General features: G+C 45.3%; 3 protein-coding genes and 1 pseudogene across 3 annotated transcripts; all 4 read right to left on the reverse strand.

Annotated features, from left to right (window-relative positions):
- Positions 1–964: 964 nt before the first annotated feature.
- On the reverse strand, positions 965–24,062 carry CD59 (CD59 molecule (CD59 blood group)). The gene is made up of 4 exons (XM_037128287.2): positions 23,955–24,062; positions 18,556–18,631; positions 14,995–15,096; positions 965–1,968 (listed from the first exon to the last, which is right to left on the reverse strand). Exons 2-4 carry the CDS (start codon positions 18,617–18,619, stop codon positions 1,769–1,771), a joined length of 366 nt encoding a protein of 121 aa, XP_036984182.2. The 5' UTR covers positions 18,620–18,631; positions 23,955–24,062; the 3' UTR covers positions 965–1,768.
- A 2,560-nt stretch (positions 24,063–26,622) lies between these two features.
- On the reverse strand, positions 26,623–62,070 carry FBXO3 (F-box protein 3). The gene is made up of 11 exons (XM_037128241.2): positions 61,914–62,070; positions 57,798–57,887; positions 55,440–55,603; positions 44,156–44,270; positions 42,411–42,615; positions 41,030–41,075; positions 38,282–38,366; positions 37,107–37,229; positions 35,068–35,183; positions 33,422–33,612; positions 26,623–27,815 (listed from the first exon to the last, which is right to left on the reverse strand). The coding sequence occupies exons 1-11, from the start codon at positions 62,015–62,017 to the stop codon at positions 27,612–27,614; spliced, it is 1,443 nt and encodes a 480-aa protein (XP_036984136.2). The 5' UTR covers positions 62,018–62,070; the 3' UTR covers positions 26,623–27,611.
- Positions 62,071–68,765: 6,695 nt separating this feature from the next.
- On the reverse strand, positions 68,766–69,235 carry LOC119036444 (40S ribosomal protein S10-like; annotated as a pseudogene).
- A 26,969-nt stretch (positions 69,236–96,204) lies between these two features.
- LMO2 (LIM domain only 2) lies at positions 96,205–106,767 on the reverse strand. The gene is made up of 4 exons (XM_037128273.2): positions 106,677–106,767; positions 106,332–106,554; positions 101,841–102,056; positions 96,205–97,180 (listed from the first exon to the last, which is right to left on the reverse strand). Exons 1-4 carry the CDS (start codon positions 106,681–106,683, stop codon positions 96,961–96,963), a joined length of 666 nt encoding a protein of 221 aa, XP_036984168.1. The 5' UTR covers positions 106,684–106,767; the 3' UTR covers positions 96,205–96,960.
- Between the last annotated feature and the right edge of the window lie 37,412 nt (positions 106,768–144,179).

Here is a 144,179-nt window from a genome sequence, read left to right on the forward strand (position 1 = left end):
CGCAGCCCCGCTGCCTCGCTGTCCCCCCCCCCCCCCCGTGGTCGCTCGCCTGGTTGCTCGCTCGGTCGCTCACTCGGTCCGACCCTGTGCCTGGATTCCACGCCTGAGTCCGTCTGACCGAATTTTCCTGTGCAACCCTGCTCCGCCAGCCGCTGGTTTCGCCCCTTACCGGTAAGGCTGAAGAATTTGTTGTTAACGGACTTCCGAAAAGTTCAATTTTCCGTGTTCTGGCTGTGTTTTCTGTTGCTAATATTTAGTTTTCTCTAATCTTGGTTGTGTGAGAAGGCACGGCACATCCACCTATGCCTCCATCTTGGCGGAAGTCCACTATCCAGGTCTCTTCTTTCATCGGGCACCTTGCGTATGCTGCTATCCTTATTGGCCAATGACCACACTCATGCATTTGATTAGATTTTATTTTCAAAAGAGGGGTTCCCACAACATATGGCTGTGAGGATCGCTGGGGACTTTGTCTTGCAGATTACATAATCAAAGCTTTTTTTTTTTTTTTAAATGTGCATCAAGAAATCTCATTTTCATGTGCACAAGTCAGGCTTGTCTGTTAAATGCAGCCAAGATGCTAAGAAAATGAATGTCATGAAGTCTACCAAATCTTGAGAATTCTTCACCAGCACCCACAAGAAAAAGGTGAAACTCTGCTTTTCTGAAAAGGGGTATCACTTTAGGAAACTGCTAGAGCTTCTGAAATTCTCCACATTTGCGAGTGTGCTAAAAGCCCTTACAAATAAATTTTGCCATCTGTGCCAGGTCAGCTAGGAGTCAACGGGCTGGATGTCAGCACGTAAGACACAATCCTGCAGACCTATTCATGATGACATCTGAAGGTCTCAAACTGCAGCCCCGAGGCTCTTCCCATGCCATTCATACAGCAGACACACACAAAGCAAGGGTATTCCCATTAAGAACACGTAAACTAAGCACTCTTAATACTGTAAAGCACATGTAGCACAGAAGGTTCAGATATTTAATCTTGAACTGTGTTTGACAAAATGAAAATATAGCATCACTCCAATGAAAAAAGGGAGGGGAACAGTTTGAACACATTATTAGTTTACGTGGTTAAGTTTTTCTGGAGAAAGAGTGCAAAGCTCATGCAGAATTTAGAGGCAGAAGAAGATTCAGATTTCAGCCAGTGGTACCTCTCTAAGGACCTGCTGTTTCTATGCCCTGGCTTCTGGCAAGCTTGCCTCCTACTCTGCCAGACACCTAGTTGAGGACGTAACAGTCATTCCGATCACTCTGCATTTCGAAGCTTGCTGCCCTGACTGACAGCCACATCTGGAGCATTCATCACGCCTCCGTGGCAACACAGGGATCAGAAACAGAGAAGATGAGAGCATTCCCTGGGAGATTGTTGAAGACAACCCCTCTGCCCCAATCCGCCCCCACCAAGTGCCCATCATACTATTTAACTACATCCGAGGAGCGAGAGGGGGGCTAGCAGATGACTGCAGGGAATCTAGTCAAGCTGTCACTGCAAAGAGCAGAGGACAAAGCGTGTAACCCAGCTCACAGCACACACACTTCACCCTTAAACTTCCTCCCTCAAATGGGCTTCCCTGCAAATAGGACTGGTCTATAGTTTGAGTCTCTCTGTCTCTTGCTCGTATTCAAGTTGCTTAAGCTAGTTTTAGATTTTCCCAATAGGATCCAGCTGGAGAATATAAAGCTTTTGGAATGTGGCAGCAAAGGAAATAAGGAATTGTACAGCAACAGGGAGTTCAGGAGAATCTCTCCTGGTATCAATTTACATAAAAAGTCTCCAGAATGCGGTGAGCAGCGGAGTCACCAGCAGAACGGTGGTCCCGGTGATACTCGTCCCACCACTTCTGTTACACAGGTCCTTCTGGCAGCACTCGTAACGTAGCTTACTCTCTCCGAATTGTTCAGAAAGGTGTTTGAAATTGCAATTAGCAAATAACCAACACTGGTAGTGCGTTTGTACATCTGTGGGAGAGACACACAAAAAGGGTAAGCAAGCCAGTGGGCAAAGCTCTTTCCCTGCCTTTGAACCCCCCATTTGATGCCTTGGAACTTGTGGACATTTGGGCAGGAATGTGCGCCCAGCTGGGTTGTAAAAGGGAACAGTTAGGTAATGATACAGCTCCCACTGGAACTTTTCCATAAAACCAATCCCTCCTCAGAGTCGGCACGACTGTGGGTAGAGGAGAGGCAACAGGCAATCATACAGGTATTTTAAGAGATTTACCAAGATTTTTGAACAACTGCCCACACTGACCCAGCAATTCTATTTCTAGAATTTACTCTGAAGGTATCTGTAAAAAACAGTTAAGATATATGCCCCCAAAGTGGTCAGAACAGTACTATCTGTAACAGCAATAAACTATAAAACCAGCCCATTAATAAAAAAATGTGTGAAGAAATTATGGTAGAGTTCCATACGGTGATATTCCATATAGTGATGACATAAGCCTGCAGGTGTTAATGTGGATGAACCTGAGTCCTTTAAAAATACAGAAAAATGGATAAATTGGACACTATCAAAATGAAAACATTTGTGCTTCAAAGGACACTATCAAAAATACTCAAAAGGGGAGAAAAATGAACAGAAATTGCATATCTGACATAAGAGTCTAATCAGAATACATGTATAACTCAACAGTAAGAAGACAAATAACCCAATTAAAAAATGAGCAAAGGATGTAGCTATTTCTCCAAAGAGGATATACAAATGGCCAGTAAGTGCATGAAAAGATGCTCAATATCATTAGTCATCAGAAAAATACAAATTAAAACCATAGTGAGAAATTCTGGTCAAGACAGTGGAGCAGGTAAAGCCTGTGCTTGCCTCTTCCCATGATCACATCGAAGTTAAAGCACAGAACAAACACCTGGAGAACCATCTGAAGACTAGCTGAATGGAGCTCCTATAACTAAAGATATACAGAAGAAGACATGCAGAGACTGGTAGGAGGGACAGAGACAAGAAACAGGCTGGTCCCATACCCACACAAGGCGGTGGAGAATCTGGAGGGATATCTTGGCTGCAGAGGTGCCCCATGAAGACCAAGGGGTCCCAGCCCCATACCAGGTCCCCCTGCCTATAGTACCAGAGCTGTAAAGAGGGGTTCCCACAACATATGGCTGTGAGGATCGCTGGGGACTCCCTCTGCTGGGTTTCCAGCAACCCAGACTGGAAACCCAGGCGTCCTCTTAAAGGGCCGCACACAAATTCACCTGCTCACAAACACTCACCCTGTGCTCCAGCAAAGGGCCAGCAGCTCAAAAGGTGACAGGGACATATGGGGAAAAACTGAATTGTGTGGCTTCAGGACAAAGGCTGGAGGGGCAGTGGCCACTGGGCCCTCTCCCCGCACAGCCTGCAGGTGCAAGGAGGTACTAAATCTGAATCTGCAACAATCCAATAAACACCACTTGCCCACCCTGGTGACTCCAGCCAGGCCTGAAGCCCAGGCTTCAGATTTCCCTAAAACCTCGGTGTTTTCCGCCACCTTGTCTCCCAGATTGCTGACTCAGTCTTCTGCTCCATCTGATCTGCTGTTGACTCCCTGTAATGTATTCTCTGTGTCAGTTATTGGATTCTTCTTTTATGACTGGTCCTTTTTTATGTCCTTTTTTATGTTCACTATCTCTTAGCCGAAGTTGCCACTGAGTTTATCTATCTCTCCCTAAGTTCACTGAGCATCCTTATAACCAGTTTTTCCAACTCTGTACCTAGTATATTGCTTGCCTCCATTTAATTCAGGTTTTCTTTTTTCTGGAGTTTTCTCCTGTTCTTTCATTTGGGACATGTTTGTTTGCCTCCTCACTCTGGCTGCCTCCCTGTGTTTGTTTCTAGGTGTTAGGTAGAGCTGCTATGTCTCCCGGTCTTGGCCTGGTGGCCTTATGTAGTTGGTGCCCTGTGTGGCCCAGTGGTGCAGTCTCCCTGGTCACCTGAGCTAGGTGTTCCAGGAAAGTCCCTTGTGTGGGTTTTATGTCCCCTTCTGTTCTGGCTGAGCCTTGACTGCTGTTGGCACAACAAAGGTGAGGTTAGCCTCTAGGCTTGCTGGTTGTGAGGACTGGCCAGGACCACAGTGGACAAGCTACTGTGCAGGGGCTGACCCCATGGAGAGGGATTTGCTTTAGCAGGATCTGGCAGGTGCCAAGACCACCCTGTGGGTGTGTCATTTGTGGAGGTAAATGAGTGGTACTCTCTTGTGGTCTGAAGCTAGACACTGGATATGTTGGTTCCGGGGCCTCTTGGGAGGGGCTCTGGTGCAGACCAAGGTCGGTTGCTACACATGCCCTGCCCAGGGCCACCTGGTTGGTGCTACAAAGTAATCTGTAGTTGGTAGTTGCCTGTGCAGTGCCCGGGGCCATGTGGGTAAGGCCACACTGCAATCTGAGGCCAACTGCCTGTGAGGAACAGTTACTGAAAAGAGGCTCAGACAGTATACGAATTGTGGAGCAGCATCTCAGGAAGTCACTAGGGTGGGGTGAGTGGCATTCACTAGGTTAATGCAGATTCAGATTGGTAGTGCCAGGTCTGGGGCCACTCAGCAAGAGGCACAGGGTACACCAAAACCAGCCACTGCCTGCTTGGGCCTGTAAAACTCTGAGAATAGGAACAACAAAAAGAAAAAAGAATTTAAAAGAATGAGGAGAGTTTAAGCAACCTCTGGGACAACATTTGCATCCTAGGGGTACCAGAAGGAGAGAGAAAGCAATAAATCAAAAATCTGTTTGAAGAAATAACAACTAAAAATTTCCCTAACCTGGCAAAGGAAATAGACATACATGTCCAGGGAGCACAGAGAGTCCCAAACAAGACGAACCCAACAACACCCACACCTAAACACAGCATAATTAAAATGCCAAAGGTTAAAGACAAAGAGAATCTTAAAAGCAGCAAGAGAAAAGCAGTTAGTTACCTACAAAGGGGAGTTCCTGTAACACTGTCAACTGAGTTCTTCACAGAAACACTTCAAACCAGAAGTGATTGGCATAAAAATATTCAAAATGATAAAAAGCAAGGAGAGAAGGTCAACAAGAAAACAGCAGCCTTCCATGACACATTAGACCAGATTTAATTGATATTTTTAGAGCAGTTCTAAAGTAGCAGAATGTACATTATTTTTAAGTGCACATGAAACATTTTTCAGAATAGATCACATGTTATGCAACAACATGAGTCTCAGTAAATTTAAGAAAACTGAATTTATATCAAGCATCTTCTCCAACCACATATATGAAACTAGAAATCAATTACAAGAAAAAAACTGAAAAACACACAAACACATGGAGGCTAAATAACATGGTACTAAACAATAAACAGGTTAACAAATGAGATCAAAGAAGAAATCAAAAGATACCTTGAGACAAACCAAAATGAATACACAACAACACAAAATCTATGGGATTCAGTCAAAGTAGTCCTAAGAGGGAAAATCATATGCAAAGATGTTCAAGGTCACTAATCATGACAGAAATGCAAATTAAAACTACAATGAGATATCACCTAATACCTGTTAGAATGGCTGCCATCAATAAATCAACAAACAGCAGCGTTGGTGAGGATGTGGAGAGAAGAGAACTATTGTGCACTGTTGGTGGGATACCAAACTGGTGCAGCCGCTGTGGAAATAGTATGGAGGTTCTTCCATACAGTAAAAATAGAACTACTTGTCATTCAGCAATTCCACTTCGGGGTATTTATCCAAAGAAATACAAAACACTAATTTAAAAAGATATGTGCACCCCTATGTTCACTGTAGCACATTATTTATAATAGCAACTTAAGTGCCCATCAATAGACACTTGATAAAGAAGATATGGTACATTTATACCATGGAATATTAGCCATAAATAAAAGTGAAATCTTACCATTTGTGACAACATGGATGGACCTAGAGAGTTTTATGCTAAGTGAAATAAGTTAGGCCAAGAAAGAGCAATACCGTATGATTTCACTGATATGTGAAACCTAAAAAACAAAACAAACAAAACAGAAACAGACTCATAGATGCAGAGAACAAACTGAAGGTTGCCATAGGGAGGGGGTTTGGGAGGCTGGGCGCAGGGATTTCAAGGTACAGATTGGTTGTTACAAAACAGTCATGGGGATGTAAAGTCCAGCACAGGGAATATAGTCGATAATATTGTAATAAATATGGTGCCAGGTGAGTACCAGACTTATAAGGGGATCACTTCATAGGTGATATGAACATCTAACCACCATGCTATATACCTAAAGCTAATATGATCTCGTCAACTGTAATTAAAAAATTAAAAAATTAACACAAGAATCACTTCTCACTCAGGATGGACATAACCAAGCATATGAATAACAAATGTTGGCAAGAAAGTGGAGAAACTGGAACCCTCAAACATCGCTGGTGGGAAGGTGCATGGTGCAGACACACTGGAAAATCGCTGGTAGTATCTCAAAATGTTAACAATAGAGTTACTGTATGGTCTAGCAATTCCACTCCTAGGTATATATACCCAAGAATATGGAAAACTATGTTCACAAAAAAGCTTGAACACAAATGTTCATAGCAGCATTATTCAAAAATAGCTAAAAAAGTGTAAACAACCCAGTTGTCCCAGATGGTAAATGGATAAACAAAATGTGGTATATCCATACAAAGAAATATTACTCAGCCACAAAAAGAATGAAGTATAGATACATGTAGTAATGAGTGAACCTTAAAAAACATTGTGCTCAGTGAAGGAAGCCAGCTGAAGAGGACCACAGAAATGTATGTTTCCATTTATGTTCAATATGCAGAACAGGCAAACCCATGTGCAGAAGTAGATTAGCAGCTGCCAAGGTACACGGGAGGGAGGGATGGAGGATGACTGCTAACGGGTAAGGTGTTTCCTTCTGAGGTGATAAGAACGTCCTGCAATTAGTGGTGACAGTTGCACAAACTAGTGAATACACTCAAAAGCCACTGGACTGTACACTTTAAAATGTACATTTTTCTGTTTTGCGAAGTATATCTTAATAGAAAAAAATTCTTGATGCAGAACCGCGTGCAGAATGGGATCCACTTGCGTAAATAAGTGCAGGGCCAGCTGCACCAATTTTCTCTGGAAGGACTCCCAAGAACCTTAATTGTGTTACCTTCACACAAGACTAATCTTCATGTACACATTTCTCTACGGATTGGGATCATTTTTTAAAGTCACTGGAACCCTGGCTGGTGTGGCTCAATGGGCTGAGCGCCCACCTACAAAGTAAAAAGTCATCGGATGAGTTTATTTTCTAAGTACTTCAAACTTCATTTATTTTGTGTTTTTTTCTTTTCTAAAATTGCCTTCTTCTTTTTTGTATTGAATTTAACAAACAAAATAGAAAGACTCAGAGATACAAACAGGCTGACAGCTGTCCGAGGGCCAGGTGACAGAGGTGAATTATTTTAATCTTCATTTAAAAAGTTATTAGACTATTCAGTAACACAGGAGAAGTTTCTAAAAGAACATGCCATTATGGTCCCAATGTTTGCACGCATAGGAAAATAAAAGCCAAAAGTACACAATGCCAAGTATCTTAAAATTGTTTTTTTTTAATATTTAGAAAATTTATATTAAGTGAAAAAATAATACGTTAGTGGAATGAGATGGTTATGGTCGATTTTCCTCCTCAGAAACAGCTGTCTGTACCCAGACCGCGCGCTGGGTGCTGGGGGTACACACGTAGAAGGAACGGCTCTTGCCCTGCAATTGTTTTCTTCTGTGCCGGACAGAAAAGAATGACAGATGCCTATATTCTTATTTAAGGCTTATAACTAATATAGCCAAGTTCATTCATAGCTTGGAACAAAATTTCTAAGCTTGCAACTGCTGGTATAACTGTCCCACCCTCCTCTACAGAGGGAATGGGTGCTTGGATTGGATTTTAGTGAAGTTCGATTAAGTGGCAGAGAAGCCAGATAGTGTTCCATGGCTCTACACTACACACCTGCATCACAGGTACTTAAGTGTATGCTCCAAACCTGTGCTAGAAAATGCTGCTGAATAGGACAAGTTACTGCTTTACATAACAGTAATACGGCATTGGAACTGGGAAAGCATTAAAGGTAGCAGAATTTTAATTAGGGAAACCTAACAGTTTGGGGAAAGCAGAGGGTAATTTATTAGTAATTGCTACCAATTAATCACTTACTATTGTCCCTCAGTGAGCCAAACACTTTACCTGAATTATCTTATTTGCCTAACAATCCTATGAGAGTGGGCTTCTCACCAAAGCCACTCTGCGTCACCCAAATGAAAGTGAGTTGCGCCAGTCACTGGGATGTTAGAGGCTTCTCTTTCTGCTTGGCACATCTCCCCCACTCTCTTTAAAGATTTGGCTTGAGATTGGGCACTACCTTCACCAAGCGCAGTGCACAATCGTCCTGGTGTGCCCTTACCAGAAGGCCATTCCAGCAATGACCACGTGGCACTGTCGTCAGAGGCTTCTGCTTGACTCCAAATACATGATTTACCCTGCCAGGACCTGGCCAGGATGCCAGTAAGTAGAGGCTCAATTACCACCCAACACCTGTCTTCTTCTAGATTTCATCTGCACAGCACTATCACATCCCTTTCCTACTCTAAGTGCTTCACTGGCCCGGGGAGACAAGCATTTCCATTTTACAGCTGCGGGGGTTGGGGGGGGCCGGGGTGTGGACACCGGGCTAAAATGACTTCTCTAAGGCAGTGCCCGGCCTCTGACTCATGTGTATGACAGTGTGCCCTGCCTCGCCCAGGCTGACCTCTCCAGAGCTGGAGGGGGATTTGGATGCTCTGTTAAGATCTATCTGCCTTACTGTTGGCTCACAACAGCTCACTCCAGGATGTCTAGCTTAAGTTTGCGGGTGTATGTCCATGAGAAGAAAAAAATACATTTTATTTTGAGAGTTGTTTTCGATTCAGAGCCAAACTGAGCAGAAAGTGCAGAGTTCCCAGATAGCGCTCTGACACCCCCACTCCAAACAACCTCCCGCACGATGAACATCCCACACCAGAATGGTACATGGTTTTCCGGCCGATGAACCGACAAGGGCTCATCACCCAAAGTCTGTATTTATGCTTGGGTTCACTCTGGGAGTTGTACACTCTAAGGGGCTGGACAAATCTAGGACATGTACCACCATGATGGTACCACGCAGAGCAGTTTCACTGCCCTCAAAATCCGGTGCTCCACCTAGACACCTCTCCCTTTTCTCAGCTACCCCTTGGCAACCACTGACTTTCTGACCGTCTCCTTAGTTTCACTTTTTCCAAAATGTCATATTGTTGGAATGATGCAGATGCAGCCTTTTAGATTGGCTTCTCTTACTTAGTGTATATTTAAGTTTCCTCCTGCCTTTTTGCGGTTCGATAACTCATTTTCTTTTAGTCTGGATGTACCACAGTTTATTTATCCATTCACTTACTGAAGGACATGACATCTTGGTTGCTTTCCCATTTTGGCAATTATAAATAAAACTTATAGACATCCGTGTGCAGGCTGTTGTGGGCATATAAGTTTTCAACTCATCTGAGTAAATATTAAGGAACACAACTGCTGACTTATATGGTAACAGTACGTTTAGTTTTTTGAAGAAACTGCCAAACTGCCTGTATCATTTTCTATTTTCACCAGCAATAAATGAGAGCTCCTATTGGTCCACATTCTTGTCAGTCTCTGATGTCAGTGTTTTTGGACACTGGCCACTCTGATAAGTGTGCCTCATCATGTACATCCAGCATTTTAGAAAGCTTAAAAATTCATGACAAGATGAGTAAGTTCTGGGGCGCTAGTGCACAGCATAGTGACTGCAGCTAATATTACCGCATTGTATACTAGAAATTTGCCAAAAGAATAGAGCTTCAGTATTCTCATCACACAAAAAAGTTAACTATATGAGGTGATGGATGTGTTAATTAGGTTAATTGTGGTAATCATTTCATAATGTATGCCAAATCATCACCTTGTACACCATAAATATACATAATTTTTACTTCGATAAAATTAAAAAATTTAAGTCTAACAATTCAAATAAGAAACAATGGGACTTGAGAGCTGGAAAAAAAGACTTTGACTCTAGTCTACTTCCCTCTTTCCCTCTCCTCCCCACCTCTACCACCAACACACACATTTCATAAATAAAAAACAGAGGCAGAAAGAATTTACTGGAGGCAGGATGGAGATTGGAGCGCAGAGCTCCGTACTGGTAACCTGATACTTATTCCACACATGGTGATGCCTCTATTCTCTCATTTGCAAATTACACCTTGTGAAGCGGGGGGTCCAAGATGCAGACCATCGAGGTTAAGCACCAGGGCTCTGTGCGCATATACAGCTGGTGCTCAAATATTTGTGCAGTGAGTGACCATGTTCTGTCCGTGGGCCTCACTCTGCTTTCTACATTCACGATGAACTGACAGGGTACTCCAGAGGCAGGAGAACTGTACCCCTAAAGAATCGAGTGCCTTGCATGGAGGGATTGAAATTTGAGTTGCATTCCAGGAACTTATATAGAAATTAGCAGATGCTACTGATCTTTTTTAAACAGGATAATTGTAATTTGTTCTTACTTACTGAAGGGAATCTCCTTTCTGGGGAAACACAGCTCCTTTTTATCACCTTTTTCTGAACCTGTGGGTCTCCCAAGCCAGTTTACCTGATCTGTTCAATATTCCTTGATGTTCCCACCATGAAAAGTTTGTGGTAGAGGGTGTAAGAGTGAAATAACCTTGAAGGGTCTTTTAAAAAATTATTGTTCTTTAAAAAAAAAAATAAAATAAAAAATAAAAAAATTATTGTTCAAGTACAATTGTCTCCATTTTCCCCTTACTCCACCCATCCCCACCACCCACCCTAGACTCCTATCCCTCCTTTGGCTTTGTCTATGTGTCCTTTATATATGTTCCTTGATGACCCTTCCCATTTTTCTCTGTTACCGCCTCCGCCTTCCCCTCTGGTTACCATCAGTTTATTCTTTATTTCAATGTCTCTGGTTATATTCTGCTTGCTTGTTTCTTCTGCTCATCAGGTTCCACTTATAGGTGAGATCATATGGTATTTGTCTTCCAGTGCCTGGCTTATTTCACTTAGCATAATGCTCTCCAGATCCATTGTGCTATTGCAAAGGGTAGGAGATTCTTCTTTCTTTCTGCTGCGTAGTATCCCATTGTGTAAATCCCACAGTTTTTTGATCCACTCATTTACTTAAAGGCTTAAAGACTTTTCAATTTTGTTTACCTTTTCCATGAACCAGCTCCTGGATTTATTGATCCTTTGAATCGTTCTTTTAATCTCCATGTTACTTAATTCTGCTCTGATCTTGGTCATTTCCTTTCTTCTACTTGCTCTGGCCTGTCTTTGTTGTTGTGCCTCCAGTTCTTGTAGATGTAGGGTTAGGCCGTTTGTTTGAAATGTTTCTGTCGTTTCTAGGTAGGCCTGTACTGCTATGAACTTCCCTCTCAGGACTGCCTTCGCTGTGTCCCATAAGTTTCAGACTGTTGTGTGTTCACTTTCATGTGTTTCCAGAAATGTTTTGATTTCTTGTTTGATCTCATTATTAATCCATTCATTGTTAAATAGCATGGTATTCAATCTCCACAAATTTGAGTGTTTTTGAGTTTTTTCCTCCAGGTTGGTTTCTAGTTTCAGTCCCTTGTAGTCTGAGAAAATGCTTGATATGATTTCAATTTTCTTTAATTTGTTGAGGTTTGTTTTGTGTCCTATCATGTGGTCCATCTTTGAAACTGCTCCATGTGCATTTGAAAAGAATGTGTATTCTGCTTCTCTGAGATGAAAGGTTCTATATGTATCAGTTAAGTCCATTTGATCTAGGACATTGTTCAATGCTGCAATATCTTTACTGATATTTTGTTTGGAAGATCTGTCCATTTTTGACAGTGGGGTGTTAAAATCCCCTAGTATAAGTATGTTGTCGTCTATATATTTCTTGAAGTCCACCAAGATTTTCTTTATATATCTGAGTGCTCCTATGTTGAGTGCATATCTATTTATAATGTTTATGTCTTCTTGATGGATTCTTCCCTTGAGTATTATGAAGCGTCCCTCTGGGTCTTTTTTTTATGGCCTTTGTTTTGAATTCTATTTTGTCTGACATAAATATTGCTACCCTGGCTTTTTTTCCCTGTCCCTTTGCTTAGAAAATTTGTTTCCAGCCCTTCACTTTCAGTCTGTCTAGGTCTTTTGTTCTGAGGTGGGTCTTTTGTAGGCAGCATATGTGTGGGTCATGATTTCTTATCCATTCAGCTATTCTATGTCTTTTGATTGGAGCATTTAATCCAGTTATATTTAAGGTTATTATTGATAGGTACTTATTCATTACTATTTTACCTTCTTTGTACCTGTGTTCCTCTCCCTCTTTTTCTTCCTCTTCTTAAAGAAGTCCCTTTGGTGTATCTTGCAGTGCTGGTTTGATGGAGGTGTATTCTTTTAGACTTCTTTTGTCTGGGAAGTTCCTCCTTATTGGCCTTTCATTTAAATTGAGAACCTTGCTGGGTACAGTAGTCTTGGTTGCAGGCCTTTGCTTTTTTACTACTTGGAATATTTCTTGCCAGTCCCTTCTGGCTTGTAGTGTTTCTGTTTAGAAGTCAGCTGCTAGCCTTACCGGGTATGTTACTTCCTGTTTATTCCTTGCTGCCTTTAAGATTCTCTATTTGTCTTTGAATTTTGCCGTTTTAATTATGATGTCTCTTGGAGTGGGCCTCTTTGGGTTCCTCTTGGATCCTGGCATCTATTCTCTCAGCTCTCTCCCTAAAGCTTCCACCCCATCTCTCCTCCAGCACCTCTAGCCTACTCTGCCCTGGCCTTTGCCAGAGCCCAGTGTAAGTGCCTGCAAATGAAAATTTGTGCGTTGGCTCTTTAAATGGCTCTTTGCATCTCCAGCCATCATTTTTGGCAGAGAGCAATCCTGCTGCTTTTCGCCACTGCTTGTTATCTGTGTATTTTGGGCTCTGGTGCTCTGGGCTGGGAATTACAGCTTAGGGTTTAGATCCCACACTTTTCAGGGTGATCCAACTGGTTGCTTAATTATCCCTTGGGCGCTGCCACCTGTGGGCACCTAGTCAGCCTTTTCAAGTCTCCACCACACTCCTTACCAAGACAGGCTGTGCAGAAGCTAATTCTTCTGTCTGCCTGAGATTATAATGCCTCTCTTTCTATTGTTCAGTTGTTTGTTCCAGGTGATTTCTCCACAGTTTAGCTGTAATTTCAGATTAGTCCTGGGAGCAGGTTAGTGTGGCTTCCATTCACTCCTCCTCCATCTTAGGAAATCCAAAAGTCCTCCAAGAGTCTTTTTAATTTCATCTCTTAGCAATGCAAGTCTGGGTTTTTCCTTGTATGTTACCTAACTAAGAAGACCTGGAAATAGCCATTCCTCACCAGTATCATTTCCACATCCAGCAAGAATGTCGGGCCTACCTTTGCTGGTTTCTTTTCTCCATTCACCATTTCCTAAATCCTATTTTAATAGGGTTTATGGAGGTAGAGATCCCAGAATCTTGAACAGTGCAGAAAATGTAGGTTTACAGGACTTGTCAATGTTAGTGGTCTCCCACCCCATGTCCGAGAGTGCCCCACTTTCTGAAGCCACCAAACACTGGTGCCTGCTTTTGTCATACTTAGGAACATCCTTCCCCTTTTACATTTCTGACAGCTAAACAAGCCTCTGTCACAACTTTGTTTCCTTCTTTGTCTTTGCACCCCTAGCTCTTAGCACAGACTCTGACACACGGAGACACTTAAAAGATTGGGAGGCAGCCAGCATTGCTGTTAATGAGCATTGGAAAAGATGGATTCCCACATTCAGATCCCAGGTTGGTTACTTGACCTTAGTCTATTGCTTAATCTGAGCCTCAGTTTCCCCATTTATCAAATGAGAATAAAATATTACCCTAAGTGGTAGGTGAGAAGCATTAAATTAAAAATATACTGGGGCTTCCACACACTGATATTCCAGGCAAGATGGCAGTATAGGCAGACATGGCTCACCTCTTTGCAAAACCACATCAAAATTAAAAATAAAATATAGTACAACCAACTCAGAAACATCAAAAATCAGGTTGCATGGAAGTCTGACAACTGGAATTAAAGGAACCACATCCACATCCATCCAGACTGGTGGAAGGGGCACAGATGCAGAACGAGCTGGTCCCACACCCACGTGTGGATAAAAATTCAGGAAGATATCTCAGGACTGAGGAGATCCAGCCCCACAGCAGGCCCCCCAGCCCAGGGTTCCAGTACCAGGAAAATAAGTACCCACAACTTCTGATGGCAAAAACCAACAGGGAATGAGTCTGTGGAAGAGACTGCTGGAAGAAGTATTCAAAGAGATGAAAAGCAAGGACCTACAACCAAGAATACTCTATCCAGCAAAGCTATCATTTAGAATGGAAGGACAGATAAAGCGCTTCCCAGATATATTTAATAAAAAGAGGAAGATCAAAAATATGAACATTAAAATGACAACAAGCTCACAAGTAACAATAAGTGAATCTAAAAAATAAAAACAAAACAAATTAAGCAAACAACTACAACAGGAACAGAATCATAGGCGTGGGGATCACTTGGAGGGTTATCAGCTGGGAGGGTGTTGAGGGGCGAAGTAGGGAAATGGTGCAGGGATCAAGAAGCCTAACTGTAGGAACAAAAAGACGGGGATGTTGAGAATACCGTAGGAAAGAGAGAAGCCAAAGAACTTATACACATGACCCATGGACATGAACTAAGGGGGTGGACTGCTGGAAAGAAGGAGGGTACCAAGTGGAGGAGGGCAAAGGAAAAAAAAAACTGGGATAACTGTAACAGTATAATCAATAAAATATACATAAAAAGTAAAAATATATGGAAGTACTTAGTGCTACATGCAACTGATGCTATTAAATGGCAGCTATTACTTGTTGAATATAAGGGTCATGAGGGGCAAAGTGGCACAGTCCTTTTTTTCCAGGCTCTCATCCCACCTTTACACTTACAAGAGGGAAGTGGGAGGCACTTACCGCCAAACAGGGAAAGACATGCATCCAAGTTAGATGAGCAGTTGGAGACACGAGTACACACACCACCTGAGTTGAAGCAGCTGTAGCACTGCAGACTATGACCTAGAATCAGGAAGAAAATCCATGAGACTCTAGTAGACCAGCACTGACCTGCCCTCCTGGCTGCAGGAGAAAGCCCACGACCTGCATGATGATGGGGCAGAAGTCGGCCGCCTTCCATTCCCACCCAAACCTGTACCAGGCAGGCTTCTCCAAGCTCAAACTATAGTTCCAGCAGCATTTTTTGGACCCTGATGCAAGTACCAAGGAAATTTCCAGCCTTGGCTGGTGTGGTTCAGTGGATTGAGCACGGGCCTGCAAACCAAAGGGTCATTGGTTCAATTCCCAGTCAGGGCACATGCCTGGGTTTTGGGCCAGGTCCCCAGTAGGGGGTGAGTAAGGGGCAACCACGCACTGATATTTCTCTTCTTCTCTGCCTCCCTTCCCCACTCCCCACCCCTCTCTCTAAAAATAAGTCAATAAACTCTTTTAAAAAAACCTTCACACTCCCTAAAAAAAGAAATTTCCATATTTAAAAATCCATGTAACTATTCAACGAATCACATCAACTGGCAGTAATTAATCTGCACTGTTGTGATATAGTAAAAGGAAACTATCAAGAGAATAGGCTAACAGAATCTATAAATGCCTTCCAAGCAAAAAATACGCTCTATGAAACCACATTCTCTTATGGACTAATAATTGGTATTTGGCAGTTGCAGTCTGTGTGAGAAGACATTTTCAAGGACGAAGTACATAAAATTTCATTACAGACCAGCACTGACGGATGGAGAAGACTTGCAACCAATCTGAGGACAGGGAACACTAATTTTGAATCCCAGGTAAGTAAAATGCTCTTCTCCCCCAAAGAATAACTAATTATTCATAATTATCTAAATTGCATTTACTCATAATTTGGATCTACTAATTATTCCCATCAGTAGATCTGAATTATAAATAATTGTACTCAATCATATTTCAAACTTTGTCAATTAATAATCTGTAGAAATGTGTTTTCTTGTTATTTATATGAAAGATTACATAATGTCCTAGGTTTTGTCTCTTGGCCTGCAAAGTCTCAAATATTTCTTCTCTGGCCTCTATAGAACAAGTCTGGTGACATCTGGGGTAAGGTGTCATCACCGAGGCTGCTCCCTGCTGAGGGACTGACCTGTCACCAGGAACATGCATAGTCAAGGAACAGATAGCAGCTGGACACCCTAAACCCAGGCAGGTGGGACAGCCAGGCATTAGCAGTGACACTGAACACGAGAGTCAGGGTACATCAGATGTAAATTGCCTCTGGCTCTCTAACTGGAAAATTAATTCTGCTCCCATCCACGTTCTCATGATTCGTCTTTGCTAGCTAGACTCCAGGCTTGGCTGGATTTTTCCTTCTCCATTTTATATCAATAGTGATGAGAAAAAGATAGGTCATACTTCACATCCGTTAATGGGGAGACGCAGCGAGATATGAGAGTTGCAAACAATTTTCCTGATTCACGTGGACACATCCTTTCCTAACTAGACCTTCTTTCTGCCGTCTGACGGCAGGTAATGTAATGAGTATCCGCCACACCTAGGCAGGGCTCCGTTAGCGCCCTCCACCTCTTCTCCCCAATGTCAGTGTTCGCCACGCCTGCGGGAGAGGAGCCACAATGGGACGGGACAAGATGCAATTTTTCGATTCTCTTCCCTGCTCCAGATGTGTGTACACACTTGAGAGCAAAGAATGTAAGAGGGAGGTATTATTTCAGCCTGGCTATTTGTGAGGGCTACTCAGAAAGGTTGCCCACAGCAGTGAATCTTCTGGCTAGAGCCAGAGTCATCTGGCTTTATACAGACACAGGAGCCAAAGCTTGTGCCTGGAACGTCAGTGGGGACGTTCAGCACTAACACATACGTTCAGTGTTCAGATACCTGTGAGTGAAGCTCTTCATCTTCACAGGATTGTTTTAAGAGGTAGGCTCAATAATCTCCATTGTTACTTTTCAAGAGAAAACAGAGACTAACATGTTAATTCACTTGTCTGAAGTGACACAGCTTCTGAGGAGGAGAGCTAGGACTCAAACCCAGGTGGTGAGTTCTGACCCCCAAGTTTGGTTTTCTAATCGTCCTGAGTGGGAAAGAGAAGGAAACCGCACCACAGAAGGAGACCCAGGTCAGGCACAAGCAATAGGCCAGCAGTTTCCTGTTCGATATTCTTGCTACTAGGCCAGGGTAGAAGGATCTGCTTCTGATGTCAACTCTCGAGGAGGGGAGAGGCCCGTCACAGAATAGCTGATGGCCCCAAACCCGCACCTGCTCCATAAACAAACTGCCAGAAACTGGGCGTGGCCAGATTATTCTAACCACAGAAAATACACTGGGTAGAAGGACTCAGACACTACATCACGCAGTGTTGTACCAAGGGTAAACCAAACTACAAACCTACCCTGGCCAGAACTAGCGGAGGTAAGGAGGGAGGGGACTAGGGACTTTTCTTTTTCTCTGAAATGGAGAGCATATTCAAATGTAACTTGGACCAGTTTCTTCTTTGCTTCAGTTTCCTCAACCATAAAAGATGAAAGGATTGAGTGAGATTTGGCTGAGCATGGACCCTCGTACATAACAGGCATTAATAAATGAAAGCCACTAAAGCTACTTATGTGCAAGGCATGTTCCAACCTGGCAGGTGCCTTTTTTCTTGTTCACTGCTTTGCTACTTCTTTCTCTGCATCTCCTCACCCCCCCCAAATGGCAGTACCAATATAACACAGGTGGAAAGTGACATTTGATCCTTACAATGAAGCAAAGCAAGTCACATAGGTGTCCTGGTATTACAGAGGTTAACTTGCAGGAATATACAAATCCTCCCAGGAGCCAGGGAGGAGTGGCCGGTGGTGAAGGAGGTAAAAGCAGACGCTCTGGCGCCAGACTGTTTGGGTTCAAATTCTGGCTTTCCCACTTCCGTGGGATATTTTGCAAGTTATTTAATCTCTGTGGGCCCCCGTTTTGTCACTTGTAAAATGGTGATAAAAATAGTGCCTAATCCATAGGGCTGACATGAGGATTAAATATGTAAATACCTGTGAAATGTTCAGAGTAGTGATCAGCACATAAACGGTGTAGGCATTAGCTGCTCCTGCTATTATTGCAGCAACGCCATCCCTATCGTAACTCAGGAGAAGCATCGGGGCAGAAGGACTGGGTTCAGCACGCTAAAGATGGTGTCCCCAGCAGTTTGTAGTGAGAGGGGCGAAACTTAAGCGGCTGAGTGTACCCCCCTCTGCCCCACCCCCTAGAGCGCAGCACTGTAACCCAGAAGAGCTGTAACTCAGGAAGGCGCTTCACTGAGGGCAAGGCTGTAACGTAGGAAGGACTTGTCACACAACCTTGGACATGTAACACTGGAAGGCAAGAGAACCAAAGCCAGGCTGAGGCCAGTGACGTCAGCTCAGTCTCTCTGAGGCCTAAGAAAGAAGAAGCACATGGCCAAGGAGGCCTAGACGGTCCTGACCCAGGTCCCCCTGGACCACTCACCTGAATGACAAAGGATGGACAGGACGAGCAGGAGCCCGAGCAGGATGAATCCTTTGCTTCCCATTGTTTACAGAGTCTGGAAGGAAGACATATGAAGAATCGTCACGAACCAACCAACGACTGACCACTGACCGGTGATCTCAGAAACTAAGAATCAGAAGGCCTAGGGAGCTTCAGGAGACACAGGGGAGGAGCTAGCAGACCAAGAAAACAGGAAATCTGCCAGGCTGGGGTGCCATCACCCAGGGGTGCCATCACCCAGGGGTGCTCTCGGGTAGGGCAGCACTCGGTCTCTCCTCCTGCCCCCAGCCCTCAGCTTCCTACAGAAATGCTGTTGATCCTGGTGAGAGGGGCAGCTATGAGGAGTCCAAGCACACAGGGCCCAGAGTCAGGGCCACCCAGGCCCCGCCCTGGCTCTCACCTCTAATGGCCCCTCTCTCCGTGCAGTGGGGACAACTGCAATTCCTGCTCTGCTGTAATTACACCCTAAGCTGTTGGCTGGGCCAGAGCCTAGTGAAGGCCACTTCCCCAGGCCATGCCGACTTAAGGGCCTCCGAACAAACAAGTGACTCTGGAGGGCACCGACACGCAGGCACCCAGCAGCAGAACAGAAGCACTGACTCAGCGTGCCTGGGAGCTCTGGCTCCCTACCTTGGCGAGAATGAGGGACACGCCTTGGTTCACCCTGGGGAAGGGAAAAAAATTCCAGGTAACTCTGATGACTAGTGTGCATGACGTTCATACCTAGGTGTGCAGGAGCGAGCATCGGGGGAGGCGGGGCGGGAGCTGAATTGCCTCAAACCCTCCTTTTGTCTGCTGAGCCAGTCAAGACGCCAGGAGGTTTTAAATGGTCTGTGGATGAAGAGGCCCGTGCCAAGCTGACAGGCTCAGTGGAGGCCAGCACGGCGGCCTTACACAGGGCTGAACATAAACCTTCCTAACTGAAGGGGTCCCGGCAGGTAGTCACATCCTAGGTCGGCAGCTTCCTTGACAAAGGTCGGTCTTGCCTGTCTTCTTGCTCTTGGTGTTTTTTTAAAAAACATAACATAGTGGCCCTGGCTGGAGTAGCTCAGTGGATTGAGCACGGGCCTGCGAACCAGACAATCGCGGTTCAGTTCCCAGTCAGGACACATGCCTGGATTACAGGCCAGTACCCAGCAGGGGACGCAAAAGGGGCAACCACACACTGATGTGTCTCTCCCTTGCTCCTTCCCTTTCCCTCTAAAGATAAATAAATAAATCTCTTTAAAAATCACAAGAAAAGGAGGCTGTGAGCTAGTGGACTCATTCTTATAGAAAATTAATAAATAAAAAGAAAAAAACATATCATAGCTTTGGAATTTCAGAGGAATTCACAGTAATCTCCTGTTCCACATCCCTCAGGACATACCTACCGCACCAGAGCACAGAACCCTCGCTGTTACCTTGTTCCCTGAACACCATCTCTCTGTGCTGCAAATACGAATTATGCTGAACCCACCGACGTAAAAGAAGTGCGTCTCTCCATTGTACTCTTTGCCCAGGCTCAGAGATTCCCCCACTTTGCTTCCTTCTGCCTCCCTAACCTACCATCAATGAATCTTATCTGACCCCCTTTACGTTTCCTTTGATTCCAACGTGTAAAATAAGCCATGAAACTGCCATTCTTTGGAGCATTTTCTCAAACTGTTGAGATTTTGCTTCCTGGCAATTGTTCTGTTTGGCTCAAACACTTAAAAGTTCTCTAGATGTTTGGTCATTTGTTACATCATGTCTAAACCATGCATTTAGTCACAGGCCTAGGAAATCTCTCAACCCCACCCTTACTTCCCTGAGCCCACCCTGAAACAAGGAGACGCCAGCCTCTCTACATCGGGGGCTCCCCATTCTATTGAGTCCCACAGGCCAGGGGGCAGACAGACGGGGCTCTTGGTGGGTGAGGCCCCATCTTCCTCTGAGTTGGGAACATCATCTCTCCCAGCTTCAAAGGTCATGTGATGCTCAGGAATTGGCTGATGAAGGCTAGGAAAAGGCTGAGAAGCAGAAAGGGCAGAATCTGATTAAGTAATTAGGGCCCTTCTCTTAAAGGGCCCACGTGATTATACTGTGCCCATTGTCACTATGGGCCCTTATATTGTGCCCAATGCCAGCCTGCAGGCAAGACCACCTTTCTGTATCAGCTTCCATTTTGCTAGCAAATACTATAGCCAGTTGTTTGGCTATGCGCTATTGATGTTATCTGTATTTAATCCTCATACCATGCTTCGAAATATTTAAAGATTTTATTTATATTTATTAATTTTTGGAGAGGGGAAGGGAGAGGAGGGAAACATCCCTGTGTGGTCGCCTCCTGTGCGCCCCCTACTGGGGACTGGGCCCCAGGCCAGGCGTGCGCCCTAGACTTGCAATTGAACTCTCAACCCTTTGGTTCGCAGGCTGCCACTCAATCCACAGAGTCACACCAGCCAGGGCACAATGCTACAAATTTAATCTCCACCTCCACTTATAAGAGAACTGAGGGTTGAGGAGGGGAACTAATTTACACAAGTGTTGGAAGGTAGAAAAAATAATGTCTTTCTTCCCCAGAGGTGTCCAGGTATCTGTGAATACAGGCAACTTTACATTTCAAGTGACTTTGTACATGACTTTAAGCTTCAGAGAGATGTGAAAATAGAAGAGGCAAGAGATTCAGAATGTGACTGACTTCACTGACTGCTGGTTTTGAAGACAGTGAAAGCGGGCCCGCTGTGGCAAACAGGTGGCCTGCAGCAGCTAAGAACACCCTCAACCGAAGCTCAGGCAGGAAATGGGACTTCAGCCCTCCCATCGCCAGATAACCAGAAAGAGGGAAGGAAATGAATTCCCCCACAGGTCTTCCAGAAGGGATAATGGTCGGGAAGCTGTGGCAGCTGTCTCACTTATAGAATTCTAAGAGTAATACTCTTGTGTCAGTTAAGCAATAGAAAACTAATATACCAACCTCAGAACTGGTTGGTGTATTATAACCTTTAAAAGAAGGGCCGAGTTCTTCAGCCATAGTTAAGCTCTCTGGTGGGGAGAGCTTGTGCTCTTCTTGTGCATTCAAGTTCTGAAATACATTTGCTAAGTGGAGGCCACCAGAGAAGAGAATTTACACTGGGAGATTCACAGATGCCCACGAGTAAAGTTACTGCTCCCAGGAGACTGGGGCCTGAAAGGCTAATGAACAGTAAGGCTAGAAGTGACCTCAAAGATAAAACCCAAAGTTGTTATTTTAGAGGAATTAATGGAGGCCCCCAGGGTGGGGATGGGGGGGAAGAAGTTACCTTTCCCAAGGCAACAGGTTAGTTGCAAAGTCACACTGCGTGGATCACACTTCTATTCACCAGGGTTTGGTAACTCACAAGTACAGGTAGCTTAACATTCCCTGGTGACTAGTAGTGTGAAGGACTTGCAGGTCTGCCTCATCACCTCACAATACACTGCCTGCTGCAGCCAGGGAGGCCTAAGCAAAGATCAGTTATTTGTTCATCAAGACATCAGCAGGGAGAGACAGAAAACCACATACATCACAGTGAGCAGCCCCTCCCACTCTGAGGTTCCACGACCAGCGGAGTCAACCACCTGAAAACCTGCAGCTAAACCACAGAAACCTGCAGCTTCCCCTGGCCGCCTCGGAAAATCCACTTTCCACAGGGCCTGTCATCACAGGTTTGTCACTGCCCTGCCCTTGGAGATCCTACGGCAGATCCAACTGTTTAATGAAAATAACTCACAGTCCTCTGGGGCACAGGCCAAAAAAAGTCTTCTCCTTTAGGAAACCTCAAGCAGCTTGGGGTCTGGGTTTGTTTGTGGCAGTCTGGCTGAGGTTCAAGAATTTTTAATGCAATCTTTTTAAAAGAGTTTGTAATTGCAGCCCACCAAAGATGAATTCCATTAGATGCCCGCTCTCCTCACCCTAAAATCCATTTTATTTGGGCTTTTGGCTTCTGAGCCACTCAGCCTAATGGGATGTTTTCTTGCAGGAAAGTTCAGAATACAGAAACCACAAATCTTAGGCATCTTGGGTCCACGGTAAGGCAACCTATCTGCTTTAGGATCATAAATTTCCCAGCCTACTGGGAAATGTTGCCACCTCCCTCATTTCACATTCTGAGTCTCGTGTGCCTGCCTTAGAGAACTAGGGGGGTAAATTGTGCCCAGTGGGAAACGTGAAGGCGGCGGATCACAAGGGTACCCCAAATATTAACAGCCACGATTTGGTCTCCACAGAGCAGGTATCAAACCGAACCCTTTCTATGATTTACCTCACTTAGTCCTTATCACTCCCAAGGAAGTAAGCTCTACAATTTTACGGATTTAAAAAAATGACATTGAATAGCTCACTCAGGGCCCAGTGTGAAATACATTTTAATAGAATTAAACAAACAAGGGGGAATCATTAAGTTTCAGAGTTTCATATTGTTTTTGTTTTCCATAACACATCAGAAGATACCAGAAACTGCCCACTGCCTGGGTTTTAAAGGTCTTAACCTAGCTCTGGCCATGGGTTTTTTTATCAACCTGAGCCAGCAGCCTGGGCAGGGGTGAGGCCGGCCAATAAAGTCACTTTATTTTCCCTGACGAGGTTCGTATATGTGTCAGGTGAGAAATGGAATATGTGAGTTAACACATTTCCAGGATCCTTGAAGAGGCTGCTTCTCCTTAAACCATTCAAATCACTATTTAACATTTCTTCCAACTCCGCTGTCAGACTCTATGAAGGGTGCAGCCCAAGCCGGCCCAAGAAAACAAAACTTCACACCAAACCTGGACTTAAAAGTTCTGAGCCCAAGCCGGCCCAAGAAAACAAAACCTCACACCAAACCTGGACTTAAAAGGTCTGTGTTTCGGCCCTGCTTTGTTATTAAAGTTCAAAATTCAGACCTCTAAACAGAAGAATGTCCTTGACCATTTGGGGGTGGCGTTAACCTCTTCTCGCAGCGCGGTATCTTTTCCCTAAATTGCCAAGAGCTTCCCTTCCGTGGTCAGGGTTCGAGGAATATATTCCCGAGGGAATGGAGCGGATTTGGAGCGCCGTTCTCCCCATTTTCCTTTGTTGTCGACTTACAAAGTAAGTCGGAGTTCTGCCGGGCTCTCCGAATAGCTTAAACCCTGGGGGAGGGCAGGGAGTTCTGCGGGGAAGAGCAGGGCGTCGGCAGCCCAGGGGTTTGGGAAAGGCACGGGGTCGCCCCCAGGGCGCGGAGGCGGGCGCAAGTGGGGAAAGCGGAGTGGAAGCGGGGAGGAGGCAGGAGGAAGGGGTCCGGGTCTGCGGGGATTCGGGTCTCCGGAGGCCCGTGGCCCCGGAGGCTCGCACCCAGCCGCCGGACGGCGCACGCGCCTGCGGAGGTCCGCCGCCGCGGCCGATTCGCAGCGCAATTTGGCCCACGGCTCGGCCTTACCTCCGGGCCTGCTCAGAGTCCGACTTGCCGGGATGCGCCGTCCAGGCCGATCGGCAGCCTTTATAGCCCGGGCGCCGCAGCACGCAGCCTGCTCTCGCTCGCCCCTCCCCCACCCGGCTCCGGCCCCGCCCAGCGCGCCGCTTTCCCGGAGTCAGGGTCACGAGTACTCTCGGCTCTGGCTCCAGGCGGTCACTGCTTGCGTCCTTTTACCCTGGTCAGGTAGCAGCCTCGGCACGTCAGGGGAGTCAGGCTCCTGGTCCAGGTTCAGAAGAGACCCATGGCCAGGGCTAGATTAAGACCTTTAAAATCCAGGCGACAGAGGCTGGATCCCGCTGTCATCCGTTTGTTGACGAAAACAAAAAACATGGAACTCCAAGACGTACGGTTTCCTTTTTTAAGTTTTTTTTTAAACATTAAAATGTATTTAACAACCTTTTTATGCCGCGCTAAGCTTACTCTGGGCCCGGGTGTCGGGTTTATCCTGCCCTGCTGCAGCCTGGGGCTCTTTTACGCTCTTAGACTCTGGAGTCCCTCAATGTCTTTCAGTCACAGCCTTGTGTCTTGTTTGGAACTAAGATAAAACTCCGCAGAACCATTTAGGACGTTATTTTTACGTGAAAATGTAATTTTAAGTTTTTGTTTATCACTTGCAAAGTGTTTCCCACCCACCGCAGAACAGGCTTTAAGAGCACCATGGGGAGAGTGGGGGACAAAAGGCCTTCGTACAAGTCTCTGACCTTTATTGGAGACCATGAGACACTTTCTGAGGTTCAGGGTGAGAAAATACTGTATCTCACGACTCTGCTTATGCTGAATCGAGAAGGGGAGCAAGCAGGGCAGATCATAATCGATCATGATGTGCTTTTCCACCGCGATGCTCTGATGGCTTAGGGATGTGGGAAATGAATTTCATTTGACGTCTGCTTAGATCATTTCCAATAATAGCTTGCTTACAAAGCTCTTTCAGATGCACTATCTTACGTGCATCCTATTGGCTGTTCCCCCCTTGAAACTCTCCTGAGAGTTTCAAGATCTGATGCAGATCTCTCCTGGTTTTGCATCCAGTGCCTTGACCTTTCAGTCTGATTCTTTCCCCACTACTCATTCATAATCTGCACTCCCAGGGTGGGACTGAGAATCATCGCTCTGTGTGCTTCCTGGGAGGAAGTGCATCCACGTCGTTTTAGCTTGGAGATACGTTTGTAGGTGATTTGCAAAAATTTATTCTCCAGTCCTGATCAGTCCCTCAATCTTCATATTCACACCCAATTGATTGCTGGACATCACCTACATGTCCCACAGACACTCTGAACTCAAAATGTGTCCAAATTGGAACTCATTTCCAATGGTCCACTGCTTTTTTTTCCTTCCATACATAAAGCCAAAAACCTGGGAACCAACCTTGGTTTTTCTCACTCCCTCACACCTCATCAACTCCTGCCTACATCATTTGCTTATCTCAACTTCATAGCCTCTTCACTACACCTGCCACTGCCCTAATTCAGGCCTGCAGCATGTCTCACTTGGACCACTGCCTTTACTTTGTAGTAGGTTTCCATTCTGAGCATGTTAGTTCCTGCATCCTGCACCCTTTCTCTACCTATCCTGCTGGAGACCTGGCTGCTTCACCTCTCGTCTGATTTTATCATCCTTTCTAGAACACAGTATGACTCCAGCTGTTATTTTGCAGTCATGAGGTGACCTTTAAGACTAGTCTTGAGCTAAGGATAGTGGAGCAGAAAGATGGAAGGAATCTGAAATGTCGACACAATTGGTATCAGCCCAGAATGTTACCTCTGACTTAGCACAAGAAGAAAAAAAACCCTAAGGTGTTTAAGCTATTTAGGTATGTTTCATTCTGACACATCAAACTTTAGACAAATGGATAGGTGTTCTCAAGAGACCTCAAAGCCACAAATGGCCTTAAGTCTGACCAATTGTTAGATCCCTTTTATGTGTGAGTACACATTTTTACAAATGAAATAAAAAAAAATTGAGCTTGTTAACGAATACCTTAGCATGAACCAGAGGTCATACATCCAATATGCTAAAAGAATGTGAATTTTGACGAGAGGATAAAGGAGTCTTAAGCATTCTGAGGAGCAACACTGGTGGGGTTGCAGGGGAGACTTGGGGCATCGTGGGTACTCTGGGACTGAGAGAAAAGAGAAGTCATCCAGAAAAGGGAAGCATGCAATGCATGGCCGGGGATCCTGGGGCCAGCTTCAACTCGCAACATTTTGACTAGTTTTAAATGATTGCTTTACCAGGAAAATTTTAAGAGATCAGTGTCTTGATTAAAAAGAAGACATAGGTACAATAGAAGGGTTTGGCAACCTGATACTACTCTATTTTTTAAAAGGCAGGAAAAACTGCTCACTCCATTTAAGAACATTTTGACGGGTGCCAACATGAAAAGGTTAAGTTTGACTTCATGGTCTCTGATGGCAGCTGTTTCACCCCAGTACCCTCCTCTTCTTACAGTTCTCAGTACAAAACCACTGTTCTTGGGGGAGATGGAAAGTGGGGTGCCTGACTGGGTATAACCAAAGCCAGGAAGTGGCTTTCGGTGGGTCTCTAACAACAGACCAGCAGGTGTCACCTCCTCTTTCATCTGAAGAGCAAAGGCTTATTAATAAGTTGATGGAGGACAGGCAATTATACAAAATGCAGCATCGGAACCAAAACTTGTTTTTAAAATGAGTTTTTGACACTTGGAGGACTTCATTCCAAACTCTCAATAATATAATTACAAAAAAAATTCATGTTTCAGGAAAACATACTTAATCTTAACATAAAATTCATGTCACTCATCACAAACTTAGAAGTGTATAAAGGAAAAAAAGCGGTATTTACAAATTTAGACTATGTATGACATTGTGAAGAATTTCTGTTAATAAACAACATAATACATACTTTTACACTCTACATTTCAAAAATGCATCTGTGAACAATAGTAATGTTGACGATTTTAATTAAATTCAAGGTGTCATGGTGAAGATGTTAAATTAAATTTAAGGTTGGGAGAGTTGAAGACTAAACTCAAAGTCAAGGTCATAACGTCTTTAAATTTAAAGCTATAGTGATAAAAACTTTTAAATTTAAGGATAGATTGTCTAAGAAAGGACAAAAAGACCAGCATTCAACCTATTCAGTCAATTAGTTCCCTATGAGTACAAAATATATAGAAATCACTAAATGGATTAGCCTAATTACAAATTGTGTTCATCGCTAAATGACAACTGCAAGAAGTCTTTTCACAGAATTTTTCAGTCACATACCCAATACCTATTTTGGGTAGGTACTTCTGCTATAGTTTAAATCCTTATTCAAAGCAATTCCCTCCTGCTTCCATATTTCATAAGTACAAAATACTTTGAAACAAATAAATGTCTACTCCTTAGCTAGAGAACTATTCCCCCACTGACTTCTAAAAGAGAAAAAAAAATTCTCATTTCTTCCTCAACCTCAAAATCACTAAGCAAACTCAAACGATCCAATTCCTAATGAAGAGTCGCACAGAATCCAGAGTCCAGAAACAATATTTCATGCTAGTTTTTCTTGCTATATGCCGAGAACAATTTAGGTATTTACATTATTGAGAAATCTATTTAACAGAGTGGCTTCATCCCAGTGGTTCCATTAGCAGAGGCCCCGCTAAAATAGGCGTGAGTAGCGGCGTCTGCGAATGGGAACGTCGAAGAGTCTCCTGGGCCTCCCTTCCTCGTCGTCTTCGTCAGATTCATCCATATCCGCCGAATCATCATCATCGTCTTCCTTCCCTTCTTCTGCCTCTTCCATCTCTTCATATTCATATGAAGACGATTTGTCTTCCTCCTCATCTTCTGCCTCTTCCATTTCCTTGAAAGAAAAAACAGTCTTTTGATAAGAACTTCCATCAGTTTTTTTATACTTATTTAACGCAAATTCTGATTTATCTAAACAACCAGAGTGCCGAATATGAATTTTTATAGACTTGAACAGCACACTTTCAAAATGCACATGCTGATGCGAGATTCCAGAGCATATACTCTAATACATGTTTAAAAACGCTCCATGTGGTTTTCATGGTAAATGTACCTCATCAATACGGCACTCATTTTTTTAACATGGTAGTTGTTATTCATATACAGTGTAGCAAGCAGGCCACTCCTTACAAGATAAAGCTTTACCAAGTTTATCGTATTACTGTAATAAGTAACAATTCCTTATTAATCTATATGCTTACAGAAAAGAGGATGTGAGAATACTGATATGGTATGACCTCTACTGGTAATTTTTATGTACTGTCAACAAGAGGCCTCAAATTTCTATTGTGCTTATAAAGGCACATCATTTCAAGTCAACCACCATTGGTAGCCTCTGCTTGTAAATGAACTTGAAGTCTCTCCGAGTAGGGAAGTGGTGACGTTGAATGCGCAACATCTGAACATCTGCTGGAAACTGGCTCTTAAGCAGGGTTTCTAATCAAGTCTTGACTTACTGTGCTGGTACTTTTCTCTCTCACTTTTGAAGATCCAAAGAGAGGAGCTGCTACATTGGACAGAATTCTGAGCAGCAGGGTCCTAGTTTGTAATGTGGGAAATGTTGGGAACCTCGGGCTGTGATGGCAGCAAAAGTCCTTCCACTGAGGCTTCTACGACACTTCACGATGCAGCACCTCCATGACCCTTCCGGTCTCCTCTCCAACCACTCTCCCCTTGGCCCGCCCTCCAGGACAAGGGCATCCTCGCAGTTCTTCCAGGCACATTATTAGTGTATCGGGGCCTTTGTACTTGCTGTGTTTAGTTTGGAACACTCTTCCCTCATGTATCCAAGGGCTCTTTCTAGTTCTTTCAAGTCTCAACTCAAATGTCACTGAGGCCTTTCTTGACACATCTTTGTATTATACAACCCAACAAGACATTCCTTATTCCCTTTACTGATTTTTCTCCAGCGCACATGTCATTGATACTACTTGACCTGGGTACATAGTGTTTATTTGCTACACTTGTCTCCTCTAGCTGGAATGTAAATTCCAAGACAGAGATTTCAATTGTATCATTTACTGCATTTTCCCCAGCACCTAGTAGGTACTCCGAAAATACCTGTTGAGTGAGCAAATGAATTGATTTGGGAGAAAGGTATTGTTCTGTAGTAGGACTCATCAAAAGAAATTGTCACTAGGATTTATTATAACATGAACAATAATAATCAGAAAATACACATATGATATTAGATAGTCCATTATTTTCCCTAATTTTTTTTTTAAATCTAGAGAATGAAGACTTTGAAATTCAACAGCAGGTTCAAAAAGGGAAGGGGTAAAGGATTAGAAAATTCTAAAATATTAAATACAAATAGTGTATTATTAATTATCTTAATGAAAACAGAAAAACTGTCCAAAAAATCAGTGTGTTTAAGGAGGGAGACTGCTCACGGTCACGGCTAAGATGCACACACGCATGGCGCAGCAGAGGAACAAAACAACAAGAGATATAAATCAGAAGCAGGTGCCTTGAAAGTGTCTAAAACAGACAACAAACCACCAAGATCAACAAAAGGCTTAAGACCAACCAACAGGGTCTTTTAAAATGGCATCAAGTGTAAAGCAAAAGGAGGGATTAAGCCTCCTAATTAATCATATTGTTAGAGGACACAAAAAGGAGAACAATTCAACTTCCATATCAGAAAAACCAAATATGTAAACAGGAAAGGCAAAGAGAAGCACAACTCGAATGCAACCCCCACTTCCTGCTTCATGTTGGTTAGAATAAGTCCAGAATTCTCATTTATTTTTATTCATGTCTCATCCTCAATAGAGAAAAAATATTTTCCACAAGGCAGGTCAAGATATTATACTACTATCTGTGGTTGGGAAGGCACTAAAACTCTAAATAAGTTAAGAACATAGTTAAGAGAGAGTTGAACATGTAATGAGTTTATTATTGTAATGTAAAATTATAAATTTAAAAAATTTAAAAAGGAATAATAATATTATAAAACTTCTCAGTTTTAATTTCTAACATAATCAATGTCAATATAACCCACATAAGCAAGAGTTCTTTGGAGTCCTCATAACTTTCTTTTAATTAGAGTTGACATACAATATTGTATTAGTTTCAGGTGTACAACAACATGGTTAGACACATATATACACGCATATTATGCAGGGATGAGCACAGTAAGTCTAGTAGCCATCTGTCACCACACACAGTTATCACAATGTTATTGACTATATTCCCTAAGCTGGACATCACACTCCTGTGACTTATTTTATAACAGGCAGTTTGTACTTCTTAATCCCTTCACCTTTCTTGCTCGTTCTTCTATCCCACTCCTCTTTGGTCATCCTCAGTTTGTTCTCTGTATCTATAAGTTTATTTGTGTCATTTTGTTTGTTCACTTGTTTTGTTTTCAGATTCCACAAGTAAGAGAAATTATACGGCTTTCGTCTTTCTCTGACTTATGTTTCTTAGCATAACACCCTCTAGGCCCATCCATGTCATTGCAAAGGGCAAGGTTCCATTCCTTTTTTACTGCGGGTAATAGTCTGTAAACACACACACACACACACACACACACACACACACACACACCACATCTTCTTTATCCATCCATCTGTGGGCGGACTCCTAGGTTAATTCCATATCTTGCCTGTTGTAAACAATAATGCAGTGAAGGTAGGGGTGCATTATCTTTTACAAATTAGTGTTTTTTATTTCTTTGGATAAATACTCATGAGGTGGAACTGCTAGGTCATATGGTAGTTCTACTTTTAATTTTTTTGAGGAATCTCCAGTAACTTTAGAGAGCTTAAAGGTGTCATGAAACCAAAAAGTTTGAAATGACTATTCTTAAGTAAAGACCATTTTACACCCATCCTAACGAACATTACGAACAAGCCTCGACAGGACGAAGCAGACCCGATCACACCTGACCGACCGCCTGCCCCAACTGTGACACTCTTTAGACTTTATGTTAGGGATAGTGCCAACTTTAGGACAAGGAATATTGTCAGAGATTTCATAACAAAAAATATAAGCACAACATTAAAAAGACAGCACAATCCTAAGTATATTTGCATATAATTATAGTGCTTCAAAACACGTGAAGCAAATCTGATAGAATTAAAGAGAAATAGACAAAACTGTAATTATAACTGGAGATTACAACAATGGTCTCTCATGGAACAAAGACAAAAAAATGATCGGTAAATATATAAAAGACTTGAAAAACAATCAACCAGTTTCACCTGTCATTTATAGAATATTCCCCCAAATAACAGAATACATTCTTTTCAAATACAGAAGGATTATTTACCAAGACAGACCATAATTCTGGGCCATAAAACATTTGAAAGGATTAAAATTATACACAGTGAGTTCTCTAACCATAACAAAATTAGAAATCAATAACCAAAAGACAACTGGAAAATCTCCATATGTTTGGAAATTAACACATTTCTGGAAAAGTCATAGATCAAAATTAAATTACAAGGAAAATCTGAGAATATTCTGAACCAAATCTTAAAGAAAACATAACATATTAGAATTTATGAAATGTAGCTGAAACAGTGCTTATAGAGAAAAAAGGTCTAAAATCAATCATCTAAACTTCTACCTTAAGAAGCTAGAAAAAAAAAGTAAATTAAACCCAAATTAAATAGGAGGAAATAAAGGTAACTGCAGAAATCAATAAAAATAAAAAGTGAGCAAATAACGGAAAAAAGTCAGTGAAACCACAAGTTGTTCTTTTAAATGATCATTCAAGTGACAGCCCCTCACTAAACTGATGAACAAAAGAGAAGATATAAACTGCTAATGTTAAGAATGAAAGAGGAAGTCCGGCCTCCCAACTCCAGGTCAGGGTGGGTGGGTGGGGGCTGGGGACCCAGCGGGAAGGGCCAGTGCTCAGGAAACTGGGAAGGGAAGGGGCAGGGACCCGGAAGGAAAAAAAGAAGAACCAAAGAGGAAGAGGACATGTGACTATAGCACTTGCAGCCATTAAAAGGATTATCAAAGAAATACTGTGAATAACTTCATGCCAATAAATCCAACATTTAGACAAAATGGACAAATTCCTTAAAAGACACAAATTATCAAAAGTGATTCAAGAAGACAGAAAACATGAATATTAAAGAAATTCATATTTCAAAAGCTTTCAAGAAAATCCCAGCCCTGGATGACTTCACTGATAAATCATGTCGAACACTCGAGGGTGCGGTGATACCAGTGTCACACAGAGTCTGGACTAGTGGGAACGGTAGATGCCGTGGAGCCGGCAGACTCCCGGTCCTGGGGGTAAACAGTAGAAGGCATTCCTCCGCTGAGAGGGAGGCCACACCGCTTCCAAACCCAGACTATGGATTCTTTTCACCAGACACACAAGTGTAATGGCCTGAAAAGCCTCCACATTCTCTCACCATCCTCTCTACGAGTTGGACTTCCAAACGTGTCAGCTCTGGGTCAGATTTAGATCGTGTCCATCTTCCCAGACTTATTTCAGACCCACCCATCAGGGTCATCCCAAGAGCCAGAGGGGTTTTTTCCTGAACATTTGATGCTTACAACTCAATTACATTCTGGGTATACGATTCACATGTTACTCTTATTGTGTAACTGGAGCTTCATGGTTTTCTCTAGTCATTTTATAGCTCGCGAGATTGAGATTACTGTAATACGTGTCATAAGGTAACCCCAAAAATGAGATTAAAAAAATATACCTAGTTGACTTAGGAAATGATCCCAAAGAGAGACTACTGAAAGTAGAAGGCTACCCATTAAATCCTCTTTGTAATAATTTCTATAGGATCTTTGTATTATTTTACAAAATTGGGAGTTTTAGCAAAACACCAGAAGAAATTGTTTTCCCAGTCTTAAAATAAAATAGATATGATCTAGTGTGGTGTTTCTCAACAGGCAGCGGATGCACTTGTGGAAACAGTGGGAAAGAGGCTGAAACTGTAGTAACCACTATGTATGATACTACAGTGGTAGACCCGTCATTACACACACGTCCAAACTCACAGAACATACACCACCAAGAGCGAACCCTATGTTGCAGACGGACTGCAGGTGATAACAATGGGGCGGTCGGTGTAGGTTCAACAAGTTGCAAAAATGGTACCACTCTGGCCGGAGACGTTGTGCAGGGGCAGGAGGCCTGTGGGAAATTTCTGTACCTTCTGCTCAATTTTTCTGTGAATCTAAAACTGCCCTAAAAATGAAGCTATTAAAACAAACTAACAAACAAAAGCAGGTAACAGAGTTACTCTGATTGAAGAGTATAGAGCTTAGTTCACTGACTGCCCACCTCCCCCAGCACAGCCGCATACCCCACCCCACCCCAAGGTACCTCCCTCAAAACTTCTAGGGTTCTCTGGGACACAATTGATAAACTATTAGTCTGGCTAATCGACAAAGACCCTCAGTGGAGTTCATTCTAAAAAGTGATGTAAACCAGCACCAGAGGAAAATTTAACCTACCAATCGAGCTATAGACACCCTGAATGTCGGACATGCCATATGGAATTGGGGAATGGCGACATTAAAGATCTTGTCTTTAAAGTAAAGAAAGTGAAAGGTATAATATCCTTCCATATATCCCGATGTCGTAGAGAATGTGGTACAACTTGTGTATTCATATACCCGGCCAGGGCTGATGATTGGAAATTCACCTGCAGAGAAACAGTAACAATAAAGTATAAAATTCAGTTCACTACAGCAAATAAGATATGCCTCTGGGGGACTGGGTAAATCACGTTAAAGTAAATACACAATTAGGAACAAAATCTAAAAGGGAATACAACAAAAGGTTAACAGTGATCAGATTATGAGGGAGTATTTTGACTTTTTTGTAATCCCTCTTATTCTCTATGTTGTGTGTGTGTAGGTTGGGTGGGGGATATCCAGTAGAATAAAACACAATTTAAAAAGGAATATTTTTCAAAATGCTTGGAGGCATTTTAGATACTGTCTGTAAGACATAAGTAATAAAAAGCGTCACAGGCGCTAGTTTAAACAGCAATAAGAATAATCTGTTTTAAACAGCCAGAGACTAAACCATCCGATTCTGAGGATGCAGCTTAGGCCCTGAGCCCAGACCACATGGCAGTCACAAGGGACAGTTCCTACTCAAAGGGACCAGGTGACTTAAAAAGAATTAGGACTTTAACAAAATTGTTCCGCACTAGATCACCAAATAAATTCAGGAAAAATTCCTTAAATAGACATGTGGAATATGACTTTATTTGTGGGAATGAATTACAACGATTTTGTTTATTTTTTAGATAAAAAAATATTTTTAGATTTTATTTATTTATTTTTAGAGAGGGGAAGGGAGGGATAAAGAGAAACATCAGTGTGTGGTTGCCTCTCATGTGCCTGCTACTGGGGAACCTAACCCACAACCCACGCAAGTGCCCGAGACTGGGTTCAAACTGGTGACCCTTTGGTTCGCAGGCTGGCACTCAATCCACTAAGCCACACCAGCCATGGCAAATTAGAATAACTTTAATTAAAACTGAATTCTGTATATGCTTAGGACCAATAACAGAAGTGCAAAGCTTAAATATAAGTGTTATTTTTTCTGAAGCACAAACACAAAATCAGAAGAATCTAAAGTTTCAGAAATTTAAGAAATTATAATTTTTAAAAAGCTGAATGTCAATGGAAATCAAGCTAGAGATGACCAAAACCCACAAATAATAAAAATCTGTTAGTTTTAACATTTCTCCTCAAATTTCAATTATTTTCTTTTTCTGTCCTATGCCTACACAATAGGATAATGAATGACTGTTTAGGAAAAAGGAACTAAGAAGAAAAGCAAGGAACTCAAATCATCCACAGAATGAAAACTCGATCCCCGAGTTTGCTATAACTTTAGAAAAGTTCATGGTTAAGGTACTAAACTGACAGAATAATGACCTTTACACATTGTATTTACGAAGCAAAGTATTCGAGTTAGGAAAGAGCAGAATCTATGATAGCTTTCGCACTGTGGACACAGCTATTAAAAAGATGCAGTCTTATCCACTAACTACATCACACATTTTCCAAGCTGTGTCACATATATGCTCTCCAAAATGTCTTAGAAGCAACTGATACATTAACCCAAATCTTGTGTTACATACCAACTACTCCCGGTCCTTGAACCTCTTCTACATCACCTTTAGCGTTGGTTATTCTCCAGTAGCGACTGTCCAACTGACAAGCCTTCTCAGGAAGTGCATCCTTTGACATCTCAATCCTGGAGAAGGAAAAGAGGCAGTCAAGACACACAAATCAGGCCTTTTTTGTTTCTTTTGTTAAGACCACGAAGGGGATTTCTGAAGTAAGTTAAGAACCCCCCCCCCACCCCCCCCCCCCCCCCCCCGGTCTGTGTTAATCATCAGTTTCTGGAAGTTCTCAAAGACAATGGCCGGAGCAGCTGAAGCCCCAAGGGGAACACTGTCGGGTGAGTCCCACCCAGACCTCCAGTGGGGGCCAACGACAGAAAGGCAGCACAGAAACTCACGAAGACAACGCCAACGCTCTTCAAATACAAATCAGTATGGGAAACACTTTCTAGAATATGGTGCCACAAAAAAGCTTCTGTTTTAAAAACGGACAGTCTTTTATTTGCTACACAACCCATTTCCCTTTTTTCCATTAGCTTCTAGAAAGCTCAAGGCAAAATGTCACTGGGATGACGCCTTCGTCTGGGAACCTGCCATCCCTTGTTTTCTGTCCCCCAGAAGCACACGCAGGCCTCATTATTTGAAGGTTTCATCCTAGGAAAGATCTAAATCCCACACGCAACATCTGTGCACGCGTAACAAGTACAGAAATGTCTGTCAGAGGCTGCAAACAACATCAGCTCCTATGATGCTCCTGCTAAGTGTACATTATTGTAGTACTTCTAGTACATACATATATACATATGCATGTATATTTATTTTTGAAATATTATATAGATCTTAGAATATACAAAAAAGATATCTAAAAACAACATATCCTTAGTCCCTTCCTTAGGGCAATGAGTTGTCTTTATGGCATAGCAAAGAGTTATTTCTAAGTAAAATGAGTTAGTATCTGTTTTTTATTTCACCAAATCCAGTGCTTATCACCATGTCTGATAACCAGGCAGTGCTCAATGAATATTTATTAGACTTTTAATTAGACCCGCACAGGCCAGATGAAATTCAGAAGGCACAGGTCCACCTTGGGTAATTAGATAGCGTCTAGAAAACATTACGACTCTAATCCTGACCTTTCATGATGACTGCAGCTGAGGGGTCCACTTTGTAAAGCACCTGGCACAACACTTGCATTTACGAGAAGGAGCTTAGAGATTAATATAAACTCGAACTTCTTTATAAACACCACATTGAACTTTTCCCGTAAGCAGCCTGAGGTAACTTCTGAAAATACTTCACTATTCATCTGACCCAGGAAACGACACAAAATCATGCAAATCAAGAAGTTCAAGTCTTCGTGTTCACTTTAAGAACACTCGTGAAACTGCCCAGGCCACCTATGGTGTGCATATCTGAAGGGCCACCACGTGTCTGAAGGACGTCACTTTACAGAAGCAATGTGTGGCCTTCCTTTGTTATAATGGTGGAGTTGGTATTAATGTTGGTCCAGGCTGAACAGTGGGGCTGGACACGGGGTCGGTGGCCCAAAAGGTGTCTGAATTTTGCTACACGTGCTTAGAAATGCAGAGAGTAATGCTGAGCGGAGGGAGCAGACGTAGGTTCTCTGGTCACTGAGCACACGCAGGTGAACGAAGCTCGCAGGACGTGGCGCAGAGCTCAGAGCTCCCGGCCGGTTAGCCCGCACAGGAGCTCTGCCTGCCACTTTGAAACGATCCCTTTACCGAAAAAGAGCAGACTGTTCCTAAACCAGAAGAGGGGTTGCACAGAAGAAAAAGATGTCTCAGAAGACACTGAAGAAACAAAAACTTAGGACCCGAGAGTAAAGTCAGCATCAAATAAACGCAAATGAAGTAAAAGCAGAAGCCCCAGCCCTGCTGACTACACTGCAGGAAATTTTGTCACCCACTCTTCCTCCACCCTTCGGCAAGAGCTGGCGTTCGACATGTGTGCGTCACGTCAAAGGGGGCAACACAACACCTCCACAGGTTACATCCCATCACTCACTGAGAGGAAACCCCACTCCAAATCCTCACCTGATCCTGTATGTGAAGAAATAGTGGGGTGGATGTACGGAGCTAAGTTCCGGCAGAAACGACGTGGAGACGGAAACTGTAATGTCCCCGGTGGTTGCCACGCACTCCGGATCGTGAACGTATCTGGGTAATTAAAAAAATCAAACACTTTTTAGTCAACTAACCTCAATCTACAGGATAAAGGGTTTACACATACAATGCAAAATAGCTTATACTTCAATTTAAAATTGAAAATTTAAATCACATATGAGACTTTAAAGGTATAGCCCTGTCCTGGCTGGTGTGGCTCAGTGGTTGAGTGCCGGCCTGTGAACCACAGGGTCACAGGTTCGATTCCCAATCAGGGCATGTACCTGGCTTGTAGGCCAGTCCCCAGGAGAGGTCATGTGAGAGGCAACCACATATTGATGTTTCTCTCCTCCTCTTTCTCCCTCCCTTCCCCCTTCTAAAAAAATTAGTAAATAACTAAATAAAAGTATAGTCCTATTAAGCTTAGAAGAAAACTAGAAATTATAAACCAACCAAAAAGCTTTGACAATGCTGGATCAGTAATGGTAGCAGTCAAGGTTCAGTGATCAGTGGTTCAAATAATAGAGCAGTAATTAACTTGGGAACTAAAAAGCGCTCATCCCCATTTTCAGAGCTAAGAAATGCTGGGGCAGCTGAAAACCCAGCTGTGCCCTACACAGCGGCTCTGACAATAACAATGTGTTAGCGTGTTATTCTAGGGCAGCTGATGTATATTTAATCGACCATTTCTGCCAACCAGGCTACTGTGAAGCAATAGGACCTCTAATACCACCTACGATAACCTGGATGTTCCATTTAGAGATAATCAATATTTTCTAGGAGTTAATAGTTACTGAGTTGCTATTCATACTAAATCTACTATCTGGCAAACAGCTTTATTTCCCCCAAAAAAGAAACTATACAACTAGTAATAGAAAGCCATAACTTCTAAATCAAAATCTGTTTTTTCTCTTAATTCTTCAAGATGAGAAAAATACTAGTTGTTTAAGTGTTTGGATGTTTTGGCTTTAAAGTGAGAATAAAATAGATTTACAATCGTGAGAGGTTCCATTTTTAACCTTCCTGGGAAACTTCACCTGTGATCCGTAACCGGTGGTTTTTGCTGATTACAGTCATCCCAACCTAAAGAGCCCCAAGCGAAATACCTGAAAATTTGGTCTCTGATGATAGGGAAGCCGCCGGATACAACATTGTTGACATAGGAAGTAAACCAGTCAGTAAAAGTGTCACCTATAAACCAGAAACAGGAAGAAAAGGACGAATAGTTTTTGTAAAATCTATACAAGAAACAAGGAAACAATTGTACTTTCTCTTTGCACAAAGTATGATATCAAAACTAGAAACATTTATCGATATAATCCCACTAGTCCTTCATTAGGTCAATTGCTAGTCTCAGTTGTATCCATCTCATTCCCAACTACCTGGCTAGGGGAATCTTCCAACTAATTTCAAACTACTTTTTATACTTAAAACTAAATAATAGATTCTTAAACTTGAATTTGTCCTGGTACAAGAATGAAAAGCCTTCTGTCTGTAATTTCTGGAACAATGGACACACAACTATGTTTAGGAAAAAACTGCAAAAGAAACATCAGCACCTCAACCCAAACAATCAGGGTCTACCTGGGTCCAGGTGCGTCCTGCCTGGTGCTGTCTGGACCTCTGACGAGAGGGTGGCACGGGGGAGTTCCACGCCATCAGACCGGCCTACTGGTGCTACTACAGATGCAAACGCACAGCGGTTCCGCGTGTGCTCAGCGACCAGGTTGAAGCAGAAAACAGTGACTGAAAGAGTCCAGTCCAGACTATACGTCTGTGATCTAGTGAATGGGTCAGTAACAAGCACTTACATAAATTCTATTTGTCCCCTCTAGTAATACAACATAACTTTCTCAGACCCTCCTACTGTTAACACACCTCAGTGACTAGCGTACATTAGTCCCTTAAATCAATGCATCAATGCTGCCCAGTGAGTTTTTTGGTAAACTTTTTTTTTTTTTTACTAACCCAGTTCCTGTACTCTGCCATGCTTAAGGTCAGATGCTCAATTTACAGTATTTACTTAATATTTTATTTTGAGAATGATAAGAAGATACAATTTAGGCTTGGGTCTGAGGGTACACAGATGAAAATTTTAAAGGCATCATTTGGGAGAGAGTACACTACAATAGTTGGCTCTTTCCTTAATGTCTAGTAATGGCCCACTCTGAACCCTTATTTATTAAATGCTATTGCATTCAAAATGAGCACCGATCACCTGTCTGCCTGAAGCAAGGTATGATTCTTCAATGCCTATCTTTAATCACATTAATGGTGCCATTGAAATTCATAGAAGGTGCAATCATATGTTTTGAGAACTAGTAATTTTTCCTGTAGAGTTTTAAAAAGAACATTTTTTATATTTCATGGAATGAAATATTATGTAAGAAAAAGAAACTTGTTATAGTTTACATAAAAAAGATATTGACACAGTGTATTTCAGTGCACCTAAACTTATTATATTCCACGCACACCAAAGTGTTTTCTTTAAAGTGAGGACAGAAGTTTCTATGCGGCCCTCACTACCAAGCTTATCTGAACAGAGAATATAGTTTTCTTAAATATTTACTAATAATGCACCTAACATCAGGAGATTTCATCTTATGTTTAACCAAAAATTTCAAGAAAGTCAAACTTAGTTGAATCAAGATATAATTTATATTTCTAAGGCCGTTTATATTTTAAATTAAGCCTGTATCTTGGAGTTTCTTTCAGCATATCAATTTTTTCAAGGTAGCTCAAAGGAAACTGCTTCCTCATCTTTCCTCTCAGCACTAACTTCCCATCTCATCTCAAATCTTTTGCGTTGCTCTCTCATTCCAGGAGAAATCCCTCCTAGAAAGAACAGCATTATCAGACCTTAGTGCTCTGCTGTAGTTGTGGGGTCTTCCCGACCATGACAGACCATTGGCAAACTCAGAGTAAGAAACCCAGAGAGCCTCGCAGGCGGCCTGCTTCAGAGCCTGGGCAGCCTTTGGTTTACACTGAGCAGCATCACTGCCCGGCAGTCACGATGATCAGCTCTGAAAGCATGTGCTACTGGAAGATGCCAAAGAGGGCACTGATAGGAGCAAAACCATAGCGGTACTTAACTTGGAGACCACACAGTGCGTGAGGCAGGGTGAACTGAAAGCCAGGGGGGCCAAGTGTGAAAGCTTTTTAGAATTGACTACGTAGGAGTGTCTCAATATTGTGAAGTACACCATGAGACCTAGAACGTGCCATAGTACAGAATGTATGCTCTGTTTAAGCTTCTAATTAGGAGAAATAATTAAATATAGACACCTTAGCCTGCAAGTCCTCTTTACCATTAGTATATAGGGATATTTAATATATGCATTTAAAAAAGCCAAATAAGTAGTCAGAAGCTTCTCTTAAGTGAGTAAAATCTAAGCAAAATAAGACTGAATGAATAGCAAAGGGGTGAGCAGCACTTGCATACAAACTGAATTGTTCTCAAATCCTGCAAGAAATACTCGTTTAAGGACAAAGAAAAATCTAGCTGTGCCAAGGAGTTTACAAAGCCCAGTTTATACTGGTTTCCAAAGACTGCTGTTTTGAGGTCTCTATGGTGACTTATCAGTATTTTACTATGGCATTGGCACCAAAAGAGAAGTACAAAGTAGTTTTATGTATCTACATCTCTAATTCTGTAGCAGTATGATGTGCACGGGAGGGAACGCTATACTTACTCCCAGTGATTTGGTACTTTATAAACCAGCAAGCTTTATGAGAAATACAAGTATAAAATTGCCAGCTGGTCAAGTAACCAAAAAGTTTCTAGCAACTTAATTTTTTTGACCAGCAGGAAAAAAAAAAAAAAAGAAAAAGAAAGAAAACTGTTTTTCTCCTACCTATGATAAACATGTCAATAGCAGCTGGATTTTGGGCCATTTGGTCCTAGGTGAGAAAAAGAATATTATAATTAAGAAAAATACATTTTACTTAATTTCTCAGTTTATTACCTGTATTCTTCCCTGAAGAAAAGGCAAAACAGACCAAAATAACTTAAGAACTCTGAGACCTGGATACTCCTCATACTTTTTCTGCTCCATGATTTCTGCATTTAGGTTCTTTCTATAAAGTCCCTAGAAGGGAAGTGCCTGGCACATCTCAACGACAGTTAAACACATGTACACTCCTATTACTGCTACGGGGAACTGAAGAACTGTCCTTCAGGAATAGAAATTATCCTTGAAGAAAAGGGCTTTGGATTCAGTCAAGAGACCTGAAGAATTCTAGGTTAGTCACTTTATAAATAAAGAAACCAGCTCATTTTCCAACAACCTTTACAGAGGCCATCAAGTCAAAAAAGAGGTAAAAGATGTGAAAATGCTTGGGAAAAAATTAAAAGCTATGAAAGCTCTTAAAATATTTTAAATTTATATGGCATCATGTGTCTCACATAACTGTGAAAAGTATTTTCTATTTTAGATTATTCTTTTTTTTTTAGTCCTCACCTGAGGACATTTTTTTCACTGTTTTGAGAGAGAGAGAGAGAGAGAGAGAGGAAGAGAAACCCAATGTGAAAGAGAAACACTTGATTTGGCTGCCTTCTCATATGCATCTCGACCTGGTATTGAACCAGCAACCTGGGTACGTGCCCTGACCAGAGCCCGTGACCTTTTGGTCTCTGGGACAATGCTCCAACAACTGAGCCACACTGGCCAGGGCTTGAATTCCTCTTTTAAGTTAAAAGTTCACAGCTAGGTAAAAATGAAGGCAGAAGTCCTACAATTGAGGAATTATTAAGAACTGAAGAAATAAGACTGAAACCAAATACCATATTTTCTGATTATATTAAAATCATAACAAAAGCCTTCTGAAAAGGATCTTCATTTTTCAACAACTCAAATACCTACTGAAGAGTTTAAAAAGTTCCTATTGCACTCGGATCAAATGATGTTCCAAAGCTAAATTTTTTAAAGTTAGAAATATATATTACGATTAATTCCTTTAACAAAAAGCTCACTAGTTTTCCTTACACTTAAAATGCCTTAACACAAACCATAGCTTTCCTTCTGTGTGTACTGCAGTTTGCACTGTTTGTCCACTGGTAAAATTTTCCTTTGGCACGCCATGCCGTTCTGTCTCGTTAGATAGGCCTGTCGTTAAGTCGTGTAATGCTCTACACGCATTACACGCATTCTACAACCCTGAACGTTCCCAAAGCACATGCTCATCCACTCATCAGAAAACGTCTTAAAGCCACACTTGAATGCGCGTCCGACTTACTGGACATTGGTAGAAAACTTCATTTTTGTTCCGGCCTTCTGCAGCTTCCACTGCTATGTACTGACTCAGGCCAGTGTGGATGCAGAAAGTGAGAGGCAGGCAGTACTTCAGGCCCTGTCTTTGCTGGAAGCCCCCCGCCGCCGTGTCGACGTCTAACAAATCCTCGGAGCGGTAGTGATTGGACAGCGCCATGCTTCCCAACAGCCTGAGAACAGACTCAGAAAGGTCACCAGGTGCAGTGCCACACAAACAGCTGCTCTTTTTAATGGGTAATAATTTCACACGGACAACTTTATGAGAACTGGCTCCCATGTCGATTCTAAACTGGGAATGCAGAAAACACTACAATTTATATATTAAATTCAAGTTCTTGAGTGGAAAGATTCTAATTTAATTAAAAACCTAAGTGTCTAAAATGTGTAAATGTCAGCTTTATAAAAATAGTTTAACTGCTTTCAACAATTGCCATCTTGCCCTGATAAACTGATTTACTGATATTTGCTATGTACGCATGACTCATTTAATGTTTAAATCTCACTGATACTTTTATGCTGTTACAGCTTTCTTTAGCTTACTCTACCCTACCGGACAGTACAGACGTTAACCAGCCTCAACCTTGACCAAGTTTTTATAAACTTGGGATGTCTGGCACCTAAATTCATCCCCCTGTGTGTGCATGAAAACAGCCCGCTGTGGGGCCCCGATGAGATTCCTATCCCAAGTCTCACCGCTGGGCTGTGAACAGATAAAAATCCCCATGTTGAAATTCAGGACCTTTCTGTCATGTCAACTCTGGTCAACTCTTTTAATAAAGTTCTCTACTGGTTTTCCTCTTGAAGTGTGACAATTTTTCAATTTTGTCAAATTTTGATTTGACAGGAAAACAGACCAGGAAAAAGCCCCTAGTAATTTAGGCTTATTTGGTCCTAACTGCCCAGTGTTTCAGTTCTGAGCAGAGCCTTGCAGTCTCAGTATGACCGCCTCCGAGACTCCCTGCACGCACGCAACCCTGACCCGAAATGGCAAGTCACAGAGCCTCACGGTCCTTCACAAAGACACGCCACGTTCCGCTAAGAATAATGCAAAGTTCTCCCTAAATCCTTATTAGCATTTCACAAATGCAACATCTCTGAAATAGCTTCATTTCATACAAGAACAAAAGTGGACTTGTTCAGAGCATATAGTTTTTAAAGCTGTGAGTGAATGCAACAGCTGCTTATGTGGTCTGCTGTCCCAAAAGGTTTCACGTGAATACTTCATCTTTTAGAAGTTTGAAGCAGGCCATTTAATTATAGGCTATGCTTGAATAGGACAAAACTATATTTTCTTTACATTAGTGTATGTAGCTCTCAACAAATTATTGCTTTTTACACGGATGGTACATAGAATGCACATCAGGCTCTACAAAACAGATCATCTGGCCGCTAACAAGGCAACACTCCAAGTTAAAATACGTCCCCACGCATCTCTCCCCTATGTCCCATAACGCCACACCCAACTGGACTTCATTTTCACTATAAGGATGTGTTGATAAAACTAATGTTTTCATAAGGCATAAGGCATATTATATTTATTTTGGTAAAATCAAATTCAAGCTGTAGATTTTGTTTTGTGGATGGCTATACGGAAGAAGAGGGAATTCCTATACTCCTTGAATCTATTAAGAGTAGCTATAAATACAATTTATTTTCTTTCTAGAAAATAACTTGTATCATTAAAACTAACCACAATAGCACACATCTTACCCAGGAACCACTAACTTCTGCCCATTGTGGATTCGGTACGAACACCGATAGTCATCGGGAAGCTTGCATCCGATCTGGGCTTCCACGGCATCTAGGTCTTCTTCTCGAGCCCCCTCTGCAAGTGCACAGAAAAGCACGTTATGAAGAAACACTAAGTGTTTAATCGAAGACTAAATACGGTCTTCCTGCTAGCCAGTGAAACAATCTTACAGCAAGTGAATTCTGTCCAAAACACACTGCTGAACTAGAGGGAAATGAATGGAAAATCCAGAGAGACATGTCACATTCGACTGGCTGACTTCTGAAGCGCTGAGCAAGCACAGTCCTCGGTTCCCTCTCAACAGGGAAAACAATGGCACAAATAACACGTGGAGTGGTGTGCACCAGTGAAATCCACGATAATCTTTCCACATTACAGTGCGAACATTAGGGCATACCTCATTCTTCTTAATCTAATATACCCACACTTCTGCATTAAAAAACAGAAAACAAAACGATCTCCAGAAGTCCTCCGAACTGACGTTGTTAAACAGTCTTAATGCAGTCTCTCACTGGGAAACATAGGAGTCCAGTGTAGGTTCATGCTGTGAGGAGGCCAGTAACTTGAATTCGATTTTGCATGTGGGTAAGCCTGCCATATAGTCTAGCTTTAAAAAGTGGGAAGTAATTACAAACACCAGGAAAAGAAGTCCACCAAGTTGCTGGATCAAACCTCTGGCTGAGAACGAGGAAAACCGAACAACAGAAAACTGGTTTCCAGTCTGCTGGGGAGCCTCAGAGACCGTGAGCCACGGTGAGCTGAGAGGCCCAGAACAGAGAGGCTGAGAGGTCAGCCAGGCCTTCAGAGGGGCCACCCTGGCTTTGAGGCCACTGCCAACCCTGAGAGCAAACGACTGAGAAGCTGAGCAATGCCTTTAACGGTATCACAGGACTGAGTGAGTTTCCAAAACTGGCACAAACGCCAAACCACAGGTTCTAGAAGCACGATGAACTCCATGCAGAATAATCACAAAGAAAGTTGTATCCACATATATTACTGAAAAACTGTGGAAAATCGAAGACAGAGCAATTTTAAAAGCAGCCAGAAAAAGGGGAAAGCCTTCAAAGGAACAACAGGACAGACAGCAAAATTCTTAACAGAAACAAGAGAAGCCAGGGAAGTAGTGTCTTCAAAGTGCTGGAAAAAAAGGCTACTGACTAGAAATCTACATTCAGTGAACATACGCATCAAAAGTGAAGACGAAATAAACCCATTTTTAGACATAAACATCTTAAGAAAATTCAGCAGTAGTGGTCTCATTAAATAAATATTAAAGGGAATTCTTAAGAAAAGTTTTTACTTATTTATTTATTGATTTTAGAGAGACAGGAAGGGAAAGGCAGAGCAAGAGGCAGAAACATCAACTTGTTGTTCCACTTATTTATGCATTCACTGACTGATTCTTACATGTGTCCGGACCAGGGAATCAAACCCACAACCTTGGTGTAGCCGGACGATGGTCTAACCAACTCAGCTACCTGGCCAGGGCCCTGAAAGGAATTCTTCAGACAGAAAAAAGAATGATCTTAGATGGAAGAATGAAGGTCCAGGAAAAAATGAAGAGTAACAGAAAAGATAAATCTAAGATAATATTAAATGTATAAAATAATGATAGCATTTTCAGGGATATAAAATATATTAAAAATTAAAATCATAAAGCCTATAATACAAAAGGCAGGAGCCAAGGTATTTGGAGTTAAAATATTTTAAGATTCTTTTATTATTCCGAAAGTGGCAAACCTAGTAATTGAAACAGGCTTTAATTAAATAAAAATGGGGGTACAGCCCTGGCTGGTGTACCTCAGTGGACTGAGCGTGGGCTTGTAAGTCAAACAACCGTGGTTCAATTCCCAGTCAGGGCACATGCCTGGGTTGCAGGCCAGGTCCCAGCAGGGGACGCATGAGGAGCAACCACAGATTGATATTTCTCTCCCTTTCTCTCCTCTTCCCCTCTCTCTAAAAATGAATAAATAAAATCTTTAAAAAAATTATTCTATAAAAAAATGGGGGTACAGAATAAAAGATAATCAAGAAGAATGCAAAATACAAATACCCACTCAGGTGGCACAAATAAAAACAAGTAAACAATACATCTAAACTCAACCACATTAGTAATCACATTAAACATAAAGGTTAAATAACCTAACTGAAAGACAGACTGACAGACCAGACAAAAACAAAACGTAAGAAATACATCTTAAAGGTGTAGGCAGAGAAATAAAAGCTGTAATAGTTCCCCTGGACTCACACAAAATAGAATTTAGGTAAAGAGCATTATTAAAAGTAATGGAGGAGTTTTTGTAATGACAAAAAGATTAAATTCACTACACAGACATTATAATTCAAACTTTGTGTACCCAATAAGAGCTTCAAAATATATTTTTTAAATGAAGAACTACAATGGAAAAAGATACAACCATAATCATAGTGGGTGCATTCGTTTTCTATTGCCACAATATGAGCAGTTTAAGAACACCCGTTTACTGTCCCTCAGTTTCTGTAGCTTAGAAATCTGGGCACGACTGAATTGGACCCCCTGCGCAGGCCCCACGAGGCTGCCATCAGTGTCGCTTGGGGCTGCCGTTCCATCTTATGCATCTTATGCTGGGGTCCTCTTCGGGCTCACTGGTTGTTTGCAGAATTCAGTTCCTTGCCGTTGCAGCTGAGGCCCTTGGCTTCTAGAAGCCACCTGCCATTCCCTGTCCCCTGCCCTTCTCCACGACATGCCAGTGCAGTTATTCAAGGTCAATGGGAGAGATACCCATACTTTGAATCTCTGTGACTTCTGGAAGGGCCCAGGTCCTGTCAAGACATACCTGATTAGGTCAGGCCCCCTCAGAATAATTTCCTCAAATCAACTAATTTGGGACGTTCATTAATTACATCTGCAAAACCTCTTCCTGTCATATAGCAGGACCTAAGCACAGAGCCAAAATCAGTTCTACCCACAGTCCACTCACACTCAAGGGAAGGCCATTATTATATCGTGCATGTACCGCAAAAATGTGGGAATCTTGGGAACGATCTTGGAATTCTGCCTATCAAAGGGAGAAATTTTAACATACCTCTCTTAGTAACTAGTAGAACAAGTTGTCCAAAAAATTGACAAGAGTACAACATGATTAACAATTTTTGCCTAATTTTATATATCCATATATAAAAAAAATATGTATACTCTGAAAAAGTCCAGCCATTTTTAATATAACAACAGTTTGCATGGCATCTGTGTAACCTGGAGGCCAAGGGGTGTGGACTGCAATGCGCATATGTGAACAATGAGACCTTCACTGTCCTAGTCAGTGGGGGCAGCAGATACTGTCAACTGACCATGTGCACCATGTGGCTGTTGAATTCAAAATGACTGAGCAAGTACAGCAATGAATCTGGATACTGGAGGTATCCTGCTATGTAATATGAAAAACAGACATTTATTAAAGGAGATACAAGAAACACTGTACATAGGACAATGATGCCTCAGTCCCCTTCAAAATAGGTACATTGGGACCTCACACAGTTCTCCCAATTGCCATCAGCTGCCCCGTCATATTTTCCTGAATCTTACTGATGGTCTGAAATCTCTTCTCTTTCAAAGGTGATTTTAGTTTTGGGAAAAGCCAGAAGTTGCAGGGTGCCAAATCTGGGCTGTGGGGGCTGAGTCATGTGGGTGATTTGATGTTTCACAAAAAACTCTGCACGAGACATGATATATGAATGGGTATGTTGTTGTGATGAAGCTTCCAATCACCAGCTGCCCATAGCTGCGGCCTTCTGAATCATCTGGATAGTTTCCATGGAAGAATGTTCAAGCTTAATGCAAAATTTAATGCAGATTTGTTGCTCTACTCTCTCAGTTATTTTGAATTCAACAGCCACACAGTACATATGCTCCCTCAATGGCACCTATGTCCCCAGTGACTAGTACAGTGAAGTCTTCATTGTCCACGCATGCGCATTTTGGCCCACTCTCCTTAGCTGCCAGACATAGATGTCTCACAAACCACTTCCATAGTTAATCCCCACACTGTTGTCCATGTCCATGGGTTCTTCATATATGTTCTTTGACTAATCCCTTCACCTCTTTCAAAGAGGCCCCACCTCCCTCCTCCCCTCTTATGGCTGTCAGTCTGTTCACTATTTCCATACTTTTGGTTGTTTTGCTCACTAGTTTATTTTGTTCATTAGATTGCTCTAGTAAGTGAGATCAAACAGTATTTTGTCTTTCACCAATCGGCTTATTTCACTTAGAACAATAGTCTCCAGTTTCATCCATGCTGTCACAAAAGGTAGGAATCCCTTCCTTTTTTCCTGCTATGTAGTATTCCATTTTGTAAACGTTCCACAGTTCTTTAATCAACTGATCTACTGATGGGCACTTAGTCTGTTTCCAACTCTTGGCTATTGTAAGTAACACTTCTAAAACCCTCTTCTTATACTACTAACAGAAGGTACTTTCTTCAATTTGATAAAGTATCTGCAAAAAACCTACAGCAAACATTGTCTCTAAAGGAGAAATGTTGAAAGCTTTCTTCCTGCAACCAGAAAGACAAGGGTGCACACTATCACCCTATCTAGATGCAACACTGTACTGAAGACTTTAGTCAGTTTAATAAGGCCCTACCCAGTGCACTAAGGCAGAAAAAAGAAACAAATGACATACAAAGATTGGAAAGCTAGGAATAAAACCTTCAGTAGTCTACATGCTCTAGGAAATGCAAATTAAAACCAGCACTACACACCATTAGAAAGGCTAAAACACAAAGAATGACATTAAAGTGCTCATAGGAATGTAAAGTGGCAGAACTGTAACCATGCAAATTGGGTTTTGGCCACCTGGCACCTTGAAGCTACGTGACCCAACAACTTGTGTTGAAGGAAACAGGTTTCTATTAACCAGGTTCCAACCTTGGAGGGGTGAAGAGCCCTCCTGCTCAGAGCCCTTCTCTCCCACGAGACCCAGAACTGCCCTTGTTCCCCGAAAGGCTGCAAGCCAAAACCATGCCTAGAACCACGCCCTCCATGTCCTTATCTGTCCTTAAGCAGGTCTCGCAAACAGGTCTCCATCCTCTCTGGCATGTGCACCTGTGGGTTTCAGAGTCGCCATCCTCTCGCAGCAGCTGTCTCCCTCAGGGTCTGCGGTGCGCTGCTCACAGTCTCCATGTGTCATGGACCAGAAACCATGTGCTGTGCTGCACCACTGGATGACGGTGTCCCAGATGCTGGAGCCCAGGGAGGCACATGTCCCTGCATGGGACCCTGCCTCCAGGAGTGGGCTTCCATCCTCTTTGGGGGTCTAAGGCCCTGATGGGGCCCAAATCTCTTGGTTCCACAAGTGATCTGATCTTTGTGGGAAGCAGGGCCAGAAGCCCAGAACATCCGACTGCCAAAGCCAGAGGGAGACAGCTTGCACCAAGCTCCAAAGTCCCACACCAAGAGCCTCTAAACCCAGTGCACGAGAGAGCCAGAATGAGAGCCTTGCTGCTGTTAAGTCCCACTCTCTTTGAAAACATCCCCAAAAGAAGAGCCCTGCTTCCCTCTGCCAAGCCAGACCAATTTCAGAACAGGCCATTTAAAAAAAGCACTATCCTTCAGAAATGCAGAAGTCTGCAGCTCAGCATTCCCAGTCACAGTTCAGTCCCAAGCATCTCTCAGGATTCTGTGTGCACTGGCCTGGGTCCTTCTCACGGCACCAGTGTCTCTCCTCCAGAGTGGCCTTTACCTCCAGCCAGCAGCTCGCCAGTGTGTCTGTGGCCAGGCTGGTCCCCCACACCACCACCAGCTCTGCCGTGGTCTTCTGCGTGGGAAGGGCACTGAGGATGTTTCCAATGGACCTCCAGACCTCCAATAGACTGAGCTTGTGTTTCTCAGCATGCTATAATTTGAAAGCCTTGGCTCAGAATTTCCTGCGTGGCTGAATATCCGGTCTTCTATGGTGCATTAGGTGTCCGTCATTTTTGTAGCTCCCCAGTGTCTCCGACCCTCTTTTGGCTGCCATCTGTAGTCAGGGGAAGAGTTTCCAGCCATTCACAGGCAACCACCATGGGCATCTGGCCCCACAGGTCACACAGGTGCTATATGAGGTCCCCATCCATACCCCAGGCTATGTCACATCACAAGTCCCGCTTCCAGCGCTGCTTACACAATTTGCTGCTTACACAATCAGAAAGGCATGGGCTGTTAACCTGCCTTTGTGCTTCAATATGCCTCACATGCTGCGCCTTCAGCTCTGTGGGCACCCCTCCCACCAACCTTTTGGCAGAGTTTGGTGGGGGGCAGGGGATGGAGTTCCCCTGCTTTCCAGGGACTGTATGCTGTGACCTACTCCATTACAGAACCACTCTGAAAAATTAACAGTTTTTTAAAATTTAATATATAAGTACACTCTACAACCCAGCAAACTCAATCCTTGGTATTCACCTGATAGAATTATGCTTGTATGTACACCAAAATGACTTACGTTTGTATTATTTACAATTCTTTTACACTGGCTTTATTTGTAATAGCCCAAAACTAGAAATAACCCAAATACCCATCAACAGTAGAATAAATACATAAATTGTAGTCTACTCACTCATATAACAGAGCACCACACTGCAACCAAAATAAACCACTGTTAAAGACAACACAGTTGAATCTCTCTCTCTCACACACACACACACACACACACACACACACACACACACAGGAAATAATTCACAAAAAATGCATACTTAATCATAAAATTAGATCAAAAAGAGAGAAAACTACTCAGTGATGTTAGCCACCAGGAGAGCGGTTACCCCTGAGAAAAAGGGAGGATTCTAGGTACAGACTGTTGCTCAACTTCTGGACTTGGTGGGTGCCACAGTGGGTGTGTTCACATCCTGATAACTCACTGGGCTGTGCCCTCCCGATCTGGACACATGTCTGTAGGTTAGCTCACGTCACTGGTGCTAGCAGGTGGCCACCACGTACCCACAGATAAGCGATGAGAGGCGCACCGTGCCTCTGCGCTAATCCTCCTGCAAACACGCAACTCCAGTCTAGGTACGAATAACACTTCAAACAAAGTCAGTCTGAGGAACATTCTACAAAATACCCTCCCAGTACTTCTTCAAACTGCCAAGGTCATGAAAGACAAGGAGAGGCTGAGAAACTGCTGGAGACAAGAGGACACTAAGGAGACTCGATGACTAAATGCAACGTGGTGTTCTGGACTGGACACAGGAACCGAACAGGATGTTAGCAGACGAGCTGGTGAAGTCCACGTGAAGTCTGGAGTTCAGTTAATAACAACGCGCCGGCGAGGACTGCAGTTTTAACGCACGTCCCACAGGGCAGTGCATCCGGGGAAAGTGAAACTGCTAAAGGGTGTACAAGAACTCTGTCCTATTTCTGCAGCTTTCCCGTAATCTAAAATGACTCCAAAATAAAAGCTTTCTTTAGAAAAGCTTAGTACAAAACATCCTGAGTAACTGCCTGAACCAGAAGTTGGATGACTAGAGAAACTAATATTTATGTAGTTAGTACTACATGTTGGATATTTAACATAAAACACTGAGAAACTAAGAGTTTCTCAAAGAGGCAGCTAGAGAGAAAAGAAGAAAAACAAATGTTGCAAAAGAGAAAATATAAAGAAATGTATGCTTACAAAACAGTAAATCCAGGTTGAAAGTTTTTTTAATCCTCGTCCAAGGATAGGTTTTTATTAATTTCAGAGAGAGAGGAAGGGAGAGAGAAACGCTGATGGGAGAGAGAACACCCTTCAGTTCCTCCCGTACGTGCCTCCAGCAGGCACCTAACCTGCAACTCAGGCATGCGCCCTGACCAGGACTCACACCTTCAGCCTTTTGGTGCACAGGACAACGCTCCAGCTGAGGGCCTGGCCAAGTCTAAAAATCAATGTTTAGGGAGGCATCTACTATAATAGAACTGGGGAGTCAGACCAGGTGAACCTCAGCTCTACCACTTATTGACTGATTCCCTGGCAAGTCATCTCATCTCTTTAATCCTGTTTCCTCATCTGTGAAATGGGAGATCACACCGCCTGCCTGGAAGGATTAAAGTGAGGATTAAATAAGCTTCATGTGCTCAATAATAAAATGCTTTACTGGTACTCAATAAATATTCATTTATACTTTCCTTGCCCCTTAGCTTACTTATAATGAGGAAAAGGTTACTAGGAGCTAAGAAACCTAGATTAAGAGTTCTGTGTCACTTACTAGTTACGTGACTTTGCACAAATCACCCAAACTCTCTGAGTCTGACCCTTCACTTGTAAAACAAGGGGAGTGGTATAAATCAGGGATCGGCCTGCTGCCTGTCTCTGTAAATAAAGTTTTCAGGACAGGACCCCCCTCTCATTTGCTTATGTATTGTCTATGGCTGCTTTCCCACAATAACAGAGGAGTTAAGTAGTTAAAACAAGGTATCATCTGTCCCTCAAAGCCTAACATATTTACTGTCTAGTCATTTAAAGAAAAACTTGCTAACCTCGGGTCTAAATGATCTCTAAGGTCCCTTCCACCTGTAAAATTGTAAGCTAACATGTGAAGTGAATGTGAAACTTGAAGACACATGATGCACACTGTTAGAAAGATCAGTATAAGATGTATTAACACACCATAATTTCAAGACACTTATAAAAACTCCCCAAGCCCAATATCTATTTACTTTCTGAGTTTACTTTCTAGCTGCCAGCCCTTTGCCTTTAAAATTAAGTGAGGGACCAAGCCCACTGAGGTGAGCAGCTAGGTCCCTGACTCAGTCGGAAGACTCACGGGCCAGCCCTCCTAAGAGCCCCCAGCTTTCTAGACAGTAAAGAGCCTTTATGCTATTCCAGCTCAGGGCCAAGCCCCCCCGAGAACTGACACCTGAGAGTGAAACCAGGGCGCTGTTTCGGGCTGAATTCCTTGTTGGGGCCGACAACCACACCCTCACCTCCAATCACTAGGTACAGAACAGTGTGGGGGGGCGGGGCAGAGAGGCCTGGGAACTCCAAAAGGAGTAGGACAACAGAAAGAAAAAGAAAAAGAAAAAAAAGCAGCCACTGCTACGTATCCTTAGTTTCTTGGTAACCCTGCGCCTGAAAGGAGAACCACGTTCACACTCTCACATTCCAAATGTCCGAATATGGGACCAGCTCTCTACGAGTATTAACACTTAAATAAAATAGGATGGGTCCCTTCTCCCCTCAGCTGCTGTGGAGACCACAGCTCTGAAAGTCAGCCTTCCATGCCAACCCCGGTTCCGCCCTTTGCTTTGTGATGGCACACGACTTACTTGGTGTCTTAGGTAGTTCACCTATAAAGTGAGAAGACTAATTACCTTCCTCATCAAATTTTGGCAAATTCAATGGAGTAATAAAAAGTGCTTAGTTAAGTGCCTAGCTTCGTGTTTAATAACTGATAACTATTGTAAACCTCTTTTACTCATCACCGCCAAAGACAGATTTTCAGAATTCTTGCCCTCCTCAAATTATTTAACCTCACATACCAAGTGGATAACATAATCTTCTCTTCCGAGGAAAAAGCTATTAAAAATATCAGTCCAGGGTACTTTCTGTCAAAGCTCTCGCTCTCTGTTGAATCATTCTTCCCTTAGCTCCTAGCAGTTCAGTTTTCAGCACCTGTGTAACCCAGCCCACCACTCTTCCCACATTGTTTCTGTAAGTGCTGACCCTGACAAAGAACATTTACAGAAGAATCTTAGGAACCAACTTCAAAAGACACAGACTCCCGCCTTCAGTCCTCCCAGCTCTGGGACACATGCTGACCTTCAGCCGTGGAGCAGGAGGACAAAAGCCAGATGACGCACAGCAGACCACGGCCTGACCAATTCCGAGGTCCTCGTGGGAACGGACTGTGCCGGTCTGCTAGCACTGAACTTTTCAGCCCCGCCCTTGATCCCTCCGCCCTGCTGCCCCCTCTCTCCCTATAAAAACCTCTGCCCACACTGAGATGTTCAGATGGGCTTTGGAACGTGAGTCCCCCATCTTCTCGGGTGACTGGCACCTGATAAACCACGTCCCTTCTCACTGGCACCTGTCTCATGAGTTTGGCTTTCATTGCAGCAGGCAGTGGGCCCTGCGTTTTGATTACAGCTGGCCATGCAATCATGATTCGTATGAAATTCCCATCTGCCTGGGACGTTACAGTGGAAATGTGAGATGTAAAAGGAACGGTTTCCAAAAAGACCTTAGTTCAAAAGAAGTGCCCATAGTACACCTCGCCCCCATTTCAGTTTAGCAAAATGAAAACGTGAATAAAACTTCTTTTAGTGGAGAAATTTGAAAAAACTTGAAGGCTAAAACAGATAAGTAGCAATATCCCTGCCATCTATTTATGCACTTTGAGGGGCATAAATTTCAATAAAAAAATCAAATGAGTAAGAAATAAATACCTTGTTAACATTTCTTGCAAAAATCAGATACTAATGGTGTAGTAGAAAGCACAGATTCTGGGGTCAAATAGAACTTAGTTTAAATCTAAGTTTTCACTATCCTGTAAGTGTCAAACTAGAGATGAAAATTTTTCCTTTCTCTGCCCTGGCCAGTGTGGCTCAGTTGGTTGGAGTGTCATGCTGTAAACCAACAGGTCATGGGTTCAGTTCCTAGTCAAGACACATACCAAGGTTATGGGTCCGGCCCCCCTGGTCAGGACGCATGCGAGAGGCAACCCATCAGTGTTTCTCTCCTACAGATGTTTCTCCATCTCTCTCTTCCCCTCTCTCTAAAATCAATAAGCATGTCCTCAGGTGAGGATAAATAATTAATCTTCTTAAAACAGGAAGTTTTCTTTCCTCTATTATGCTGTTCTTATAGTTTTAAACTATTAAGAACCCAAGTCTTAATTATTTAGTCTCTTTCAAAAATTACATTGGCAAACACTTGCTTGTACTGAAAAAAGTAAAGAGGATTGTTCATAGAGTAGGCAGTTTTTCAATGAAAAAATTATTTGAAAAGAAATCACAATACTTATCTTCAAGCAATCTTTGTATCACTAGTTTGTTTATATTAAAGAAATATAAGAACTTTCCCTTTGCATAAGTAAGCAGGTGGGACACGAGACAGGCTGAAACGGCGCAGACCCTGCACAAGGGCCCTTTCAGCAATACAGGGTTCCTGTTTCCTGGCCCGAGAGTGAACGGTGAACTGCAGACAGTGTGGGACTAGCACAGACCAGCACAGACGACAGAGACCTGAAGTTACTTACCCTGTTTCTACTACAGTGACTACAATGGGGACGGGAGACCCTGCATTCCCAGTACCTTTCAGAGACAAAACCATCCGAGGACATCTGGGCTCCAGATATTTCTTGAGATCATCCCAGGCCTTTTTAATAGCAGCGTAGTGGTCGATGTACCTTCCTACATCTGAGTAAGTATCGATGAAGAGAGATTTCCAACACTGACTCTTCTGTGCTTTCTCTTCCCTAAACAGATTACAAGGATGGGGTTAAAATTTTTTTGAAATGAAATCTGCATGTATTTTAGACACTTACCAAGATACTGTATTGGAAATTTGTGGTTATTTCTGCCTTCCTTTTCATTTATTTTAGCCACAAATGAAGCCTGGACAGCAAACAGGGACACCAAAATTTTTAACGGGTGTTATTGCTGACCTGATGAAATTATGACACTTACTATCTTACTTTCTATTTAATTTTTTTCCAAGTTTTCTAATCTTAATAAAACATGTGAAACGTATATGGGATATGAAATTTCAACTTGCCCCTAAACACATACCAATTATAAAATTTAAAAATGTGTATGTACAGTTGACCTTTGACCAATGCAGGGACGAGGGGTGCAGACCTTCCCAACCTCCCCCCACCGACAAAAATCCAAGTGGAATTGTTGACTCCCCCAAACTTAACTACTAACAGCTACTGTTGATTGGAAGCTTTCCCAATTGTAAACAGTTATTAACATATATTTTGTATAGTATATGTATTATATGCTGTATTGTTACAATAAAGTGAGCCAGGGGGAAAATGTTAAAATCATAAGAAAAATACATTTACAATAGTTATTGAAAAAAAGCCACATATAATTGGACCCATGTAGTTCAAACCCATGTTGTTCAAGGGTTAACTATAGTTACTGTATTCTTAGGAATCATATAGCATCAAAGTAATCACATGATTCAACATCTGTGTTTGGTGCAATTCCACAAATACTTATTGTGTGTCTACTTAGCCACTTGAGGACGTTAAAAAAAGGCACATTTTTTTGCCTTCTAAAAATGCATAGTCTTATCAGGGAGAAAGAATGAAGTATAAATTTAAGAGTCAGAAGTGACACAAGGAAAGGCATCCACAAAGCCTCGAGGCCACACTAATGAGCTTGGACCTTATCTTGTAGGAAATGAAGAGCCACTGAAGGGTTTTAACTGGGTAGCTCTTTCAGAGAGCAAACTGTGGGTATCAACTGTGGGTACGGTGCTGGAGGGATGCGCCCGCGCCAGAGGCTCGGAGGGGAGTTAGGAGGGTTTTGCAGTAGTTCTGGTAAGATGATAAATGGAACTAAAACTGGTAGCTCGACGAAATGCGAAGGGAGAGTCAAGAAATATACAGAGGCTAAAAGCAGAAAGGCTCCGTTATTTAACACATAGAGGGTTGGGGCTGGCGGGGAGAGGGAGGAAATGAAAAAGAAGGGGCAGCGAGAGAGAAAGAGAGGAGAGATCTGGGGTCATTACTGTTTTTGGCTTAAAGGCCCAGGTGGATGGGATGGTACCGCCATGAAGACTACGGTTCAGGAGGATCAGGTTTAAAGATGGAGAAAAGAACAACTTGAGGTGTTTTTTCTGAGGGGGGAGATGTTAGAAGGAAAGTATCTTTTCATTAATATTAATAATACATTATTTATCAAAACCGAAAAATACCAAAGAATAATGAAAAACTAGTCTCCTGCTCTAAGCCCAACCCTTCAAAGGAAACCAGTTATTTCTGGAAGTTATCTCTATAATTCTAAATGTCTATGCCTCTAGTTCTTGATTTTTTAATTTTACATCTTTCTACTGATGCCCTAAAATAAAAGATCATGATATAGCAATACTTAAAATTCTCTCTTCCCTGTTCTTCCTCCTCCCAGTGTTTACTAGCTCTGGTATTAATTTTTAGTTCTACTGAGTAGCTTGCAACTTTCAACAATGCACTTAAACCTCTGCTTCTTGCTTCACAACTTCGGTCACTACCCACCCCCACCACCAGCTCAATCTAAGAAAAAGATATTAGCAATCCTACCCCTTCCCAATACCCACCTTCTATTACCTACACTTTTATTCTGCCAAATTTATTAACATGTACTGAATTCGGCGAACCAATGCAAATGCTCAGCAGACATTTATGTAGACATTTATGCAGTTCGGCGGGCAAGTCGGGGATAGACGTTCAGGGTTGGGAGTTGGCAGCTCACAAGCAGTTACTGTGAACCGCAACCGTGTGTGCGAGCAGGAGAGTTCACAGATGGGAGAGACACTGGGGGAATACCGGCATTTACTGCAGGCACGAGAAGAGCCACCAAAGGAGACAAAGACAGAACAAGGGTTGTTGGAGAGGAGAATCAGGACAGTGCTATAGAAGCCCAGGGCCAAATTTCAAGAGTGCGCGTTTCCCGAATACTCACTCTGATATCAGCCAGTATTTTTTGCAATGTCTTCTCCACAGAGGGTCATGACTTGATAGCTGGCTGAGTCTCCGACTGACATGGCAACAGCTGACATAACAGGAGTCACGGTTTGCATAAAAGAAAACAAGGACACAATGTAAAAATACAGATGGAAATATTCGCGTTAAGTTTTGTTCTACTCTTGCTTTTTTCTTAGTTTCCATTTTCTGCCCTATTTATAATTGCAAAATGTTATTTTCAAAATCTTTTTAATGTGTTAGCTGGTATAATTATCTTTGCATACTGAAATCTTAATATTTGAATTCACAAATAAGCCCCAAACCTGTAAAATTGTAATTTTCATATGAAGTCTATGAAACATGTAAACCACTGGAGTTAATTTCAAATCAAAGAGCCTTCCTATACTCCTTATTGTGACAATAATCATTTCTGCACACAGGAAGAAACCTTATTTAAGTATAAACGGTGTTTTGTTTTGCTTTTTAAGGTCTGTAAGACATTTGATACTAAATACACGAGACTTTTGTTTGCTTTGTTCTAATTTTTTGTAAAAGATATAAATATCGCAGCCCAAACTACTTTTAATTGCACCAACTACCGGAGAGCCCACCTATAACAAGTGTCAGTCATAACAATTCTTTTTCAGTCTCCATAGCTATTCGAGTTAGTATCAGCTGCTCAAAAACATAGAACGTTAGGAACAAGTAATTTTCTTATAACACAGAAATTTCTAATACAATAGTGCTCCTATCCTGTGAATCCTACACTACGTAGTTAATTTGTAGAAAGAATGAACAGAAGATTAAGAGAATGGATTTCTATCTTTCCAGAGAAGGAATCACAACGTACAGAAAGGAGATATTCAAACATCTCACTTGGGCAATGGCTGATCAATTAAGGGAATCATAAATCAGGTGGGATTTGTCAAGGCCACAAGTGGAGCATGTTAAAAACTTTTGTTCAGTTTTCAGACTTTACACAAAATCATCCTCATTCTTTTCTGCCAAGCTCATGAGATGCCCAAACTAACTAGAATCCCTCCGGTTTGGGAATTCAGAGCCCTCTTTCCTTGATCCTTCTCCCACCACTGTCCCAAGAGTTCAACAACATAAAAGAATCTCTGAAATAAGCACCAAAGGTGATTTTGATGCACAGCAAGCCTGAGAATTATGGTTCTAGAGATTCTGACTCAGGTGGCTTGGGGTGAGACCTTTAGCTCAGGGATGTATATAATTAAAAAGTGCCACACGTAATTCTGATACACAGTGAGGGTTAAGAATGATTGGTATACACAATAAATCACCCAGCAATGGAAAAGGAGATTTAAACTATGCAGCCCAAACACAATGACCTTAATGGATGAATCCAATCCAACCCAATCCAGTTTAGCGCTAAGCAATGAGCAGGACACTTGGCAAAGTTGGCTGTATAGGGCAGGAAAGAAGTTGCAGTACACCAGAAACTTTTCTGTGGATACAATTCAGTGGTGTTTGTGATGGTTAATTTTATGAGTCCACTTGCCCGGGGCCAAGGGAGACCCAGATAGCTGATTAAATGTTATTTCTCAGTGTGTCTGTGGGGATGTTTCTGGAAAAGATTAGCATTTGAATCGATAGACCAAGTAAGCCAGATGGCCCCTCCCAATGTGAGTGGACACCATCCATTCCACTGGGGGCCTGAAGAGAACAAGGCAGAAGACAGTTAGGTCTGCTCTCTGTCTGACTGCTTGAGCTGAGACAGGGATCTTCTTTGCCCTCCGTGTTCCTGATTCGCAGGCTTTCAGACCCAGACTGGAATCTACACCGTCAGTTCTCTAGCTCTCAGCTCTTGGAATTAGACCACCAACTTTCTTGGGTTTCCAGCTTGCAGAAGGCAGATGGTAGGACTTCTCAGACTCCATAATTCATGAGTCAATACCTTTTAATAAATCTCACACACACGCACGCACACACACACTCTTTTCTCTCAAGGACCCTGACCAGTATAGTATTTAACTCGGTTCACTTTTATAAATATTTATGGAGGGATCATGTCACATGTTTATAAAACTTTGACTACTACCTAAAGCATTTAAAATAAAATCTGGTCTCCCCACCTTGGCTCACAAGGTCCTGCAGGATCTCACCAGCCTCTTCTCAAGCCACTCTGCCTGAGAGTCACTCCCTACCTTCTGCCACACCATTCTTCTAGCTCCTCCGACAGGCCCTGCTACTGCCCAGTCAGCTTCTGAACACACTGCTCCCTCTGCTAGGACTGCTCTATGGTGTCCTTCATACATGGCAGCTCCTTCTGATTTGAACTGATTGGCTCTCCCCCTCATTCCTTAACTGAGCAACTGGTTTATTTCCTTCATAGTACATAGCATTTCTTGTATTATGTGCATGTTTGTTTTCCATCTTGCCCACTAGACTGTAAGCTTCATGAGAGGGGGCCTTGTCTGTCTTGTTCATTATTGCATCCAAAACATTTAACAGGCTGGCAAGCAGCGGGCGTCCAAAAACAATCTGTGAATAAATGATGACTACAAAGAGATACAAGCCAGTCTTCACATTTAAGAAGTGTGCAATCCATCTGGCGTGGCAAATAGAAAAAGACAATAGAGGGAGGAATCAGGTAAGGGGGTCTTAACGGAATTTCATCCTGCCGGGGTGAGAAGCATTCTGGGCAGGGTCAAGAGCTCAAGCCACAGAACAATAGAAACACAAGGGTGTAGTTTGTCAGCAAAAGCCTGATTTGGTTCGATTAGACAGTGCCAAATGATAAGAGCCTGAAATGCTTCTGGACATGAAGTTTATGAAGTCTGCAAACAAGAGGCATCATGTTTTTAAGGAGAATGACAGAAAGATCTATCTTACAAAGATTACCCGGGCACAGTGTGGTCCTGAGAATTTAAGGTTTGTGTTTGTGTTACATTTTTAAGAGGCTTTCGCAACAATATTTCAGAGGAGTACAGTCTGGAAGAGCCTTTCCCAAAGAAAAGACCAACTTTACCTCTCTGCTTTGGTACAAGCCTGAGTAGAGAAAAAATGTATTTTTAGGAAAAAATAAAAGTGTTACAGGTACTAATATAGAGAGTAGCCAGAAACTGGAGTTATCCCTCTGTTGCCACTTAGCTAGACTAACCAACAGGTACCAGTAATTCCAAAAAGACTGTACTTCTCAAAGGCTCCCTGATAACACAGGGCACAATCATCAAATGATTAGAATCCAATGGTTAACCCAAAACAAAAACAAAAACTCCAAGCAAACAAACAAATCTTGCCTACTTATCCTTAAGAGGGCCACTTCGTCCCCTCTTCACTAAGTGTGGCAGCACAAGAAAGACAGAGCCATGCCACCAGCTGTCAAGGGTATAAACAGCGCCATTCCTTCCAACATTCTAGACAGTCTCATGCTCTGAAGGAACCGGGCCTTTAACCACCCTGACCAGCAACCGGTGTTTATTTTTGGAACAGATGCTGGTAATCTGGGAAACCCAAATCGTATAGGAGAAGGCGGTCACCTGTATCGCACCAGCTTAAGTCAGTACCAAAACACGAATGCAACATGCAACCGTGAGGAGGAAGGCTGAAAGCAAAACAGTTTTCCAGCCTTAAAGTGTGCCCTGCAAGATATCATGATGCCTCAGAAGTCGCACCTGGGGGTCAGGGGGTCGCCTGGCTCCTTCTCTTCCGCTGCGCCCCACTTGCCTATTCTGGCGCTCCACTCCGTAGGCCCCGGGCCTAAGCAGACAAGAGCCCTTGGGCCAGAAAAGGGCTTTCCAAAGAGGCCAGGGCTGGGCCACTTCGGGCGGAGACCAGGGAGGGGGGCTGTTGGGGTGCGGGGATTGGCGGGAAGCAGTACCTCCCCTCCCGGAAATGAGCCTCTCCGAGGCCTGGGAGAGGGCTCCCATCGTTTCTCGGGCCTGGGCCCCGGTCAGAAGATCTCAAGGCCTTTACCGCTCCTGTCTCGCCCCGACCCCTGGGTGACTCTGCAGAAGGGAGGCCCTGATATCACCTTCTGGTTCACGCGAAGGTCCGGGTCCAGTCCGCGAGCCTGGCCTCCATCCCTCCTGCCTCACCATCTCCTCCCGCCCCCGGGACCCCACCCCTTGAAAGCGCGTAGTCCCATTACTTGATTAGGTCCCGGTAGTCCAAGAAGGATAAGATCAGGAGCAGGGGATCGGTGGGCAGCGATTCTAGGGTCAGAGGCGCAGACTCAGGGTCCATTGCCGCCATCTTGCCAGGCCCGGTGCAGGCCCCGCCCCCGCCGCCAGCACCCGAGCGGCTTCTTAGCGACTCGCACAGGTTTGTTATGTAACCGCTGAGGGTAAGCCCCACCCACAGGGCGGGCCTAGGGGGCGGCTCCTGGAAAAGGCTCCGCCCACCGCCCCGTGGCCTTGAGCTAGAGCGGTAGAAGCGGTCTGGTCTGCTTGTTGAATTCCCGCTCTGCCAGATGCACGAGCTCAGCTGGGTGCCCACGCGCAATACCGAAGATCGCTGGATCTCTCTCGTCCTGTTCCGGTCCCTAAGCTTGCCCACCCAGCCCAGGCACCCTTTCAGTCTTTGCTCCTAAATCTTCACCTTCCAGCCCCTCGTGAGAAATTTTAGACCGGGTATCCTCGGAGCCTGGCCCCAAATCTCTAGTTGAATCTTCTCTACTCTTGACCTCCAAATCCACTGCTTCTCTTCGTTTTCCTACCTAGAAACCCTTCAGGTTCCCTTTTCATGCTTGTCCCTTGCATACAGCTAGGTGGCTCTGAGCCACGTTGCACTAAGTAGGGGCAGAGCTGGGAATCAGCCACAGGCACCGGCTCTTCTGTCAAACTGGGGAAATGATTATGCTGGGCATAATTTTAACCCCAAGTAAAAAGGTATACAGGGACTGAATCTAAGTGTCAGCCACTGTCACTTGGTCGTCGTGGTTATTTTTCGACCTGTTGGGGCAATGTAAAGTCTATAGTGAATGAGTTTTTGTTTTTTTGCCAAGGTTTAATCTCGGAGAGTTAAGCACCCAGGTGTGAAGGGGTGAGCTGAATATCTCCTACCACACCACCCCGCAGGGGGGGGGGCGGTAAATGAGGCATGAGGATGGCCACTTTTCAGCTTCGTCAAGGTAGTATTAAAGTGGAAGTGGGAGAAGTGTCATGGATTGTGAACTAAAGAATACATTACTTATTTTACCTGGTTTCTTCTTCTTTGCTTTTTCAAAGGCAGTGTGGTGTAAGGAGCTTTGGGGACTCCATTCACATCTGTCATTTACCAGATGGTGGACTAGTTAAGAATGCCTAAATTCTATGAGCCTGTTTATTCATCTCTAAAAACCATTCTTCCCCCTAAGGTGGTTTATGGATGGTAATGAAACTAGATATTCAATAAACGTTAACTTTCCAAGCCCATACATCCATCCTGCTCTATGCTTTCCAAACTCTTCCTTATCCTGGAGAAAGTTTCCTCCCAATTATTTGTAAAAGTGAAATGATCCCCACCTCCAAAATGCTCTGCTCCATTTCCTCAGTTCACCACACCATTAATGCTTTATGATTTGGTCTAAGACTAATAACCCCTTCCACCTCCCTCCACAGGACAGTATTAACCATGTTTACTTTACGTATCTTACAATTTTGACATCCTAAAAGTCGAGCTGACTGGGATGAGACCGCCCTCCAGGGTTAGTTAATTCCTGAAGCTAGGAAGCAACCACCCCCTTTGCCTAATGCTTGCACACAAAGCTAATACTCCCCCTGCTCTCCATCATCCCAGGGACAGGCACCAGACAACTAGAGATTGCCCTGGCAGCCCAAAGCCGGCCATGCATTGTTGAAACTGGCAGATTCTAAGCTCTTTGCCCTGCCGTGCCCTGCCTTCCCAGTGGAACCCTCCCATAAAGGCTCCGGCCTAAATTTGCCCCTTGCTCCTGCTTCTGCCTCCTGATCAAAACTTAATGTTTCTACTGCAGCCCCACGTGGTGTGTTGTGCGCCTTCCTCAGAGAAATGTTAAGTGATGGACAGATCTTTCGATAGCCTGGGCTTTGCCATGTCATCACTCAGTCATCTCCATAAATTAAAACCCCATGGATACAAATGAGACACCCCCCAAAAAACCTAAAACAAAGCCCTCTGCTTACATCTCTGCACTCTAACTGTTTATGCGCATATTTAACACATTTATTGAACTGGATTTAGGTCATTTGTTCCCTGCTTATATTACTCACCAGACTAAACTCTCAGTATTTTTTTGTCCTCATAACCCCAGGGCCTAGCCTGGCATTCAACAAGCACGAAGTTGAAATTCAGGTTGAATGGATGAAGACGGAGAAGCACTTGCTCCTCATTCATGTTTGTCTCCACTTTTTCCTCAGATGGGCTATTTGTTTTAAATTCAAAAGCTGGTGAAAGGGTCAAGTCCCCTGCATTTGCTTCTGCTATCCTATTGCATTTTCCTTTCCTCTGGGCTTGGTCCAGTCATGGCCTAATGAGAAAACTGAAAGTGGGAAGTTACTCGACTGTCATGGTCAAGGTTAAGACGAGGCTAAAGAGGCACTTACTTGGGCACAAAATGTAAGGAGAGGGGCGTGCCAAAAAAAAAAAAAACCCTTTAACAATCAAGACAAATACTATTTTAACGCAATACGTTAAGAAATCAAAAGTAATGCTGAAAAAATTAATAATGAACAAAATATCAACATCCTAAATTAAAAAAAAACCCCAAAACCCAGTATCTCACGGTGCTGTACAAACCATATTGGAGCCTAAGGCCAACAGAAAAACCATGTACCTAAATACATGTTTTTATCTTTTTAAATGGTGATTCGCCCCCATCACCTGCCCCCCCCACACACACACAAGGCCAGAAGAGACGCTCAGGTAGAGGACTTGTTTCTTCCATGTGGCTGGACTCAGGGTTCCTGCCATCCTCCCCAGCCCCTCTTTCCTAGGCTGCCAGCCTCTGCTATGTCCCACCTTGGCAGGTGCCATCTGCTGCCAGCCCTCTCTGCTATAGCCCATGTCTTCCTGGGGAGGTGGTCTCAACCCAGCCTCCATTCTCCTTCCAAACACGGTAGGAAGCAGGTAGAGGAGGCTGGGGGAGTAATGAGGGTGGCAGGACCTAGGAAAGCCTTTCCTGGTCTGTGGTCTCCTATTAACAACCCCCTCCATTTGCCTAATAATGGTCGGAAAGGGGTAGGAAGAGGGAGCCAGGTCTTATCTGTTTGGGTCCTTTGGGCTGAGGTTGAGGGCAAGGGCACCAGAGTCTGTGTGCCTGGGAGGGAGGTACAGTCCCTCCAAGTCTGCTAATTGTTTTGGAAGCTAGTCTCTAAGGGACATAGAACGATTTAATTGAAATAGTATTTGCTTGTCATTATTATTCTTATGGTAGATCAGAAAGCACAAGGTTTGGAGAGTTGTTATGTGGCATTTTTTTTTAACTTTCTTTTTCTTTCCCAAAGATTTTATTTATTTATCTTTAGAGGGGAAGGGAAGGAGAGAGAGAAACATCAATGTATGGTTGCCTCTCGTGCGTCCCCTGCTGGGAACTGGCCCGCAACCCAGGCATGTGCCCTGACTGGGAATCAAATCGTGATCCTTTGGTTTGCAGGTCCGCGCTCAATCCACTGAGCTATGCCAGCCAGGGCTTTTATGTGGCATTTTAAAACAAAAGGTTTCACTGTTCTCTCAGGAATAGAGATGAATGATGCCTAAGAGATAAATATACTTACTTGTTCTCTTTAAAGCCCAGTGTCACCTGGGAATGTGGTGAGCAGCCCTTGGCACACAGTGCCCTGTCTCTAAGCCATCATATCGTACCTTCATGGGCTTTGAGGTTGCCATCAGCTATTGCGGTAAATCCCTCAGACATTTATTCATATCTTATCCCGTGCAAGGCCTGCGCTAGGGGCTGGAAGGAATCAAGGTGAACATAGGGTAGCTTCTGCTTTGAAACAGTTACTCTTTAGAAGGTGAGGGATACAACTGCGAACCGTTCAGGGGACAGACAAATCCATGTGGCCCTCAAGTCTCATTTTCATGATATAGCAACTCGCTGCCTTGGCACATCTGAGTTTGCTGGGAGGCAGGATAGGCAGGCAACACATACTGAGCTCCGGAGGCTCCTGCAGACTGGTGATTTCGCCGTGCCCCGCCCCCTTAGCCAGGCCCCGCCCCCTGTGTGAAGGCTGTCACTTAGGGGCCCTCTCTGCTGAGCTCTTTCTGGGATGTGTCCAGTCTCTTGCCCAGCCTCTCAGTGGGAGGACAGGAGCTGGAGCTGTGAGCAGGGAAGGGGAGTGAGGTAGGGGAGAGGGGTTCTGTGCACTCTCCTCCTTCTCTGCTTGTATCAGGCCCCCCCCCCCATCCTGACCCCAACATTTTGTATTTATACTGAATGGCAGTGCTGGTGGTAGGTGCAGGAAGGTCACATTCCACTTTGTCTTATACTGTCTTTGGCAGTGGCCTTGCCCAGTTGGGACTCCAGGGGCAGGAGACATTCTTGGGAGATTCTCAGGGGAGTCCTGTCAGGTCACAGGTGGGCCCGGGCTAGACAAGGCAAGTCCTGGTCGTGCTGCAGCAGCCTGGGCATCTGGGAGCCCTGGAGATGAGGGGCTGGCACAGCTGGGGGACTGCCAGAAAGCAACTTCCCCAGAGAAGTGCGTCACCCAGAAGGAGGCTGACCTCTGCAGGGCCCAGGAAAATCCAGGGGGAATGCTTCTAATTTATGGCTGAAAGCAGGGAGAAGAAAATTATAGGGATGTGTGAAGATTAGGGGCTGTCAAAGCAGCACAGAATGGCAGCCGGGCTGCTGGGTTGATGCAAAAATCTGCGATGGATTTAGCTGTTCCTGTGGAGCAAACCCACAGACAAACCCATGGCTGATGAGAAGCCGGGAACAGATAGGAGATTTAAAGGTACAGTTCCTAGTCATTAAAACTAGGTTCTGGGATGTGGTCCCCTGCTTCTCCCTTAGATGAGACTTATAATATCCCCTAATTTGCTAACCACATGTCTGTTGTTTTGTTTGGAACCTGCTTCTTGTTTTCTTGCAGTCTATATAACTGACATGAACCTTCTGGACTCATGGAGAGCAGGCCTGCCAATTGGACACATTTAAAGCATTGGTGACTTCTAAAATGATAATGCAATGATGCCCAAATTGCAGCATGGAAACAATGTCTCCTACCAAGGGCAGAGAAAACTGCAGTGCTCTCATGCAAAACATCATGCAGGCCAGGGCGCCATCCACCAGTTCGTCAGCCTGCGGGGCCAGGGAAGCCCTAGTGTCTGGAGCCTTACGGTGTCCTTTTGAGGACTGAACTAGTCAGTTTGCACACTGTTTTTCCTGCAGTATGTGACAGACACCACAACCATGGCTGAACTAGTGACATTCGGTATGCAGGGTGGGTCAATGCTATTTTGGGGGGTGGGGGGTGGGAATCCTCTCCAGGAGGAAGGGAAAGGTCAGTCAGTGCCCTAGGCTCTGCCCTGTGCCCCAGGAGGCTATGAGCTGTGTCTCCTGGCTTCCAGATGGGCTCAGCCCATGGAAAGCCATTGTAGGAGTTTGGGGAAGGCGGAGCAAAGAGAAAATAGCATCTAGTCACCACCAGCTGGGGGTTCGACTGTGGCTGTTTCTCTTCGGGATCCGTTGCTGTCGGCACCCTCTTCCAGACCTTCGGCTGGTCCAGCTCAGGTGACGCACCTCCCTCTCACTGCCCTTTAACGTGGGACGCGGCTCCCCTCTGGTGCTAATCCCTGGGCACCTCACCATGCTTGTGGGGTCCCTCCTGGGGCTCGCAGCTCTGTAAGTAATCTCCTCACTGAATCCTGTTCAGGTGCGTCCCTTTGGAAGTCTCGTCTGCCCCTTAGAGGACCCTGATTGGTGTCATTTGCCTTCATCTCCCCAGGCCCACGGGGCTGTCACAGTCTCCCCAGGAGGACATCACCTCTGAGGGAACTAATGCCAGCATAGTGAGAACTGCTTCATGGGGACAGACCTGCCACTAGATTCATGACATGAGCACCAAGGGTGGTGCATGACTCTCACTGGGACCCGTCCGGGAAAAGCTGGCCACGGGTCCATAGGTGGGTGATGGGCTTGGGAGTTTTGGGAGGTGACAGGTGTGCTTCTCACCTTGACTGTGGTCATGGCATTGTGAGAGTAGGTATCTGGCCAAACTCCTCGAAATGTGTGCATTAAATACGTGTCATTTTTGTATACCTATTAGGTCTCAATAAAGCTGCACAAGGCAAAAGAAGCAATGACGCTGCCATTCGCGTGACCTTCCGGGGGTTTCCTGTGCAGCCACCAGCTAGTGATAGGAATGGAGGCCCAAACTTTGCCCTAATTTGGAGACAACCTTCTTCAGACATAGGAATTTTCCTATCAGCTTTACACTCCTGGAACCCACCCACCCCCACCCCCATCTGCGTCAGACCCATGGAGTTACAGACGTACAGACATCAGCGTTCACTCTCGAGGCAGATTCAAGACTTTGGAAATGAGATTCTGATTTCTTGTCAGCCAAGCCTGTAAGGACTGCCCTCTGTTGCCAAGCCTGAAACCAGCCCGTTCTGGGAAAGAGAATGTCACTGAAAGGAGAATGGCACCTGACACTCCGACCTTGCATCGGGTCCTGAGCCGTCTGAACAGAAACACGCAGCACGTGTTCCCGAGATAGGGGAATGTACCTCCGGCCAAGCCCTGAGCCTGGCCCCTGACACCTTAGCCAGCTCCGGGAGCAGACCCACGGACTGTTAGACCTCAGCTCACTCATGAAACAGCTTGCTTCCATGATGTCCCACGTGGACCTCCGAATCCCACGGAGGTCATAGCCACAAACTGCTGGGACCCACAGCACTAGACATGCTAAACAACTGGCTAAACTTCAAGTGTTATTTTTTGTTGTTGCTGTTGTTGTTAATTTTTAAATTTTATTTTATTTTATTTTATTTTATTTTCCGACACAAGTTCATTCAACACAAAATAATTCCTCTGACTTCACTGAGGTGCTGGATCACGTCCACAACCAAATCTGCCTCTAAACTGGAATTCAGTTGCTGACCCAGCCTGGGGCCTCAGCTTCCTTGTCGGCACCAGGGGACTCACGGTCTGTCTGTGGGTGTCTGTCAGCTTCCCCTCCTGTAAGTCTTGCAACTTGCTCACCCTCCAGACCCTTGGGCCTTGGCTCAAAGTGGCAGGCACATCTCTGGGGGCAGGTGGAGGTAATCGCGGACATACTGGGCGCCCTCATTGGTAAGGTACCAGTAGAAGTGTCTCCAGGTAAACTATTCCTTCACAGAGCCTGCCTCCTGGTTTGAGGCCGCATGGCCTTCATGATGGTAAGGTTATGCACGTTCTCGTGCTGGCTCAGGGTGTCTAGGCATGTGCGCATTTTTCTTGGCCACCATCACTTCCTCCTTAAAAAGGAGTTCAAAAATGGCAATCCGGTTCTTCCTGGGCATCAACATTGCAACAACTGCTATGTCTGGGGTGGGAGCTGGAAAGGTTAAAATTTATTTGAGAGAGCGAAGATGAGAAAGAGAGAAACATGGATTTCTTTTTGCACTGATTTATTCACTAGACATGCTAAATGATTGGCTAAACTTCAGGTGTTTGATTTTAGAGAGAGAGGGAAAGAGAGACAGATAGATTTGTCATTCCATTTCCTTATTCACTCATTGGTTGATTCTTGTGTGTGCCCTGAGCTGGGAATTAAACCCACAACCTTGGTGCATCGGGTGACGTTCTCACCAGGCTGCCCGGCCAGGCCAGGTCTTATTCTCGGCTGTAGGGCAGAGGGCTCCAAGATTGATACAAACAAACCTTTATACAGTTAGGGTCACCCAAGAAACAAATGCCAAGAGAGGATTCAATTGGTGAGAAATGTACTGATGGAGGGGGCCAGGCAGGGCTTGTGAGGAACAAAAAGGGGAAGGAGTGAGAGGAGGCAGAGAGAGCCTTCGGGCCTTCGTGCGGTTCTGATGCTGGGAGGAGAGAAGGCGAAGGAAGCAGGATCAGGCGGGAGAATCTCAGACCGGACCACAGCTCTGAGAATGTCTCCCCGGCCAGTGCAGAACACTGCAGCCAAAGCTGTCCCTTAGAGAAGTCCAGGATCGGAGACCCACAGGACTGGCGGCACTAATACTCTGACACGGTGGGTCGCAGGCTGGGAGACACCTGGAGGAAGCATGACTTTGATGCAAAAGTGAGGTGGGCAGCATTAGGAGAAGTACCCAGATTAATGGAATAAAACTGAGAGTCTAGAAAGAATCCCATTCACTTAAGTCAATGGGGTTTCAACAAGGATGTTGAGACGGAATAATATTTTCAACCAGCAGTGCTGGGACAGCTGGCTAGTCCCACACAAATGGACGAAGCTGGGACTTTTGCTAACATCACACCACATAAAAAAATTAACTCCCAGTGGGTCAACTATGTAAACAGAGCAAAAAACATACAACTCTCAGAAGAAAATACACAGGTAAATCTCCGTGACCTTCCCAGCGGATTCTGAGGTGAGACACTAAAACCACGAGTGACGAGGAAAAAAGTAGACAAATTAGACTTCATCGAAATTGAAAACTCTTGTGCTTTCCTAGATCTTATTTTAAAAAAGTAAAAAAAAACCCGTATAATGGGAGGAAATATTTGCGAAATGCATACCTGATAAGGGACTCGTTTGTACGTGTGTGTAGCCCTCCCCTGGACACACCTCTGTGTCGGGAAGTGGGGGCTGGGGAGGGGCTCTGCCTCCTCCGCTCCCCGGTGTCCCCAGGGATTCTTGTGCTTGTGTGTGGCCCTGGTGGGACATGTGTCCTTGTCCTCCTGCATTATGGTTCCACGCACAAAGGCACATGTCCACCTTGTCTCTAATTTTTAGAAGTAAGTGGTCATGTTAAATTGGGCCACCGTAGGGGTGGGGAACATTTCTTAGGTCCCGGGAAGGGCTGGAGACTGGTGGCCAGGATCTCGGGTCCCCAAGCCCAGGAGTGGGTGAGGCGGCCGGAGTTGAGGGATGTGGCAGCTTGTGGAGTCTGCTCTGGACCCGGGAGGGGAGTGGAGGGTTGCAGGGACTCTGCCAGCCCCTGGCGCCCCAAAGCGAGTGGGCCATTGAAAGAAGAGGTAGATTCGCTAGAGAAAGGAAAACCTGATAGCGAGGCTGCTCGTGGCCAGCAAAAAGGGGACTGGTGGCTGGAGGAAAAGGGTGGAAACGCAGCCGGCAGCGGTAGAGGAGGAGGTTACAGCAGCTGTCAGACTGGCTGCCAAGCTGATGGCTGGTAGGAAAACCTGGTGTGGACTAAGCTACTTCTTGAGGCAAAAACCCCAACAGGCCTATTGTCCAATGGGAAAACAGGAATGGCTCTGGGAGAATTACGGAGACTTGGACCGCCAGGAATCAGGACCAGAACTGGGATTTAGTCCCTGATCTCTTCCTCCTGGCCAACCCCACCCCACTCCCAGCCCCGCCCCACCTCCCTTCCACAGAAGAGGCTCCGAATTTCACGGATTTGCTGGAGACCAGAGTTCAGGAAGCTGTTAGGAGCAGTACGCAGTCTGGTCTTTGTTAGACAGTGTAATTGTCAAGCCTGATCTTGATCTTGGGTCCCGGAATGTCTGCACGGAATACATTCACAGTGCCCCCTGCTGGTGACTTCTATGTTCACTGGACCAAGAGCACGGGCAAGAATTACCAGTACTCCTAAAACTTAATTACATTGAATCATTAAAGTAATTGTATTCCTCTTACCAAGGAAAAAAAACCCAGGAGCTTCTGCAGCTCCCGAAAGCTCCGCTGTCCCCTCGTGGCATTATAACTCCCTCCTTCCCCAGGGGAGACCCGGCTCCCCCAGCCGTTGTACTACTGCACTGGTCCTCACCTGGGAGGGTTCGGCCTTACCTCTTGGTAGGCCAGGGATCCCCTTGCTTCCTTCTTCTCTCCCAGGAGACTGACTTCCCACTTTTGTCTCCTTCTTCTCCAAGGTAGGGGCTCATCTTAGATAAGGCTTTCTTAAAATGGGGTTCAGGAAGTCAAATAAGGGTCAGTAATTACCCTCAAGATTATGACTTTGTATTTGATTCATATTACATACTGCTTCACTTAAGCTTTTAGCAGGTAGAGGTCTTCAACAGTAAAAATAAGACAATGCTAAATCAAGAGATTTATATACGGTAGGAGTTTTGTCTACTTTATTCCTAGGCCAGGCCTGAGCCACAGTGAAAGACCATTTGGCTGAAGAGCCTATTTTCGAAGAATGTTGATCAGGCAGCTTTGGGGCTGCTCCTTAGATGTAACCGCCTTCCTTTTTTATGTCTTCCAGGTCATCGATCCCTAGGTTCATGTACCTCTGGACTGTTCAATGTAAAAAAGGGAGAGAAAAGAAAGGAACCGATCAGCACCTACTCCTGGGGAGGACGTGAAAGCCGACCATGGAAATACCATGGATCCCGGTGTCCCTTTCCTTCTTGCCCGTATTAGTGACATTATTCTGGGAATTGCATCAGCTGGGCAAAATTCAGGGGTCAGTATCCACCCTCTGAAAATACACTTGACCAAAAAGACAATTGTTTATAACCCCCCCCAAATGAACAGTTTTCCAGTTAGGTCCCCAGGGAACGCTTCTTTCTACAGGTTTCAAGAAATACTGCCTTGTGTTCCTTTGACCCCCAAATGAGAGAAAATGACACCCTCTGTCTTCACCTTATATGTTAACTGTGTACAGCTCCGACAATAACGGTAATGGTGACATTGTTATTAGTACAAAATGAAGGCAATGATGTAAATGTGCCCCATGTGCTGCCTATTTAATTGTAGGTCACTCAGCAAGTATTTATTGAATTGTAATCAGTTGCAAGTCATTCAACAAACATTTATTAAGTGGTAGGAAATACATGGCTGTATGGTACCCTGGAGAAAGCGATAAACAGACATGACCCCTGACCTCGAGTACTTTGTTTTCTGTTTTGTCACTGTCGTTCCTGCTCCCGAAGGAGAGGGTGACGTTGCACAAGCACATGGGACAGACGATCATGACACTTGACTCCGGACCAGAAGATTCAGATGTTAGTTTTTGCTTTGATAGGAGAAGCGTGATCTCGGACAAGTCATGTCTCAGTGCTTTCTGAACAATTAAGAGGGCTTACCTCAATTTCTACATTTTCTTGTAAATATTATGTACATTGCATAATGGTGATAAAGCGATACTTTTAAAAACTGGTGTTTTATGTGTAGAATAATTCCTGGTCCTTTCACACAATGGGGTTTGAGAAGCCCTGGTCCACATCGACCAGGCCTAGGTTTGGACAGTCTGGAGCCTGTGGAAGTTCCAGCACTTCTGACACAGCCTTTTGCCCACACACACACGTTTGGAGCTCAGATGGCACCGAGGTGGGCAGGGGCACCACTGCTCGGGAAAGTGATCTTGTGCAGAGTTACAGTGACTGGTAAAAGGATAAAACTAACACTGAGCGCTCACAGCACCTCAAGTCTTCACCCGGCTTTGCTTTCTCAGGAGCTCCTCTAAACCTTTTTCGTTCTGAAGTCCCCTTGCAGGGCCCAGGCTGTGGGTTCAGAGAGGTTTTTCACACTTAAGGCTGAGATATGTGACTTCCCCCAGGACCCAGTCTCTGGGGGCATTTCATTTGTTGTAGGGGAATATGAGGAGGGAAATGCCTGTGAGCCTTTGTTCCCTTCGATCATGGAGAAGCCAGGTCTCCTCATCCTCGTCCTTCCTCTTCACTTCTTCTCTTTATCCTTCCTCTTCCTCTTTGCTTCTCCTTAATTAAAATTTCCTGCCCCGGTTGAAACGCTCAGATGCGGAGACCTGCCTGTAGTAAGCAACATGACCACCAGAGGGCAGCACGAGACCATAATTTTTGTCTATCTGACCTCGACCAGGTCCATTCAATCGGCGGCTCCTTTGCCAAACGTGATCTGAGGGTCCCAATCCTGCCTGCATATTAGAATCATCTGACGAACTGGTTTGATAAAATCGGCTTGTGGTCTCCGCCTCACGTCAATTGGGTTTTGTATCCCTGGGAATGGGGCACAGGTGTTGCTGGTCTTTTACGTTTCTCAGGTACACGGAGTTGAGAACCACTAGTGAAGAACATTATTAAATCCAGAAAACTAGAAAGGCTTTTAGGAATCACCGGGCCTGTTTCTCTAAAGAAGTGGCTGTTTTCTCGCACTGGAACACGGGCAGTGGTAGGAGATGAGAACACCAGCCCTGGTAAAGCCCGAGGGAGCCACGAGATCAATCCGAGATCCGTGTGGATAACTCGGGTTTACGTCTCTGCTGACACCGCCGTCCTATGCGCGCCCTGGGACGCTCGCTGCCAACAAACCAGCTGGTGCATTCGCAGATTCCAGATGCGTCCCTTTGGCATCTACCCTCTGTCAGTTAGGAAGGTTTGGCAGCCTCTGGTAAAGGTCACCTTCTCAAGGTGGCGTCATAGCTCTCTCTTAGGGGAGATCTGGTCCCTTGGTCTTTCAGATTTCACCTGTCCTCAACGTGGCTCTGGCCCATGCACGGTCATCCCTGTAACCCGCACAGAACGGGTGCAGACGTCCACCTGCGCTAGACTCACAGTTGGAAGGGATTAGTCATAATTCTGTTCTCCATTTCTCTCATGGCAGCTACAAGTCCGCTTCCACCTTCCTCTGGTTCCTGTAGGGAGGCGCTGATCTAGGTCAAGGATTTATTAAATCGGGGTCCGTGGAATCAAGTAAGGTACACATATGGCCTCCAGGGGGTCAACCCACTAAACTTCATGCAAGATTTTAGGGGCATGTGTGTGTTCCTACGAGGGAAAATGAGGGAGCATTTGGGGCTGAGATGTAGCATAACCCTCAGGAAAGGTGGGCTTTCCCCCTCAGGATGGAAACCTGGGGAAGACAGAGGTCTGTCCAGTTCACGGGACACTGTGCTGGAGGTCTCGGCTGCTGCAAAACTGCACACAGACGGGGAGGCCAGGAGCAAAACTCTGTCTGCAGGGGATCTGATCGAGCCTATGGAGAATTCTAAGGAATCTTTCAAAGAAAACCGACTACACCATCCAGTGAACTTAGCTAAGTCACAAGATTCAGTGTCAATATACAAAAATCAGTTATACTTCTATACACTAGCCATGAAAAATTGGACAAGCAAATGTAAAAATATCATTTACAGCAGCATCTAAAAGACGACAGATACTCAGGGCAATTTTAATGTGAAGACCATGTTCCCCAGAAACGACAAGGCAGTGCCGAGGGAAAACCAGTGGAGGGGCGGCGGCTGACTCACTGGAAGACTCAGCGTCCTCAGGGGGCCTCCCCCCGGGGGCGGAGTCACACGCTCAGCACGTCCCAGCCAAACCCCCAGCAGGCTTCTTTTTGTTGTAGAACTTGGTAGGCTGATGCTAAAATCTACGCAGAAATTCAAAGGTCATGGAATAGCCAACAATTGTTCGAAAAGAACAAAGCTGAAGAATGCAATCTGCCTGATTTTAAGACGCTCTAAATATAGAGTAATGCAGTAGGTTTAAGGATATGTAGATTTAATAGAAGTCAATGGAATAGTAGTCTAGAAACTGGCCCATATTTGTGTATGAACTATTGGTTTTCATTTAAAGCGCCAAGGGAGTTGGGAAAACGATGCTGTTCCCCGGACTGTGCTGGTCACATGGTATATCCAGTGGGGGGGAAAAAGACGTGAACTCAACTCTCACCTCACATGGTACACAAAAGGTGACTTAAAATGAGTCCCGGGACTAAATGTAAAAATTAAAACTATGAAACTGCTCAAAGGAAACAGGAGAAATTGGTTCAAACTTTAGGCAGCAAAGATTTCTTGTGGAGGAATAAAAAGTGTGAACTATAAAAGAAAAGGTTGACAAATCTGACTTCATCAAAATTAAAAATTTCTGCTCTACCACAAATGCCATTAAGACAATGAAAAGGCACGTTAGGGGCGGGAGAAAACATCTGCAGCGTACATACCTGGCCTAGGGCTTGTCTCCAGAATTATAAAGTGCTTATATAAGGTAGTCTGGAGGTAAAGCAATCAGTTAAAAATGAGTAGGGTGAGACTATTTGAAAACCACCCCTGCCCTTGTACGATTACCTCCCCTTGAAGTAAGCCACAGTCAACTCTGAAATTTGTGGCTTAAAAAAAAAAAAAACAATAACTCATCACTAAAGAATCTCACCCCCCCTTTATGCAGCCTAAGGAGAAAATGCCCACCTGTCCCTGCAGCCATTTAGTTAACAGAGCTGGAATGCTGTTAGACACCAGGGGTTCTGAATAATTTTTTCTAATAAAAAAGTCCCCTATAGAGTTACCGGTTCACAAAGAGGCATGGGAAGCAAAGGACAGTGGCCCTAGGGTAGGGGGGACAGAGTGGGAGTACAGCGCTGGGCCAGGGCTCAGGGGTCCGGAGGGTCCTCTTGTTCAAAGAGGTCACGTTTCTCCTTGCTGCCAGGTGCTCTCCAGGCCGAGGTGCTGCGGGAGGCCAGTGTGGGACACCGGTCAGCTCTCCTGGCTTCAAGCGTTCCAGGACAAGTTAGCATCACAGTGAGTGTCCCACAGCCTCTCCCCCCAAGTCGCCTCACCCCTCCCAGGGGAGAGGCACCCAGGGTGCATTCGGAGTTCCTGAGCCTTCTCCTCCCATTCAGACAGAAAAACGGGAGGGGCATGGCATCACTGGTGTCCTCACAGAGGGTGGTTGTCATGGCTCCTAGGACCCTGCACATTCAGAGAAAAATGTGGTGTCGGTGGAACCTGTGGTCAAAATACCTCCCCTCCCGAGAGCATATTAAACATGGGTCTTAACGTCAGAGGAGCTGCCCGCAAACCGTGGGGATCTGCTCGTTTAATCAGCTAATCCCTACGGACCAGACCAGGCAGCGGAGTAGTCAATGCAGGCTGGTGGGGGGTGGGGGGTAGCCCTTAATTCACCCGGGGTGGGGGAGCCAAGTCTGCAGCATGGCCTTCAGGGCTGGCATCCAGCCTCGGTCTCTTTCTGGGCACAGACGGGTCTTCCCACCATAAATCAGGGAGGCCCCTGGGTCCTGGGTGCTCCCGGGAGGTGTGAGGTCACAGAAAAAGTACGTAGTCGTCGGGGAGAGGGGGAAGAGTTCGTGGTGCAGACTCAAGCTGAGAGCGGTTCCTTAATGAAATGGTGCACTCAGGTTCTCAACCTATGTTTCCCGTTGCCATCCTTACTTACTTCTCTGTAAAACCCTTTCCTCCCCAGAACTTCAGTGATGTCGCATCACCTTAACACTGCTTCCGACCTCTCCAGGTACTCTTTCTTCTTTCTACTGCTCTCAAAGTTGGTTAGCATCGTTTGTAGCCTTACTATGTACCAACAATGTTCCCCACATTTTACATTATCCATCTGTGTAGCTTTCGCCATAGGTACTACAATGGTACCCACTTAACAGATGGAGCTATTAAGGCACAGAGCATGTCACAGTCCCCCAAGAAAACAAAACCAAGGAGCAGAATCAGTGTTCAGGGCTCAAGGCCCCTTGCTTTAAGCAGCCCTCCATCTTGCCTGCAGTTAAGAGAGCTCCAGGCTGGTCTTGGACAACTCGGTTCCTCTTCCTCCTCCACCGAGGCTCCTCCTTGGGCCCTCCTCTCCCTTCCCTTATAAATGCATGAGGCTCTGTGTGTGTGTTTCCCAAGTCTCAGTTCCCATCCTGCTCCCTCCTCCTGCCCCATTTCTGTGCTTGTCCACGCCTTCTCCCAAGAACTAGCCTTTATCTCAGGATCAGAGAGCCCCACACTTACTTCAAACCCTGTCCTCCAGCACAGAGCAATGTCGTTTTGCAGCGAACCTCTTTCATGCAGCCTTGCAGGTGAGTTTCTTGGCAGCTGGCCTGTCTCCCTAACCAACGACAGCTACCGGGAGGCAAACCCCTGGCCTCCGGAGCCTTTCCCTGCCCCCAGCACATGAAAGACGGATTAAACTCTCGCTCAGATCGCACCTCCTCCCAGTTGCCCCATTTCTGCACAGGGAACTATTACTTATCCTTTCTTCCTGCCTCTGCACTGTTGCCCCTGCCTCTGCCTCCCACCTGCCTCCACACAGGGTGGGGCTGCCTTCCGACTGCCTCTCAGATTCTTCGCAGTGGCCACCTTGCGTTCCGACTGCCCAGCTGTCCTTCCAGCCCCCACCTTGCTACCTGACCACCACAGTGGCTTCCCTGCCCTTCCCCTTATTGTCAAATGGTGACTCTAATAACCTACAATCGGTCATGGTTTTTAAAACCATCTCTGTGCCCTGAAGCTAGCTGTGGGTCACCAGTTTGCTCCCTGTAGGTCACAGACAAACAGTTAGAGCTGATTATTTTGGTTGGGCACATGGGCTCTTTATCTAACAGCAGCCTTATTATCCTGAAAACTTTTGTACCAAAGTTACTATCATTTACCACGAAGATGGGTGATCTGAATATTTATCACAATTTCCCAGCAGATGGCAGTCAAGTGTCTTGTTTTAAGAGGTTTAACGTTTTGTCCTGTGTTCACTCACAAAAGAGAGTCAGTCGTCAAAACCAACAAGATGGAAAACTGTGGGAGTTTCTCAGAAAACTAAAAATGGAACTGCCTTTTGACCCGGCAATTCCACTGCTAGGATTATACCCTAAGAACCCTGAAACACCAATCCAAAAGAGGCTATGCACCCCAGTGTTCATAGCAGCACAATTTATAGTAGCCAAGTGCTAGAAGCAACCTAGGTGCCCATCAGTAAATGAATGGATCCAAAAACTATGGTACATTTATACAATGGAATTCTATGCAGCAGAAAGAAAGAAGGAGCTCCTACCCTTTGGGAAAGCATGGATGGAACTGGAAAGCATTATGCTAAGTGAAATAAGCCAGGGGGTGAAAGACAAATACCATATGATCTCACCTTTAACAGGAAGCTAAACAACAAAAACAATCAAACAAGCAAAATATAACTAAAAACACTGAAATAGAGAACAGGTTGACAGTGATCAGAGGGGAGAGGGGAGGGAATTTCAGGGGAATGGTTTACAGGAACAAGTATAAAGGGCACATGGACAAAAACTAGGGGGGGCGGGAATGGGAGGGAGGTGGGGAGCACTGGGGGGTGGGCTGAGACAGGAGTAAAAGACAGAAAACTGTACTTGAACAACAATTAAAATAAATAAATTTTAAAAAAGAAAAGTGCAAAAAAGGAATTTGAATATTAACAGCACTGTAGTTGAAATTTTATATAACAAATTTAACTTTTCATTAAATTTACTTTCATCAGATTTAACTACTTTCCCCACATCTCTCTTGAGTTACATTCTCAAATCGCACTTCAACTTTGAATTTTTAGCACTATTGTTAAAATGCATTTTTGCCTTCTTGTCATTAGTAATATGTGATATATACTGCCTATCCTTGCTCACATTTTACTCTTCAGTTGATATTTTTTCCATCCGTTAAGAATTTGCAATTTGGATAAAACACAGAAATCATTAAGTTACATTAATGTGGGCTTTTTACATCATTAGTAAGAATTTATGGATAAATAACTTCTGATGACTTCCTACCTGTCTGGATGGAAAATGAGAGGCAGCGTCTGAGCACACACGGCGGGAGACGCAGCATTCAGCAAGGCAACGTCTACGGAGGAGACATGAGTACGATGATGAAAACTGCCTTCCTGTGGCAGAAATTATGCAAAATTGAATAACATAATGTCGCATTTATTAACAGATAACATTACACATTTTCAGGTAGGAAATCTAAAGCCAAATAATTACAGTTATAGCAGATGCAATGCATGAACTACCTTGAAAACAGATGAGCAATGCAAATATTATTTGATTATTTTAGATACAACCCCTGGTATACGCCATTTGGAACAGATAATGTTATTAGATTTGGGAATTTCCAAAAAAGTACACATTTCAGATGTAAATGCTTAGACAAAGGGCATTGTCTAGTAGATGACCAAAGAAAGTATATGTGTATTTTTAGAAGACCACTTATAGAAACTGAATTTCAGGGAAAATTCCAGGGCATTCTCTATGTTCCATTCTGCATCTTCTTTATATTCGGTATGGAACAATACAGCAAACATACATAGATAACCCTGAATCCTCTATATCATCTAGCAAATTATATGCCTACTCTTTTAGTTTCAACCAAGTGTTGGAGTGTGTTGGAAATGCATTCATGGAACATAAAATTTAAAGTCATTGTTGCATCTGAGATAGGAAAATTGAGTAGATGCCATCTTGCTGCTAAAATTTAATTAGAGGAAGTATGCAGTGCATACCAATGATGTGGATACAACCAGAGGCCCTAAATCACAAGGCAAGAGCACACCTGCTTTGGAAATGTTTTCTTTGAAATGCATGGCTCAAGCCTAATTGGAGTGAAGGTAAAATTCATGTTACAAGCAAAACTAGATGGGAACCAGAAGTCAATGTGTATTGTTCCCTTGAAAGCATATAATGGGCTAAGAAAACCTGTCAAGAAACATGAATTTATCATCATTAAAAAAGATTTTGCTGCTGATAAACATATTGCAGTTTCTTGGCATTGACCCCAACTGCTCCGACATGAAAATACCCAAGAGGATGGAAGATTCGTTCAAATGTTATTTCTCCAATCCCTCCATTTGTGATCTGAAATCCAGTTCTATTTTTTTCTATGTTGGTATCAATAATATTCTCTTTAAAAGAAAGGTTTCTATTGATGAGCAATTTCATGGCCTTTCCACATCCTGGGTCAGTAGTTCTCAAATTCCCATGTATGAAGACAGCTCCTAGAGATCTTATGAACAGGCAGGTTCAGATTCGGTCATTGCGAGGGAAGAGCTGAGGTTCTGCACTCTTCACAAGCTCCTGCTGGCACTCTGATGCTGGCTCCTTGGAGGACGAAGGTCTAGTCGGCTCCAGCGTTTGAAGGATGATTGTCAACAGGAATTACCAAGGCCGGGTGAAAATATGCAATTGTAATGGACGGGTGGAATACATGGAAGAATTTTAGACGTCATTCATCAAGGTATAAGGAACTGAAATTCTAAAGTTGGGTTTTTAAAATGTAGAATTCTCCCCCCAAATTTTTACGATGCTTTTATGACAATAATTTACCAGAACCATTTTAAATAACTTCGACACTTTCAAGGTACAATTGATTTTGCAAGAATCATATTCAGTGAAGAATGTGGCTTCTCAAAATTAAATATGTTATAACCAATGCAAAGTCCACAATGCCATGAGAAAGACCACCAATCTGGTGATTGTTTCTGTAACATATGAACAATATTAAAAACAAGTAAGCCTTAAAACTATTAAAAGAATTATTGCTACCAAGGCAAGATATGTATCTATCCTATAACACGTTATTAGATCCAAGTGTCTTAAGTTCCTAATATTATAATTAAACATTTGAATTTTCCATTATTTATTATGAGTCATTTACTTGTATAATTTATATACAATTACTGTTTTTCTTTAGTATTTGTTATTATCAAGAAATAGGGAATATAGCTTTTTTATTAACTTGAGCAAGGGGTAGCCTTTTCGAATTTGTGTAAAATACCACATGGGCTGGTGGTGGCCTTGGTTTGGGTAATGTACTTCATAAGGAATAAAATGACCTGTGAAACCTATTTGCCTGTTTTCAGAGTTTTGATGATAGCCCGAAATGATAACCTGGCCCCAAATAGACTGTTAACAACGTTACCCATGGCACTGATGAAAACAGGACTCTTGGCCCTGGGTCTGTCTCCCACAAACCCAGGAAGACACCCACCGAGACCCCATGGGGAAAGTAGGAATTATGGGTCCATGTGGCACAGATTCTGGGATCAAAAGCTTGTCCAGGCCTCAGGCAGCTCCAGCTACCATTCCTTCCTCAGTCCACACGGCAGCCGTTCACGTGACTCATCCTTCCCCTCCCTTCTTCTTTCCCTTCTTTTTCTGCCTTTGCTACTTTCTCTGCGGAAATCAGTTCGAAGCAGGTGACCCTGCTGGACTGGCAGGGTCACTGTTGGTCCTGGGACAAAACTCCTCCACTGCACCCCAGACCTGTGCTTGGAGAGGTCCCTGGCAGGCTCTCTACGCAGGAGGCACTGGGCGGAAACCCCTCCCTTTCAGAATCGGGGAGTTATAGACCAGGCGGGGAACCTTTTGAAAACAGTCCTTTTCTTTAAAAAGCGCCCTTGATGGAAATGCTCTTTCTCAACAGCATTTATTTTCCTGAACATATAAAATTAACACCTGTTTGTTTCACAAAATATAGAAAACGGTAAAGAAAAACAATGAAATAATCACTGTTAACTTTCGTGCATTTTTCTTTAGTTAAATGTGATTGTTTACATCCACCCACATGCACAGCTAAAACATATAGAAGATTTGGGATCAGACAACTTTTTTTCCCCATTTATTTTGTGAGGTTTTTTTCTGTAGGTCATAAAAAAAATCTTCAGAAACTCCCTTGCTAGTAGTGGCTTCCTCACATCTAACAGGAGATGGGGCATCATCGTTGGCCTCACTGCGGTGAGACAGACGAGCACTTTAACCAGAGTGCATCTGTACAAAAATGCTGGGAGAGGGGGCTGTGGCCTGTGCTTTGGGGCTTTCGCCCCCAGGCCTCACGGAAGCGAAATAGCTGGTCTGCGGGTCAGCTCTGGCAGCCCAGATTCCATCGGCACAAACAGAAGCTCCAAGACCAGGCCCGGGATTTGTCGTACGTGTTTACGGGAAGGGGTTGGTGGGAAAGGGTTACAGGATCAGAGCGCAGCTGAAGGGCCGCACCTGGAGGCAGCCCTGTGCGCTGAATTTACAACGGGAGCCTGGGAGTCGTATAAATGAGTAATGCTTCCTGATGCTCTTCTCCGGGCGAGCTGCAAAAATTGGCAGGGGCCCTTCGGTGGGCTGTCGATGTGTCTGGAATTCAAATAATTTGATTGTGAGATACAATGACAACCGGAGGCAAGGCGTTACCTCGAGAGACTGATGGCAGAGACAGCTGCTGCGCCAGTGTCCATGGAAGGAGCGTGCCCACCGCTGGGCCCCCTCGCTGTCCTCCCTGAAATCTCTACCTTGCCTCCTTGCTGTTGCCCCGACTCAAGAGCAATAAATTAAAAAGTAATATAGCTGGTAATTCTTTTTATTTTTTTCCTAGTCCAGGCAGTGAAGGATGGGGAAAGAGAAACAAAAACCTTGACTGAAACTGATATGTCTCTTTAAAAAAATGATGCTGACATTAGACACAGCCCAGGAGAGCGCATTTGAATGTTGGCGGCATTGCGATGTTTAGCACCGCTTGCTGCTGCCTCTTTTAAATTTGTCTTTGTGGGCTGAACACACGACTATTTTTCCCAGGTTTAATGGCTGGGAGGATTCCGTCAGTAATAACAGCATACCTGGTGAGCTGGCTGGGGGCCTCCTTTGTATCAGGAGGCATTTTGCTGGTGACGGTTGTCATTTCCACTAGGGGAGCAGATAAGCAGATTCAGACTTCATGTGCCCAAATATAGGGCGCACACTATCTTTTGTCTGTAGAGTGTTGAGCTTTTCTGAGGCACTTCATAAAAAATAAGTCTTTTTATCCAGAGCGTAGCATTCTGGAGAACTCTGGGCAGGGACTGTGAGCTATTGGCCACAATTGCAGGTTTGCTACTGAACTTTCTTTCTCTGGATGTCCTTTTTCCCTTCTGGAGAAAGAAAATGATGGTCTTCCTCTCTAGGTCCCCAAATCTCTGATTCTGTTATCTCATTTGCTAATTTATTACTAACAATAGCATTCACTAAGTTCCCCAGTATCTTCACACTTCCTATAAAAATTACGCTCCTTTAAGATGAGTTTGGAAAATTTAACACCTTAACCTAGGAGTTAGTTCTCAGAATGTGAACAGGTGAATAATCATTGTCGCCATTTACACAGCATTCCTATGTGACAGGTACTGTTCTAAGGCTTTATTTATTTTCGCAAAACCCCACGAGTAAGTAGGTAGAAATTATTCCAATTTTACCACTTAAAAATAATTTTACATGTATTTTATTTTGCTAAGAAATCATTGGACAGTCAAAAAGGAATAATGAATAAATAAAAATTCATCAACAATACATCCTCAAATCCAACATTTCTCCTGGATTCATGAATTTAGGGTCAAAGACACTAATCCAACGTCTAAGTAGCAAAGATAAACTCAGCAGTGGTATCAGTTCATTTTCATGAAAACTGTCCAGGAATGTGGGCATGGATCCACAGTGAGTTGTTCGGATTGACTTACGTGGGTCCCTTGCTACAGAGTTAATATTGCGGCCGGCCAGCATTCAGACCATTAGTCCTTCCTCCTTAGCAATCGCTTCATCTGCAGCTGTGGCTCTGGGGCAGAGCCGTTGGTGTGCTGGGGAACCCGGGGGTGCCCAGGAAGGATTCAGTTAGGTCCACTCATCGACACCCTGGAAAGGCAGTTCGGCCTCAGGCAGCTTCCTCCCCTGACTGCAGTGTGCCCTGTCCTTCACGTGCTGAGATACAGGGAAAAATTAGGAAAGAGATTCATTGTTTTTCTTCCTGCTCTTCCTGGGAGTGAGAGTTAAACCAGGATGTCTATTTTAGGTCCAGGTCAGGAATTCCCCATGAACAAAAAAGAGAATATCATTTATAAATCAGAATAGCCACACAGAATAATCCAGAGTTATGCCTGTTCCAAGAAAACACAATCCTATTTCACTAGTCCTTCCCTCCCTTCTTTACTCACTCCCTCCCTCACGCTGCCCCTACCCCAAACAAGGTAAACTGTACTTCATGTACCCAAAAATATTTGTAAAGACTGGAGATTTTGCATGGTTCATCTCCCCTCTGGCACGTGTTGCCACCATCTGGAGTCACCACTGGAGGCTGATGGTCCAGGTGCGGAGCTGGGTGTCCACGCATTAGGGCCCCCTTCATTCACACTGGGGCAGGGGTGTCAAATTCACTCTCACCAGGGCCACATCAGCCTCCTCGTTGCCTTCAAAGGCCTAAAGTAATTCTAGGACTGTCCTTAATGGTTACAGAGTTGAAATTCAACAAGTTTTGACAAAGCTGCAGTCCTGATAGCGAACACTTTCATCAGCCCTGCGGGCTCCCTCACGCCCTTCTGAGGTGCGTCAATCCTCCCTGTTCCCCCGCCACCCCTTCCCCGCCCACGGGCCCCTCCCCAGCTCCTGGCAACCACCGAGGTGTTCTGATATTGTCACTATAATTTTCTCTTTTTAAGCACTTTGTATGAATGGGATCATACAATGTATAGACTTTTGTGTCTGGCTTCTTTCACTTAGTGTAATGCTTTTGAGATCCATTCACGTCGCCTATATCAGTAGGTGTATTTTTTCCTCTTACTGCTGAGGAGTCTTTCATTTACATAACTGCTTTAGCACAAAGTGTCTATTCGAATCCCTTATGCATTTTAGTTGAGTTGTCTTCTATTATTGAGTTGTAAGAGTTTCGTACAGTCAGGATAAAAGTTCTTTATCAGATGCATGTTTTGTATTTCCTTCCAATCTGTACCTAGCTTTTTTATTTTCTTAATGGTTTCCTCGGAAGACAAAATTTTAAATTTTTGATAATATCTATTTTATCAATTTATTTTTTTGTGATTTGTTCTGTTTATATTGCAGCTAAGAAATCGTTATCTATCTCAAGATTGCAAGGTTTTCTCCAAGTTTCCTTATAAAAGTTGTATAGTTGTACGTGTGTTAATCTAAACATAAAAGGCCAGAGTGAGAGGCAACAAGCATTAATTTGAAACTTGAAAAAATAGCCATTCGGACGGCACCACTTCATTCTGGCAGAAACCCAAATAGTGTCCCAATGACAAAGGCAAGGGGCATTTATGAGCCCAGGAAAGGGGGCAAGTCCATCAATAGAAGGAAGTTATTTCTCTAACATAGTGATGTTAATTCTAAACAATGCTTTTAATTTCCAGTCCAGTACTCAACAGCCCTGTATTCATAATACCTGCTTCCTTGTTACGCTTGCAAACGTTCTTCAGGACGCGTGTTGCTTTAGGCCCAACCCAGAGGTGGTTTCACCCGGTTTAACATCCCGCAGTTGGAGGCAGGAGTCGTGCAAGGCAGCTCTTCTGGGAGGGCAGCCCCAGCTCCGTGTTTAAGTGGCTCCCTTTACACAGCTTTTACATGTGTTATGTCAGGTCTATGACTCGTTGTTAGTCTTTATGTGTGGTGTGAAGAGTTGACATTTGTCTCTTTTTTGCATATAGATTTTCAATGATTTCAGCAACATTTGAATGATTTATTGAATTATCTTGGCATCCTATCAAAAAACAGTTGACCATGTATGTGTGAGTGTTTCTGGATTATTGATGGAACTTTGCTCCACTGTCTATTCTTTTATTTTAATCGTTAAGAGATCTTTAATTGGAATATTTTCCTTTGTAGTTCTTAACTATCCGGGTACTCCACTGCACCGCCGTTGATGTCATCTATGATGTCATGAGGGTGGCAGCCATCGACACTGCAGCCCACAGAGGGGGTGTCCCCAGGGTCTCTTTAGTGGTTCCAGAGAGTTCTCTAGCCAGAGATCAGTGCCACCTCTGTTGGGCAATGCTGACGATCTCATCAAAAGCGATATGCCCACTGTGCTTGATGTTTTGTTGCTTCTTTCTGTCTCATGGTGGTTCTTTGAGAGCTTCGATGATCAGGGCAGAGGCAGAAGGCACTGCCTCCGTCTGGGCCCATCTGTTCTGAATGGTCAGTTTCACTGTGATCCTCAGACCCTTCCAGTCACTGGTTGCTTTGGTGATGTCGTGGAGACAAGCCCAGGGGGCTGATGATGGGGGCCAGGGCGGATGTGGCACTGACTTCCCTGCCAGTGAAATGACTTTGATCTCTTAGGGGTCGAACTTCACAGCATATGGTGGAGGTGGCTGGTGTCAGATGAACAGGATTCGGGGTGACTGAAGAGTTGCACCTTCCCCTCCTCTGAGCTGAAAAGCTCCACTGTCTATTCTTACACCAAGATCACACTGTCTTGATTGGATAGCATGCAGTCCTCAAGTTTGTGCTTTTTTAACGTTGTTTTGCCATTTAGAGACTTTGCATTTTATGCAAATTTTAGAATCAGCTTGTCAACTTCTACTCCTTAAAAAGTTTTCTAGGATTTTGATTGGGATTGTACAGATCAATTTATGGAGAATTGGCATCTTTTTGTTTTGTTTTGTTTTTGTTTTTGTGGAGCCTTCATTACATAGACGTCAATGCTGAAATCATTGGCCCTCGGTGGCAGATTCTGCCTCTCCACCCCCTGCACCCCCGGCGCCCAGGCCAGGGAAGTGGGACTGAAAGTTTTGACACTCAGATTGGAACAGTGGAGAACTGCAATCCAACCCACCATTCTTTTTTTTTAAGGGGAAGGAGAGAGGGAGAGAAACATCAATGTATAGTTGCCTCTTGTGTGTCCCCCGCTGAGAACTGGCCTGCAACCCAGGCGTGTGCCCTGACTGGGAATCAAACCGAGATACTCTGGTTCACAGGCCAGTGCTCAATCCACTGAGCTACACCTGCCAGGGCAGAATTGGCATCTTACCAATATAAAATCTTCAGATCTGTGAACATAGAATTGCTCTTCATGTATCTGGGTCTTCTTCAATGGTTCTCAGCAATGTTTGGCAGTTTTCAGTGCACAGTTATGTAACATCTTATTAAATCTATAAGTATTTATATTCTTTTGCTTTTTAAAGTGGATTTATTTATTTAAAATTTTTTTGTTTCTTCTACTTCTGGTATGGACATTTAGCCACATTTAAAAAAAATTTCTGATTGTTCATTGCCAGCATATGTAAGTACAACTGACTTTTGTGGTTCCACTACCCTGATAAACTCACTAATTAGTTCCAGTTGTATTTTGTTTTTGAATCCTTCTGACTTTCTACTTAGACATTCTGTTTATTAAAAGACAGTTTTACTTCATCTTCTGATGCAAATGCTTTCTATTTATTTTTTCTTGCCTTATTTCACTGGTTCGAATCTCCAGTGCAATGTCAAATGATAGTAGCGAGAGTAGGCATCCCTCACCTGTTCACAAACTTAAAGTGAAAGTATTCAGTCTTTCACATAATGTGTGATTTTAGCTGTGAGTTTTTCACAGGTGCTTTGATCAGGCCAAGGATGTTCTCTTCCATTCCTACCTGGCTGAATGTTTTCATCATTAATGCAGTAGATTCCATCAAATGCTTTTTTAATCTATTGGTTGTGTGGTTTATTAACATGGAAAATTATGTTGATTGATTTTTAAACGTTGAACCAATCTCCCACTTTGCAGCAGTGTGTGTGTGTTTTAAAGAATTTTATTTATTTTTGTTTTTAGAGAGAATGGAAGAGAGGGAGAAAGAAAGGGAGAGAAACATGGATAGGTTGCCTCTTACACGCCCCCAGCTGGGGACCTGGCCTGCAACCCAGGCAGGTACTCTGACTGGAAATCAAACTGGTGACCCTTTGGTTTGCAGGATGATGCCCAAGCCACTGAGCCACGCAAGCCAGAGCAACAGTGGTCTGGATCTCTCACCCCTGCACGGTCCCAGACTGTAGGTCGAAGCTCTCCCAGGGCATCTCAGTGTCAGCTTTCTACAATTTTTCTGACTTTTCTGTATTTCTGCACCTATATTTTCTGTATTTGTTTTTATTGCAGCTCATTTTTGCATTTAGATGTCTTTGGATCTACTTTATTCAGCAGTTATACTTTGTAGTTTGTATTAGGCTACCATCTTGACTAAACTGAGCATTCTCCAGTTTAGTTTTTTTTCTCCATTGTTCCCAGCTGGGTCGACTCCTTGCACCTTCCCCTGTACAGCTGTTCTGGGTGTGCTCCCTGGGCACTTTGGTTTCACTATGAGCCATGGCAGGCAGGGTCAGAAGATTCCCATTCTTTTTTAATGAAATCACGTCCCTCGTAGTTAAGACCAACTATATATTTTTCTTCAATCACCAGGTAATGAAGGGGAGATTTTGTTTATATTCAAATAAAAATTTTTTCTCAGCAGCTTATTTCTTCTGAACAAACCAACCAGTAAAACCTCAGAGAACATGGTAAATTGTGTAACAACAAACACCATGAAGATAGCGTGTCTTTAGCAAAAACAAACAAAAATGATGCTCCAATGTTAAGAAGTTCCCACTAGTAGTAATGATAATAAAATTTAAAAAAACTTTTTTAATGCCTGCTAAGTAATTGTAGTTTCCTCTAAAATACATTTTTAAGCTGCCGACTCTTCTCCTACCTCATTAAAAACACCCAACTTCAAGCCACCTTCATGTCTCACCTGGATTATGCAATGGTATCCCACCAAGTCTCCCTGGAGTCCTACATGCATGCAGTGGCCAGGGCAAGTTTTGTATCTTTAGAGAGAGAGGAAGGGAGGGAGAAACAAATGGGGAGAAACATTGATGTGCAAGAGATCCATCGAATGGTTGCCTCTCACACACCTCCAAATGGAGACCTGGCCCATAACCCAGGCATGTGCCCTGACTAGGAATCAAACTAGCAACCTTTCTGTTTGCAGGTCGGCACTCAGTCCACTGAGCCACACCAGCCAGGGCAAGTTTCTAAAACATGAATCAGATTAGTATGTCACCCTCCTGCTTAAAAGATTCCAAATGCTTTCCACTCCACTCCAAAGAAGATCCGAGCTCCTCCCCAGACCAACAGGATCCTACGTGATTTAGCCTCAGGTATGACCTTTCTTCTCCAGTTACCCTGAGACTTCTCGGTGTTCTGTGAAGTCACCAGGCTTGCTCTGGCTTCAGATCTTTACACTTGCCTTCTATTTCCAAATGTTTATGTGGATGGATCCTTTCTGTGTGTTTCTGGACCTTGTATGAAGCTGGTTGCCTACCAAGGCCTTCTCTGACCGCCCCCAACCCTAAAATGAAAACACCGTTCTGTAGCTCTTTACTTCCTATCATGCTGTCCTATTTCATTTTTAATTTCATTTATCACTGAAATAAACGTTTTCATTTCTTTATATAATTATTTGTGTTTCCTTGAACTAGAATGTAAGTGCGTGGTAACCAGGATCATGTCTGTCCTGTTTACCGTTGAATCTCCATTGCCAAGAACACCCACGGGATGCTCAACACCTATTTATTGAAAGAATGCATGTATCATGAAGGCCAGGAACTGACCCTGTCACTTTACAGAGATTACCTGTAATTTTTGCAATAATATGTGAATGTAAGTATCATTATCCCCATTTTACAGATGAGAAGACTGACTAGAACTAGACCCAAGCCCATTTGTCTCTAAAAAACTACTGTTTTACATTATACCTCTTCTCATTTTGTCAGGCAATGTTCAGTGCCATGAAAAAAATTCCGGGTTGGCAAATGCTTTGGATGCTTTATTTTCATCAGTTATATTAAGATTGGAATCCTGCACAAATGAGGAAACTAAGGTCAGCTGGAAGACATCCCTAATTAGGGGCAAAATCAGGTTTTCGTTTCCATGTTAGTGTTCTTTCTATCATATCACATTGCCTTCATATCTGCTTTACCTAGTCTACATCTAAGGGGGGCATTTGCCTCGAGCTGCTCGTTAAGTAACGAGAATGAATGGGGCCAGGTGGAAGGGCTGAGACGCGTGGACACTGCTGCCACGGGCTGTCTCGGGATCACCGCGAAGCCGTCTCGAGGTGCCCATCCCACGGGATAATTCAGTGAGCTCGGTTCAAAAGCTTCACAATGTGACAATGGAAATTGACTTGATTTAGCTTCAAAAATTCTATTAACTCAGAGAAATGATGATTTTCCAGGAGAATTCATACACAGCCATGGGTAGAGAATGGAAATGACTTTAGAGCTTTGAAATGTCTTTTGACTGAACTCTTAGATCTAGGCATAACGCGTGAAACCTTATAGCCTCGATTCCTGCCCTGTGGTGCACATGCTTCAGAGCCCGATGATTTCATCTTGATCCTAATTACAAAGGAAATGAGGAATTTGTAGTAAGCTCATTTTGTAAGGTTGAGAAATAACCTGGTTCAGAAATTGGCACTCGGTGAATCCTCCTAACCACATTATTCACAAGTGTGTGTATATTTGGGGAGAATTACTTGCTTGAGACATATGACCTTCATTTTCTAAGGTCAAAGTACATTGAAATTATGACAAATGAATAGTAATATACAAGGTCTGTCTGGAAAAATCCAGAGCCATTGTTAAGAAAATGAGAACATTTGTGCGACATTGATGTAACCTGGCAGCCAAGGAGCGTGGACTGGAATGCACATGTGTAAACAATGATGACTTCACTGTACTAGTCAGTGGGGGTGGTAGATGCCGTTGAGTGAGGGTGTGTACTGTGTGTCTGTTACATTCAAAATGACTGAGCGAGTAGTGCAAAGAACCTGCGTCCAATTTTGCATTAAGCTGGAACATTCCTCCATGGAAACTATTCAGATGATTCAGAGGCTTTCAGGGATGACTCAGTGAGTGCAGTGCAAATAAAAGTGTGGCACAAACACTTCAAAGATGGTTGGGAATCTGTTGAATGTGATCCACATTCTGGAAGGCCTGCAACAAGCAGAACATCTGAGAATGTTGAACGTGTATGAGCTTAAATCAACAAAGAAGAAGGCGTGGCAAATTCGCAGCTAGATCAAGACCACATTAACTATGTTTTTTGATTGGGAAGAGGTTGTTCATCACAAGTACATCCCTCTAGGCCAAACAGTTAATAGGGAGTACTGCCTCAACATTTCTCATTGGTTGAGAGAGACAATACAACGAAACAGCTGCAGCTATGGGCAACCGGTGATTGGCAGCTTCAGCACAACAACATGCCTTCTCTGGCATCATGTCTCATGTAGGGTTTTTTGTGAAACAACAAATCACCCAGGTGACTCAGCCCCACTACAGCCCAGATTTGGTGCCCTGTGATTTCTGGCTTTTTCCGAAACTAAAATCACCTTTCAAAGGGATGAGACTGAGGAAAATATGAAGGGGCAGGTGATGGCAACTGGGAGAACTGTGTGAGGTGCCTACTTTGAAGGAGACTGAGGCATCATCGTCCTATGTACACTGTTTCTTGTATCTTGTATCTTCTTCAATAAGTGTCTCTATTTTTCACATTTCATGGCTGGACACTTCCTGGACAGACCTTGTATTATAAAGTATATTTTTCTCTCTTTATCTCCTTGTCCTTCTCCTAACTGAATCAAAAGCCCAAAATAAGAAAAACCCCAAATTTCTGAACTTTTAAAATCTTTTTATTTGTAAATAGTTTCAAGCTTAGAGAAAAGCTGCAAGACAAAAAATAGTGCACCGGCGTATTCTTTCCCTGGGCCCTCCTAGTAACATTTCAGCCCCATTACTTTACCATTGGTGTGTGTCTCTCTCCCTACACAAACACACACACACCCACGTCAACTTTTTTCTCACTCAGTTGAGGATGTTGTATACATCATGACCTTTCCCTCCTAAATATTTCAGTGTGTATTTTCTAATAACCGGGATATTGTCTCATGTATCCCTATCACTGTCTCTCATTTTCAGCTTCCCTGGATTTACCATTGGTGTGATACTTTGAACTGATCTACCCATGCACACTCCAGTTTTATCAATGGACCCAGAGTTGTCCCGTAGAGCTCTTTTCCCCGTTCACACTAGATTCGGCATAGAGACACTATCAGAATTAGAGGTCAGGTCTCCTTAGCCCTCTTTAATCTGGAACCTTCCCACAGCCTGTCTTTTACGATGTTGACATGTTTGAAGAATAGAGTCCACTCCCTGCCTTTTTAAGTGCGAAGTTCGTCGTTTTGAGTTTGTTCATTTGTATCATGCCTTCTCAGCCAGAATTCTAAAAAGAGTGACATGTGTCCTTCGCAGGCTGTCACACCTGGAGGCACACAGTGTGCACCTGCCCTTCACTGATCACCTGCGCAAGGCATCATCCAGCTCTCCACGGCATAGTTACTGCTTCTGCACCTCCCCCGCTGCAACTAATAAGCAGCATATGGGAAGGCGCTTTAAGAACATCCAAGTATCTGGCTCTCTCTTCGTTGAAATGTAGCAGCTCTTGATCATCCTTGCTTGGTTTTGTCATCTTACTGTGATGGTTGCAAAGTGATCTCCCAACTCCCTCACTCTCTTCCCATTTACTGGTTGGAACTCAAAGATTCTGCTATAAACACGATCCCTCCCTTCTCTCCATGTATTTACTATTGGTATTATCTCGCAACTTGTTCTCCCCTGTGGTTTCTAGTTTGTTATTGTCCTTAGTTATTTTGGTAGTCAAATTGTTCCAGATTTGGCCACCGATGGCCCCCTTCAAGCTGGCTTCTTTGTTCTTGTGACATGCCTACATATATATTTTTAATACTTCCTTACTTTCTGACATAAAAAGATGTTCCAGGCCCATCTTTTACCTCCCTTGCTTCCTTCCCTTGCCCCTCAGAGATTCTGGGGTTTTGATTTAGATTTGTAGAGAACTCATCTCCCCTATTTATTTACTCGTTGGTCCGGTCCCTCTCGAGCCAAAGCTCATCATCAGTACCATCACCACCACCATGAAAATCCAGGGCTCACCTGACACCTTGTTCTGAAAGGTCAAGGTCTCTGAGTTTTTGCCCTTTGCCAGTGTTACCTTCTTCCTCATCCAGAGTGATTTCGAATGTCATTTTCTCTGTACTCTAGATAGACACCTCTGGGCCAATTTAATTGTATCTGTATTTTCATAGCATTTTTATATATCTTTATTATGATGTTTAAAATTCTTTTAAATGTATTGAGTGAGAGAGGAACATTGATTTATTGATCCACTTATTTATGTAGTCATTGGTTGATTCTTGTACATGCCCTGACTGGGGATTGAACCCACCTTAGTGTATTGGGACGATGTTCTAACCAACTGAGCTATCTGGCCAGAACCTACAGTGCTAATCTTGTATTATTGTGCTTCGGTTATGTTTCCAATTAGACTAAACTCAGTATTGTCAAATACCCTGGGGATGAAGTATTAATTTTTATTTTTGAGGTGATAAACTTGAGATTCAGGGAGGGGAGCCCCAGAGAGAGGCAACAGAGCCCAAGGTGAAGGCCTTCAGCTGCATCCGACCCCTGTCATTTATTAGCTGCAGAACCCCAGGCAAGTCACTCAACCTGTTTGGGCTTCAGTTTCCACAACGGTAACATACGGATGATAATAAATAGACACTGCCGCATGGGGCTGCCATGCAGATTAAAGGAGTTAATATTTGTAAAGCACCTAGAAGTATGCCTGGCGTGGTGTTATATAAATGTTTGTTAAGTAAAACGTCACGTCATCACAACTCAATTCCAAGTCTTGAGATGATAAAGTCCCCAGCCACTGCTCTATCTTAACTTTGTGGAATTTTAAGATTCCCCGAGAAGCAGTGGTAATATTGGAGACAGCGATGAAAGGAAGCTGGTTCTGGGCATAAGACATCGCTGAGGTGGGAGGGAGCAGAAGGTGCCAGCATGTACCGCTGAAGTAAGGCAGGGACCAGGGGAGGAAGCACGGCCCCGCTCTCCTGACTCTGGGTCAGGGCACGTGGGTCCCGACTCAGGCAAGGACCAGGGCTGCGGGCTCTGGGAGCTGGTCCCCAAGGATGTCTTTACCTCTCTCTCCATTTTTTCTTTTTCTTTTTTTCAGGAAGTCCCTTACCTGTCCTTCCTCTCAAGTCAGTTGTGGGTTAGACATTTTGGCCCCTGGGGGGACGTGCCACCAACACTGTCAGTGCACTCACGGTTCTGCCAGATGGGGACACTGTTAATTACTGCTGCATCGAGGACGGCAAAGGTCTTGGCTAAGTTCTCGGATCTGACATGCGTTGCATTGCCATGGGGAGAAAGAATGAAGTTTATGTTTCCAAAGCAAGAATCACTTCTATTTCCACCTAATACTGCTCATAAAATCTACTACCATGGTCATTATAATTAAGGCTGATATGACTGAAGGAGTGCATGGACCTGTGATTGATCTGGTAGATGACAGCTCTTTCCTGCGCGACAAAATTGTGTGAAGATTTTAGCTGTAGGGACCATGGGCAGCGTTTGTCCACGTGTGGACATGTGTGTCTGATGTTGACTGTTAACAACTTTGAGTGTGTGACCTGCCTAGCAGGGGAGGTTCGAGAACAGCCATCCTCTGATGTGAGCGTGACTCACAGGCATCTGCAGGACCTGCTGCAGCTCAGATCTCCAGATCCCATCCCCAAAGTCCATGATTCACTCCGACTTGGGCAGAGCCCGTGAACCTCCATTTTTAGTAAGTTCTCAAGTGGTGGTGATGATACCGCCAGTTCAGGGATTGCAATCTGAGAAACCACATCCGCTCACTGGCCACACCTTACTGCCGCCTCAGTTGAAATGCCATATAATTAGATTTTTTTAAACTCTTTTGTCTTTTTCTTTTTATCCTCACCCTGACATGTTCATTGATTTCAGAAAGAGGGGAAGGGAGGGAGACAGAGAGGGAGAGAAACAGGCATGTGAGAAACATCGATCGCTTGCCTCTTGCACGTGTCGGGACCAGTGACCAAACCGGCGACCCAGGCATGTACCCTGACCGGGAATCGAACCCTTTGGTCCATGGGATGACACTCCAACCAATGAGCCGCACCAGCCAGGGCTAATTAGATTTGTTTTAAACAGGCCGCCTTAAGCAGCCAGATTTCCCAACCTCTTTTACAGACCAAGAGAGCCAACACTTGCTTATTTCTCCTCTACAAGAAGAAAAACACCAGCCAAACCATAGCGATGGAAGTTTTAGAGAAATACCTTAGTTAGTTAACTGTAGAAATAGATGCATGTCTCAGATGTCTTAATAATTAAACATCTTTAAGACTGCTTGGCGCTTGCCAATTTTTATTAGACCATCCATCTAGGTTGGTCTTTCACTGGGGCAGGCTTGAGAGGCGATGACCAGCAGGTGGCGCCCAAAGTCCATTCATGGCGCGACCTGGATGGGTGGAAAGCAAAAGCACCAAGGAAGGTGCCCACTTTAAATCTTCCAAGTAAGGTCCTCTTAACCACTTGTCATGAAATACCTTGAGACACACATCTTGGAAAATCGAAGTGTCAAGCTCAGCATCTTTGCCACATTTCAAACTAGGTAATTACCTTCTCTCCCAAAGGGAATCTGTTTTATGTGTTTGTGTCCTTTCTAGGTTACAGGTTTCCCAAAGGCAATGATCTTGCCTTCCGCTCCTCCTATTCGATGCTGAAGGGAAACGCACGTTTTACAACACCAATTTAATTATTCTGCATCCCTCTGAGCTACACGATGACCTGTTATATAATTGCTAGTAATATAGAAATGTGCCTGCCTTGTACAAACCCTAGCAATAAACCGAAGTTTTTATTTGACCTCCAAGTAAATTGCTTATTTACTTCTCCTTTACAATATAAAAAAAGCCATTTTCCTGACATCCCCCCAATTGTAAGTCATTATCAAATAAACACCACTGTGTTTTAGGCTGTCGTTTTTATTGTCCACAGAGGTTTTCTTTTCTTTTTTTAACTACACACAACGAATACTTTGATATAATCTAAGGTAATAAAATAGTTGAACGACCTTTTTTTTTTTTCAGATTTACATTTGTATAGAAACAATCAGTGGAACTCCTCACCCGGAAACTAAGGTATCTAAGAACTGTGATTCGTCAGTGTCATTTTAAATAATTGTTTGGTTCGAAGGTTGCTGTTCCCATTCTCAACTGAAATGTGTCTCCATGCAGTTTCCCTTGGGTCCAAAGCTTAAGGCCTTGGGAAGGTGGCCAGGAGAAAAAGGATGGTCACTCCCCTCTGTCCTTCCCTTGTGCAGAGGACACTGACTGGAACAGGGCTGTCACAAAAGCCAGGAAGGAGAGAGATCAATTGCGCGTCTCTGGGTTTCAAGGGTCAGAGTCATAGCACATCTTCCCACAGCTCCCTAACTGTACAGGTGACGCTCCTTCATGACAGCGTGATGCTTGTCCCTCCCCAAATGCTCCTTTCCTTGGCTAATCATGTCAGTTGTTATGGGTAGGCTGTTTTGTCCATAAGTCCTCCCTAAAGGCTGGTCATTGGGTCACATTTAGGTGTCACTCTTTGCGTTATGTCACTTCGATGCTGTGTCCCCTAAGAAATGCCTCCTCCCACCCTCAAATCCCCAAAGTGCCTAAGAGTGAAGACCCCCACGGAGACAGTGATTTCAGCGAACCCTCCCCTCAAAGACGCCTACAGCATCCCGTTGATCTTAGTCCACTCGTAGATGTCCTGCTCGCACACGATGTCGGAGTTGATGAGGAGGTATCTGTCGCCCACGCAGAAGTGTTTCTGACAGGCGGCGCACTTGAAACATTCCAGGTGGTACACTTTGTCCTTCACCCGCATCGTCATCTCATAGGCACGGATCCGCTTGTCACAGGAGGCGCAGAGACCGTCTTGGCCAAAAAGCCTGGAGGGGAAAAAAAGCAAGAGAAGCTAAGAAGGCCCGTGGCAGAGGCAGTGGGAGGAAGGGCTTGTGAAACAGGCTGGATCCCCAGATGCCAGGGAGCAAGGAGGAGCTGGGCACAGACAGGCGGCCGACTCCGACAGTCTTCCCTGCAGGGCAGGGGTGCTCTGGGCCGAAACAGCAATCGGTGGCATTTGTGCCTCGCATACCTGTCCCTCGTCTGAGCTCTCCCCACCTGCAGCACATCCTCCACGCCTCTCACCTGCCCCGGGCCCGTCCTCCGAGGGGAAGACTCAGCTGAAGCATCTAAGTGAGGAGGTTAGGCACGGGTCACAGGTCCCCTCCCAGGGGGACTTTCATTTTAGAAGAGAGGCTGGAATCAACCCCCAGGGACCCTTTGAGAGGGAATTGACCAAGAATGTAATGACATGGGCATCTTTCAGAGGCTCCCAAGTTCTACCATGTCGACAGCCACTAGTTCCACCCATGGGGAGGGTGGATCTTGAATTCCTCCCTAAGCTACGCAGGCCACTCCACTGGACAGTCCACTGGGAACCCAGCTTCCGGGAGACACAGGGAGCTGGATGGAAGGCGGATGGTGCAGTTGCTCATGCTCAGAGATCTGGAGGACAAATAACGTCTCTCCACATTGAATGGAAGCTCATGATTCAAGGCCCTCGCGGCCCCATTGCCATGAATCTTTGGAGAAACTTCTCTTCTGACATTGAAATCGAGACTCTGCTAAGTCTTAGTAGATCAGTCACTGAATATTTCAAGCAATAATCATTGTCAGCGTGTGGGAAAAAATTCAGTGGAGCCTTGTTCGGTGGTTCTCAAGAGGGGTCCTGGGAACCTGTTAGCAATGTGCATTCTCAGGTTCCCGTGACCGACACGCTCTTCAGAGGGGGCCCGGCATTCGCTGCGTGCATGAGCACTTCCAGGTGACTCTGGAAGTTTGAGAAGCAGCCTGCAGGAGTCGAATAACACCAGTATTAGAATCAGAAGACCCAGCTTCCGCCCAGGACTCCCCCTGAGTACCCACATGACTCTGGGAAGTCTCTGATTCCTGCGAGCTCGTGAAACGGCATCTCCAGCACTCGGCTGTTGGAAGGGTCCACAGGACTATGCCAAAGCACCAACGGTCAAGGGCTAAGCCGACCTGGTTGTGTTTAAACACATCTCAGGTGTTCCCAACTGTGCCAGTCTTACAGCAGGAGGTCATTTTCACACGTGCCTGATAACAGGGCATATTAGCGTGTCCTCGCCATGTAAACCTTTAGATAAATGTTTGTTCTTATCGGAAGTTCTTACTCACTTAAGAGTAACACAGAATCAATCGACTGGTACATTCTGAGAGGTTTTTTGGGGGGGTGTGAGGGCAGTTGACAAATTTTGAAACATTCGAGCAAAATTAACAGGGTCAAGAAGACGTGGTCTGTGGGTAGAGAGCTCACGGTCAGAGCCAGGGCCACCTCATTTCTCTCTGCATCCCGTCTTCCACCTGAAGAGCTCTAAGCGGTTTCAAGGCACCACCTGGGAGCGAGCTCATTACTGGGGGAGAACACTCCTCCCAAGGTGGCAGATGGTGGAGCGGCAGGGCACTGCCGTCTTGGAGGTCACCGAGTGGGAAGGCGGCTCTGGTTTCCTGACTGTTCAGTAGGTCGAGTTTGGGCCTGGACAAGGACGGACAACCCACAAAGCAGTGTGTGTGAAATGAAGCCAACTGCCTGGGGGTGTGACCCCTAAGGAAGGAGAGCGTTTATTAAAGGGAAGTCGGGGGTAAATTACAATACACATCAGGCAGCTAATGAAGGGAAGGACGGAAGAGCAGTACTTGGGAGATGCATTCGGGTCGGTTAGCATCACCTCTAACAAGCCAGGTGCCCGGGAGCGTGGGACTCCTTCCTTCCGGCTTCTGTGTCTCAAGCAAGGGGATCGGAAGGCCCAGCCTCTCCCTGCGGCCCCTCCTAGCTCAGGTGGTCTGAGATTCTACTCGTAGAAACACAGTAGGGCAGGGGTGTCAGACTCTCTCACCGGGGCCACATCAGCCTTGGGGTTGCCATCAAAGGGCCGAATGTAATTTCAACTCCTTAACAGTTAAGGAGTAAGTTACATTTATGCAGTCCTAAAATTATTTCGGCCCTTTGAAGGCAACCATGAGCCTCATGTGGCCTCTGGTTAAAATAGGTTTGATGCCCCTATTGAACTAGGGCTTGACATCAACCTTGAACATTCGTCTCTAGCACCGAGAACTGGTGCCTTAGGCTGGGTAATCCAGAAGCAGAGCCTGAGGTGGGAAGTTACTGAGGACGTTTTCTCGGGAAACCAGTTAGGTGGCCAGGAGCCTCAGACAGAAGAGGAGGAAGGCAAGCCAAAGTGCATCTCAGGCAGAGGGTGGGGTGAGGGGACTGTTGGGGGGCAGGGCATCAGTGAGCCAGACAGCAAGGGGAGTCTGCAGTGTAAGTTCTGTCTCCAGGTCACCCAGGCAAGGCTGTGACTTTGGTGCTCCTGCAGGGCCGGTCATTGGGGTCATCGATTAAAGTGCTCCAGGGGCTCGGGGGCCAGGGAGGAGGGCGTGGGCATGCTTTTGACTCTAACAGAGGCAGGGGCTGGCTGTTGAACATGAACCCCCTGGGAGGTGGCGGGTGCTCTGCACACAAAAGTTGGTAAGAAGGGGCCAGAGGGGATCTGGGCCCACACTCACGTGAACAGCTACTGCTCGGTTCCCAACAACACAAGACACACAGCACAACAAGCGCGACACAGCAGCACAGGGTTAGGCTCTGCCTGGCATCTCAGGACTCTTTCAGGCGAAATGTCTGAAAAAGGCTGACACTGGTCAGTCGGCTGCTGGCGATCGTCAGAAGTCCCAGTGGGAAAAACTGACCGCCACCACCAGGCCCACTGAGTCACCTGTCTGCCGTGCCCTTTTGGTGGCGCTGCCTCACAAAGGCATGTAAACAAGTCCATGGCTAAGAGGCCATCCCTGAAGAAGAAAGAATTTTTTTCCTCCTCTGTCAAGAGGTGTCTCATCTTAAGCCTTCTCCTACCCATTTTAATAACAATAATATAAACACTGTATTCAAGAAGGTCTGAAAATGCCTGCCCTAACACAGAGTTAATTAACATGTTGCCTAGGAAGGTAGCAGGGAGAAGAATTATTTCATGTCACCAAGACACAAGTTAATTAACATTGGGTTCTCCCAGACTATTCCTTTCTCTCCTTTTTAAAAATGGAAAAGATTAACAAGCGCAGGCAGCACCGGATTTATTCTTGAATGTTATATAAAACCGGGGAGATAGGGAGAAGCCTGGGCTCCTCTGACCTTACTCTGGCTGCACTTCACTTAATAAGATTCAAATGATTTGACAGGGATGTAGTCGGGGGCCCAATGGGAATCACTGGCCCGTCTGCTCGCTGCAGCGACTTGGCAAACGGGTAGAGAGCAAAATCAGGTCTCCATTTATCCCGGTCCTATTTTCTTAAAACTTACAAGAAAATGGACCAAAACGGTAATCATGATCATTGAAAACCCTCCTGATTTTCTCTAAACCACCAAATTTGCGAGGACTTTGTCGGGGAATTTAGGGGCGGGGGGGAAAGCTTATTCCATCAGTCTCTCGGTAAACAGATAAGCTTCCTTCACTGTGAAATTGCCTGCATATATATATATATTTTTTATGTAAAATGCTCTGCAGGCAGGTTGGGGAGGAAGAGCTGGCCTGGCAGCCAAGGGCACTGGAGTCTAAACAAGCTTCTCGGGGCTGGGTGGTCCCAATAACATCTGAGGGCTGCATGCTCCATGGACCCTCTGCCCCAGGAAGAGGGCAAAACACGGACAGCTCCACACTTGAGCAGCTGTGACAGTGGAGGGCACAGAGCTACCTTCACAGCAGCTAACGTGACACCGAAAATGCTAGCACATTGGGGCAAAGGCTCTCACTAAGCGCCATTAAATTCCCATGGCCAATAGTATGTATGACCTGGAGCATCCCAGCTGTCCCGGGGCTTGTCTGCATGGGTGGGGTGCCTAGCTGCCCCTCCCTTCTCCCCCTTCTTGTTCTTTAGACAGGAAATGTCCTGATGATAACGTTAGTTACAAGGGCAGCTGACATCTCTTTGATCTTTGGGCACCACCTCTCCTCCTTGGAAGCAGGTATTACTATGACCCCATTTTACAGGGAAGGAAACTGAGGCTCAGGACAGCTAAGTACCTTGCCCCAGGTCACAGAGCTAGGAAGCAGCGGTGCTGGGGCTCAAGCCGGCAGCTGACTTCAGGGCCTTCCCGTGGCAGGAGCACGCTTTCTATTTTTAAGTTTCTCCTCACATTATACTGGAGTCATACAAAAGAATATTTATAACCCATCCGTATGCTCTGAAGCATTCAATGAGCTCCTAAGAGCCCAACCTCAAATGTTCAAAGTGTCCTGGATTTTGCGTTTATCATTCTGCTGCCTTTAAACAATTAGTGTTTCCCCCATAGAGATGGATGAAAACACGCTTCTCAAACAGAAAGCAACGCCCCCTGCTTCTCTGCACGGGGCAGCCGCTGCAGCCTGACCTCATTCTGGCAGGTAGCGGGAGCCAGGACAGCGACCCAGACTCAGATGGCTGGGCAGCTGGCCCCTGCCGAGGGCCCCGCGCTGGTGGCCCCGAGGGTACCTGAGGTAGTCTCTCCGGCAGAGCTTCCGGCCCAGCTTGTAGTACAGGCGCCGGCCCACCTCGCCCAGCCGGCACCCGCAGAGGTCACAGCTGAGGCAGTCCTCGTGCCAGTACTGGTCGATGGCCTTCAGGAAGTAGCGGTCCCCGATGCTCTGCTGGCAGCCTCCGCATGTCAGCAGGGACGGGGGGATCTGCAGCACCTCATCCACGGGCTCCCTTGGAAGAAGGCCACGCGTTAGGGACAACCAGCGCATTTGGGTGAGACAAGCGCCCAGGGTTGGGAATCCCTCTGGGCCAACGAACAGGGAATGTCACTCAATTGCCTGTCAGGAACATAAAGAAAGGAGAGGACAAGAGATCCACAGGCTGGACCGCAGAGGCCCTGCCAGGCATTAGGACAGGAGAGAGCTCGACCTTATCTCTTATGCAAGCCCTCACCAGTCTGGCTCAGTTGGCTGGGCATCGTCTTGCAAACTGCTGGGTTGTGGGTTTGATTCCTAGTCAGGGCACATACCTAGGTTGTGTGTTCAAATTCAGGTCAGAGTGCGTATTGGAAGCAACTAATCCATGTCTTTCTCTCACATCGATGTTTCTCTCCCGTTCTTTCTCCTTCCCTTCCCCCCTCTCTAAAAATCAATAAGCATGTCCTCAGGTGAGGACTAAAAAAGAAAAAGAAGTAAACGCTGGGCCTGGAGATATGCCAGGCGACCGTAGGTGGTCCTGGCCCCCCTATCTCCCCGCCAGCCCAGTACGGCTCTCACACCTCTGGTCTGTTCTCTTTCTCACCTTCCTTCTCCATCTCCATTTCTATTTCCTCCTCCAGCCCCAGCACCCAAGCACACTGCTGAACCCCAGAAGAGGCACTTGGACTAAAGCAGTTGCTTGCTGCCAGGACAGCCGACTACCTACAGAGCTCAAAATCTGCGAATTCCACGTGGAATCTGCCTGCCATGCTAGCCCAGGCCTCTCCCAACTGCAGAAAAGCAGAGGTGACGAGGAAAGGAGAAAGTGAGCAAAAATTATTTTAGCTTGCTCTCTCTTTCCAAGATAAAAATTCCAGCAGGATATAATAGAAAGTCTCATTATTTTATTTTACGATTTTATATTTTTAACAGAAACTTCTTATCCCATCCTTCTTACCTAACGAATCCCTGGAGAAAAATCACAGGTGTTAGAGCCATTGCCAAACTTACAAAGGACATCAGGTAGACCTTCCTGCACGTGAAATTTTTTACGACAGCTAAGCTGATGTGGATAAGGTGGACTCGGGCCAGAAAATGGGGCGAAGGCAACGATCATTTTCAAGGGAGTGAAAGATGACTCGACCCTGACATCTGTGTCCAGGCCGCTGTGGGTAGTGGGCCCGTGGCATGTGTTCTTCCAATCAGAGAGGCATACAGCTTCCGACCTTGCTTCACTTGAATCTGAATATTTTTGCTTTTACACTTTAAAATAAATACCACTGTTTGCCCAGAGAAAATAAACAGAAGAAATGTTTCTAGGACCAAACGGGACATAGGAAAACCCCAATACTTGTTGATTTTAAACAATGAACAAGTGCTCTTTGAACTTTATTCACACACAAATCTATTTCTTAAATATCTATTGTGTTTTTTTTTTTAATGGACCTGATTCCGACTGTGAAATTCCCAAAAGGGAATCTCCCTCTGGGCACCTCGAGGGTAGAACTCTGTGTCCTATTTCTAGCCTGCGCTCACTGACCAGGGCCTGTGCCCACAGAGCTCAGCACCCATCACACTTCAGGGCTCAGGGGCTCAGTGCTGGCGACTCTGTCTGCCAAGTGCACGCTGCCCTGTGAATAGGTGGGGAGGACTAACGCCAAGCCCACACTTTGCAGATTGAGTATAAGGATCCTTCATGAGCTTATCTCCTTTTAGAACACGGAAATGGGAAACCCAAGCCAGTCTTCTTTGAAACACTCAAGACTTCAGCCTTAAGAGTTCACTGAAGCCTGACTTGCTTTTCTTTGTTTCCACAGGTTAGACATAAGGACTTCCAATTCTCTCTTCTGAAAAAATAACATCCCCAGCATTTCATGTGCATCAACTCAGAATTGCATCTCTTCTCTTTCCACAGCCCCTGGTCTTCCTTGCGGCTTTTAAAAACACTGGGGGAACCTTAACCCTGCTGGATGTCCTGATGTTGATGCTTCCAACCAACTGTGAAAGAGGAGGATTTGCACTTAGCTGGTGCAAAACCGCCTGGAATTAAAATGAACTGCTCTTGTTACTCACGGGGAGGTACTGGGGCCACTGACTACATGGTAGAGAAAACCTCTGTGTTTATGAATTCTGGCTGTCTTTCTGCCTCAACGTTTCATTTGCATATGTCAAGGCAAATTTTTATCTGTAATTTGGAGATGCTGATCATACTGACCCAACTTGGCTTTGAATAAGTACACAATGAAGCATCTGGTAGAACAGTGGCCCCGCATGAGACATACTAAATAAGCAAAACGCTCTTGTGATGGCCTAAGACAGGAAAGGATAGGAGAAGATATTGGCTCTATCTGTCTTTCTATAATTAATGACAATATCACATTATTTTTTTTGGTGGATGTTTCGAGCCAATAACTGAGTGGGATTCACCTTCAAATTAATATTTTATATTGCCCTAGAGCCTAACTGAATATTATATCTGAATACACTTCCTGCTGGATTTCTGGGGTAATTTCTTGAAAATTTCTGAGAGACAGGGGAAAAAATGTGCTGCAGTAATCCTTAACTAGCTGGCCCATCTCCCATTACAGACTCCCTTCCTTGGGCACAGAGTGAAGCCCAGGATAGAGCAGGGGAGCATTCTTCCACAGGTGCCTGCTGTGTGGGCAGGTCAGGGTGTCTCAATTTTCTAATCTCAGTGAAAGAGCGCAAACTTTGAAAAGAGCAAACTTCCTTCAGGGAACTGAAACCTCCAGATTTATTTTCTAATAAAAGGATTAGAGACTAAGTTCTGCTGATCGAAAAGGCATTAAGGCACCAATTTATCCAATTTACTCCTATTACTATGGTCTTTGCCCAGGCTTTGAAAATGCAGAGCAAAGTTGTGATTCTAGGTTTGTTTAAAAAAAAAAAGTGAGCAAATCACCAAAACATCCTTTAAACCTCATTGTGTGTGTGTGTGTGCACGCACTCTTTTTCTCCTGAGAGTGTAAGGAAGCTGTTTTTTGTTAGAACAAACCTAGCTTCTTATAGAACTGGTGCCTGAACCTTCCAGATTGAATAGTGATGTTTATATTCTCACTGGATCCTGGGACTTCCTGTGTTTTATGAGAACATGCTGGGTTTTTATGCTGGTAACTGAGGGTAAAACCCAGGTATATAAACACCACAGAAGGCTGAAATGGGCGGGGGAGGGGAGACTTCAATCAGAAAAGCACGATTCTTTTAAAACAGGAGAGGGAAAGAAAACAAAACAAAACAAATGCCTCTTAAAAGCACAAATGGACAAGTCATTAACCAGCTCCTTTGGTCTGTGTAACAAATCCCTTCAAAGGATTAGATGGGGGACTTCAAAGGAATAAAAATTCTCAAAACCAGACAGCTAATGAATCTTAAGGGCATGTGCGCTGACGGGAACATGGTATTTTAAACAACCCTTTCTCCCCAGGTTAACACTAAGGAATGGGCCGGAGGTACACAGCCCGGAGACAGGGAAACACTCCCAGCTAGTAAGAGGCTCAGAAAACAAATGCGGCAAACACTCGTTAGAGCTCTGGTGCTCTGACCCCCAACCCCTTCGAGGCTGTAATAACAGCAGTGAGACTACGACCCCGGCCCCAAATTCACCTATACACAAAATGTATACTAACTTTCGAGGTTCACAGGCCCCCGTCGGAGGACCCCGAAGGGTGGGGCGTGGTTGGTACACGTATCCAGATAAACTCCGGATTCAGGTGCTTCAAAGTCTCCGGAGGCCAGAGCGAGCTCCGAGGTGGACTCGCACCCCCCGCCCCACCCCGCGCCCTCCGGCCCCTGGCTCTGGGGGCTGCTGCTCCACCTGCGGACCCGGAGGGGGGCTGTCGGGGTCTCGGGGGGCCTCCACTGGAATGTCCCCCTTTCCAGGACCAAATGGACAAAGAGAAAGGGGACCGAGAAGGAGCGAGAGGGGAGCAGGGAACAGAATCAAGCCCTGAACGCTCCCGGGATTGCACCTGCGCGACTCCAAGCTCCCGGTGTGCCCGCCCTGGTGTAAACTTTCTGGCCCGAGGGGGCTTCGGGAAGCGTCCCCGGTAGCCGTGAGGGGCCCGCAGAGGCGCCAGGCGGATCCCCTCTCCCTGCCGCCCGCCGCCCTGCCCCTTTCCCAGTGCCCCCGGAGTCACCGCGGGCAAGGGGGAGCCCTGCTCAAGGCAGAAGGAGCCAAGGGCAAGCTACCGGCGCACACCTGGAGCCGTTTTGCGGGCCACTGGCGCCATCCCACTGCCCCTGGGCACGAGGCCGTGGCCACCGTGGGTGGCAGGGGAGCTACACTTACTCGGACGGGTCCAGGCTCTTCCTCTCGATGGCCGAGGACATTGGGGAGGGAGGTGGCGTGCCAGGCGGCGGGGGCGCTCCCTTTGTGGCTCGGAGCTGGCCGGCTGCTGGGGCTCGGACCCCCTCCGGTGCTCGGGCGCCGCCGCCGCTCCTGCGCCTCTTCTTGCTCTGGCGCGCCGGCGGCGAGCTCGCCCCTCCGCGCTCAAGGACAGTCACCGCGCTCCCTTCAAACGCCAAAGAGAGAGAGCGAATCACCAGACTGCCAGCGCGTCGCGGCCGAGGCGGGACCCGAGCGCGCAGCCTGGCCCCGGGCGGCTGCAGCAGCTGCTGCTGCTCTGGACTTAACCTTCCATCCCGGTCCCGCCGCCGCCGCCGCCCGGTCCGGCTCAGCTCGCGCGCTGTCGCCCGCTCCGCGCCGCCCGCGGGGATGGTGCGCGTCCGCCCGGAGCCCCTGCACCTTCCGCCAGGGTCCGGGCGCGCAGCTAGCCGCCGGGGGCAAGGGTGGGGGCGGCGGCCTGGGGGCGGGGAGGGGACCCTGCCTCTCCCCCCGGCGCCCTCCCCTCTCGGGAAGGTCTATTTTCGCTCAGCTTCCCTCTGTCTCTGGTTTCATTTCCTTTTCCTGATCACGATTCAAATACAATAGAAGGAAATCACATTTAAAGAGACAGCTGCCCGGTACCCCCCCACCCCCGCTATTTTTTTTCTTCCTTTTTTTTAAATGGGGCTCGTGGGGATTTGCAATACAAACAGCAGCGGCGGCGGCAGCAGGACAGACTTGGCTTCTTAAAGGGGCCAGCGACGGGGACAGGAAGAGTCGCTCAGTGAACACGTCTCCTTGGAGAGGCGGCTGGGTTGCCCCTAATCATTCTCAGGGCTTCCCCTCTTCGGCGTTTCCCTTTTGGTTAACTATGGCTGAAAGTAACCAGCGGGACGTTCAAGGAAGAGAGAAAAGACAAGAACGTGGAATGAGCACCTACAGAAATGCAAGCGTGGCTTTGGCGCCCGTCCGGGGTCTGCGGTCCGAGGTCCCTGGTCCGGGAAAGCTGCGCGCGCGGCGCTGCCCGGCGCAGACCGCTCAGCTGGCTGCGGGCTGGTGACCGCGCCCGCGCTCCAGACGGGAGGCTGGAGCTGCGTGAGCAGCACCGCACCGCGGGGTGCGCCTGAGCAGTGCTGGGGCAGCTAATCCCAGGGGGAGGGTGGCTGGGAGGGACCACGCTGGTCTAGTCTCCTTCCAGATGCTGGAGGCCGAATTCCCTCCCTCAGCATCTTTTCAAATACCGGACTCCTGCGGTTAAACTGGCCCCTGTAAAGTGCCAGTAATACTCTGCACAGAGAAAGTGCCTTTCCAATGATCAAGCGCCATGATCAAGAAACGATTTTGCCCTGGGTCAGGGAAAGGGAAAGAAGCCAGACTTGATTTTGGAGTTCAGGTTTCCCCCTCCAACCTCAAGGGAAAATTCTGGGAGGAAAGAGGAGATACAGAGGCGAGAGGCGGAGGCTCACCGTCTGCCCTTCTGTATAAACAAAACTTTGGGTCCCTCGGTCCCTGAAAACGATCGCGTTCAGAAATAATTATTGAAGGCCTACTTGTGCATGACGCCAGTCACAAGCCTTGTAAAGAGGAAACTACCACGTGCTCGCAGACTCCCTTTTTTTTTTTCTTTTTAATGAACAGTCTGCATCATGGCCATAGATGTTTTACTCCCATTTCAAAGATGGCACTGGAGGGCCCCGATGATCTCACCTTGACGAGTTGTGAGTACAGACAGAAGTGAGTCCCTGGATGCCTCATCTTCCCTGTTCCAAGCCAAAGCCTCACCAACTGTTCACAAGTCTACCCAGAATTTACTGCGCTCTGCATGCGCCTGTCATTTTCTAGTGTCCATGTCCAAAGCTTGGGTCCCTAATGGGCATAATTAAAATCTTTTTCGAAGTGGGGGGTGAGATGGGGGGGGAGGAAAGAAGCCTTAAAAGCAGCTTTTTGTCCAAGTCGAGGCCTTAGTATATAAAAAGACCTTCTCCTGATCAGACTCAGGTCCTGAATCTGAGGAGGCGGTATTGGGTCGTGGCTCTGGGGTCGGACTGCCTGCAGTCCACCTGTCGTGCCCCACCCGTGTGAACCCGGGCCCACAGCGGGAATCAACTCTCCCGGCGTCGTCCTCGTCTGCAACACGGGAATGCCAGACCTATGGCATCATTGTGAGGGTTAAATGAGTGGGCGCGGGCAAAGCGCCGCACACGGACTTGTAGTGGGGTGGGGGCGCTAACAGATACGAGATGAACGCATGGGAAGCACTTGGCCTGTGTTAAGGGCTCCTACCTGGGAGCTGCTCTGTTACAGCAAAGACATCAGAATCTAAGAAGAGCTGGAATCCAGCAATCCCACTGGGTATTTACCCAAAGAAAACAAGAACAGCAAATCAAAAAGATACATGCACCCCCATGTTCATTGCAGCCTCATTTACAACAGCTAAGATACGGAAAAAACCTAAGTATCCATCAATAGATGACTGGATAAAGATATATATATATATATATATATATATATATATATATATATATATATATGTATATTAGTCAGCCATGAAATAGGAAGGAAATTCTGCCATTTGTGACAACGTGAGTGGAACTTGAGGGCATTATGCTAAGCGAAATGAGTCAGAGGAAGGCAAATACTGTATGATCTCATATATATGTGGAATCTGAAAAACAAACACACACACAAAAATCTCAGCTAATAGACGTAGAGAACAGACTTCTGGCTGCCACAGGCTGGGCGGTGTTGTGAGCAAAGTGGGAGCAGGGGATCCCAAGGTACCAACTTCCAGTCACAAAATAAACAAGTCCTGAGGATGGAATACGCAGCACAGTCACTACAGGTAACAATACCGTATTGCGTATTTGAAAGTTGCTAAGAGCAGATCTTAAAAGTCCTGGTCATAAGAAAAAAATTGTCACTACGTGTCATGACACAGGCTAACTAGACTCATTGGGATCATTTCACAATATACACATGTTGAGTCATGTAGTAGACCTGAAACTAGTATGGTGTTGTATGTCGATTATACCTCAAAAATAAATACATAAAAGCTTGAAGTTAAATTCGAGGATAAGAATTTCCCGCCCAAATTCACAACAATTTTCTATTTTAAAAAAGCAAACAGAACAGGGTCCCTTTACCTCACCTCCCGATGCTGCTCAACAAGACGGAAGCATTTTCCATTCTCACGCTCACTGTGTTGGTGACGAGGCGACACTGGCATCTGCTGGCTTTCATCGAATCTGATACGTTGCTGCCTTCCTTGCTACTGTTTTGCATGGGGCTCAAGTTAGTTGTTAAAATAAATAGGTCCTGGGGTTCCAGGAGGTAAACCTCTGAAAGGCCAACTTCGGGGCATAAAGTTTCCTTTGAATAATATGCTTCTGTTTTGACCCCAGTGTGTAAGGAAAGAGCAATTACCGCCTGTGACTTTGGGTCAGTTTCTTATCTTTCACAACTCTTTGGGGAGAACTTCCTTAGAGAAAGTGAATATTTGAAATGGTATCTTAAGATTTCAATTTCACACACAGTGGCTGGAAGGAATAACTGCCAACCGGTGGGATTTCATCCCTATCAACGGGCTTTTGAATTGCTCAAGTTTAAGTTTAACGTTTAGAATCAAGTCTCAAAACGTTTTTTATTATGAATAATTTTAGAGCAATTATGACCTTATTGTAGCTTTCCACAGCAGCCTTATACCTCGTGCAGAGGAGGGACTCAGTAACTCCACGTGATTCAAACTTGTAAAATGGTTCTATAGAGTCGGGGAAATCCATGCTTGACGCCTTACCCAGTGAAAATGCAGTTTAATTCCTCCATCCTCTCCCCTTTCTCCTAGCAAATCTTAAATATCTTAAAATTTAGAAATTTTCCAAGTTTTCCTTCCTGATGTGAATGTCAGAAGACTGAATCAGTCTGCATGAGACATCTGACTCCACACGGATTAGCTCTTTCCTATTGTTTTTGCCTGTTACATTTATAATTATTTTCTGTGGACGAGCAGTCAGAAATGACTGGGGCTACATTTCTTTGCTAAAATAGACTCACATTGGGAGTCACACAATGCAACACGCAAATCATGGTTCAGAAATCGGCACTTGAAACCTATATAATCTTATAACCAATGTCACCCCAATAAATTTGATTAAAAAAAAACTTGTTTGTCTGGAATTCAAATGAAAAAATGAAATGGACCTCTAGTAGAAATAAAAATTCAAATGTCACTGGAAAAATGCCAAGAATGACAATTTACTTCTCTTTTATTTTTTCTAACCATTAGAAGCCAAGCTGTACACATGCCTGTTAGTTAGATCTGTACACATTCACGGATCAGAACAAAAATAAAGATTTGTGTTGATATGGCTTCAGTTCCCATGCAAAATTCTGAAACTGCTTCATTGTCACAGGCACCTGGCTCCCAAATTTATTTTAGAACATTTCAGGGCCGGTTGATGAATCTGTTTTCACAGAATGTTCGACTTGTTGGTAACCTTCTACTGATAAATAAACCAGGTTTCCTATACAGTGGAAAAGATTCCCCCAGAAAAAAAATCTTAAAAAAAAATCCACCTTAACCAGACGTCGGTCACTCATTTACTGGCTGTGTGATTTGGGGGAAGTTATTTCACCTCTCTGAACCTCAGTTTCTCTATCTGTTAATGAAATCAATCATAAAGCTCGGCCAGGCCAGGACTAGATGGGGCCCCTGGGACAGGAGCTCTGAGCGGATTCAATAGGACAACAATTTGTGTGAAAATGCTTTGCACAGTGAAGGAGCAGAGTAAATGCCCTGAAATGATAGCTGTTGTTATTACCCCATCTTTCAGAAGCAATCGCCACTGGATCAGGAAGCAGCAATCTCTCAGCTTGTCAGGACATCTGCCCAAGAGTGCTGAGGCTGAGGCGCTTTGGAAAGAGCTGCAGTGAGCCCAAGACGTCCGCCGCCCCGGGCTTGGGGAGCCCACATTTTTCAACCAGAAACGCTGGGTTGTGCAGGCCACAGTGAGGGCACCAAGGGCTTCCTTGCTTCCCCCTGACCACACTGCCAGCTTCAGCCACATCCCTGATTTTATTCATCTGATTCCCCACCCCTTACCCCTTTTCAATAACTTCTAAATCACCTTTTACAACTAAGGCAAGAGTCCATCCAAATCAAATGCTGAATAACTGCCATAAATGTCACAATGCCACAGCGAGGTCTTAGCAGAGTTAAGTTCATAGCACGTTCTAGTTGATTTAAGCTTGTGGTATGCCTCTGAAATGAGGTGTCCCAGCTTGCCCCTCGGATCTCTAAAGTGCCTCTCTAGTGAGCTTCACCCACCCCTGCTCCAAGCACCGCAGCTCTGTACTTATGTACCTTAGGTGTGTTGCTCAGCTCCTCGAGACTTTAGCTTCTGCATCTGTAAAGTGGGTATATGCAGAGTACCTACCTTATGGAGCCGTTACTGAGTTTCTGTGAAATGAAACCAATAAGGTGCTTGAATGGAGATTGGCACAGAGCTTCTGTGGAAGATTCTGCCTATACATAGAGATTCTAGCTTTAAAATATTTAAGTTCTCCTCTGTAATTCAAACACTGTTGGATGGACAAAGCAAAAGAAACACAGAGTCAACAGCTCCTTCTTCCACCTCTGCCACCATCAGGCCCTCCCCACTCTCTCCCCTGGGTCCTGGACCTTGAACTTGTTTGCTGGGCTGAGTTCCAGGGGCAGAGAAAGCTGGGGGGCTGACTCCCTGCGCTGTCTTGTGTTCTTTGTTCACGCAAACTCTCTCCTCTCTTTAGCTACTCAGAGACAGCCCTACCGCACAGCGCACTTGACCCTGGCACAGTGCACATGAAACCCAGGCTCCTAACTGTGGCCTAGAAGGCCCCAGACTTTCTGACCACTAGTACTTTTCTTCCCCAAACCCCCTCGTTTTCTCTGCTTGAGCCAAACTGACCTTTTTCTCTATTTATGAAAATAAATCAAGACAACGCCTATCAGAGGCCCTGCAGACTTGATCTTTCCTTGACTTGCGATGCTGTTTTTCTAGACCATTTTCTGGCTCCCACGTACTTCACTCAGGTCTCTGTTCAAATGTTTTATCCTCACAAGAGCTTTGAAAAAATCCTTTATCCTGCTTTATTTTTCTTCTTAGTATCATCATTACTTCTGCTTTACTAGATAAGTATTTGTTGGCTTTGTGTGTGTGTGTGTTTGTTTGGGCCTTTCTCCTTGTCTAGAATATTAACTCCACGAGGCTAGAAATTCTTTATGACTTGTTTTTGGAGGCTAGAGTTTCTTTATGATTTGTTTCTGTTGCGTCTTTAGCACATGGAATGTGCGGAGCACGCAGTAGGCCCTGGAGAAAAAGTCACTGGCTGAACGGATATGCCAATGGCAGCTCTGCTCCTCTGGCCAAAGCACACCTGCACTATGCTCTCTGGGTGACAGTCGTGAGGGACCTGGAAGGTCCCTTGTCTTTCTGAAGCATCACTTTTGGGAGAAGACAAGGACCCAGATGTTGTTCAGATTTGGGCCCAAGGATTTGGTTTGGGAAAAAGATCAGGCTCTTGACTCCTGGGAACGTTCGGGTATGGGGGTGTCTAGAAGCAGTGAGGTCACTCTTTGAAGCTTGATTCTCCACTGTGCGGCCCCCATTTCCACCAGGAGACGTGGCTGCAGTGAACCGATGTGTAGAACGCAGTCAGTCATAGGGGTAAAGGCACAGGATTTGCAGGGAGACTTAGTTTTAGTCCTGGCTGATTTAGCTATGTGGTTTTTGGCAAATTATTTGATGACTCTGAACTTCGGTTATGTCACGTGTAAAATGGGGATAATTATATCTTCATCACAGAGTGTAGGAATGAAATGAGATCATGCATGTCAAACGCTTAGCACAATGCTCAATGGATGGCAGCTATTATTAGAATTAATTAAGCAGAAAACCTCAGAGGAAGATAGTCAACCGGGGCAAAACTTTCTTGGCTGAACATGGGTGGATCCTGGAATTCTGCCACAATGATGGCTCAGCCCAAGCAGAGTGGGCTCAGCCTCCTTGCCTGGGGGTTCTTGCCTGATCTTACCTGCTCTGTGACTCCCACTGTACGGTTGTTAGGCTTACAGACACCTGGCCCAGCCTCATGCACAGGTGACATAAAGAGAGGGCATCAGGAGCCTGTCCTGGCCACTGGCTTTTCAGAGTTAGGGGTCTCCAGTCTGAGAAATGGCACTTCAGGCAGGGCTTCCATTGGAAGAAGGGGCCAGGCTGCTTCTGAGGAAGCTGTTTTCTGGTACTCATGTCCTTGCTGAGTGTACTGAGCCTGGTGGGCAATTCTGAGCCTCCTAATGATACTTACCTTCTCAAGGTTCAGACCTCAGGGTGAAGGAGTCTTGTCTGTCCTACTCCCTAGAGACACCCTTTAGCAAAAACCAGGGAAAGAGCTGTGTGCTTTTTTCTGCTTCCCTTCAGTTGCCCCTCAGATATCTTATTGCCAAGCTAACCTCTATGAAATATTTTTAAAAGAAAACAACAAGAATATTGTTTTCTTCACTGTCACCACTCAACTCAAGAATTTGCAATGGCTCCCTATTGCCTGTGGTCATTGGCAAGTTGCTTAACCTATTGGGACCTCAGTATTCTCATTTTTATAAAGGAAGAAGTGAGCTAGAAGGTGAGAGCGTAGCTTTATGCGTGAGCCTGTCCTTCTGGCAGATCCAGACCAGACTCCCTGAGCTTCCATTACAGGTGCCCTGTAATGCTGCCCACTCCATCGACTCAACTTTATATCCCTCACTCCTAGAGCCTGAACCTTCCCATCTAGATTGACTGCTTGCTCCTGCTTAATCTCAAGCATCCTACTCGTGCCCATTTTGATGCATTGTCCTATCCTCTTCTCTCTGTCTGGGATGTCTGTGTTTCAAAACTTTGGTGCTAAAATAGTAGACTGGTTAAGAACAGAGGCTCTGGAGATAAATAAACCTAGTTTGGGTCTCTGCTTCACAACTTACTATCTGGGTAATTAATCTTAGGCAAATCTGTGAGCTTCACTGCTGGCAACGATAAAACAGAGACAATGATAAATGGAAGGTTAGGCGGAGTAACTGAGATAAGGCGTGCAGCAGACAGAACATGGTGTCTGGCACATAGTAAGTGCTCAGTAAGTGGCAATGATTACTGCAGTCAGCACAAAATCCTCCCCAGTCCTCTCTCCTCTCGCAATTGTGTCCATCCACCCCGACGCAGCTCAAGCTAAAGGTTTCTTTTTTCCCCTGAAGCTCACAGTGGATGATCCTTTCCTGAGTTCCCACAGCTCTTGGCTGTATGGCCTGGTTAGGTGCTCATTAGACTCTGTCCTGCAGTGCAATGATTTCCTGTCAGTACAACATCTTGCCACCTCAACATCACGCCTCCATTCTTGGAGAAGAGAGGTCGTGGTGATCCTTTTCATTAGTTACCAGGGTGCTGATACAAATTTGGAGATACTCAATAATTCCTTTGAATTAAGGGCTTCAGATAGCACATCTGTGTTGCCAATTTCCTAATTCCAAGGTTCACATTGACATTCAACAAGATGTGGGAGTCTTTACATCGGCGAGGAAGTCTCCCCAGCAACAGTGTTGAGGATGGCCAGCGCATTGTCAGCCACAGGCCTCCTACAGATCTACCTGGTAACTAAAGTTAAAACTCCCAGAAGAAAACATGGGGGGAAATCTACACGGTATTGGATTTAGACATGGTTTTTTAATATGACACCAAAGCATAGGCAACAAATTAGATAAAGTGAATTTCGACAAAGTTAAAAATATTTCTATATCAAAGGACATTATTAACAGAGTGAAAAAGCAACCCATGGAATATCCACAAAATATAAAGATCTCCTACAATTCAATGATGGAAAAACCAAACAACCAAGTATAAATAATGGACAAAGAACTTAAATAGGTATTTCTCCAAAGGAGATATACAAATGACCAATAAGCACATAAAAGATGTTTTAAAACCACTAATCACTAGAGAAATGCAGATCAAAACCATAGTGAGGTACCACTTGAAAGAAACAGATGAAATACAAAACTCCAGAAAAGGAACTAAACGAAATGGAGGTAACCAACCTACCAGAGGCAGAGTTCGAAACACTGGTCTGAACTCACTGAGGATGGCAACGGCATGAAAAAGACTCAGGCAGAAATGAAGTTTACATTAAGTGAAATAAAAATCCACAGGGAACCAACAGTGGAGGGGATGAAGCCAAGATTCAAATCAATGATTTGGAACATAAATAAGAGAAAAAAATTCAATCACAACAGCAAGAAGAAAAAAGAATTCAAAACAACAAGAATAGTGTAAGGAGCCCCTGGGACATCTCTAAACGTCCCAACATCCAAATCATTGGGGTGCCAGAAGGAGAAGCGGAAGAACAAGAAATTGAAAACTTATTTGAAAAAGTAATGAAATAAAACTTCCCTAACTTAGTGAAGGAAATAGACATACAAGTCCAGGAAGCACAGAGAGTCCCGAACAAGATGGACCCCAAGAGAAACATACCAAAACACATCATAATTAAAATGCCAAAGATTAAAGATAAAGAGAGAACCTTAAAAGCAGCAAGAGAAGGTCAGAGAGTTACCTACAAAGGAGTTCCCATAAGACTGTCAGCTGATTTCTCAAAGGAAACTTTGCAGCCTAGAAGGGAATGGCAAGAAGTATTCAGAGTTGATGAAAAGCAAGGACCTACAACCTAGATTATTCTATCCAGCAAAACTATCATTTAGAATGGAAGGGCAGATAGACTCCTTTCCAGACAAGGTAAAGCTAAAGGAGTTCATCATCACTGAGCCATTATTATATGAAATGTTAAAGGGATTTATTTAAGAAAAAGATAAAAACTATGAACATTAAATAGCAACAAATTTACAACTATAAATAACTGAATCTAAAAAAAGCAAACAACCAGAGTGGGTACAGAATTATAAGTATGGAGATTATCTGGAGGGATATCAGCTGGGAGGGAGAAAGGACAGAAAGGGGGAAAGGTGCAAGGATTAAGAAGCATAAACTGGTACATACAAAATAGATGGGGAGATATTAAGAACAGTATAGGAAATGGAGAAGCCAAAGAACTTATACGCACGACCCATGGACATGGACTCAGGTGGGGATTGCTGGAGGGAATGGAGTCCTGGGCAGAGGGTTGCAAAGAAGGAACACTGGGACAACTGTAATAGCAAAATCAATAAAATATACTGTATAAAGAAGGACAAAGACTGTATAATTCCACTCATATGAGCTAAGCAAAGTAGTCCAGTTTCTAGAGACAGAAGGCATTGCAGAATGGCGGTTGCCAGGGACTGGGGAGGGGGCCAGGGGAGAGCTTTGTCCAGTGGGTGCCGTGTCTCAGTTCGGGAGGATATAAAAAAGTTAAAACGTAAGTAAATGAGAGACTTTTTATTTTTGTAAGTTCTGGAGATGGATGGCGGCAATGGCTACACAGCAGTGTCGATGTGCCTGGTGCCACTGAAAGTGGCTAATGTGGTGAATTTTATGTTGTATATGTTCCACCACAATAAAGAAACACACTGGTGAAAGTTAAGGACCATTCCCTAGGTGCACATCTGTGCCAACATGCAGAACTTTACCCGTCGTTTCAGGGAGCTCACAGCCTCCTCATGTTCATTTCTGGACCCAGTTAGCAACCCCAGTGCTGTGGGAAAGCCAGTCCTGAGCTCCGAGATGTTCTCGGGTCCCCCATGGCAATCCTTGCCCACTTAGGCCTTTGTGAGCAGCGCTGCTCCATGACTTCCAGATGACCTTCCTTGTAGAGCTCACTTGGCTCCAAGGACAGGGAAAATGGGTACAGTTTGCTATTATGTAAAGCCACACCCTTAAAGGAACACAGTGCTTTTACAGATATCTATCTGCCATCTCCTCGGAGGGTCCAGGAGTTAGAGTGTAGCAGGCACAGGTTCCGTTTTGGGTGGTAGTGGAGGGAGGGGGGTCTCCTGTAAGTATAGCATCTTTAATGCCCCTCCAGCCACAGCCCCTTTCCCAAGGCCCCGGAGCCAACTCAGCTCCTCTCACTCTCTCAGGCTACACTGTTTCCCACCACACTGCACAAAGCTGCCTGGGGTCATATCTTCCAAAGGAAGAGCTATTAAAAAATATTCCGTTTGTATTTCCTGCGTGGCCTTCCCTCTGGAAATATCTTTTATCTGGCAACTTTTGCAAAGCGAACAGAATCTTGAAGGAGGTCCTGGAAGGTTTATGCTGGCTTCTCTATCACTCCAATAAGTCATATCTACCTTCATGAGGGTCAAGTAATTGTGACTTGGGGGCCGTGACTTGGTAGTGGAAACAGGACTAGCAGGCAATGGCAGCGAGTCTTTCAGGCCCTGAGGGATTCTTCTAATCTTGAAAACCCCCACTTGGAGGGTAAAAGCAAACTCTAGCGAAGTATCAAGCACAGTCTCTCAGCTCAAATATTACTTCTTCAGGGAATTCTCCCGGCCCCCCATGACTAAATTAGGATCCACGGTGGTGAGATCTCACTCCCAGTGTAGACCACGGTGTGTAACTCTGCATGTTGTAATTAAGTCCTCTCCAGTTCCCCCGAAGACTGCAAGCTCCCACATGCCCAGTATCTAGCACATAGTAGGTATCCAATATTACTGAAGGCATGAACGAATGAACACATGAATGAATAAAACTCACCTTACCTTCCTCTCCACCAGTTACTGCAAGTCCAAGAGGGAAAATATCTTCTTTTCAGAACTGCTGTTAGTAAAAGAAAATGAGAGGAACTCTCTGGTAGGAGCTAGAAGTAGAAAGGAGAGAGAGAGGGAAAAAAGTTCTTTATCTTCAGCTGGAGAAATGTTTCCACAGGTCCTTGATAAACTTGGGACAAATGTCCCCAGGGCTCTCTGATAATGTGAGGGTCCTAGATAGTGTGGCTGGGTGGGGCAGGCGGAGCTCTGGCATCAGGGCAAAGGGATGGATTCTAACGGTTTCTTCACTGGTTCAAAAGGCTGCTTCCTGCCCAGCTTTTTTTTCTCTCCTTCGTTATTTACCAGTTTAGTTTATAAATGTGAAGGAGCAGAGCACTTCTCCAAATGTTCAGGGCCAGGGTATCAGGGGCGGTCCTTCTTGCTGCTGCTGTGGCCTTTCGGTTGGATGTTCCAGCTGGTGCGAGAAGGAGACTGTTCTGTTTGTGTCTTACTCTTTGCAAATCTCACATTTCTTCGGGTCTCAGAAATCACCCCCCTACCTGCACTGCCCCCAAAGATAAGGCAAGTAGCAAGTAGCCAGGATTCCATTTTATTAGGAGAAGAAATTGGGCCGCAGTTATTTCAAATCTCAAACCCGCCTAAACGAGAGTCACAGGACACTAATTCATTGGATTCTGGCATTCTTGCTCACAAGAACGTCTTTTGAGAATTAATTTTTATGAGGAACAGTTTTATTAGGCAAAAATCAACTCTTTTGTTGGATTTGTCTTCTGAGTAATCCAGACAAAAGATTGCAGTTAGGAATGAAGAGATCTCTTGTTGTAAATAATAGTTTCCTTTTATTGAGCACCTACTGTTGCTGGGCACTTTATATGTTTTGTCTTATTTGATCCTAATCACGACCTTCTGAGATCAGTAGTAGTAGTGTTCCGATTCTGCAAGCAAGGAGACTGGGGGTTAGAGAAGTCTGATGACTTGCCCAAGGCCACACAACTACGTGAGGGTAGGGAACGGGATCGGGCCTAGGTCGTCTGTCCCCATAGCCTCCGCACTCACCACGTCAGTGTTTCTCAGCCTTCCTGCACTTGCTGGTCACAACACATATTCGTAGGCCCACACCGAATATACCAGATCAAAGTTTCTAGCACCTCTAAAAGCCTCTCCCTGGACACCCAGTCCGAAGCAGCCCCTCTCCAGGCACAAACACACCATTACTAGTTTCATCATTGTACTCACCACCAGCTGAGAGTTTCTTCTTATTAATGTACCTGTTTATCCTGTTTTCCCCTACTTAGTGCTGAGTTCCGTAAGTGCAGGGAAAAGATGCCCGAAGTTTTATCTCTGGAATACTAAATGGATACCAAGCCTATTGAATACTCAATACATGTTTATTGAACAAATTAGTGGACATTGTCCAAAGCACTGGGTTAGGAAGGATTCTGAGTTCGGAGCCAGGCTCTAGGAAGACCTGAATGCTGTGTCTCCCAAGACTATGCAGTGGGGACATGTGGGCGCACATGCCACGTACTTGTCATTTCAGAGAAAGAGACGCAATCCCGAGACGATTAAGTGCAAGACATCACAGCAAGTCAGTAGGAGAGCCAGGTACAATGTAGTCCCTTCCTCCAAGGACCTTTACCTCTTACTTGGGGAGTCCAAATGAACACATGTGTAACGGAGGACAAATACATGAGCAACAGCAAAGTGCCAACCAAAATGCAATCAGGTTGTATTTAGGAGAACCTGGCGTGGGACTGGGCATGGAAGGCTTTCCGGAGGAAGTAGAAATTGAGCTATCCCCTGATGAGTGAATACTTGGGAATTGCCTTCACGTCAGGCTTGTACTAGGAGCTTTCCCTGGAATGTTTTTTGTTTGTATATGTTCCTTACAACACCCTAATAGCGTATGTACTCTGACTATGGCTCAGGAGACGGAGTCACTGACAGGCTAAGGAACTTGCTCCAGGTCACAGAGCTACTAAGGACTGAGTAGGGATTAAAAGCCAGTGATTTCAAAGCAGGTTCTCCTAACCGACCTAGTAAACAGAGCGGGGGTGGCTGGCAGGAAGCGGTGTGAGTAAGGACCAGGTGTGGGGTCAGGAGTGCGAGGTGTAGTTCTGGGGTAGTGATGGAATAATGACAGGTTCCTATTTTCTTCCACTGGAATATTGTGATGGTCCAGCTTGGCAACCAGTTTGCCAAATGCCTCATATCTGAGCCAGAATCACAAGTAACCCAAAGGGTTCTTACTGACTCAGGCATGGGAAAAGTGAGGGGAGTCCCTGGACCAGGGCCCGCTGACGAGCAGGCTCCCTGACGTAGCAGGCAGAGAGAGCCTGGTTCTGGAGACACAGGTACGAAACAGGAGCCCACCTGCTGACACATGCTGGGAGATGGCAGATTAATTTCAGGTGCTCTATTCCAGTGGGGGCAAGCTGGGGAGAAAAATTAATTCCAGGGGGCAGGGTGGGTTACCCTGTATGGGACATACTAGGTGTATCAGAAGTAGGGGCATGGGTGTCCAATGGTTTCTGCCTTGGCAGGTATCAAATGATTGGCCAAAAGTCATTTTGCCGGGGGCTCATTTTTGCACCCAACTCAATTTCTCCAGAAGTCACCTCTTGATGTTTGGTTCACCATGCCAAGACTCCTGTTAATATCCTTGTCTGTGGGTGTACCGATTTTACATATCAGTTCAGTACGTAAAGTCCACTTGTGGGCAGAGGGCCCCTAGAACAAGGTCACCGCAGGCTGCAGGGTCATCTAAGTCCTCAGGAGCTCAGGGCATGTTGTGTAAAACTTGGTTTGGGTTGGGGGTGGATCTGTTGGGCTATGTGGGTCCCTGCACCTGTGTTATTTGTCCACATACGTGTAGCAGGGAGCTCCCTGGAGGATTCACACTCCTGGGCAGCTAGCAGATCACTGGGAGCTGGTCTGCTGTCTGCCTCCCTGGCAGTGAGTTAGGGACTTTTGTCCTTCAGTGAAAGCCTCAAGTGCTACTGTGGTTTATGCCACAAGGTTCTGACAGGGCCTGGGGCATTTCCCCTGCTGCCTCTGCTCCTCTCCTTGTGTAATCACATCGTGAGCCCTCAGTCTCATTTCTGCAGCCCCAGACGACACCCTTGTATGTAGGACAAGGGGTAGGGAACCAGCTCAGCATCTGCCACTGGGGATTGTGACCAGAGTTAGTGGAGTGCACAGGTGAGTTTAGGGAGTCGGGACATCAGGAGGGAGGTATGCAGGGGAGCGGCACAGGTGGACCGGGTTTCCCCTGGGGGTTCTAATTGTCCCTTAAATATCTAGGCCAGGGGAGGCCCACGTGTCCTGTCATGCTATGGCACAAACACAGGCATGTGCATTTGGATGGATGCATGATCTGGGCTCAGGAGCCAGGGGCCAGGCTTGAGAACATCAATGTCCTGTCTGCCTGATCCAGGATAGGACTGGGCATGACCTAGGGACCCAGACCAGTAGCACTGGTATTGGTGCTTTTGTGAGCCCTTTTCATGGGGGCAGAGTGTGCCCAAGATTGTGTGGGGTCCAGCCACTGGGATGTGGCCATACAGATTGGCCAGGGGATAGGCTTGCTTAGGAAGGTCCAGGAGGGGAAGTGTTAACCATAGAGGGAACGGGGTTTATGAGGCCCAAAGGAGAGGATGGGGAGGAAAGAGTTAGAACTCTGGTCCGCCCGGTGTTCACCTCTTTCGAGTGTGTGGTACTTGCTGAGTGCAGCCGCCCCCGAGGGAAAGATGCCTGTGCTACGGCAGGGGGCCCCTTGGTAGATGTTGCGGTGACTGGTGGCTGTCCTCTGAGACATGTGGTCATCTGGGCTGTGATTGCCTGCAGTGAGGTGGCTGGCTCCCTGGGCCAGTCCATCTCTGGAGCCAGATCCAGGTCACAGAGGCGTCGTTAACATTGGGAAGGCTGGTCGTCAGATGCATGGGATGGAAGGAGTGCTGAGGGCACGTTCAGCTGTGTGTTGGGCAGTGAATGGGGCATCGCGACAGCGGGAAAGGCGGCCTGCGGGGGTTCACTGCGGGCAGGACCACGTTCTTGTGGGTTTTTCCTGAGCTGCTCAGGTAATGTAAGGTACCTGGGCCATGCTGCTGTGGAAGAAGGGACGCACACTCCAGACAGAGATGACACTGGGGGTGGCATATTGCCAGGTGTCCTGGCATTGAGTAGGAGAACTGTCCCAGATGGAGGCCATAGCCAACCGGTGACAGCCTAAAGTCACTGAGTTTTTAGATGCTACGATAGCATCCAGGCCTGTCCATTTACAATGCCCGGGGGCATCTGTATTCCGCAGCTGCAAGAAACTGTCCTTGCTTCGGCTTCCCATGGTGGAGAATAGAGGGCCTCAAACATGCTATTTCATTAGAGAGCACTGGGGCTGGGGACCAGGCTTTCTTTTGCTTTCTCCATGAGCCACATTGTGGTAGGTGTCCATCTAAGTGCTGATAGTTCCCTGCGTCAGGGCCCCAAACTAGCCAGCCTTTAAACCCATCATGAATCCCATCAGGAGGGACGTCCCAGGGGACGGTGAAGCCGGTTCTCCAGGCTGGTGGGAACACAGTATCAGGAATTCTGCTGTTCCGTCTACGGTCAGCAGGTCCCAGCTTATTATCTGTCCTCAGTCTAGACACCAATCCTTTGTGGATCGAGCTCAGACTGACAAAGGATAGAGAAAGGGAGGATTGGGGGGACTTTTAGCAGGCAGTCATCTATGGGAAGCCATGACCTGGAGCCTGGATCTCCTGTCAGAACCAATAAAAGCAAAATGAGGGCATTTTGTCATGGGTAAGGGGCCGATAGGGGCAGGTGTCAAGAGTTAAGAACAGCAACGGGACACTCACTGGGGAAACCGCACACCATTTTGTAGCTGTAAGAGGAGACCCATTATCATGGGGTCCCCAGTAGCATGGGGTGGGGGGAGGGGGAGCCAGTGATTGACAGGTATATGTGCTCCCCAGCTGGGGCATGGTGGGTAGGCCAGGGAATCTGGGGTACGGGCCCATCGCCATCCCTTTGTCACAGGAGTGCTGTCAGGCTCGTAGGTCGTTCTGCTGGGAGTGACGTACTGCACACAACGCTCTCCACGAGTAGCCAGTATTTCTGGGAGGGCAGAAGAATATGGGCAGCAGAGGTGAAGGTGCCCATATCACATGGGGGAAGGCCTTGGACGTCAGCTTCTGAGAATATGGAGTTCATGAGCCATTAGCCCTTGGAAGACTTTTAAGAAGAAAGAGGACGTGACTGGAGTTGCATTTGGGTTGGATTGGGGTGGGAGAGGCAGGAGGCGGACTACTATGCGGGGAGCTTTAACAGCAGTGAAGGGCCAGGGGAAGGAGGTGTGGAGCAGAGGGGATGACTAGATGGACGAGGGCAGGAGGCACCCTGACCGACAGGGCAGGACTTGTCTGCAGGAGACAAGGGAGAGGCAGCCAAGGCCGCTCCAGCCGCACCCACAGCAGCCCCCTGGACGGAACATTACTCTGTGCCAGCCCCGTCCCGGTGTCAACGTGTTATCTCATTCGTTCCTCAGAGTGGCCTGTGGGGGACAAAGGGCCGGCCTCCCGCCCCTGCCCCATCCACACGCCACTGCCTCCGCAGCTGCCAGTGACGCCTGTTACAGCTCACATCAGGGCATCTCACTCTCTGCATGCAGCCCTCCCCAGAAAAGCCAAAGCCCTTCCACGGCTGGTCCCAGCCACCGTGTGTCCTCTTCCCCTGCGCCATCCCTCTGCTTCAGCCGCACAGGCCCGAGATATTCTTCCAGCTCCAGCCTTAGGCTCTTTGCTCCTTTCCTCCCCCTGGGGCATTCTTCCCCGGAGCTCACCCCAGTTGGGAGAGAGGTTGGAAAGGCCTTCCTGGGACACCACCAGGACAAGGCAATGAGGACCCTGACCGCCCCACCCCATTTCCCTCACTGATTTCTCTCCTCAGCACAGAGCGCCATCCAGGAGACGCTCACTGGCCTCTTTGTTTACTGTCTTTCTCTCTGGTGTGGGGTTCATCATGGAGGCAGGAGCCATGTTTGTTTTGCTCACATCCATGTATCCCCAGAGCCTAGAACTCTTCCTGCTGTGTATTGGGCTCCCTGTAAGTACTTACCCAGTGGATGAATGGTGTGCATTCTTACCTTTGAAGAAGAGAAGGGAAACTGAGGCTCGGGAAGGATAAAGAACTTGTCCAGGCAGAACAGCCCAGAGTTGCCAAGGCCCAAATTCAAGCCCAGAGAAGTCTGACCACAAAGTCTGCTCTTTTCTGTTAGGCTACAACACTCCCACGGAGCTTTAGGCCTTTGTGACTGAGAAAACGGGTCTTTAATGAACAAAAATGGGGGACTTCTGTGGAAGAAAAGCTTTGGGTGATAAGTTCAAACACATCTGAACTCTGTTCTCCTTTGAGTCTGGCTGGATGCAACAGTCCACAGGTAGCCAGGTGAGCATTTTCTCTGTACCAGGTGCCATGCAAGCAAAGCTAAGGATTTAAAGGGAAGAAGACTTGGTCCTCATGTGGAGGAGCTCATGGTCTAGGGGTGAAGGGTCAAGGGCACACTTGCTGAAATCCTGGAGCAGAGGCTAAGAGAGACGTGGACACACAGAGGGGGGGCCGGGCCAGGCAATGGCCCAGTAGCGGCCTCTCACCGGCCGGTTCACTCATTCAACGGAGGCACCGAACACTTGGGTTGTGGCAGGTCGTGATGACAGGACAGACGCAGAAATGAGACAGACAGGGCCTAGCCTCTGGCGCTCACAGCACAGAAGCTGAAAGGAGGCAAATACTTCGCTCTAACGCATCCACTCACCAGCTAGAAAATGAGTGCCTATCAGGTGCCAGCTACTCCTAGGCTCTAGATGTAAACCAACCAACAAAGTAGGTAGGCAGTATACCCACCCTCAAGAAGACTACAGCTAGCGGCAAGGAATTATAAAGTAGGGTTGTTATTATTATTATTAACGAACAGCAATGATAACTAACAAAGACAAGCATAACTAGTTTTACTGATAAAGTCAGGAAAGGTTTTATAGAAGATTTACATTTTTGGGTGCGTGTGTACCTTTGCTTTCTAAAACCATCGTGCAAGTGGTAACCTCCATGGGCACAAGGCCTCTCTGAGGCCCTCCATGTCAACCCCTGCCCTCAGTGCAGAAGTGGGATGTGTTTAAAAGTTTTAGTAAGGCCCCATGGTTTTTTTTATAAGGTCGTTGTGCAACACACACACACACATACAACACATGCACGGAGTTGCTGGCAAGTTCACGGTAAACACTAGCCCATTGGAGGATCAAAATAACGGAATGGTTTCCCTGTGTGGCTGGCGTAGAGGAACAAATTGCATGGGCAAATTAGTAGTTTCCAAAGACATTAGCAACCGCCCAGCTCACACCAAGGGGCCTCTCCAAGTCACAGCCTATGAATAGAGACTCTTCCTGCCTTTCTCTGAGAGAAGCCAGAGTGCTCAGGACACCCTGGGGGAAGGTTCAGAATAGTTTTCTTTTAAAAGACAAACCTAATTACCACTTCTTCTGGCTCCTTGAAGAAGAAGAACAAGTTCCCTGGCAATACCCCATTCATCGGAGAGCTAATCAAGCCTACTCACCAGCGGATGATGTAACCTCAGCGGCTTCTCCAATCAGATCTGGCTGCCGCTCCTCGTCCGCCTTCTCAGCTAATTGCCCTGCTTCACACCTGTTGCTTCTCAGGAGGCCCCGGCACCCTAGCACCTGATGCCTATGCCACCTCCTTCCTCTGCCTGGACACCCATAGGTCCTAGGCTGAAGCTGTGTTTCCTTCTCACTTCTGCTCAAGGCCAGTTGCTGTTTCTTGAGGGTGTTGCAAACCCATGGTTCAGGGGGGCTGGGCCCCCTGCCAGCAGTGGGTTATCTATTTGCTGGGGCCTTTGCTCCTGCAGAGAGTGACTCCCGGGGCCTCCAGGGAGGTCCTCTGTGCTGGGCCAGACCGCAGGCCTGGATGGCCCCAGGCCTAACTCAGACTCTCATGCTCTGGCTCAGAAAGTGGCAAAGACTCAGCATCCATGGCTTTGAATGAGCCCCAACGGACCCTTCAGCTCCAGAAACCTTCTCTGAGCCTGTTCACACATAGCTCCCTCTGTTGCAGGCTGTACAAGAAAGTTCAGAGGCTCACACAGACCTGGGTTTGAATCCTGGCTCAGCCACTGACTACATGGATGAACTTAGAAAAGGTATGCAGCCTCTCAGAACCTCAGCACTTTCATTTCTACTCAGGGACCATGGCACCCACTTGCAGGATTGTTAGGTGGACTGAGATACTTCAAGGAGAGAGTTTGCACAAGTGCCAATATGGACTTAATCACCTTTGAATTAGGTGTTAAGTTCTTACTTGGTTCTTCTTTTGAACCCCCAAGGCCTGGAACACTTTTAGGCATACAGAAGTCACTCATAAGTACTTATTTTTTTCTTGGCTGAATAAAACAGACTCTCATTTCTCATTTCTCCTTTCCCTTGTCTTCACCACAGGGCTCTTATCTGCTGCTCTCCTGGCCCCGCCTCCCTGATCCTGGGCTTTGGGGCCTGTGCTGGGCTCTCATTCCCCTCGTGCCCCACACCCTAGTGAGCTCCCTGGCTCCTGAAGTCCTGGTGAGCATGCTATCGTGGCCACCCCCCGAAAGGGCTGTGTCCCCATGTGGGCCTTGTCAGTCAGCTCCCTCCCCCGCCTCTGTTGTTTGTCCGCTGGGCCAGGCCTTACCCGAGGCTGACAGCTCACCAGACCTCACCCCCGAGTCTCTTCCAAGCATTAGCAGCACCCCCGGTCCAAAGATGTCTCTCTTATAGCAGATCTCTGGCAGCACCTCCCACCTTCCAATTAGGAGCATGTCAACACCCCAGCCATCACTCTTCTTGCAGCAGCTGACAACACAGTCGGCTCCGGGAGAGTGAAGAAAATTATTTCCCTGGTGGAGGTGGTGCCGAGCACAAGAGTCGGAACCTAGGGGAAGCTGAATCTAGTTCAGCCTCTTCGTTCTACGAGTGGGTGTCATCTCCTTTGAATGTGCAGTGCCGAGCACAGTGTTTGGCATACAGTAGGTATTCAATAAAGGAATACACATGAAATGAAAAGGCCAGGGACGTATTCTTTTTTTAAAAAAAAGATTTTGTTTATTTTTAGACAGAGGGAAAGGGAAGGAGAAAGAGAGGGAGAGAAACATTAGTGTGTGGTTGCCTCTTGAGCACCCCCTACTGGGGACCTGGCCTGTAACCCAGGCATATGCCCTAGACTGGGAATTGAACCAGCAACCCTTTGGTTCCAAGGCTGGCACTCAATCCACTGAGGCACACCAGCCAGGGTGAAGGACACATTCTTTAGCTAGCAGGTTCCCTTTCTCGGCCCATTGAGGTCCAGCACATTTCTTTCTCTTGCACGCGTAAATAACAAAGCTACTAGCTCATCATTAATCTTTCATCATTTTCTCTTTCCTTTATTTCTCTGGTTGAGAATAAAATTTATAGCAGAAAAGAGCGACGTCTGATCCCTTTGTCCTCCTTCTCGCATCTTCTCTAAATCTTAGGACCATGTCCAGGCTGTCTGTCTGCAGGGGCATTTTCAGAAACAGGAGCCGATGGAGGAAGTATGACACAATGTAACATTTTTCTTATCTGGCAGTGTGGTCTGGTGGTTTGCATAGGGACCCTGCGAGTCGGAAGTCTGGCTTTCTATTTCTGGGGCTTAAGGGAAACCGTGCAACAACAGTCTTTACAGCCCCGCTCACTCTTGCTTTCTCTTTCTCTCATTCCCTGTGATGAGCCCAGACTGGAATGGTTCAGCCACAGCAGGCAGTGCTTCAACCGGGAAAGGAAATGTCCTGCCCTCCCGGGCCCTGTCTCAGCATTGGCGGAGGCTGCGAGGGTTAGTGGTAAAGAGATGAAAGGTACCCCGAGACATGGAAGTGAGGGTGACGAGCAGGAGCGTGGTTTGGGGCAGAGAGTATGAAGACGCAGTGAAGACAGCCTTAACCACATCAAACTAAACCTTTTATCCTACTGCAGCTCGAGAGCCTGAGGTCTCGAGGGTGCCAAGGAGTGCCCTGTGCACCTGGCAAAGGAAGGAGGGAAGTTTCCCTTGCTTTGCCCTCTAGGGAGCAAATCTGGAAGTGGAGACTGGGACACTCCTTTGATCTGAAGTAGAAAAGTGGGGGGCAGAAAAAAAATAAAAGGGGCAACAGACAGATTTGATGAAACCAGAAAGGGACAAAATGAAAGGAGGGTATTAAGATTAGATCTTCGTAAGGGCAGAGGACAACAGTGACACTTTCCTCTGGCCTAGGACTGGTCACACAGCGGCCTGGGAAAGGCGTCTTCCTGAGGGCCTGTGTCAAACCAGCCCAGCAGAGCTAGAGGCATAAATCTCCTACGAGTTCTACTGCACCCCAGACTTCAAAGTGCATAGAGATTTCAACAGCCTTGAAATCGATAGAAAATTTTCAGCATTTGATCAATCAGATTAGCCTTTCATAACTATGCAAGTCCGGGCTCTATCTAGAAAGAACAGGGCAAGTTGGAGAAAATAGTCATTTAACATGCCATTTCCTTCCTCATTTCTACCCCCCTGATCTTTAGGCCTCAATTCATGCTACTGTAGTTGTTGTTTGAACAACCAGGAAGCTATGAGACCTCTGGGGTTATCTTTAGAGTGACACCCTGCAGAGGGTTTCCAGGCTGAGCCTTGGGCACGGCGATCAGATGGCGTTTCCCTGGCCTGACTATTACTTTGGGGCTCTGAAGGCTTCCTCTCTACCAGGGTGGTTCAAAGAGTAGGTTTTCCAGATTAATTGTATGTGTGCTATTCAGTCTCAGACTATGGTGGGAACGGGGTGTTTTATGAGATCCCAGTGATTGTTGTGTGATTTAGAGTGCTTTAAAGAAAATAAAATTCTCTCCAGAGGGGCAACATTAAGAAAAGGATATTGGCTTTGCAGTTAGAGAAATCTGGATTTGAATTCTGGCTCAGCCCCTTGTGCAGGCAGGCTGCTTACTCCCGCCACCTTTCCTTTTCTCCTCCATGCTGTTGTGAGGGTTTGTAAGAGATGCGATTGGGATAATTTCTGGCTCATAATAAGTGTAATTTACTGTCCTTCTGTCCCAGAGAGCATCCTGAGACTCAATTTTTTAAGTATTAAAAAAGAGGGCTTCACTGTGGAGATTTCTCCCCAGCCCATTGAATGGAGAACACATTTTCAACTGCCACAGGCCATCAGAATAGTAGAACCCACATCAGGACAGTGACCAGGCCACGCATTCCTTCGTGGAGCCCAGCAAGTGTCAAGCCAGCCCCGCACCTGCTGACACTCTACCAGACAGCCACAAAGAGCAAAGCGCTTGACTCATTTTCTTTCCAATACAGTACCACCTTACGTAACAGACAAGGTAGCCTGAGCTGGGCCTCGACACCGTGCCATCAGTCTGGACGACCAGTGCCAGCCCAAGCTGCTCTCAGAAGATGACTTGTCCCAAGGAGGGGCATTGGTTTCATTCGAGGACTATGGCTGATCTTGGACAGAGGCTGATGTGTTTCTGAGGACAGCTCTGGGGCCCCCAGCAGAGTGCCAGAACCAGAGGCTGTAACAGGAGAGGGGGCGGAAATTGAATCGAAGGCTTTTCACGGAAATATCTGTGGGATAGCAAGACACAGACATGGGGAGCCCTGCTAGGCTGTGAGTCAGGCACTGACCAGCACTGATGGCTTCAGAAGATGCCTTGGCTTTGGGTTTTCAGTTGCCTTGGCTTTGGGATGCAACCCCTTTTCCCCCACCCCTGATTTCTTGCCTGGTGAAGTGTTTAGTTTTTATTTGGGGGCAATAAAAATATTAATATTTTTATGAGACAGCAACAAACATCCAGAAAAATATAACACCATTACTCTGATCTACTACTTTCTAAATCAGAGCAATCTTGCATCTATTTATAAAATAGATTATAACTGACATAAATGTTAATATTTTCTCAAGATTTATCAATTGAAAAGATTATGTACTGAAAACAGTAACAGGGAGAAGGAAGCTGCACCCAGTTTTGAGGTCATTCCCAGATTCATTCATTCATTCATCACATTTATTGGATGCCTCTCTGTCCAAGTTAGATGTCAATGTACTTGGGGCAGAAATCAGCGCCCTCAATACATGCAACTTCACAAGAAACACTTCTGGGGATTTGCTCCCAAAACTATTTGTACAGGACAACATGATGAGTCTGGCGACACCACAAAGCAGGGACGGGGGAGCCAATCACGTCCTGGCTGGTTACCGCCTCTCTGACCCCATAGGCTTGTGTGGCTGGGGACCCGGTGATACTCAACTGTAAAATGAATAGGCTCAATCAGATAATCTCTAAGATCTACATTTTATTTAAACTTACAGAAATTAAAGCTCTAAATCCTTATAAGAAGCAGTAATGACTTGCTAACCAGACATTTTTAAAGCAGCTATTAGTAGTCTGGGATCCAGGTTGATAACTTTGGGTGGTCAGCTCTGAAATGGCCCATATCTCTCATGTTCCCTCTTTCCCCCTCTTTGTGGCAGGATTAGGCAGTACTTTGCTTCTCATCCTTGCTGCCAGAAATGATAGCAAACCTGAATTTCAAAATGAATTCATCTGATTTTTAAGTACAGGCAAATAGTTCAAAAATCTTTTTTAAACCTTACATGGGCCAAACACTGTATATGTTTTTTAAAAAACCCTCAAGAGTCTGGAAGCTGGGATCCAGTCTCTGGACATCTGCCTCCGACACATGTCTGTGTAGCTTCGAGCACGCCATCAAACATCTCTGGGACCCGGGCTTCCTCACCTGACAACGAGACTTCAGAATTCAGTACTGCTTCCCTCACTGGAAGTCCGTGCCTCTTTCAGAGTGTGCATCCTGCGTGGACGTGTTGGTTCAACAACATGCCACTGTGTTGCAGTCAAGATTAGAAAGTGGGCTCATGTCCTTTTTGTCAGGAGGTGAGGGGTTCTGAAGGAACATAATGGTTTACCTTTCCTCTGCTTCCCCTCTATATTGGATCAGACATAAATGAGAAATAGATCAAGAGGCTCAGTGGAAATTAAACTACATATATGCTTTATTGCTGGGAAAGCTGAATAATGACCACCCTTTCAAACTTTGGCCAAACTAGAAGCCTGCTATGATCTCCTCCCAAGTTCAGGCCAAGAGACCTGCTTGTGCCTAGTTAGGGCTACAGAATAGAACCTTACACCAACAGCCTTACTGAGGACCCGGCCTCTGCATCCCACAGGGGTATGGATGAGTAACAACAGCCAGCACGCGGCGTCCCCCAACTGCGCCATGCCCCAGGTGTGCTCACCTGGCTCAGCAGCTCCGTGAAGCAAGAGCAGAGAGAAAACCTGACTCTACCTGCAGACACACCACAGAAGACAAAATCTTTAGAGGAAGCAGAGCCGCTGCTAGTTCGTATGTCACCTTTGTAAGAGTTAGAAAAAGCTGCTCTTTCCCCCAAGCAGACCAGCCACCTCAGGGTGCACAGCTGGGCAAGCAGAAGACAGGTGGTATTTTGACCCAACTCATCCACTTGACTGTATACCCACAGCAATGGGCTGCGTGGGAGCTCCCATTGTATGAGCCCGGATAGGACTGCGAGGTAAGGGCCTGAGGGCTCTCTCTACACACTTGAAATTATTACCAGAGGTTCAGTGACTACACTGTCCAACAGCATAGCCACTAGCCACATGTAGCTATTTAGATTTATGTTTAAATTAAGCAAAACTAAATAAAACAAACAGAGAATCTTGTCCCTCAGTCATAGTAGCTCACGTTAAGTGCTCAATAGGCACATGTGGCCAGTGGCTACCATACCGGACAGTGCAAACGGAACATTTCCATCGCTGCAGAGAGCCCTCCCAGACAGCCCTGACCTATCGGATCACTTGCAGTTCTATTAGCCACGTCCAAGTCTTGAGCCGCTTACCTGCCTCTTCCATTCGCCATCTTGCACCATATTCTCTAGACCTTCAGACCATTCATCGTGTTACCAATATTTCAGGTCGTATCCAACCACTGTACTTTTGTTCATGCTGTTCTCCCTTCCTAAAATGCCCTTCCTCTGCCAGCAACTGCCCATGCAACAAAATCCTCCTCATACATCAAGGCCCAGATTATATGACAACTTCCTAGATCTCCTAAGTGGACTTTTTTCCCCTGGCAGCTCCCTGAGCTGTATATTCATGCCGCAAGGCACGTCCTCATCAGGTGTTTGTGAGTCTTGTCTCCCTTGCTCGCAGTGTGCCCTAAGCAGCAGGCACCTGCCCTGTTCATCTCTGTGTCTCCAGGGTTTGCGTGAGCAAGCTGCATTTCCAGAAGGATGCATTTTCTGAACACCATCATTAAGACTCTGGGTGGGTCGATTGTGCAGTAATACTTTTAGATACAATGCTTTGAGCTTTGCATTCACCTGCTCTGGGACTCAGAGCACTGCTAGGTGGGCACTAGTTTCCCTAACTCCCAGGTGAGGGAGCAGAGGCTCAGAGATGGGCAGTTATCCAAGGTGACTCAGCCAGACATGGCAGAGTAGCATTTGCACACAGGTCTTCTGGCCTCCAGCGCCCAGATGCTGGGGTGCCTCTCCTTTGAGGGCATGCTCTGTGGCCCTGACCTGGCAGACCTGCATTTGCTTACTTAGGCAGGAGCTAGGGCGAGGAGCTCTGTGAAGCAAGGGTTCTGGGAAGATGCCCGTGGATGCATGCCCTCCATGACTCACTTCGCCCACCTCCCCGGGGGGAAGACTTGTCCCTGGGAGACTTTCTTGGGCTTCCTTCCTCTGTACAGGGCTGGGACAGGCCAGAGACATCCCCGACCCCACCGCCAACTTGTCCCCTCCTTTTCCTCCTTAACTGCTCTGTGCTGCTTCCCGCTCACTGGGACACAGCAGAAAGGCCCGTTTGACTCTCCGCCTGGGAGGGGACGTGCATCCCAGACCTTTCCTTCTGCCTCAGCTCCAGGTCAGATGCTCTTATCTCCCCTCTGTCTTCAGAGCCATCATTTTCACGCAGGCCTAGGTGAGCTGGGCAGTTTTATGATGACATAAAAAATATTTTCTTCCTGCAAGAGGCTTGGAGTGTCATAACCAACCCCGGGCATCTTATTACTGAAGCTCTTCCTCCTAGGGAGAAACATTTTGTACTCAAAACTCATTAAAAAGAGTGGACGAACTGGGGGAAGGAAGCTAGGGTTGTCTGGCACAGCTTGTTCTCCCATGTGCCCCCCCCCAAGTTTCTGGGGCGTGACGTGGAGGGGAAACGGCAGTAATTGCCAAAGCTCAGATCTCCAACCTCCACCCCAATCACTTCGGTTTTCTCTTTTTCTGTCCTTGCCCTCCTTCAAATTTACATTTTCTTGTCTCCCAATTTCTCTCACTTCTGCACACGTGTGAAATCTCCCAGTGAGTTCCCCAGGCACCGTGTGGCCCCACTGAGGGCACTCGGCCCAGAAGATACTTTGATGTAGTCTCTCAGCTCCAGCTGACCCCCTCTGTTCCCCTTCCTAATTTCTCTGCTTAATGCTGTGAGGTCCAGATTCTATGAGTACAAAGGGGTTGATCTGTGAGCCAAGATACACACAGGGTGAGGGAGGTGCCCCCTGTGAGGAGCCCGGTCAATCGCCTCCTGGCAGATCACCTTTCTCTCCAGCCCCGCCCATCCAGCTTCCCTCCTCCTGTGCTTGTCGTTCCGACCGTGGCAACCAGATCCTGAGTCCTGGTGTTCCTGGTCTGACTTTCTCTCTGTCTGTGACACCGGCTGAGCCTGATCTCTAGGATGGGACCAGCCTGGTGTTTTGGACCCTGGCTCTTGCCACTTACTAGCTGTGTAACAAGGGACACATTATTTTACCTTTCCCTGCCTCCATCCTGTTCTCTGTAAATGGCGGGGATCGTAACACCTGTCTCAAGGAGGTGTCGTAAAGATTCAGTACAGTGAGATATGTAAAGGGCTTCTAACAGTACGAGGTAAATAGAAATGGCTCAATAAATACCAGCCATTATCATCTTTATGGGTGTTTTTATTAGTTTCCAAATAAAAAGAAAACAATCTTTTCCTTTTTGCTGAGATCTGAAAATTTCTTCAAGATGGTTTCCATAGAAAACCAGCCACTGAAGGGTCCCCAGTCCCCCTGAGAACAGACGGAGGCCCTGCCCACCAGCTCAGGACTTGGGGTGTTTTCTCCGTGAGCTGTCTCCAGGTCTGTAATCTGATTAGCTGCAGACAATCTGCGTTCACAGAGACTTCATTTTCGGATCTGCAAACAGCACCAGTCTTCATTTCCCACTTGACAAGGCCAGAGAAGGGTCACAAGGTCAGAGTTCTAGCGCAATTCTAGAGAATGTTGCCCTGGCCCAAGGAAGTCCAGGGGAAACTCGACCATCTTTCTCTAGGCTGTGGAGTCCTCCCATCCCATGAGCCTACAGGGATGACGTTTCAGAGGTGACTCAGCCACAGAGTGGGGCTCGTTGTGTGAGCCAGCGGGACTGAGGCTGGAGAAGGGGCAGGCAGGACCCAGAACACACCAAGACCCAATAAACGGAACTTCCTCCCTTGAGGACTTGAGTCCAAGGGCAAAACCCAAATGCAATTTAGGCATATGCTGATAACAAGTAGTAGGCAGATCATGTATGGGAACGGATGGCAATGGAGATTGGAATAGCAGAGCAAGGAGAGACGCCGAAAGTGAGATCCACGGGCAGATGTTCCGCTGGAGCGCCCGTCAACCCCCACCAGCTGCCAACGCCTGAAGGCCATGGGTCAGTTCCAGGGTAGGGAAATCTAGAAATCAGTCCTGAGCGGGGGGCTCAGGCAAGTGGGGCAGGTTGTATAGCCTGTTGCTGGAGTTCAGAACCAGGGCTATTAGAGGCTCCATTCCCAGGTGCCAGAAGGGCCAGGAAGGTGGGCTAGCACCAAAGGGAGTGGGAGGTATAAAGGTACAGCACGGTGCTATCAACTGAACTTAGTGCCCTGCCTACCCAGTGTGATTTGTAGGGTGTGGGGGTTATTTTTTTACATCCACCCCCTCTTTTTTGGTAATAACGCTTGATATTCCCTGGGGAAGCCATCTCTTCCCTACTCACAGTCCACCAGCTCTGGGCAGAGTTCCCACAACTAGTTCCCATAGTAGACTACACCTGGCCAGTCAAAGCACTGGGCCTCCCTGGCCGCTGGGATTGGTTCAGAGAAGAGCACTCACCCTAGGTAGTAGACGTTGCTGCAGCCACCTTGTCACCATGTGCGGTGGAGACTGATGGATGAAAGAGAGCAGAGCACAGAGGAGAAGCCCAGGGAGACCAGGTCCCAATGACTCTGTTGGAGCCCTTGAATCCAGCTGTGTTTGGAGCCAGGCCCCGCCCTGGGTTTTCCATTTGCAATAATCAATAAGTTGCCTCGTAGCTTAAATCTTCTTGGTTTGAGTTTTCTATCACTTTCAATGACAACACCCTAACTGAAGGCTGAAACAGCCGAAGACCCTGTCTGCTCACTGACAGAGAGCAGGTTCCTGGCATACTACGAGGCCACACTCCCATTGGCCCGGGGCCTGGGTGAGGCTCAGGCTACAGATGCCTGACATTGCTGTGGGCACCCTGCCAGGGCTGGGTTGACAGAGCAGTGGTCAGAAATATAAACAAACAGGTTCTTCCTGAGGTCTTGTATCCTGCTTTCATATCTCTATCTCTCATTGAAGGAGTTCAATAGTTTTCCACCATTCTGGACACAATGGTTACAATTTTACTTTCCAAATACATATACATGTAAATGCTCTCTCTTTCTGTGGAACGACAAAGGCAGAGAAAACTACAGATTATCCTACTAGGAGAAGGCAAGCTCCTGGGACAATCAAAATGAAAACCCCAAACCCACTGAACTTTTTGATGACAAATAACAGTTGTGTCCATTGCTGTTAAATCTCTCTGTTACTATTCCTCATTTCTTTCTTCTTACAAGTTCAGAGTGTGAAGGCTAAGTTGTTATATACATATATAAGTTAAATTAAGATAACTGCTGAAACAACAAGACCCTCAAAAGTATAATGACTCAACAGAATTGAAACTTATTTTGTGTTCTCATTATAGTACTGGACTGGTGAACAGTTCATAGGGCGGGCTTCTTCCATGCAGTTGTTCAGGGACTCAGACTGCCAGAGACTCTGCCATCTCCAACGTGTGAGGTCCTCTTGCTACAGAACAGACACGCCGGGGCCCAGACTCCTGAGGATGGTTTACTAATACCGTCTGGACCACCTACTGGGCTTGACTGTCTGCTGCCAATCGGAAAGACATCTTTCAATGCCAGAGATTTTTGAAAAGGAAAGGACATGTTTATTTAATGTTATATAGACTTAAAGTAGTAACTTAATGTTTTCATTAAAATATTAAAGTCCTTTAGGATATCCACCTACGCACACAGTGCTCCCTTCTCCCCATGCCCTAATGCAGGGTACTGTAACTCAGGAAAAGAGCACACGTCCCTGTTTCCAGGCTGCTGGCACCATCAGCTGTGTTGCCATTCAGACAGGATCTCTAATTAATCGAAAGTCATGTGGCACCTTCTCATGGTCCACTGGCAAGAGTTTTTTGTACCTATTTTTCCAGGCCATGCTTCCCAGACCATGTGGCCAAAGGGAGCACCCCAAAGCCATGCGGACCTCTTCTACCAAAGGTGCAGGGGTCTGCACTCTGCCAAAAGTGTGTGGCTCTCTTCTTCACCTGGCTGCAGGGGTCCCCACTCTGGCAAAGCCGCGTGGTTCTCTCTTCAATGGCTGCCATGTCTGGGTTTAAATCCCCGTGCCAATCTTCCACTGTACCGTCATTTTTGACTCCTCCCACGATCAGTTGCACCTGCCAGCATTCCTGTATTATTCCAAGTTTACTGAGCTGCCATCAGCTCAGTGAGTCTGGGCAGGTGCGGCCTCATGTGCTAGAGCCAATCTCCTCCAAGCTCCCACTCAGGCACTGTAACTCGGGGGGGCATGCCCCCCAGTTACATCTTGGGGGGAAGTGACCTCATTCCCCTGGCTCCAAGCCTGGCCACAGCCATTTAACGTATCCAAGTGACCCGCCAAAGGCTATAGATATGTTAAATGACCCTGCCATGGATTAGCTGCAAGGCTGTGGTTGTACAAAACAGCCCTGCATGTTCCTGCTCCATGTGTCCCTTCCCCCAACTCACACCTGTGGGGGGAAGGGGTGAGAACATCTTATATGTCTCTCCAATATTTCCTAGACAGCTTGAGTTCTGGACCGCATTCCAAATCCCTTTCGGGGGGGCCCCCCTCTTGGCCATACCCTGTATCACTCTGAATCCCAGCTGGCTGGGTGAGAAAAAGAAGCATCCTGTGGGAGCAGTTTTGTGTGGGTTGCTTTTATGCACCAGGCTTGAAAGGGAGATGCATATAACTTATTCCATTGGCTAGGATTCAGGCAGTTGGCCATGGCTAAGTGCAAAGGAGCCTGGGGACTGTAGTCTATTCGTGTGCCCAGGGAGGAGGGGAAAACATGTAACCCTCTGTCCCTGCTACTGTGGATGTTTCTTTTCTGAATTCTGAATGGCACTTGGATCTTGCAATTTTTATTTAGTTTCTTCTTGTAGATCTTTGCAATGTCCAATAGACTTGGGACTGTAAACCTGCCCTAGAGAAGCTAATTATTTCCTCCTTGTACATTTATGTGGATACCCATTTGTTGAATAGATATGCGAACTCGGTAAGGTTAAAAGAAATGGAACATGTCAAAGAGAATATATTGTTGGCCAGATTCAGTGGTTTCAGTCATATACCTCTGGGGGCCAGGGGATAAAACTTATGTATTTAGCCTTAGAAATATAACATTCTTAGAATTTTTGCATAAATAGGCATCTCCTTCTGCCATCTTTGTCTCACAAATACATCAATATCACAGAAAGGGAAATTTAAAGAAGTAGAACCAGATATAGATGTTCTTTCCCATTAAACTCAACTATTAACAAGTACTTCTTAACGCTGCCAGTCCTTCGTATGCTTAAGAGTGTGAACAGGAAGCTAAACAACAAAACAAACAAGCAAGCAGAATAAAAACAAAGACACTGAAATAGAGAACAAGTGGGCAGTGACCAGAGGGGAGAGGGAAGGGAATTTAAGGGGCAAAAAGGGGAGGGTTTTTGAGGAACAAGTATGAAAGACACAGGGATGAGGACTAGGGGGGGAGGAAATGGGAGGGAAGTGGGGAGCACAGGGCGGGGGGCTGGATGGGAGAAATAGACAAAAAAATGTACTAGAAAAATAACTAAATAAAATTAAAAAAAAAAAAAAGAAAGAAAGTGCACTCTATCTCTTGGTGCCCCCAATACACAAAAGCCCTGGGTTCTCAGCCTGTTCTCAGGGTGCCGAGGTCTGCCGTGTGCCGAGGTCTGCCCCTGGAGCTTGGGTACTGAGATTCCTCCCCAGGGCTTTTGAATAGTACGGCTTTCTTCTGCAGCACTAAGCCTCGTTGCTCACTTCAAAACATTTGCCTGTATGGTTGTCTAACAACGATGCCACACACCTGAAATTAATCCAAAATAATTTTGACTTTACACTGTCATTGCAAATAAAATTTTTTAAAAATTGCCTATACACTTTGAAAAGCGCTTCCATTAGCTAATGTTTTATTTGATTTTCCCAACAAGTCTGGGAAGGTCATGATCATCCCTAGCTTCCAGAAAGGTGACCCGGTTCACACACTAAGGTACGTGTAGGGGTAGATGTATCACCCACCTCCTCTACCTTTCCACTGACCATCTCCTGAAGGAGTGCTGCTTTATTAATCTCAGATAATTCCCTTTCCCCGCCCCTGTCTATTCCAGGCCAGAAACAGAAAAAAAAACCACAACAGATTGAGGTCAAGAATACTCTTTTCCTTCAATCACCACAGAGTCCGTATGGGCCCCAAAAGAGGTCCCCTAGCAACAGATGAGTAATTTTTTCATGCAACTTCCGGCTTACCTGATTTATCAGTGAGAAATTTGCATGAATTTTCCTCATTGTGAGCTAAGAGCTTTTTGCTAGTATAGGCTGCCTGTTACAGGGAGTAGAACCTTTTCCCTCAAAACATTTAGAAATGTATTTTGATGATAACAGAACAGGGTTTTGATTTGTTTTGTTTTTTTAAAGTACACATTTAAAGTATATGGAAGTTTCCTCACTTCCATAATTACAGCAGTAGTCACTTGTTGGCACTAGGACTTACAGATAGAAACTGAGTTGATTTCCACATAACAATCTAAATAAAAAAGGCTGAGAAATGAACTCTGAGCCATGCGGTCCACTGCAATGTATATCACGGCTTTCTGTTTAGGAGCAACCATGGCAAGTTTGCCTGATTTGTGGACATAAAAATAAAGCATTTTCCTGAGGATCATTTCTAACCTGCAAATTTTTTCCAGATTTGCCTTGACCCCAGGGGGAGGCCTTCAGAGAGCAATGCTTCTCACTAGAAGTTCCCATGATGCTATCAACTCCGGTGCAGGACCAGCAGGTAATTATAACTGTAAGAAACACATTGTGAGTCCAGGCCTCCCTTCCTGCTCTCAAGTTCATAAAACACCCTGCCACCTGGACAGTTGATACGTGTGTGTGCTTAAAAATAATCCAATTAAAACTATGTGTAAAAGACACAAGTGAAAAATTCTGAAAGGAAGAACATCAAAATAATTCAAGTAGCTGGATAAGCGTGGTGATATTAATGAAAGATGTCATTTTCTTTATTCTTTTTTAAAAATAACTGTACTGTGGTTTTTAACTTAAATAAATAAGAGTACTGTCGTTAATTCAATGTGAAAATTTTGCAGTCCTTTATTATTCCTTCAGCCTTCATGGAGGACCTACTATGTGTTAGGTTCTGCTCTGGGTGCTAAGGATACAGGGTAAATAAGACAGACACAGTTTCTTCTGTCATAGATGTTTTAGTGAAATAGGGGACAGTCAGAAACAAGTAATTATATAGATTTGTTCATTAATGTGTCCACCAAATATTTACTGAACACCTACTATGTGCCAGAGATGTCTGTAAGCAAGAAACGAGGGCCAGCTGTGAATACAGCAGACACATGTCTTTGCCTTCATGGAGCTTATATTCTAATGGATGTAGCTACTGATTTACTTGTAATTAGAATGGGTATCAGGAAGGAAAAGCACAGGGCGACTGCCTAGCCCGAAAGGTCAGAGATGACGTCTCAGAGGAAATGACACATTTTAAATGCCTCTGATAAAACACGGCTTTGTTTTGCCCTCCGGGACTGAGAGAACTTCCCTGGACGGGCAGGAGGTGCACTAGGTGACAATTCTGGTGCGTGGTCCCTGCTGAGGTCTGTCTCTCTGTTCCATCTGCCACGGAGTGTAGCCTGGTACAAGAGATGCCTCAGGTCACAGGCTGCCAGTGGGTAGGGGGATTCAGAACCAATTTTTCATTAGTGGTCACCGTTCACTTGTGCCTTAGCGCATTCTGCCTGGGAAGTCCCAGTACGGAAAAAGCAGGGCCATCCTCCCCACATAGTGCAGACAGTAACTAATGGGCCTTCCTTTCCCAGACGGAAAAACTGGAGCAGAGAGGACAAACACAGCCTGAGCCAGAGGAGCCTCTGCATCACTGGCCAGGAGAAAGCAACCGCTCGATTTCTTCGCCCCTCAGGCTGCAGAGCTCCGGGTCAGCAGTCTAAACCGCTTAATGCACATCACGCCTGGGCCTACTTGGAAATGGCTGAAGCACTTAAATGGAACGCCCAACCTTTGTCCTCAGCTCCGAAACCACAGGTAAGTATTTAGGTCTGTGTCGCATCGATCAAGCCTCCCACCCGCAGCAGGAAAACTGCTGTGAAGCAAGTCAACTTTCCAGTGACAAGGAAGTCATTCCCCTAATCCGCTCTCACTGGACAATCAGGCTGACAAAAACCATTAAGTTTTCTGAGATTAGAAATTCACTGTCAGAGGGAGTCATGTGTAGAGTTTTCCACTCCATTACACCCAGGACAATAACCAGAGGCCAAGTGACAGGAAAAGGCTGGAGCTTTTTAAAGTTTCCTGTGTCCTTCGGTGGAGGGAAATAAATTAACAAGCACCTCCCTTTTTTAGGACACAGGATATATATCATCTCATTAATCAATGCAACAACCGGTGAGGAGGGCTCTGTTTATTGCGTCTGACAGAAGAAAAGGCCGGGGCTCAGCAGGATTCGGTCGCCACCTAAGATCACCTACTTAGTTAGTGTGACATGAGTTGACACAGTGTCGGAGCCAGTGGAGGCGGCTGGTGCAGTGATTAAGACCACAGAGTGGCAAATGCGTGTCTGTGCATCAGCTCTGCCTCTCGCTGTGTGACTTGGGGCAAGTCCCTTCACCTGTCTCTGCCTCCTTCTCCTCCTGTATCCATGAGGAAGGAGATAGTAACCTAAAAACACCCGCCACGTAAGGGCCCCGAGACTTACATGGGATCACACATGCAAAGCATGTAGCATACCGCCTGGTACAGGGCAGGGACTAAAAAAAAGAAGTCAGGTGGTAATAGAAAATGGCTTCTTTTAACTGATATTTTTACTATAAGTCTATACAACCACAAAGCCGAAGGGCTGGAAAACAGGAAAAAACCACCTCCTACTCATAACTGCTATTATCCTTACAATCTATTCCTTCCACTGTTTTTCCAATGCATCTATTTCCCCACAGATATGACTTTTTTCTCTGCATCATTGCGTGAATTGTTCCACTTGGCATTGTATTAAAATCATTTATCCATGTTGCTACAGTCTTTATTTCAATGACTACAATATTCCATCATAGGGGTGTGCCATATTGACTTACCCATTCCTCTGTTGCCTGCCACTGTTTTTAATTATGCTGAGATAAGCATTTTTGTGCACACATTGTTTGCACATCCCTCTGTCTGAACATTTGCCACACTGGATTGCAACGATCTGTTTCTACAGCTGTGTCCCTTAAGAAGACTGGAATCTTCTGGAAGGTTGGAGTAGGTTTCTCAGTATTGTACCTACAGCTTGTAGATCGGAGAATGAGTCTGAAGTTTGTTGAGTCAAGAACTTTCCCCCTGTTTTGAGTTTTGATTTCAGATTCTTTAGGATAGATTTCTGGGAATGGAATTAGTGGGTTAGAGTATATGTCCCTTCTTTTGTGGGGAGGAGGATAGAGAAGGGTTCAATGATCAGAGTGTTACCTGATTGCTTTTCTAAGAGGCTGTCCTAACTAACCTGCTGCCAGTCCATAGTGAGTTTTCACTGTTCACCAACTTCATGTTTTCTGGCAAACAAATTAAAGGGAGGGGGGGAACTTCCACAGCCAAAAAGAGTTGAAACACTGTTGAATAGAAAAACAAGGTAGAAAGACCTCTTTTACTAGATTTCAACACATATAAAGCTATTGTCATTAAGTCTATGTGTCATTATCACAAGGATAGACAAATAGGCCTGTTACATGCAGCAGAGAGCCTAGAAACAGACATAGATCGATCGATCAATCGATAGATAGATACAGGTATAGATATACACACAGATATTTGCTTGATGACAAAAGTAGTCCCAAAGGAAAGTGGGCAAATGGTGGTGTTTCAATAAGTGGTATTGGAAAAAATAAGTATCCATTAAATGGGATTAGACACCTACCTCAGACCGTGCACAAAAAGTCAATTCCAGACAAACTAAGACCTAAATCTTAAAGGTAAAATAATAGTTTTTAAAAGATAACACAAGACAATGATCTCAAGCGAGGGGAAGGTTTCTTAACATACAAAACATGTTTGATAAGTTTGACTACATTAAAATTAAAAACTCCCGTTCATTTAATAACACCACCATAGGGTGAAAGGGCAAGCCCCAGACTCGGGCTCACGACACACATCAATGGCAAAGAACTGTGTCCAAAGTGTGTACAGAAAAGGGCAGACAACCTGAAAGGGGCAAAAAATTTGAACGGGCATTTCCTAAATTAGAAATCCAAATAGCCAATAAACACTTGAAAATGTGATCAATGTTTATTAATAATCAGGCAATTCAAACTGAAACCACAATGTGATACTACTGAATAACCAATAAATTGGTTCAAATTTAAAATCTGACAAAACCAAGTGTTGGTAAGAAGGTGGAGCAGTAGGAACTTTCACCCAATGTCAGTGGGAACATAAAGCAGTGCAGCTCCCTTGGACAGAGGCATTTCCTGACAAAGGTGTTACAGTGCACACTCTAAAACACAGTATTTCTGCTCAAAAGCATATATTCTGGATCAAGTATGAACAAGCCTCTTCTGTAGAAGACCAAAAAATAAAATGATCTCTTACAATGACTCAACTCTCCTGAGCATCAAAGTACTGACAGATGATACTTAAAGAAATTGCCATGGCTATGCGCCAAGAAAGCTTTATTCCTGGACACTGACATTTGAATTTCATACATTTTTCATGTGTCATGAAATATTCTTTCTTGCATTTTTTCAGCCATTTAAAAGTGTAAAAAATATATACCATTCTTAGCTCGTGGACCATAGAAAAGCAAATGGTAGGGCAGGCGCTACCTGTGGACCATGATTTGCCAACTGCTGTTCTCCAGATCTACTAAGGGGCTATTCCTGGGGTCAGCAGCCTCATTATCACCTAGGAATTTGTTGGAAGTGAAAATAGATGGGTACCACCCTAGCCTCACTGAATTGGAATCCTTAGAGAGGAGGGTCAGGAATCAGCATTTTAACAAGCTCTTGACTATTTTCCTACACGCTGAAGTTTGAAAACCACAGTTGTGGGAAAACTCACTCATATGTGTACAGGGATGTACAATGTGTATGAGAGTGTTCATGACGGCATTGTCTGTAATGCCCTCAACCTGAAAACCACCCACGTGCCCATGAACCATAGAATATCCAAAGGCAGTAAAATAGGTTAAGTGGGATAATATTCAGGAACAGAAATGAACAAACTAGAGTCTTATGTAATGAGGATAAAATTAAAAATCCTTATGTAATATTAATAAGTACTGAGCACAACAAAACAAATCCAGAAAGACAAAGAGTCTGATTTTGTATAAGAATATAAAGTTCAAACACTGACAAAGTAAATTATAG

This window comes from Artibeus jamaicensis, unplaced genomic scaffold (assembly GCF_021234435.1).
Source record: "Artibeus jamaicensis isolate MK-2021 breed Jamaican fruit bat unplaced genomic scaffold, CSHL_Jam_final contig_797, whole genome shotgun sequence".
NCBI lineage: Eukaryota > Metazoa > Chordata > Mammalia > Chiroptera > Phyllostomidae > Artibeus > Artibeus jamaicensis.

Coding starts and splice junctions, on each gene's coding strand:
- CD59 (XM_037128287.2), bottom strand. CDS start 18,619: ATGGGAAGCAAAGGATTCATCCTGCTCGGGCTCCTGCTCGTCCTGTCC. Junction 15,097..18,555: donor GTCCATCCTTTGTCATTCAG/GTGAGTGGTCCA, acceptor TCCTGATTCTAG/GTCATAGTCTGCAGTGCTAC. Junction 1,969..14,994: donor ATGTCTTTCCCTGTTTGGCG/GTAAGTGCCTCC, acceptor TCTCTCCCACAG/ATGTACAAACGCACTACCAG.
- LMO2 (XM_037128273.2), bottom strand. Junction 102,057..106,331: donor AAGAGCCTGGACCCGTCCGA/GTAAGTGTAGCT, acceptor CCTTCTTCCAAG/GGAGCCCGTGGATGAGGTGC. Junction 97,181..101,840: donor TGCCGGAGAGACTACCTCAG/GTACCCTCGGGG, acceptor TTTCCCCTCCAG/GCTTTTTGGCCAAGACGGTC.
- FBXO3 (XM_037128241.2), bottom strand. CDS start 62,017: ATGGCGGCAATGGACCCTGAGTCTGCGCCTCTGACCCTAGAATCGCTG. Junction 38,367..41,029: donor TATTGACATGTTTATCATAG/GTAGGAGAAAAA, acceptor TCTGGTTTATAG/GTGACACTTTTACTGACTGG. Junction 27,816..33,421: donor GGGTGTCTATAGCTCGATTG/GTAGGTTAAATT, acceptor TTTTCTTTCAAG/GAAATGGAAGAGGCAGAAGA.